At 52.8% G+C, this 143,221-nt stretch overlaps 4 protein-coding genes across 6 annotated transcripts; 2 read left to right on the top strand and 2 right to left on the bottom strand.

The window, feature by feature from the left end:
- Positions 1-30,291: 30,291 nt before the first annotated feature.
- Positions 30,292-35,643, bottom strand: LOC144734641 (prolactin-releasing peptide receptor-like). Its single transcript, XM_078616915.1, has 3 exons — positions 34,785-35,643; positions 30,869-30,999; positions 30,292-30,554 (listed from the first exon to the last, which is right to left on the bottom strand). Exons 1-3 carry the CDS (start codon positions 35,619-35,621, stop codon positions 30,440-30,442), a joined length of 1,083 nt encoding a protein of 360 aa, XP_078473041.1. The 5' UTR covers positions 35,622-35,643; the 3' UTR covers positions 30,292-30,439.
- A 16,422-nt stretch (positions 35,644-52,065) lies between these two features.
- ZC3H4 (zinc finger CCCH-type containing 4) lies at positions 52,066-84,766 on the top strand. 3 transcript variants are annotated; one of them, XM_078616931.1, is made up of 12 exons: positions 52,066-52,360; positions 62,746-63,094; positions 63,801-63,932; positions 65,135-65,402; positions 65,994-66,121; positions 66,268-66,375; positions 71,076-71,185; positions 72,025-72,133; positions 73,188-73,669; positions 74,766-75,736; positions 76,547-76,906; positions 77,776-84,766. In XM_078616931.1, the coding sequence occupies exons 1-12, from the start codon at positions 52,266-52,268 to the stop codon at positions 79,383-79,385; spliced, it is 4,722 nt and encodes a 1,573-aa protein (XP_078473057.1). In that variant the 5' UTR covers positions 52,066-52,265; the 3' UTR covers positions 79,386-84,766. The 3 variants fall into 3 exon arrangements, with proteins under 3 accessions (XP_078473057.1, XP_078473056.1, XP_078473055.1); XM_078616930.1 differs by having other exon boundaries at positions 73,149-73,669; positions 77,779-84,766; XM_078616929.1 differs by having other exon boundaries at positions 73,149-73,669.
- An 86-nt stretch (positions 84,767-84,852) lies between these two features.
- DRC7 (dynein regulatory complex subunit 7) lies at positions 84,853-101,135 on the top strand. The gene is made up of 17 exons (XM_078616932.1): positions 84,853-85,200; positions 87,950-88,301; positions 89,886-90,011; positions 91,098-91,292; positions 91,975-92,133; positions 92,904-93,122; positions 94,244-94,381; positions 94,859-94,937; positions 95,060-95,188; positions 96,394-96,522; positions 96,860-97,080; positions 97,218-97,430; positions 97,583-97,693; positions 97,801-97,911; positions 98,282-98,476; positions 98,897-99,024; positions 99,433-101,135. The coding sequence occupies exons 1-17, from the start codon at positions 85,145-85,147 to the stop codon at positions 99,521-99,523; spliced, it is 2,652 nt and encodes an 883-aa protein (XP_078473058.1). The 5' UTR covers positions 84,853-85,144; the 3' UTR covers positions 99,524-101,135.
- On the bottom strand, positions 100,444-125,816 carry KNL1 (kinetochore scaffold 1). Its single transcript, XM_078616928.1, has 29 exons — positions 125,728-125,816; positions 124,896-124,941; positions 124,708-124,750; positions 123,865-123,918; positions 123,646-123,722; positions 122,964-123,004; positions 121,806-121,854; positions 121,679-121,704; positions 120,816-120,868; positions 119,993-120,074; positions 115,802-119,425; positions 115,190-115,312; positions 114,482-114,654; positions 113,461-113,587; positions 112,818-112,876; positions 112,133-112,231; positions 111,590-111,711; positions 110,672-110,756; positions 109,418-109,534; positions 109,006-109,090; positions 108,459-108,533; positions 107,623-107,662; positions 106,340-106,444; positions 105,556-105,656; positions 104,762-104,830; positions 104,179-104,288; positions 103,545-103,666; positions 102,522-102,644; positions 100,444-102,023 (listed from the first exon to the last, which is right to left on the bottom strand). Exons 2-29 carry the CDS (start codon positions 124,925-124,927, stop codon positions 101,891-101,893), a joined length of 5,949 nt encoding a protein of 1,982 aa, XP_078473054.1. The 5' UTR covers positions 124,928-124,941; positions 125,728-125,816; the 3' UTR covers positions 100,444-101,890.
- Positions 125,817-143,221: the final 17,405 nt, after the last annotated feature.

The following is a 143,221-nucleotide window of genomic DNA, read 5'->3' as shown; positions in this document are numbered from 1 at the left end:
AACAATAACAACAGCAATAACAACAATAACAACAACAATAACAACAGCAATAACAACAATAACAACAGCAATAACAACAACAATAACAACAGCAATAACAACAATAACAAGAACAATAACAACAATAACAACAGCAATAACAACAATAACAACAACAATAACAACAACAACAGTCGTCACGGAGGGCTTTGCGCGCATCGCGACCGATGATTCCCACTGCCACGCGGTACAGGGTCGGGGGGGGGGGGCTGAAGGGGGGGGGGGAGAAGTGGGGGGGAGGATGGAGGAGCCCCCCCCCCTCCCCCCCCTCCCCCCCTCCCCCCCTCCCCCCCTCCCCCACTCCCCCCACCGCTCCCCTATTTACATTTTAGCTTTTCACCGCGTGCTCCCCTACGGATTTAGCGGCGGGGGGGGGGGGGGGGTTAATTGGCGGGTATTGTGCCGCGGTAATTACGGGCCCCGTGGTCGCATCTCAATTAGGCCCCGGCAGGAATCATCCCTCGTGTCCCCATTACAGCCACTCGCCTCTCGTTTGCATCCGGCAACAAAGTCCCGAGTTCACGACCGGCGCGTGGGCCCCCCCCCCGTCTCCCCCGCCCCCCCTCTCGCTCTCCCTGTCTCTCTCCTGCGCTCTCCCCCATCTCTCCCCCTCTGTCTCTCTCGCCTCTGTCTCTCTCCCAATGCCATCAGTGCTGCCCAATGCCATCAGTGCTGCCTATTCCCATTAGTGCTGCCAAGCCGCCTACCCAACCACGGGCACGGGCGGGGGGGGCAGCAGCAGCTGTTTGAGCATTGAATTATATATTTATATATCTTCCCGTGCCAATATTTGTCCAAAGGAGTCTCATCAAGGCGAGCGCCTTCCGCTTGTGAGAGTACCAGCAGCGGCGGCCGTTCTACGCACTCCTCTCTCGCTCGCTCGCTCGCTCGCTGCCATAGGAACGTGGAATTTCCACGGCGTGCCGTGAGCCACCGGCTCCCCGGCCCCATCCCCTCCGCCCCTCTCGCTCGTCGCAAGTGGCCGCGTAGCCCTTCAATGTGAATAATCATCAGCGTAATGCATGCGCGCGCCTCTCTGTGTGTGTGTGTGTTCGTGAATAATTCACACTTCACGGGATGAGGAGAGAGACTCGAGCGCGGGCGTCAGTCACGCCGATGATCACAGTGGCTAATGTAAAAGATTAGAGAATGTAATGACATTTAAGGACGACGGAGTCCATCCGCAGAGGATTTGGAGCCATTAAATCAGCCACCTCCTATGAGGGCGCCGAGGTAGCGAGATGTTAACTACCTCGCCTGGTATACAGGATGTCGTGGGTTCGATCCCGACCCTGGCGTCTGCTGCTGTGTATTTGGAGTTTGCGTGTCTCTCTCTCTCATCATCACGGTGGCTATGAGATGTTGACTACCTCGCCTGGTGTACAGGAGTTCCTGGGTTCGATCGCGACCCTAACGCCCGCTGCTGTATATTTGGAGTTTGCGTGTCTCTCTCTCTCTCATCATCACGGTGGCTATGAGTTGTTAACTCCCTCGCCTGGTGTACAGGAGTTCCTGGGTTCGATCGCGACCCTGACGCCTGCTGCTGTATATTTGGAGTTTGCGTGTCTCTCTTTCCCCCCGTGGTCGCGTGGATTTTTCTCAAGGTCCTCCGGTTTTCCCCTCCACATTTAGAATCTGCATCACGCGTATCTGGCTGCTATACATTCCCACGTGATGATGATGATGATGATAAGCCGCTACGTTGAGCTATTATTTGTGGCCAGGTCGCTTCTGACAAAAGAGCTACACAGTTCAATGGAGCTTACCTGGTAAAACAAACAGTTTAGTTTGAGTTTGTTATTTTAACGTCCCAGATTTGCATGCATTGGATTGCCATAGTTCATTCACGACCACCACCATCGGGGCCACCGACACCACCACCACCACCGACACCACCACCGACACCACCACCACCGACACCACCACCACCACCGACACCACCACCACCGACACCACCACCACCGAGACCGACACCACCACCACCGACACCACCACCGACACCACGACCACCACCACCGAGACCACCACCACCGCCGCCACCACCACCGACACCACCACCACCACCGACACCACCGACACCACCACCGAGACCACCACCACCGAGACCACCACCACCGCCGCCACCACCACCGACACCACCACCACCTAGACCACCAACACCGACACCACCACCTAGATCACCATCACCGAGACCACCATCACCGACACCACCACCACCACCAGCGGTGTTCCACGAGGCTGCCCCACGTGGTCCGCGGGTCCGCGATGCGAACGCAGCTTGATCGGGACAGTCGTGACGATCTTAATTTTCGCTGTACATTTTGTTAGGGACATTAATTAATATTTTACTCGTGACATTTAATTTAAAAAAATGAAATTAGGTAAATTACCCTGATTAAACTATCCCAACCCTAACATCTAAGCTTTTTTTATGTTTCAGTAATATTAATCATTTAGTATTCGTGGTGTTTAGAGAGAGAGAGAGGAGTGATTGCCTGTTGCCACCAGGGCTGCGAGGGCTGGGAGGGCTGGGTGGTGGTTTGCGGGCAGAGAATTAATGAAAGAACGGGGCGGGGGGGGGGACTTCCTGCCGAGGAGATGGAGCGAGGGAATTCATCTCGCGTCTGTGACGGCTGTGAACTCGACAAGGAGACGCTCACCCCTTTCGTGCCTCACTCCAGTGTCAAACTCACCAATCACCCCCTCCTCTCTGTACCGAACTCACCAATCACCCCTCCTCTCTGCACCAAACTCACCAATCACCCCTCCTCTCTGCACCAAACTCACCAATCACCCCTCCTCTCTGTACCCGCATCTGTTTGTGGATCGACCCTTTTGCATTCGAGTGACCACCCATCACGGTGGCGGCGTCTTGGTGATTCCTTCAAACACGTGGTCGCCTCCGTCGTCACTGGGAGCTGTGCACCCTTCAATCGCGTAGATTGAAGCACTTATTTGTTTAGAGCTGCTGTTTGTGTTTAGTCTGTTGTCTTTCCCTCCGGTACAACCGATGAGCACGGTTGGTTACATACGGCGCGAAAGAAATTCAACAAACACCACCGTGGCTTCTAGATTTGAAGCTTTCGTGACTGCAAAGATCAATTCTTTTCGGTTTTTTTCGGTAAAGTCACGTCCAAGTCGCGTCCAGGCACCGTACATGCATTGTACAGGCACCGTACATGCATTGTACAGGCACCGTACATGCATTGTACAGGCACCGTACATGCATTGTACAGGCACCGTACATGCATTGTACAGGCACCGTACATGCAGAGTACAAGCACCGTACATGCAGAGTACAAGCACCGTACATGCAGAGTACAGGCACCGTACATGCAGAGTACAAGCTCCGTACATGCAGAGTACAGGCACCGTACATGCAGAGTACAAGCACCGTACATGCAGAGTACAGGCACCGTACATGCAGAGTACAAGCTCCGTACATGCAGAGTACAGGCACCGTACATGCAGAGTACAAGCACCGTACATGCAGAGTACAGGCACCGTACATGCAGAGTACAAGCACCGTACATGCAGAGTACAAGCACCGTACATGCAGAGTACAGGCACCGTACATGCAGAGTACAAGCTCCGTACATGCAGAGTACAGGCACCGTACATGCAGAGTACAAGCACCGTACATGCAGAGTACAAGCACCGTACATGCAGTGTACAGGCACCATACATGCAGAGTACAAGCACCGTACATGCAGAGTACAGGCACCGTACATGCAGAGTACAAGCACCGTACATGCAGAGTACAGGCACCGTACATGCAGAGTACAGGCACCGTACATGCAGAGTACAGGCACCGTACATGCAGAGTACAAGCTCCGTACATGCAGAGTACAGGCACCGTACATGCAGAGTACAGGCACCGTACATGCAGAGTACAGGCACCGTACATGCAGAGTACAAGCACCGTACATGCAGAGTACAGGCACCGTACATGCAGAGTACAGGCACCGTACATGCAGAGTACAGGCACCGTACATGCAGAGTACAAGCACCGTACATGCAGAGTACAGGCACCGTACATGCAGAGTACAGGCACCGTACATGCAGAGTACAGGCACCGTACATGCAGAGTACAAGCACCTTACATGCAGAGTACAAGCACCGTACATGCAGAGTACAGGCACCGTACATGCAGAGTACAGGCACCGTACATGCAGAGTACAAGCACCTTACATGCAGAGTACAAGCACCGTACATGCAGAGTACAGGCACCGTACATGCAGAGTACAAGCACCTTACATGCAGAGTACAGGCACCGTACATGCAGAGTACAAGCACCTTACATGCAGAGTACAAGCACCTTACATGCAGAGTACAGGCACCGTACATGCAGAGTACAAGCACCTTACATGCAGAGTACAGGCACCGTACATGCAGAGTACAAGCACCTTACATGCAGAGTACAAGCACCGTACATGCAGAGTACAAGCACCTTACATGCAGAGTACAAGCACCGTACATGCAGAGTACAAGCACCGTACATGCAGAGTACAAGCACCTTACATGCAGAGTACAAGCACCGTACATGCAGAGTACAAGCACCGTACATGCAGAGTACAAGCACCGTACATGCAGAGTACAAGCACCTTACATGCAGAGTACAAGCACCGTACATGCAGAGTACAAGCACCGTACATGCAGAGTACAAGCACCGTACATGCAGAGTACAAGCACCGTACATGCAGAGTACAAGCACCGTACATGCAGAGTACAAGCACCGTACAAGCAGAGTACAAGCACCGTACATGCAGAGTACAAGCACCGTACATGCAGAGTACAAGCACCGTACATGCAGAGTACAAGCACCGTACATGCAGAGTACAAGCACCGTACATGCAGAGTACAAGCACCGTACATGCAGAGTACAAGCACCGTACATGCAGAGTACAAGCTCCGTACATGCAGAGTACAAGCACCGTACATGCAGAGTACAAGCACCGTACATGCAGAGTACAAGCACCGTACATGCAGAGTACAAGCACCGTACATGCAGAGTACAAGCACCGTACATGCAGAGTACAAGCACCGTACATGCAGAGTACAAGCACCGTACATGCAGAGTACAAGCACCGTACATGCAGAGTACAAGCACCGAGGTGGTTATCTCTCCCCCCCCAACTCATTGGCTCTTCCCTGCCCAGCACGCTATATAAAAAAAACACGTGTCTTGAATAGCTCTCGTCACACGCTACAGTAATTTTACTGGAGCATTTACACCTGATGACGGAGGCTTGTGTTGCTTCCGAAACGTCGTGATTTAATTGAGTTATTTTCATTCATTTTTTTTTACCTACGTGACTTTACCGAAAAAAACCTAAGAGTAACATCGTGGCTTCGTGTTGGATCACACACGAGCAGCTCCTGATGCTGCTGATGGTGATAGTGGTGCTGCTGATGACACTGTGTAACGGAAAATAAATGTGTCCCTGGGCATTAAGTGTTATTTCCGAATTGCTTAGGCCTCAAAATTATAGAAAGTGGCTATTATTATTCCCCACAAACTTTGCTTTTGTGACCAGGACACAAAAACAAAGTTAATAATCCACTCCATTAACAGTGTAACACATTTATTTTTGTTCCTGGGTAGTAAGTGGTCACAAAAGCAAAATTTGTAGGGAATAATATCCATTTTCTATAATTTTTAGGCATCGGAAATTTTAAAATAACACTTACTACCCAGGGACAAAAATTGTGTTATATAGAGTGGGCGTGCTGCTGATGATGATGCTGATGATGGTGATACTGATGATGATGGTGATACTGATGATGATGATACTGATGATGATGATGCTGCTGCTGATGGTGATGCTGCTGATGATGCTGCTGATGATGAAACGCGTTCATCTGCTACCGCAAGCCGACTATAGACAGCACCGAGCTGACGGACGGGGGGAGGTCAAACGGGGTCAATCATAGCCCCCCCCCCCCTAACACCCCCCCCCCCAACCCGCGGATCCCCCCCACCCCACAAACCCAATTAAGCACGTGACCTCTTCCGGGCCAACCTCGTGATTGCGAGAAGATTCCTTCAGCCTGAGAACGAATTAATTAGGCCTCTTGAATATCTGTATGTGTGTGTGTGTATGTGTGTGTGTATGTGTGTGTGTGCAATTTGTACTTACGCAATTTATCTACGTGTATTTATTTTGCGTGACTTGCTGCGCCTTCTCTCGATTTTTGCGATCCTATCCGGGGGAAGGGGGGGGCTTGGGTTTCTGTGCATCGCGTGTTGTTGTTGTTGTTGTTGTGGTTGTTGTTGTTATTGTTGTTGTTGTGACTTGTTGACCTGCCATTTGTGAGCAAGAGCTTCATAGCTCATCCGATTTCTTCTCCTGCAAGTCGACATCAAGATTCTGATTCTGGATCGACCCCGCACCCCCCCCCCCCCACATCTCCCCTCCCCTCTAACATGCAAATGACAAAATTTGTATCCCGCTGGACATGTCTATCATTGGGATGTTTACTGTTGTTATTGTGAACCTTGTTTACCCACGAAGGCCTCGCTGAGTGTCTCTTCATCGGGAGGCTCCTGGCAGGTGTGTCCCAGGATCGGGGCGATGCTACTGCTGCTGCTACTGCTGCTGCTACTGCTGCTGCTGCTACTGCTGCTGCTAATGGGTCATCGCTGTTCAGTTTTATATTTTTTCAATTCAGCTTTGGGATGTTTGAGCCAATTCCATCGTTTGCTTTTGTGTGGGACGAGATTGGAAGCGTGGAGGAAATCCTTGGAGAGAGAAACGGGACGGGAGAGGTGGGAGAGTGCGTGGAGGGGAGTAGAGTGAGATGAGAGGGGAGAGGTAGGAGAGTGCGTGGAGGGGAGTGGAGTGAGATGAGAGGGGAGAGGTAGGAGAGTGCGTGGAGGGGAGTGGAGTGAGATGAGAGGGGAGAGGTAGGAGAGTGCGTGGAGGGGAGTAGAGTGAGGGGAGAGGTAGGAGAGTGCGTGGAGGGGAGTGGAGTGAAGTGAGAGGGGAAAGGTAAGGGAGAGTGTGGAGGGGAGTAGAGTGAGATGAGAGGAGAGAGGCAGGAGAGTGAGATGAGAGGGGAGTAGAGTGAGATGAGAGGGGGGAGGTGGGAGAGCGAGTATGTTTATACCGCCATGTATTTTAGCTATGGGAGGTTTCCAAAACGTGTTTCTTCTCGGATCACGTTTTTTTTCTTTCCACAAATGAACGTGCCCCTCCTGTCCGTGACACGTGGTTCACAAACACCGCGGCCGTCGACGTCGTCAGAAAAGTACGGGAGCAGCAGTTGGGATGAGCTCAAGGAGTCATGGAGACGCGCAAACCCCTGGGGATCGCACCGAGAGCGACGGCACAAGGACGCGTGGATGAGATGGAGCGCGCAGGTTGACGACATCGTCGCAAACTGTTCAACATGGTAACGACTGGACCCGAAACGACTACGAGTAATGAGAGCATAGCACAAGAGAACACCACAGCAACTGTCACAAGTTCCGCTGCAACAGCAGGCCACAAACAGATGCAGGTATGTGTCTGTGGTTGGAGGAAAGTTACATCACACCATGGGTTGAGGATCCACCAGGGGAAGAAGGGGTGTTTGGGTAAAGAGAGACAGAGGCCTCGCATTGATTACTTTCTGCGAAAGCGATCAAATCAGTCGAATGAAGCACAGCAACTGGACGCGAACCATAGTTTGCAGTGCATCAGTACCACTGTCATGGAGGACGTAAACTCAAGCACCGAAGTAACAACTGAGGTGGAACCAACAACAGGAGTGGAACTCACCCAGCCTCCCAGACCTGCAGTCGAGAGGAGACTACCAGGGCACAGACCGTATGTGAAGTGGCCTGGCGCCAGTGACAAGAAGTTGTGGGAAACAGTGAATACTGACCTTACCTTGACCCTCGAGAAACTTCGAGGCACAGTGGAGAAGAAGTTGGAGAGGATGGGGGACATCATCTATGAGTACGGGGCAGAAAGCTTTGGAGTGCAAGAGGCAAAAGGCGGGAGAAAGGTTCCAACCCCACCAGTTTCCAGGAGGCAACAAGAAATCAAGCGCCTCGTTCAAGAAAGGAGACAGCTTAAGAAACAGTGGAAGAAAGCCTCGGAAGTGGAAAAGGAGGGCATAGAGGCACTTCAGGCTGACATCAAAACCCGGTTGGCATCCCTCCGTAGAGCAGAGAACCTACGGAAGCGCAGAAGGAAGAAAGAAGAAACTAGAACTCGATTCTATGAAGATCCCTTCAAGTTCCTTAAAAGTCTCTTCACGAAGGAAAAAAGTGGAGTTCTAAAAACAACAAAGAAAGACCTAGAAGAGCACCTGAGAACAACAAACTTTGACTCAAAGCGACATGAACATCTGGCCATCCCATCAGATATCCCACCCATTGAACCAGCCCTCCGACATGGAAAGAGGTGGAAAACACAGTTCGACGGGCAAGAGCAGCATCAGCCCCGGGGCCAAATGGAGTCCTGTACAAAGTGTATAAGAACGCACCAGACGTCCTGAGGTTCCTCTGGAGGCTCATGAGAACAGCTTGGCAAAAGAAGATAATACCCAAAGTGTGGCGTAGGGCAGGCGGGGTCCTGATACCTAAGGAGAAGGATGCAGTGAACATCAGCCAATTCAGCCCAATCTCCTTACTGAATGTCGAGGGTAAAATCTTCTTTAGGGTCATTGCCCAGAGGATGGCCGAGTACCTGCAAAGGAATGCGTACGTCGATACATCTGTACAGAAGGCAGGAATATCAGGGTTCTCTGGCTGCTTGGAACATTCCAGCATGATCTGGCACCAGATCCAAATGGCCAAGGTGGAGAAAAGGGACCTCCATGTAGTCTTCCTCGACTTCGCCAATGCATTTGGCTCTGTGCCCCATGAACTCCTGTGGTCTGCCTTCAGATTTTTCCACATACCGGACACCATCACAACCCTGGTGAAGTCGTACTTTCAGGATCTGCAGTTCTGCTTCACCACCTCAGAGTTCACTACCTCATGGCAATGCCTGAATGTAGGTATAATGGCGGGATGTACCATTTCTCCATTGGCATTCATAATGGCAATGGAGGTTATCATCAGATCCTCAAAATGGGTTGCTGGTGGACAGCGAGTCGACTCTGGTTTTCGCCTCCCTCCACTCAGAGCCTACATGGACGACATTACAACATTGACCACCACTGTCCCATGCACTAGGAGACTGCTCAGAAAACTCGAGGAGAACATCAGCTGGGCCCGTATGAAGATTAAACCATCCAAGTCACGCAGCATCTCGATTGTGAAGGGAGTACTCTGTGACCTGAAATTTTTCATCGGAGATGACCAAATCCCAACAGTGTCTGAGCAGCCGGTAAAAAGCCTTGGAAGGTGGTATGATGCAAGCCTGAAGGACAAAGACCAGGTGCAACAGCTGCGCAAAGACATCAGTAGTAGCCTACAGTCCATCGACAACACCCAGCTACCTGGAAAGTTAAAGGCCTGGTGTCTGCAGTTTGGTCTCCTACCCCGGGTGTTGTGGCCCCTAGCAGTGTATGAGGTTCCAATCTCAACAGTGGAGAAGATGGAAAGAGGAGTCACGAGCTACTTAAAGAAGTGGCTCGGAGTTCCACGATGCCTTACCACCATAGGCCTCTATGGAGATGGTGTCCTCAAGCTGCCCCTCACCAGTCTAACCGAGGAATTCAAGTGTGCAAAAACCAGGCTCCAGATGACACTGAATGAATCTCGAGACCCAGTGGTGAGCACCAACGCGCCGACCTTGGCAACTGGGCGCAAATGGAGGCCAGGAAAAGCAGTCCAGGAGGCAACAGCAGCCCTCAGACATGCTGACATTGTGGGTCATGTTCAGCAAGGGAGAGGAGGCCTTGGGCTAACTAGCCGTGCTGCTTGGAGTAAGGCCACTGCACCAGAGCGGCGGAAGATGGTAGTGCAGGAAGTACGCCATCAGGAGGAGGCTGCAAGGTGGGCCAAGGCAGTCTCTCTTGCCAAACAGGGACAGTGGACTCGATGGGACAGTGTGGAGAAGAGGAAGATCAGCTGGAAGGATCTGTGGGCCATGGAAGCGAGGCGGTTGAGCTTTTCCATCAGAGCAACATATGACGTCCTTCCAACACCAGTTAATCTTCACCAATGGTATGGTGAAGATCCGGACTGCGCCCTCTGTTCCATGCCAGCCAACCTCAGGCACATTCTCACAGGGTGTAAAACAAGCCTCACCCAAGGACGCTACACTTGGCATCACAACCAAGTCCTTAAAAACCTTGCGTCCGCCCTGGAGGACAAGCGAGCTGCCACCAACTCCCTACCACCCCCAGCAGCATCACACCCCTTACGGACGACCTTTGTCCGCGAAGGGGCTAAACCACCGAAGAGCGGCTCTACACCAATAGAGCGAGACCAGCTGCGCTTGGCCCGCGACTGGAAAATGCTAGCTGACATTGGCCGGCAACTTGTGTTTCCTCCGGAGATCGCAACCACCACCCTAAGACCTGACATGGTGCTCTGCTCCCGTTCGCTCAAGAAGGTCTTCATCATTGAGCTCACAGTACCCTGGGAGGACTCAGTAGATGAGGCTTATGAGCGAAAACATCTGCGCTATTCCGATCTAGCTGCCGAAGCACGGCATCATGGCTGGAACACAGAAGTCCGACCAGTGGAGGTGGGCTGCAGAGGTTTTGTGGCAACATCTACAACCAGACTGCTTAGAGACCTGGGAATTATGGGCCAGAGCCAGCGTTCGGCAATCAGAGCTGTATCGGAGGCGGCAGAAGGCAGCAGTCAGTGGCTCTGGATGAAGAGGAAAGACCCCAGCTGGGCCCCAAAGTGAGAGGGCCAGGAGGTATGCAGTCAACAATGCTTGACTCAGGGAGGAGGACACCCCTGCCATGCATAGTCCCATGGGATGTTGGCTATCAACAACAAGGCAACTCCTATGACTAATTGGGAATGGGATGCAAGCATAGAATTGATCACCCTGTCGCTGGCCGCCTTTGGGGAGGGTGTATAGTATGAAAGGCCGAAACACCCTAGGATCCAAAGGTTCACTACTGACGATGCGCTCCCCAAATTTCACCAGGCTCACTGTTCATGAACTCTTGGAAGTGCTTGCACAAAGGATAGTAACATCTCATCCTGTGTTCTTTGGAATCAGGGACGCGAGCGGGGGGCCTTGGTGCGGGGCGCGTCACGGCCGGAGGGGGCGATGGTTCGAGAGTAATAACGGAGCGGCAGTCGAGGAACGGAACGCGTCCCAGAGGACGCACGCCAGGGAGACGGAGCCGTGGAATGAGCTCGTGCACGCACAGGTGCTGGGTGGATTGTTACAGAGCGGTGGTGCAGCGGTCAGCGCTACGCTGCGCTACGAACCAGGCGACCCGGGTTCGATTCCTGCTCACGGCCAACACGGGTGACGATTTTCTGAACCGGTCCTGGGCCTCCCCTAGGTCGACTCCGCTTCAAATGAGTACCTGGTGAGGTGTGTAGTAAACATCCCCACTGGGGAGACAAAGGCGGTTGGGCGTGGTGCTGGCCACCCACCCCCTCGTGTGTCCGTTCCGACCTTCATAGGTGCTACTCGCTAACAGCACTTGTCCCTACAGTCGGTTAAGGCTATATGGGGGATCTTTGTTACAGCGCAGAACCTTCATCCAGCAGTGGAATGAGCGTGGCTGCTACTGCTGCTGCTGACGGTGAAGATGGTGACGATGGTGACGATGGTGAAGATGGTGAAGATGGTGACGATGGTGACGATGGTGTGCGTCTATGGGGTGGGGTTGGTGGATCACCGGAGCGGGAGGTTGAATCCATCCGACGACCTCTGGATCGTCAAGTCCAGTGCGATAACCATCACATCAAAGGCAGCGCCCCATAGATGCACAGAATTATATCAATCTCCTTATATCCCCCAAGCTATAACTACACAGCTATTTTATTCTTTTCTTTTTCAGAAGCGACCTGGCCACAAATGAGAGCTCAGCGCAGTGGCTTGTCGCGTGCCAATGTATCGCAGCCGAATACTCTGAACGCGCGATTCTAAACGTGGAGAGAAAATCGGAGGACCCGGAGTGAAATGCACGCGACCACGTGGAGAGAAACACACAAACTCCAAATAGACAGCAGCAGGCGGCCGGGTCGGGATCGAACCCACGACCTGCTGCCTATCAGGCGAGGTAGTCAACATCCCCGAGCCACCGTGGCGAGTTCTTTATATATTAACAATAATAACGAAAATCATCATCTCGATGGGACCCTGACCTGAATGAAATGGAGGTAGGCAGATGCTGCATTCACTGCGGGTGGAGCCCGCGGAGATTCAAATCGCATTCGTAAAGAAAGCCCCAGGGAGGGAAACGTAAAGAAGAGATTGATCTGACTTTAATTTCGCCAGGGTGAGAACCCAATTGAGAATTCAAAGTCTCCCCGTTCAAGGCTGACCGATCTGGGTGAACCAGACACAACCCAATTCACTGCAGCACCGGCACGGCAAAGACAAAGATCCCCCGTATAGCCCGCAAGAGGATGTTGGGGCAAGTGCTGTTTGCGAGTAGCACCTATGAAGGCCGGAATGGCACACGAAGGGGTGGGGCGCCAACGCCACGCCTTTGTCTCCCTAGCAGAGAGGTTTAGACACCGCACCAGGTCCTCATTTGAGGCTAAGTCGACCTAGGGGAGGCACAGGACCGGTTCAGATAATCGTAACCGGTGTTGGCCGCGAGCGTGAATCAAACTCTCGTTGCCGGGTTCGTAGCGCAGCGCGCTAACCGCTGCACCACCGCTCGCCGACAACAAACGTAGCCCACACGTGCGCACAGAGCTGCAGCAACAGAGAGGAGAGGCGAGCTCGTACAACCCGATCGTGTTCAGTCCATCACCCCGTTGGGCCTTCGAGACCAATGCAGTCTTATCCAGCAGGATTTGTTTAATCAAATCAACTCCAAACCGCTTGTAAAGCATTTTACTTTGCGGCGGGAGAGCGAGTGGGCAAGTGGGTGAACGGGTGTCAGGATTGAGTGAGTGAGCAGGCTGGCGAGATGAGTGAACGTGGTGGATGATTTAGTTGAGTGAGCGGGTGAGTGAGATATCGAGTGGGTTATGGAGTGGATGAGTAATTGAGTGAGTTAATGTTGAGTGTTTGGGTGAGTAAATGGGTGAATAGTGGTGAGTGTTCAGGTCAGCGAGTGATTGGCTGAGTGAAATCTCAGTAAAGTAGGTGGAGTGGGTGAATGGTTGAGTATTTGGGTGGGCGAGTTTGTGAATCGGCGAGTTTGTGAATATGTGAGTTTGTGAATATGTGGGTTTGTGAATAGGCGAGTTTGTGAATATGTGAGTTTGTGAATAGGTGAGTTTGTGAGTATTTTGGTGAGTGTGCGGATGGGCGAGTGTTGGAGTTTGTGAGTTGGGTCGTGTTCAGGTGAATGTTCTGGTTGGTGGGTGACTGTGTAGGTGAGTGCTTGCGTGGGTGACTGTGTAGGTGAGTGCTTGAGTGGGTGACTGTGTAGGTGAGTGCTTGGGTGGGTGACTGTGTAGGTGAGTGCTTGGGTGGGTGGGTGTTCAGGCGAGTTATTGGGTGGGCCAGTGTTTCGGTGATTGTCTGAACAACTAGGTGCTCGAGTTCGTGAGCGAGTGTTCGGGTGAGTGGGTGGGTGAGTGGGTGGGTGGGTGAGTGGGTGGGTGGGTGAGTGGGTGAGTGTTCGGGTGGGTGAGTGAGTGGGTGAGTGGGTGGGTGGGTGAGTGGGTGGGTGGGTGAGTGGGTGAGTGTTCGGGTGGTTGAGTGGGTGGGTGAGTGGGTGGGTGGGTTAGTGGGCTGATGGGTGGGTGAGTGGGTAAGTGGGTGAGTGGGCTGATGGGTGGGTGAGTGGGCTGGTGGGTGGGTGAGTAGGTGGGTGGGTGAGTGGGTGAGTGGGTGGGTGAGTGGGTGGGTGTTCAGTTGTGTGAGTGGGTGGGTGAGTGTTTCGGTGAGAGTTTTGAGTGGATGAGTTTGTGAGCGAGCGGGCGGGCGAGCGAGCGCTGAGCGATCACGGGAGGACACGCGCCTCCCTCATTGCCATTCCCCGCGTGGTCCCCAACGCGTTCCTCCGTTGCTAATAGCAACAGCGGCGGGTTGTCCCCCCCCCCACCACACGTGCTGCCAGCAGATATGGTTTCCTAGACGACCGGCAATGGCTCAGCTGTGTTTCTGATGATTTTTCTTCTGTTTGTCGTGATGGGAATCGAGTCAAAAACAAATGCTATTGTAACGCTTCAGCAGCCCCTACAAGGGATGACATCCCTCGCCAATTGGGATCTCGTGGGCTATGGGACCAGGTCACCATCCTATTAGTTTACGCGGTCCCATGGGTATTGGGGGCAAGGTTCCGCCGTAACTGGGATCGCATTCGCTTGGCCGCGATGGTGGCTAGGAGATGTTAACTACCTCGCCTGGTATGCAGGAGGTTGTGGGGTCGATCCCGACCCGAACGCCTGCTGCTGTATGTTTGGAGTTTGCGTGTCTCTCTCTCATCATCATCACGGTGTTTCTCTCTCTCCCCATGGTCGCGTGGATTTTTCTCCGGGTCCTCCGGTTTTCCCCTCCACATTTAGAAGCAACATCACGCGTTTAGAGGCCATCCATTTAGTCCCTACGCATGGAGGGGGGAGGGGGGGGGGGTTAACCCAAATGCGTTCGCTTGCGTATGGGGGTCTACTGACAATGTACGTACGCATAAGAAACTGGGGGGGGGGGGGTGAAGCCTCGACAATAATTAGTCGACATTGGCCTTCAAACGAGTTTGATAGTCCGGCGGTGGACTATCTGTTTGCTTAAACACGTTAATGTTATTAATTCTTGATCGTTTCTGCGTCGATTATATATCGGCCGTTCAACAGGATTCGGGGGGGGGGGGGGGGGGGTGTGCATCAGGCGAACGTACGCGGGGGGGGGGGGTAAAAAGTCGGCGTGCGTACAGGGAGGGGGGGGAGGGGTCAAGTTTTGACAGATGTTTGCGTACCGACTCAATGGATGGCCCCATAGAGCGTTGCGCTGCTATCGATGTCCACACTGCGATGATGATCAGCCACCACTTCGCTGAGCTGTCACTTGTGATGGCCAGGCGAGGCCCACTGACCTACGTAGCTCAGTGGGCCTTGCCTGGTTAAATAAAAAAAGCGTTTTTGTTCTCCAGGATCCGGTCATAAAACACGGCCCCATTGTCAATCCGCTGCTGGATGGAGGCCTTCTCCACGCTGCATCGGCCCCGAGGGCGTTATCTTATCTCGTGTTTATAAAGCTCCTTATATAGTTTATACAGCTCCTTTATATATATAGTTTATATAGCTACTTTATATATATAGTTTATAAAGCTACTTTATGTATAGTTTATAAAGCTCAATCTGGATTTGAAGCTTTCGTGACTGCAGAAATCCATACTCTTTGGTTCTTTCGGTAAAGTCACGTGGGTATAAAAATAAAAAATAAAATCTATTTTTATATAGCTACTTTATCCAAGGTGCTTGACTAGGGCTATGAGCGGTACAATGAGGGTGGCTAAAAGTGACATGGTGAATAGGGATCGGTGGTAGGAGAGTTTAACGACACATTTATATATTTATGCGATTTAACCCAATCCCCCCCCCCCCCTGTATTTGGTATGGGAGTATGGGCAGGGAGGTTTAGTAGGCACGGGAATTACGGAGGGGGGGGGGTGGATACCTAGGGATGGAGGGAAGGATGGGGCCAGGGAGAAGAGATGGGGGGCTCTTGTGGGAAGAGCAGAAACTGGACAGGGAGACGGGCGTCTTCTTGGTTCTTTCGGTAAAGTCACGTAGAAGGAAAATAATAAAATAATAAAAATAAAACATAATAAAATATGTTATTTAATATTATATTATATATTATTTAATTATATAATGTTTCATTTTTATAATTTTATTACTTTCCTTCTACGTGACTTTACCGAAATAACCAAGAAGATGAATCCCTGCAGTCACAAAAGCTTTAAATCGAAATGGGAGAGAGGCGCTTCAAGCTCCACGTGGAGGCGAAGTTTGCTGCAGTGCCCGGGGGCGAGTCGGCAGAAGGAGCGGGAAGGGGGGTGATTGCGCACAAACTCGAGGGGGGGGGGGGTGCGGTGAGCAGTCGGGGACATCGAGAGCGAAGCGGGCGGGAGGGGACACGGAACGATACGAGGGAGGCGAGCGTGCGCTGGGGCAACGCCGTGGAGAGATTTAAATTCCAGCGTGAGGAGCTTGAACAGACACCGGGAGTAGATGTGGAGCCCCGTCCATTTCTACAGGAAGGGAGCAGCGTGTGGTAGGCTGCACATGAAACGCGCAGACGCATTTTGATCTGTTGCAGTGGAATGAACGCATCGGCTGCTCAGTGCGGATTGACGATGATGGGTGGAGGGGTCCCAAGATCGGTTCAGATATCACTCGCCACCCATGTGTTAAGCCGTGGCCGGGAATCGAACTCGGGTTTTTTGCCGGCGTTAATTGCGCAGTGCGCAAACTACTGCCAACTACTGCCCCGCCGGGGCCAGATCCAATCCACATCGTCATCATCATGATGTCATGATGAATCACAGAGCACATGGTCATGAACCTCTGTGGGTCTGTACGCGAGTCACTGAGTCACTACCACACGGCAGTGAACCACTGTGAAGGCAGCAGCGAGGGTTGGTGGATCAGGAGGAGCCGTTCCCTGGCTCGCCGCACAGCGCTGCAGCCAAGTGTGTCCCCTCCGTACGGGGATCGAGCGTTGCCCCCCGCCCCCCTCGCACGCGTGGTTTTTCTCCAGGTGCTTCGGTTACCTCCCGCGTGTATAATAAGCACACCTCAAAGCCACCGTGGCGCCCTGTGTTACAGGGGTCAACCCATCCGGGCGAGCGCTGGGTCATCACCTTCTGGCGGGACGCGGATACCACCGTTGAGATCCGCCAGAGTGGATCATCACAGCACGGATTTATTCGTCACAGCTGATATCCCGGACGGTGCGATACGCATAGTGAGGTGGTGTGGAGGGGGCAGGGGGGGGGGGCCCAGCCAAAACGAAAATAGAAAATCGCTCTTCCCTAAGCTCAGCAAAGTCGCGCTCGCCGATCGGGGACAGGCGCGGTTCGGATGAATGCCCCAGGTCGGCTGGGCCCTCTTCCGCGCCATCGACGCAGGACTCCAAGAAGCCCGTGGCGCTGTACAAGGCTCAGGGCTGCCCGCCAATCCGCCAAGATTCGCTTCCCCTTCGCGAATCTCTCCCGCAGCAGCGGTGCAGCGCCTCCTGCATATCGAGCCTTCGAGAAATAAGCAACGGGCACCGGTTGAAACGGTGACGTCATTGTTGTTACCACGACGACTACTAACTACGACTAACTACGACTACAGCACTAGGCTGGGAGAGCCAGGAAAGCCTCACCGAGTCTCGGGGTAGGAGGGGTGGGGCTGGGTGGGGAGGGGCTGGTCACCCCGTGGTGCCCTTATTAAACTCAACGTTTAACCTACTCACGCCGGCTTGTGCCTGCCCTCACAGTCGGCCATATTTTCGGAATACACCACGCCGCCGTTGACCCTGGCCATTGACCGAGCAACCCAACGTTCCTACCAGCTCCCTCCGCAGGAATGTGTTTGTTGGTGACGTGTTGACGTGTGACTGAGATGGGTGCCAGGGACGGTGAGGCGAGTCACGGAAGCGTCCACACCCCCGGGGCGGCTCAGCTTGGCAAATCCCCTCGTGGTCCCACGACCACTACCCCCCCCCGCCACGTGGCCCCGTGACGTCACGTAACGTAGCCGTTACGTTGCGTAACCGCGTTGTTACGTTGCGTGGCTGTTACGTTACCGTTACGTTACGTTACCGTTACGTTAGGTTACCGTTAGGTTGCGTTGCCGTTACGTTACCGTTACGTTGCGTTTTTATATAGAATAAAAAATGAAAATAACTAAATTAAATCTCGACGTTTCGGAGGAAACACAAGCTTCCGTCATCAGGTGGAACAGCCTCCGAAACGTCGTGATTTGATTTAGTTATTTTATTTTTTTATTCTATATATATATTTTTTTTCATATACGTGACTTTACCGAAAGAACCAGAGAGGATGGATTCCTGCAGTCACGAAAGCCTGAAATCAAGATTCAACGAAGTTGCTTATGACAGTACGTGGACATTTATAGCAGCCAAAAATAACATGTTTAAGAAAGCGGCTGATGGGATGTAAAACAAAACAAGTGAATGTTTCAATGTGGACGGGATGGATATCCGAGCTAATGGTGTACTTATTGTACCACCTCTCTGGAGTTGGTCATCGCTTAACATTCAGACTGCAAGGCAGCCAAAGCGACGGAGTCTGCCATGGGGGGAAGCAGCCTTGGCCCGTCTCTTCTCGTCCACCCAGCCGACATCTGGACGCCCGGCCAGGATTGTATCATGGGCGGTAATCCCTCTTGGTCGTCACACAAGAGCAAATTGACCTCCTCCAAGTCACACATCCTACAGCTTACACCAAACGCCCCGGCTTGGCCCCCGGGGATAGATCCCGTGACAGAATGCCTGGGGCTGAGTCTCGAGGCATCACCGTCAACCACGAGCCAATCCATTACTGGGACGAAGGCCACCCCTGGACAATCCCGCCGTCTCTCGCGATCTCGCGACGTGATTATATTTTATCCACCCGGCGGCTGCTCTCACGCCGGGCCGATCCGAGGTCTTCGTCGCTCCATCTCCTCGGCAGACGTCTCTCCTCTGTGATGCGTTCCATTCCGAGGCCGCCGCCACGTAGGTGAATATTTTAACCGTCGGGCGCAAATCCAGCCGACGCCACACAGCGATGTCTTCGTCGTCAAGATCAGAATCGTCGGAATATTCATACTGGAAGAATCCGATGAGCTACGAAGCTTTTATTCCCGCAGATGTCCAGTAGGGACGGGTCCGGACGTTACAGCAACAAACAATACAACGATAGGAATGCAAAGTATGGTAAAGGTAAGCAAATCACACGAACAAATACAACTAAACTCTTTCTTATTGTACCAGGTAAGGCCCTCTGAGCTATTCGATTACTTCTCAGAAGCCATCTGGCCACAAATGATAGCTCAACGAAGTGGCTTAACAGGTGTACATTTATACTGGTAGGAACCTCCTGGTTACACCAGCCCACAGGGGATTACTTTGTCCGTCCGTCCATCGTGCAGGGAGGGTGGGGAGGGAGGGGCTGGGTCGGGAGGGGAGGGTGGGGAGGGGCTGGGTGGGGAGGGTGGGGCTGGGTGGGGGTTGGGAGGGGTGGGGCTGGGTGGGGAGGGGCTGGTCACCCCGTGGTGCCCATATAAAACTCAACGTTTAACCTACTCACGCCGGCTTGTGCCAGCCCTCACAGTCGGCCATATTTGCGGAATACACCACGCCGCCGTTGACCCTGGCCATTGACCGAGCAATCCAACGTTCCTACCAGCTCCCTCCGCAGGAATGTGTTATTAGCCAAATCATCTAATCTGAACGCATGTTTCTAAATGTGGAGGAGAAATCCGGAGGACGTGGAGGAAAAGAAATCCACGCGACCACGGCGAGAGAGACGCGCAAACTCCAAATCTACAGCAGCAGGCGTCAGGGTCGTGATCGAACTTGCGATGTCTCTAACGTGCGGACGTTCTTCAATCCGCGTGTTCCTCTTCCTCTCGCTGTCGGTATCATTGCAAGCTTGCATTCTCTCCACGATTATTTGTGCAATTGGCAGATTTTTTGTCCCCTTGTATTTTGTTGTCAGGGTTCGTGTTTCCAACTCTGCACGTCACGCTAGGTGATATGCACTGAATGAAATGTTTATGTATTTAAGCTAATTTAGTTTTTCCTCTAAATATACAGAGTACTGCATATTTATCGCAACATTTTGGTTCCGGTCTGCCTTAAATAATGACCAATAATTGTTTTCAACTCTTTCTTTCTCAGGGCTGACCTAAGACCACCTTGAGGCATGGGTTCGAGTCCTTGTTCTGGGTATCTCTCTCTCTCTCATGGGGTCCATAATGGCTGTGTCAGACACACTGGACAGCACTGATTAGACCCTGTGTTTCCACGTGTGTCTCTCGGACAGGAAAATAGCCGAAGCTGCGCTAAAATGAAGGTGACATTTGGAATCAAGGTGTGAGGTCAAGGGGTCACCGATTCCGTTCGATGCCCTGAGATTCACCGTCGCAATCCCCGTGTCAGATCCCGCGGGCGGAGTCGATGGTTCGACCTTCAGGTTCTCCGCTCAAGAGTTGCGTGGCGCCTTCCAAATGTTAATCTTCAAAAGTTTATTGAACTTTCCATTTGCGTCTGAAACATTCACAAAGGGAAAGGTGAAAGAGGAAAAACAGCTCCCGAGGAGGGGACATCGAAGCCTCGCGTGACTCTATCCCACGGCGTGGTCAGATCCTCTCCCCCGGGGCATCAATATACTGGGATGCGAGTGAATGAATTAATACATTACATTATTCAGAAGTACATTGTTTTCTTCACATTTCAATATCAACACGTGCGTGCATTGGGCCGTTCGCAAATGTCGTGACACTTGTGCAGCTAGCAAGGATCGGGGAGTGGTGGCGCAGTGGTCAGAGCACCAAGCTACGACAGAAAGGCTCCATGCATTCGTCAATAACACTGTGGCCATAAAAAAATGAATATTATAATAGGTGACGTTTCGGGCAATGACCCTTTTCCACAGCACACAAGTGACAAACGGAGCCGTACGTGGACAATTTCATTTAATCGTACGGGAGAAGCCCCTACTGAGTCCCAAGACTCATTTTCAGGAGGGTCCTACTGCATTGAGATGTTTGTTTTGGGCCAGTACCATTTCATTTTCGGAGTTTTTGTTATCCTCGGAGAAGAATCCGGAGGTGTCTGGAGAGCGCCCTACGAGAGTGAGAATGTTGGAAGGTTCGTTCTGGAGGGGTGCAGGAACCCACTTGCTGTGCTGCCCTCCTACGGCCACCTTGGAGAGCAGTGGGTTTGGCAGGTGCGCGTGATTAACTGTAAGCTTATTGCACCACCGCGAACAAACACCGTCGTCATGCACGCTCTACGCCAGCGATTTGCATGGACAGAGACAAACTCGCTTTTCCGTGCCGTTCAGTGGCCGATCCCCCCCCCCCACCGGTCGACCTCTCGCCCCCACCGTTGGTCGCGCATGCGCAGTGAGGCGGACAGACCGCCGTCAGCCCCCACCCCCGGCCCACCCACCCGTCCACCCACTCGGGCGCACGGCGGCGAGCTTTGGCATTGGTGTGCCGGGAAGACGGCGCGAGCGAGCGAGCGAGTGTCGTGGAGCGCACTAGGTTGAGTCGCATCACTGCTCTGTGCGGTCATTCAAGACACCGCGTAACGGGGCTCGTGGTCCTATTGCCACTCTCAGACACACACGTGACCAGCCCGCCCAAGTGAGATCGAGAGAGAGGACGGCCAGATGGAGAGAGAGGCAGAGAGAGAGGAAGCGAGCGAGAGAGAGAGCCGCTCCACGCGGAGTCACCTTGGATGAGGAAGGGTCCCGTGCCCGTGATGGATGCACGGGCGCTCCGTGTCCCCACGTGACGGACAACTGCCCGCCCGCCCGCTCGTCGGGTTCACTTGGGGGAAGCGACCGCTTGAAGCGGGGAGGTGGGGGGGTCGATCACGAGCTGATGGCTCGCGAATTCTGCTGCAGCTGCTGGGTGATGGTGGGGTGGGGTTCCGTCGGGTGGGGAGCATCTGACCCCGTAGGGGGCCTTAAGCAGAAATGATGTTTGCTGTCCTTGACCCACGCCACCACCCCCACCTCCCTTTCCAGATAGCGACTCCCGAGCGAGATGCCAGAAGAGATGTGGGCGAGCGTCTCGGGTGGTTTGAGATGAGAGAGATGCGGACACGATGAATTGTGACGGTCATGTTAATTCGCGCGTTATGTTCATTAGAATTTGAGAGTATACAGGGTGCTTCAAACACGTGTTTACACTTATACGGGACTGTCGCTTTTAATGGAAAAAGAACGCGTAATAACAGTAACAGAATAACAAATGTAATGTTAATAGCTTCATAAAGTCAAAGTCTCCACTTGTTCGCCATCGTTGTCAACACATTGCCTGGGATCTTCTCCAGGTGGTCTCCAGAGCCCGGAGGCGGCGGCACATTTCTCGTGGCGTTGTCGCAAATTCTCGGAAGTGTTCACATCGTTTTGAAACGCCCTGCATTTCGGTTCACCCATACGTTTTCATGAATCCAATTTCCCTTGAGCTGCTTGGGGACCTGAGCTTTGGCTTGGTTAAAGGTAGTAGTGGTGGTGGTGGTAGAGGGGGTGACAGTGAAAGTAGTGGCGCTGGTGTGGTGCTGGAGTGGTGCTGGCGTGACGCTGGTATGGTGTTGGTATGGTGCTGGTGTGGCGCTGATTTGGCGCTGGTGTGGTGTTGGTATGGTGCCGGTGTGGTGCTGGTGTGGTGCCGGTGTGGCGCTGGTGTGGCGCTGATTTGGCGCTGGTGTGGTGTTGGTATGGTGCCGGTGTGGTGCTGGTGTGGCGCTGGTGTGGCGCTGGTGTGGTGCTGATTTGGCGCTGGTGTGGTGCTGGTGTGGCGCTGGTGTGGTGTTGGTATGGTGCTGGTGTGGTGTTGGTGTGGTGCTGATTTGGCGCTGGTGTGGTGACGGTGAGAGTGGTGACAGTGGCGCTGCTGTAGCTGTTGGTGGGGGTGATGGTGGCGTGGGTCGGTTGTGCGATGGATGGACTGCCCATTACCACGAGGATTGCCAAGGACGGTCAATGGTTTTGAACTCTAGAGTCACACCGGGAGGTCAATTTACGGGTCTGGGGAGGAGGGGGGGGGGCAGGGGGAAATGGGGGCGACTGCCCCCCCCCCTCCACCCCCCCCCCCATACCCCCTTGAGACCCTGAAAATTGGTGTTTTATTGATATTTGCGAGAAAATGTTTTAGTGTTTTTCATTATTAATGCTGGGGGCACGATTTAAAATCTTGACATTTGAGGATCTCCCCCCCCTCACTCCCTGGGGGAAGATTGCAGCTCCGGTGCCGCGATAGGGCGGAATGCGGATGTCTGTTGACGTTCATATTTACGATGATGTGCTTGTTGACGATGATGATTCAGATGATGGTCTGAATTCAGATTATGATATGCATTCAGATGATCTGAATTCAGATCATCATCTGAATTCAGATAATGATGAATTCAAATGATGAATACAGATGATGATCTGAATCATCATCTGAATCATTATCACAGTGAATCACCACCACCATGATCTCCATCATCATCATCATCATCGCAATCGTCATTGCCACCACCACTGTCATCATCACCACCATCACCAACCATCACCACCACATCCCTAGGACTAACATCATCATCATCGTCTCCATGTATTATGATCATCATCATGACTACCACCACATGTCCACCATGATTGTGCTCATCATCGTCACTAGCAGCTACCAGCACAAAATCTCCAACGCTACTGCCACCATCACCACCTCTTCGTTCATCATCAACCATCATCATGCTCGTCGGTCTCATCGTCACCATATCACTACGCGTGATAATTGTGTTGTCATCAAAGTTATCACAGACAGCCATTAGGATCATCACCATCACTGCCATCACCATCTTCATATTCACGATCACCACTGTTATCATTATGAAGATACCGTCATTCTCATGGCCACTATCACCATCGTCGTCGTTGTCATCCCACACCTTGTCATTTTGGTGAGCAAGGACAGCAGGAACTGAGCGGTGAGTCCGCACGTCGCCTGCCCATTGTTTTAATATTTACCAGTTCCGCACATGTCTCAGTCACAGTTGCGGTAAGCCCACGAGCTCACCCCTAGTAGCCACAATGAGTAAAAAACAAACGTCGCTGGAGAGCTGCTTTGAAAAGGGGAAAGACCCAATGATGAACCCCCCCCCCCACGCCGGTCCGTGAAAAAATTGTCTTCCACAAAACCGGTCCCTGGTGCCAAAAAGGTTGGGGACCGCTGAGCGAGGAAATTCTTGTAAAGGAGATTAAATACTGAACTCTTGAGTTCGCCAACATCAACTTGAGACTTTGAACTCGCAATCTCATTAATTCTCACTCACTCATTCGCTCGCTCACTCATTCACTCACTGGCGAATGAGACTCTATTCTGATCTCTGTAGTTCTCGCCTGGCTCATCAAAATCCACTTGAGATTTTGAACTCATTCACACTCTCATTCATTTACTATGAAACTCTTATTTTAACAGGTAAAGCCCACTGAGCTATGTAGCTCTTTTTCTGAAGCTACCTGGCCACAAATGATAGCTCAACGAAGTGGCTTGTCGTTATTTCGAGCAGCCACATATTTCAAAGGCGTGTTGTTGCGACCACAGGGAGAACACGCAAACTCCACATATACAGCAGCAGGCGTCAGGGTCGCGGTCGAACTCACGACCTCCTGCATACCAGGCGAGGTAGTTAACATATCCTAGTCACCGTGATGATGATGATGATGAGAGAGAGAGACGCAAATTCCACATATACAGCAGCAGGCGTCAGGGTCGGGGTCGAACCCACGACCTCCTGTACACCGGGCGAGGTAGTTAACATCTCGCTCGTGCACGTTGAACTTCTTCCGCACCGTACGTAGCCAACCGCGCTAATCGGAGGTGCTCCTCGTTCACCACCTCGCCTCGCGTCCACGCTTCCTCCCCCCCCCCCTCCACCAACCTCCCACCACCAGCCTCCCCCTCCCCAGCCCCCCCCCCCAGACCAGCACCCATCAGCACGTGGAAACCGCTTCAATTCGCACCTCCACGTGGGTGCAACCCGCACCGAGCTTAGAGGGGGGGGGGGGGGGCGGAGTCGCGCCCTCGACAATTGGGTTCACAGCGTGCGCTTCACCTGGGGTCCACACAGGTGAGAAACACAATGACACCCCCCCCCCCCCCCCCCGCTGTCGTCATCATCCACTGGACCTTATCATGGTCACCACCACCACCACATCTCTCCCGCTACCACCACCATCATCAACTCACTGGCATCATAATAATCACCACCAACTCCTCTCTATCACTCCTGGCATCATCATCGTCATCCCACTATCATCATCATCACCGCCACCACATCACCACCACGACTGCCAGCATTATTGTCATCATCATCCCACTGTTATCATCATCATTATGGAATTTATCGCCAGTTCCACGTATCCCCACGTGTGTTTTGATTTAGTGCGCTGATCTTAAAGGTGCATTGAAAAATGTTGATGCTCCGACTGATGCTCCTGCTGTTGTGGAGTGACTCATGCAGCCAGCTGTGGCTGCAGAGTTTGGTAGTACATGTTGTTGATGTCGTTTATTGTGAAAATTCGGTCACAGTTCATATGACCACTGCTTCATTGCTTTTATGGCTTTATTTTGGTGATTTTCCAAAAGTTTTTGGTTTGGCCATGTTTGTTTGTTGTAGTACAGAGTTAGACTGATGGCCTTAATCTAAGTTGTCTTGTGGTTGTTGTTGTTTGACTTGCATCCCACTGGGATTTTTGCACACAGCGTTGGTGTACGGTGCTTTTTCTGCAATATTTTGCTGTCTTTTCTTGAATTTACTATTTTCACATAGTCACTTTAAGATGTTTTCTTGTTCATGTTTTTGTTTTTTTGTTTGTTGCGGTTGCACCCGATTCAAGAGCCGAATGGCTCACAGGGCTATACCTAATAAATGAACTTGAACTTGAAACTTAAACTCAAGCAGTCAACCACAGGAGGGTTCGCGCGGCACAACAACGTGCCCCCAACGTACCCGTGGTACAAAGTGATAGCAACGCGGTTCGCAGAGTCGCGTGCAACTTTTATTTCGTCCGAGCGCATCAATCCACGACAAACAAAGCATCACGGGGAAATCCATTGTTGTTAAGCGTCACCATCAATACTAATGGTTATGGTAATTAGAACGAGAAATTGAAAACAGTAAGATTATAGGCATCTCGGTACGCTGTCCAGGAACCAGCGTACCAACGTAACAGTGCATGGACCCGTAAGAGGCATATTTACACAACTTAAATAAATAAACAAGACATCAGCTGGGCAACCCGAGCAGCTGGTCAATGGTCAAATGCCGCCCGATCTTGAGAAGGAGCTAAGCAGGTTTGGACCTGGATAGCGCTTGGATGGGCCACCACCACCATGCACAAACAGGTTGCTATAGGCTGCTGCTGCTGCTGCTGGGGGGTTTAGGGGGGGGGGCTACGTGTTGGGCAGCAAAGGGCAGCGCAGCCAAATCCACTGCTGCACTGTCGGTCCGTGCCTTGCACGCAGTGCTGCCCGCAACGGCGGCGGTCGCGGTGGTGGCGGTGGTGACGTACGGGAGAACGACGGCCCATCCCGCAGTGGATGTGACCACCACGCCGCACAGAGCAAGCCCGTGAACACGACAACTGCGCCGATGAAATGCGTTGACGGGATGAGCACGGACACGCCCGCCTGTTGGACGGTCCCGTAAAGTGCGATAATCGATGGCACGCCACCCTCCCGATGTACGCGGCGCGGAGCTCGGGAGCAATGGACGTGACAGGTGGCGATTAGGATCGATACGTGAGGTCCACAGTGCTGAAGTCGCACAGCTGGGGGCCTGGGTTCAAATCCAGGTTTCAGCCACACGCGATTTCAACACCCAGTTGGCGTGGTGTAGCCAGTCGATGGTGTGTGTGTGTGGTGTGGTGTGTGTGTGTGGTGTGTGTGTGTGTGGTATGTGTGTATGGTGTGTGTGTGGTGTGTGTGTGTGGTATGTGTGTATGGTGTGTGTATGGTGTGTGTGTGGTGTGTGTGTGGTGTGTGGTGTGTGTGTGTGGTGTGTGGTGTGTGTGTGTGGTGTGTGGTGTGTGTGTGTGGTGTGTGGTGTGTGTGTGTGGTGTGTGGTGTGTGTGTGTGGTGTGTGGTGTGTGTGTGTGGTGTGTGGTGTGTGTGTGTGGTGTGTGTGGTGTGTGTGTGTGGTGTGTGTGTGTGGTGTGTGTGTGTGTGGTGTGTGTGTGTGGTGTGTGTGTGTGTGTGCGTTAATGTGTGGTGCCAATCCTTGCCACAGTCGGGGGTATAGGTGGTGTGTATCTACCGATCATCTCGGTCAGCCAACCCATGGCACCTGCTGGGTCTGTCCCGTGACCTCCTGTCGGCCAGCGAGCCTTCGACACTTCACGTGGCCTCAAGGTGCACCTCGCGAATGGCGGCCGCTGCTGTTGTTGTTGCCAATTCCTCGGTGTTTTGCCGGGTGAGTCAGAGGGCCAGATGACTGAGCCCGCCCTGCGGAGACCCTGGGTTCGCGTTCTCGTGTGTAGCGAGTTGATGGTCACCAATGACAGCTCAGTCAGCAATGACAAAAAAAATGCATCCACATTATCATTACTCATAATAAAAGTGTCGTTGGGGTTATAGCGCGTAAATATGTGTCGTTAAACCTGCCACCACCCGACACAGCCAATTAGTACGATTTGTCACGTAAGCAAAACGTTCCAAACGAGTGACTGTTTCAGCACACCGCTGTGTTGGAGAGTAAACCCACCACGACATTCACAATTCCAGTACCTCGATTGTGGATGATAATAATAATGGTCGCGAAGTCCTACGTGTTCAACTGATTCTCATTCCTGTTAACTGTGACCCTGCGACTAACACGCGTAGTGGACGCGTTCAGCTCGGCTCTGACTTTCCGTGCGGCCAAGCGCGTCACTCCCTCGGTGGCAGAGCCGGGCAGGGGGGCAGCAGCTGCTGCCGCTGCTGCTGCCCTCGGTCCACGCGCGCGCAGTTTGAGGAGGGGAGAGCAGCACAGAGGTGGGCAGAGGCCACGCGAAAGAAGGGATGTCGGAGGTAGCTCTGTGTTGTTCACTTCCGCGGGGAGGGGGGGGGGGCCCATTCGCTAGCACGAAGAGGTTTCGGTCGCGGGTTCTTCGCATCCAATGACGCGACGCAGATGAGAGCGAGATCGGGAGGACGCGTTTGTAAAAGGGCAGCACAAGACGGGCGTGGAAGGGGAAAGGGGGCTGGGGGCTATGAAGCAAGGGTGGTGAGTTCCAATCCTGGTAGGCTGATAAACTCAGCCCATCATCATAATCATCATCCTTCCGGGGGTGATAAATACATAAAACGAGCACATTTTTGTATGAAGAAAACAAGAATAAACCAGTAGGTGTTAAGATGTCCAAACACCAAAGAGAAACCTCTTGAAAAGAAATCGCATGTGCGTTAACCACACACTCGTGGTGAACATGACAATAAGACCTGGGGCTTTGTCTCTGAAACGGACTGGCCGACACCACAGTTGTCAGCCCTCTGTGTGGCCTCGTCTCACCAGCAGTGGTGGACCGGAGAACAACGGCACAAGGCGGACAGTACAAAGACAATGCACTCTCAGGGCACATCGTGATCCACCACTGTGTGTGACGTCACTGTCGCGTCACTGTCGCGTCACAGCGCGGAGGCGATGACGGTGGCGAGCGATCGAGCGTCGTACGACAAAGCTCACGCATAAAAGACAAAGATCCCCCGTGTAGCCTCCACAGACTGCCGGGGCAAGTGCCGTTAGCGAGCAGCAGCAGCACCCGTGCAGGCCGGTACGGCACATGACGGGGGTGGGGTGGTCAGCACCACGCCCGGCCGCCTTTGTCTCCCCAGCGGCGATGTTTGCACACCGCACCAGGTGCTCATTTGAGGCTGAGTCGACCTAGAGGGAAACCTAGGTCTCCCCGAAGTCTCCCCAGGAGTCAAGTTAATTCCTGGTGACCCCAGGAATTCACTTGGGTCGCCAGGTTCGTAGCGCAGCGCGCTAACCGCTGCGCCACCGCTCCCCCCATGAACACACACGTACACATATATACACGCGTACTCATATACAGAGTACAAAGACCCCCCCCCCCCCTCGGGAAAGTGCTGATGGCCAGTACTTATCGAGGCCGCTTAGCACGGCACGCGAAGGGATTGTGTGGACAACATCCTGCGCGGCCGCCTTTGTCTCCCCCAGTGATAATGTTTTACAAGCCACAGCAGATACTCATCTGATGCCGAGCCGACCTTGGGGAGACCCAAGACCCGTTTAGATATCTGCCGCAGACGGTCTCCATGGCCGGGAATCGAGCTCGGGTCGCCAGGTTTGTGGTTGGCTAACCAGTGCACCACCACTCGTACGAACAAAAAACAGCCGCCAATTACCACTAAGTGGCAGTGACGTCACTACGGCGCTTGTGCCAGGCTAGGTGCACTCAGAGGCCACGTGAAGTGTGAAAGGCTCGCTGCTGGCAGGAGGTCACTTAACAGACCCAACGGGTGCCATGGGTTGACTGACTGAGATGAGTGGCCGATGCACCACATGTGCCCCCTACTATGCCCACTTGCTGTGTTTTAGTCACCCGGCGCTCCGTTCGTTGTTGTGAGCGTCGCTCCTCTGCCCTCTGTTGTTGCTAGAGGGCGACTGCCTCCAACTGCCGAGTAGCAGCGTCCTTCACGAACCACCTCCATAGAGACCGATTTTGATACCTTTGGTAGCGATCATCGGCAAGTCCACTCAGCTCCACATTCTCCTGTACCGTATCTGCTCCATTTCTTCTCCAGCCCGTGCCGCGCCCGTTAAGCCCCCCTCTATCCGGCCAAACAGAAGCTGTTTGGGCATGCGGTGGCTGGGCATACGGGCTACATGACCCAGCCAACGCAGCATCGCCCGCCAGAGGAACTCGCTGATGGGAATATATCCAGATCTTTCAAGCATTTGTGAGCTCCTCACACAATCCTGCCGGGTTAAACCCAGGATGGATGCAAGAAAAACAAAAATATCCCCTACATAACCTGTAACAAACTGTTGGGGCAAGTGCTGCTACCAAGCATCTATGAAGGCCGGCATGGACCGGTTGAGATATAATCGTCACTGATGTTGGCCGTGAGCGGGAATCGAACTCGGGTAGCCGGGTTCGTAGCGCTGCACGCTAACCGGTGCACCACTGCTCCCCACAAAGCTCATAGACACACACACTCGCTCTGGTGACCCCTGCTGGGCTCCCCACTTTGATTGCCGCACCCCCCCTCCCTCCCAATGCTCTCCCCCGTGGCCCCCCTTTCTCTCCGTAGAGCAGCTCCATAGTTTAATCCCCCCCTCCCCAACTTAGGGTCTGATGGGACACCCCTTTTTTATTCTCCCTCCTGCAGGAGCTTGCTGGCACCCCCCCCCCCCCAAATCCACTTCCACGAATATCGCAATTATATTCATGTCGCAGCAGCACGGCGGCATGGCGTGTGCCCCACTCACACCCTGGCTGTACCCACCCCGTCGCCCCCAAGCTCCCACTCCCCAACTTCGTCATCGTGAACACATTTGTTATTTAACCAGATTAGGCCCCCAACCTGAGCTACGGAACTCTTTGTCAGAAGCGACCCGACTATCGCAAGTGACAGCTCAACGACGTGGCTCGTCACGTGGACATTTATAGCAGCCAAAAACGCGTGCTGTCGATTCTAAACGTGAAGGGGAAAACCGGAGGACCCGGAGAAAAATCCACGCGACCATGGGGAGAGAGAGAAACACCGTGATGATGATGACGGAGAGACACGCAAACTCCAAATATACAGCAGCAGGCGTCAGGGTCAGGATCGAACCCACGACCTCCTGCACACCAGGCGAGGCAGTTTCCCCTATAGCAGCGTCATGCCCCTCCACCTCCCACCCCCCATTCCTGCCCCCCCAATCCACCACCACCATCATCCTACCCCCCCCCACCTCACAGCAACTCGCTAGCCTGCTGCGCGCCGCCCCTTCCCGCGGACAGAATCTCCGAGGCTCCGCTGGCGAAGCTCACGTGAACGTGAGACGTGCGCGCCGAGGGGGGGCTCCGAGTGGCGGGGGTGCGACCCGCCGATCCCCGGCCGCCCCTCGTGAGCAGGCGGCGAGTCAGCTCCGCCTTGAACTTGTCGTGGAGCGACGCGTAGATGAAGGGGTTGTAGCACGTGGAGCTCATGGCCAGCCAGTGGCAGGACAGCTGCACCACGTTGAAGTAGCGCTTGTCGATGATCACTACCTGGGCGGGCGAAACAAACAGGGAAAGACACGCGCACGGCCGTCTGGAACGCTCTTCCTGTCGATATCATTAAAGTAATTTAAAGGTGTAACGCGCGTTGCATCATGGGATTCCAATGCGCAAGGCGTGGGCATTAGGAAACAAAAACAAAACGAGGGACCAACACGGCCAAACTAAAGAGGGAAGGCCACTTTAAAGAGATGGGGGGTTCAAAGCGGATATTGGGAACGCCGTTGGCAGCTTTGCACTTTTAATTTGTCTAAATTGAAAACGAATTTCTTTAGAACGTAATTTTGCGTTTGGTTCGCTGTCCTTCCCCCCGCACCTCCCATTAGCACGGTTGGCTACGTACGGTGCGAAAGAAATTCAACATACATACACTCAGCGGCCATCTGGAACGTTCTTCCTTTCGATATTGGGAAGCCATTGGGAGCGACACTTTTAAAATGTCTCCAATGAAAAATAATTTCTTTATAACTGCGTTTAGTCTTCTTGGTTCTTTCGGTAAAGTCACGTAGAAGGGAAATAATAAAATAATAAAAAATAAAACATAATAACATAATTCTCACGACGTTTCGGCCACAACGCAACCAGCCGTCCTCAGGTGAAGAACAGGTCTGTCGGGAAGACAGCGTCTGAAGAATTATTTTATTATGTTTAATTTTTATTATTTTATTACTTCCCTTCTGCGTGACTTTACCGAAAGAACCACGAAGATGAATCCCTGCAGTCACGAAAGAAGCTTTAAATCGAAATTGAGCTGCGTTTTGTGTTTAATTTGTTGTCCTGCCTCTGCACCTCCGATTAGCAGGTTTGGCTAAGTACGGTGCAAATCTATTTCAGCATACACACATACTTACTCTTTAGTTCTTTCGGTAAAGTCAAGTAGGTAGAAGAAATAATAGATCACGACGTTTCGATCGCCACACAAGCGATCGTCTTCTCTCTCCCACCTGCAGACGATTGCCCGTGTGGCGATCGAAACTTCGTGATCGATTATTTCTTCTACCTACGTGACTTTACTAAAAAAGAACCAAAGTGTATGGATTTTTGCAGCCACAGAAACTTCAAATCAAGATACATACATACTTGCCACAAAAGTATTTTAAGGCTATACGGGGGATATTGGTCTTTGTATGTTTATATTATGTGTGTGTGCTGTACGTCGTGAAAGTGTGTATGTGCGCTGTACGTATGTGTATCGTGAAAGTGTGTGTGTGCTGTATGTATGTGTATCGTGAAAGTGTGTGTGTGTGTGTGTGCTGTACGTATGTGTATCGTGAAAATGTGTGTGTGTGCTGTACGTATGTGTATCGTGAAAGTGTGTGTGTGCTGTATGTATGTGTATCGTGAAAGTGTGTGTGTGTGTGTGTGCTGTACGTATGTGTATCGAGAAAATGTGTGTGTGTTCTGTACGTTTGTGTATCGTGAAAATGTGTGTGTGTGCTGTACGTTTGTGTATTGTGAAAGTGTGTGTGTGTGTGTGCTGTATGTATGTGTATCGTGAAGTGTGTGTGTGTCTTGCTTGCTACGTTTCGCTCTCGGCAGGGCCGGATGAACCCATAGGCGCATAATTTGGGAGGCTCTTTTTTGTCATTTTGGAGGCTGTCCTCTTGAGGCCGTCCGTTCCACGTCGAGGTGGCACGGCTGGGCGAGGGGAACGCGCCCATCGGGACAAGGGAAACAAAACCTTGTTCGTGTCTTGAGTGACGATGGCATCATTCACGACTCTGCCACAGCTGCTAAAGCGAAGGCAACCGCGTCTTGTGTTGATGTGAAGACGTGAATGTAGTGCGTAATTTACATTCAATGAATCTACCTTCAGTCGCATACATTTGTTGATTTTACATATGTTAATAAAGACATGTTTCGTGCAAAATGTCAAACAATTTTCTTTGAGAACCGCTTTGTGTGCTTAGTGTTGTTGTCCTTCCCCCGCACCTCCAATTAGCACGGTTGGCTACGTACGGTGCGAAAGAAGGTCAACGTACACACATAGACTCACACAGAGACCCATAGACTCACACAGAGACCCATAGACTCACACAGAGACCCATAGACTCACACAGAGACCCGTAGACTCACACAGAGACACATAGACTCACACAGAGACCCATAGACTCACACAGAGACCCGTAGACTCACACAGAGACACATAGACTCACACAGAGACCCATAGAATCACACGGAGACCCACATACTTACACAGAGACCCGTAGACTCACAGGGAGACCAATAGACTCACACAGAGACCCGTGGACTCACACAGAGACCCGTAGACTCACACAGAGACACATAGACTCACACAGAGACCCATAGAATCACACGGAGACCCACATACTTACACAGAGACCTGTAGACTCACACAGAGACCCATAGACTCACACAGAGACCCATAGACTCACACAGAGACCCATAGACTTACACAGAGACCCATAGACTCACACAGAGACCCATAGACTCACACAGAGACCCATAGACTCACACAGAGACCCATAGACTCACACAGAGACCCATAGACTTACACAGAGACCCATAGACTCACACAGAGACCCATAGACTCACACAGAGACCCATAGACTCACACAGAGACCCACAGACTCACACAGAGACCCATAGACTCACACAGAGACCCACAGACTTACACAGAGACCCATAGACTTACACAGAAACCCATAGTTTGTTGTCCTTCCCCCCTCACCTCCGATTATCACGGTTGGCTACGTACGGCGCTAGGAGGAGGAGGAGCCACAGTCGAGCGGGAAGGCAGTAGCAGCCACGGAGTGAGCAGCCGGTGCCACCAACAATTGGCCAAGCTCTGCGGTCCCCTGCATATCAAGGCGTTATCGGCCAATTCACGAGTGCTTTACATGTGGGAGGAAACTAGAGCACCCAGAGAAACCCCCGCACGTGCGAGGAGGAAACGCTCGATCCCCGTGCGGGTGGAGCAGGCGTGGTGGGGTCCACATCTTTGCTGTGTAACCGCCATCTCCTGGCGAGCCACGGGTTGGGCTCCGACTCGACCGCTCACAGGAAGGGAGTTTTCACAACATCCCTGTGGCGATCAGCCAACCCTCGCTGGCTGCCTCCAGTGCTGGATCGCAGGCGGCCACGTGCAGCGCAAGACGCCGGCGACTATTTACTGACACACGATGTCCTTTAGTAGTAGGTTTTTACTCTTTCAACTGGTACAAAACTGACACCTTTATACAAGGGATCATGTTTGCAATAAGCACAACACAAGCAGTCAAAATTCAAACAAAAATAAACAACTATGATAATGATATGCACTGTCATTATCATCATCAGAGTTGTTTCTTTTTTGCATTTTGACTGCTTGTGTTGTGGTTATTGCAAACATGATCCCTTGTATAAAGGTGTCAGTTTTGTACCAGTTGAAATGGTAAAAACCTACTACTATATTTTGCTACTGGTAAAGGAGATGTCTCATAGTGACAATGGCCTTTGTTTGGCAGTGGCCCAACTACGTTATCAGCTCAGGGGGGGGGGTGCGGCAATCGGTCCGATGGGGCCCCGATATTTGATTCGTCTCCGCCCGGTCGCGCCTCGGAGGCCACTGGAATCGCAGCGTCGTCACGCTCAGGCTCACGGTCTCGAACGTCGAACAACAAGGGGGTACCAACCAGCGGGGGTGGGGGCAAGGCACCACCCGCCCTGCCCCCACGCGCGTTCTGGTGATGCACGCGCGCGCGCGGGGTGAGGGCTGGGGGGGGGGGGGCCCAAGGAGGTGGGGGGATGGGGAGGGGGGGTGCCCTGACCTGCGCGTCGAAGTCATGTATGAGGTTGAAGGTCTGCAGCGGGAGCCAGCAGATGGCGAATGTGAGCGCCGAGAGGACGAGCATGCGGAACGTCTTGCGCTTCTTGAGGCGCCACTTCTCCTGCGTCTGCCGCAGGATGGCCCCGGGCATCGCGCGGCGCTCGAGGCGCGCCGTGATGGCGCAGTACGACACCGAGATGGTGGACAGGGGCAGCATGTAGGAGATGAAGACGGTGGAGCACGAGTAGGCGAGCCGCTGGCCCTCCCGCTCGTACCACAGCTCCTCGCACACCACCAGCTGGTGGCCCTGGGGCCTGAAGTCGTTGTACAGCGTGTTGGCCGCCACGGGCGAGGCCAGAGCGGCCGACAGGAGCCAGATGGCGAGCACCGCGTAGCCGCAGGCGCGCACGGAGACGCGCCGGCGGATGGGGTGCGCCACCACCACGTAGCGGTCGACGGCAATCGCGGCGAGCGACAGCACGGACACGTACACCGTGGTGGGCTGCATGAAGGTCACGAAGTAGCAGAGCGCCGGCCCGAAGGGCCAGCCGCGCGGCTCGAAGGCGTGCGCCACGGACACGGGCACGCACGTGACGCACACGAGGAGGTCGGAGAGGGACAGGTTGCCGATGAGGAAGTTGGTGACGGTGTGGAGGCGGCGGGTGCGCGCGATCACGGCGATGAGCGCCGAGTTGCCCACGACCCCGACGAGGGTGAGCAGCGCGTAGAGCGGCACGAACAGCGGCTTGAGCTGCAGCAGCACGGCGAGGCCCTCGAAGTGGTCGGCTGAGCCGTTGCCGCTGGCCGCCACGGACGGCGCGCCGGGCAGCTGGCTGGCGTTCATGGCCCGCTCGGTCTGCTGCTGCTTGCTGCTGCTGCGAAAGGAAGGTGGAACGGATGGGTTAGGGCAGTGTTTGTCACTCAATTTCAGAGTGGGGGGCTATTTCGCCGGTGAGACATCATCAGTGTGAGTGAGGGCCCGCCACACATTTGAAACCATTGGGGCTTTGACAGCAGCACGATGATGATGATGACGACGACGACGGGAATGTGTCTTCACCAGTTGTGTTTTGTCGCGGGGCCGCACGTCAGGGGCCCGCACTGAAGGCCACCAGGAGGCCACCAGCGGCCCGCGAGCCTTGCGATGAAGAAGACTCGAAGGGGGGGGGGGGGGGTAGAGCACCTCCCTGGCGTGCGGGGAGGCGAGGGGCCGGGGTGGGGTTCGCGGTCGAGTTGGTCGGAGGTGCGATGTGTCGTTCGATATTTGCCAACGCATCATCATCACCATCACCCAGAAAATTGTCTTCAAATCAACTACTGCTGCTGCTGATGCTGCATGAAGCTGGCTTATTGGGAAATAATTTCGCAGCATTTACTGTTGCTGAGAGAGCCTACAAAACTTTTTTCTATCAAAATGAATGAAAAGTATTAGGTTCGTTTTTTTTTATTTGATCAGGTAAGTGCCCGCTGAGCTATGCAGCGCTTTTTCAGAAGCGACCTGGCCACAAATGATAGCTCAACGAAGTGGCTTTTCATCACGAGAAAATTGATAGCAGCCAAATACTTTTGATTCTGAATGTGAAGGAAAAAACCAGAGGACCCGGAGAAAAATCCACGCGACCACGGGGAGAGAGAGAGAGACACCGAAAACTTCAAATATACAGCAGACACCGTCAGGGTCGAGATCGAACCCACGCCCTCCTGCATACCTGGCGAGAGGATTAACATCTCATAGCCACCGTGGCGCCCCAATGCGTATTGTACACCGCGTGCATCGCACTGAGACCATGGGGCAAGTCTGCTCGAAGCAACCACGGAGCGAGAAGGGGGAGTTGTCACCTCCGTGACTTGGCATCGGCAATATAATCGGCTGGCAGCGGCAGGAATTGATTTGCACGGAGAGGATGCTACTACTGCTGCTGCTACACGTGTGCATGCATAATCTATCCCGACATCACAAGGCACGCTTTTGTAAGATAAATTAGCCGGACGGCCAAGTTACGTGCGCGATGAATGAACGAATGAAAGTTGCTTTCTAATAAACCAAAAACTTTTGGGGGCGGGGGAGCGCGTAAATTACATTTGTGTCGTAAATCCTTCCTCCGCCCGACGCAGCAAATGAGGAGAAGCGGCCACGTGAATGAACGTGGCAAGTTGACGACCGCTTCAGCAGCACCACCTGTGTGTCGGGCGCCACGGTGGTGAGATGTTAACTACCTCGCCTGCTATACATGAGGTCTGGGGTTCGATCTCGACCAATCTATCAATCATCATTTACTGTCGTCAATTTCGCTTTCACCGGATTCAGGCCTCACAGATGTTCCCATTGCTTCCTCTCACCTATTTCATTCACCTTGGCTCCCCCATTGTATGCACACGTTCTACCGTCATTAATTCCTTGCAAAACGCCTTGGTTAAGACTCTCTCTCTCGCCGTGTGGATTATTCTCCGGGTCCTCCGGTTTTAACCTCCACATTTAGAATCAAATTTCCACGCCATGACAATCCACCTCCTTGAGCTATCATTTGTGACATGCCAAGTTGCTTATGAATAAAGAGCTACTGTATACCTCAGTGGGCCTTTTCCGGCAAAATATTTCAAAAATACATGTGTCTGGTTTAAATAGTTTCTCATCCGTCATGACCGCCCACGCTACGGTTTTCAATTGGGCACGGACGTTTTGCGCTGATGGTCACGGCCAACATCGCCAGACAATCCTGGCGACTGCCTGACGGTGCTGGTCGCGACTTCCAGCGTGGCGAGAATCGCCCTCCAACAACGCGCAACAATAACCCGTGCCACGTGTGCCCATCGCCTGGCAGCGTTGTGAACTGTCTGCGTCGGGTGGAGGAGGTTCACGACACACACATTTCACTTACACCGTTGGACGCCCCGCCCCGCTCCCCCACTCTCTCGCCAACAAAAAAATCGATTACACATCGCAATATTGGTCACGAAAGACCCCGACGCGCGTTCCACGAATGGCAGGAGCACACCGCGACACAATGGCGGAGCCAGGATTTTCAGGTAAGGGGGGCAACCCTTCCAGAAATGAAAAATGATAGGAGTTGTTAGTGAGTAAGGACGTGTTAGTAAGTAAGGAGTTGTTAGTAAGTAAGGACTTGTCCCTTGCTTTTTAGTCGACGCGTGTGCGGCGATGGCGCAGCCATCGATTGAGGGTCGAATTCGAGCCTGTGTGTGATCGTCATCGCGCTCGCTGAAGGTGTTTGCCTTCAGGGAAGTCGTGGACTCTGTATACGCAACTGCGCACAATTATGTGAGTCACTTATAACCGCTTTGCCGTTACTTTTTGCCAATTATGGACTCAGACTATTGTCCTATCATCTCATAGAGTCCCTGGCACGTAATAGTATGCTACACAGTGGCAGTGGGGGTCGCAAAATGTCGATGTATTACTAATGAACTCCAATGATCCGATCGAAATTATGGATTTCGATCGGATCATTGGGGGGCACGTGCCACCCCCCCTCCCCCACTGGCTCCGCCAGTGCTGCGACAACGCAGCACGCACACACGGGGGGTGGGGTGGTGGCGGTGGTGGCGGTGGGGGGGGTGGTGTGGGTGGTGGCGGTGGTGGGGGAGGTGGGTGGTGTGGGTGGTGGCGGAGTGGGGGGTATGGGTGGTGTGGGTGGTGGCGGAGTGGGGGGGTGGTGTGGGTGGTGGCGGTGGGGGAGGTGGGTGGTGTGGGTGGTGGCGGAGTGGGGGGGTATGGGTGGTGTGGGTGGTGGCGGTGGGGGGGGGGTATGGGTGGTGTGGGTGGTGGCGGTGTTGTGGGTGGTGGTGGGTGTCGGTGACACTCACCGACTCTCCTACTTGCTGCACTGCGATCTCCCAGCCACCAGGCAGAAATTCAAGAAGCTCTCGAGATGCAATTTTTTGACAATTTTAATTCCAGCAACAAAACCGCTCGGCTGGGGGGGGGGCGGACGCGGGTGATGGGGGGTGGGAAGCTAATTCCAGCCACTCTCGGCCACTTAAGAGGCCCTCTCAGGCAGAGCGAGAGAGAGAGAAGCGACCCGCAGCAGCTTCAGCAGCGCGGCTCCCGTCTCGGCGTCGTTCCTCCTCCCCAGCGAGCGTGGGGAGCGCCCGTGGTTGCAAAGGGTGTGTCAAGGCGCTCTTCCCCCTCCAACCCAGCTTAAATATATAATTATTTTCATTCTTTTATTATTTCCCTTCTACGTGACTTTACCGAAAGAACCAAGAAGATGAAAGGGTGTGCTGTTGGAACCCGGCGGTCCATTCTGGTTAATATTGCGGTGTGTATTGACCGTGGTAGTAATGGTACATGCCACGTGTCGTCTCTTTCGCTCAGAGTGGACGTTAAATATCCCTCCCGTACGTCATTCGTAAGAGTGGGGGACTTCGTGTGCCAACAGCGTCAAGGGTCGAAATTTTCCAAATTTGAAAATTGCGCTGCAAATTACTCAATTGGGATGACGCAGCAGCAGCAATCGTCGCTCTCATTCTGGTAGACTAATGACCCCGGGTCGCTCTTGAAATTGAGACTCTTCGTACAGCCTCTTCGGTTCTCACCAGGTTGAACAAAATCAACTTGAACCCAACCACTCACTCGCCCGCTCGTTCACATACTCAGCCAATCACTAACTCACACGAAGACCCACTCACCCATTCTCCGACTCGGCCATTCGCTCACCCACCTACCCACCCATCCTGGCCCTTTGAGTTCTTACCTGGTTTTAAACAAAATACACTTGGACTCGGCCACGTACTCACCTTGCCACTCACTCCTTCACGCAATCAGACACTCACTAAATCACACAGAGACTCACTTACTCATTCGCCCACTCATCCACTCGCCCAGGTCACTCTGAGGTCTCACCTGGTTGAACACTGCCGAATCAATGCCTCCCTTAAACCATGTCGGTCATTGTGGGGTTGGTAAAGAGAGCGGTGGTGCAGCGGTTAGCGCTACGCTGCGCTACGAACCCGGCGACCCGAGTTCGATTCCTGCTCACGACCAACACCAAATACGGTAATCTGATCCGGTCCTGGGCCTCCCCTAGGTCGGCTCAGCCTCAAATGAGTACCTGGTGCGGTGCATAAACATCGCCACTGGGGAGACAAAGGCGGCCGAGCGTAGTGCTGGCCACCCACCTCCTCGTGTGCCGTGCCGGCCTTCATAGGTGCTGCTACTTGCTAACAGCACTTGCCCCAACAGTCTGTTCAGGCTACGCGGGGGATCTTTGTCTTTGATAAAGAGAAAGGCGGAGGGGGGAAGCGATGGGGCGTAGAGGGGGGGGGCAGGACCGGTTCAGATAATCACTGACCACCCATGTTGGCCATGGCCCGGAATCGAACTCTGGTGGCAAATGGTGATGGGGGGTTCGTTCATGGCGCAGTAGCCTGACCACTGCCCCACCGCTCCACCGCTCCACTCCCGCCCTCCTGCGCTCTGCGTACTGCGTTCTAAACGCGCAAGAGTGCTGCTGCATGATCAGCGTGAGCCGTGTTCTAGCCACTGCTTGATTACACCCCCCCCCCCCTCCTCCTCCTCCCAAACACCGCCACCACCTCTCGATCCCGCGATGTCATCACGCCACCCAGAGCCTGCTAGACGACACATCATCGAGCTGAGTGAGTTCACCATCGCTCCATCTCCACCACGGTGGGACCTCCCCGTTGTTCTAACTCTTCATCGTCGCGGTACTACTCCTGAGCCGTGACCGCGTGTGCCCCACCAACCCCACTGACCTTGTCTCACGTCACGACGAGTCAATCCCCGTGCGATCGCCGCGTGTTCCTCTCGACGTATTTAGAGGATCGCGCAGTTTGGGCAATCGTCGGTGGCGCCGTCTCGTCGCCACCGCGTGGCTGCTGCTACTCCGTGCAGCCCCCTCAATCTCCCCCCCCCCCCTCTCTGTCTCTCTCCTGAGTCTCCCCCCCCTCTCTCTGTCTCTCTCTCTCCTGAATCTCCCCCCCTCTGTCTCTCTCTCTCTCTCCTGAGTCTCCCCCCCCTCTCTCTGTCTCTCTCTCTCCTGAGCCCCCCCCCCCCTCTGTCTCTCTCGCTCCTGAGTCTCCCCCCCCTCTCTGTCTCTCTATTTCCTGAGTCTTCCCCCCCCCTCTCTCTCTGTCTCTCTCTCTCCTGAGTCCCCCCCCCCCCTCTGTCTCTCTCGCTCCTGAGTCTCCCCCCCCTCTCTGTCTCTCTATTTCCTGAGTCTTCCCCCCCCCTCTCTCTCTGTCTCTCTCTCTCTCTGTCTCTCTGTCTCTCTATTTCCTGAGTCTTCCCTCCCCCTCCTCTCTCTCTCTCTACGAGAACGATGCGCGGACGCTGTGAGACGCGTTAGCAAGTCTACGTGTGTCACGCTTATTATGTAATGCAGCAAATGGAGTATTAATATTGCCCTTAGCATGGGACTGTCCGTCATTCTGAGCGCTCTTTTCAGATGTTGTTCCACGCTGTTGTTGTTGTTGTTGTTTTTCTTGCTGTTGTTGTTGTTGTTGTTCATGCCCCGTGTTTCTGAACAATGCGTCTTGCCAGCTTGGACTAAGGGACATTGATCAACTAAAATGATATGCGAGTCTCTTGTCTTTCCGGAGCTCTCGCTGCCACAAGAGCAATTCACGCGCATTAATTACCCTTCCGCCAATTAACCAGCGTACGCGTGCTTGTCTGTGTATGAGAGTGTATGTGTGCGTGTGTGTACGTGTAAGAGTTAGAGAGTGTGTATGAACGTGTGTGTGTGCATGAGTGCGTGTATTAGAGCGGTAGTGTAGCGGTTAGCGTGCTCGCTATGAACCCGGCGACCCGGGTTCGATTCCCGCTCACGGCCAACACCGGTGACGATTATCTGAACCGGTCCTGGGCTTTCCCCCAGGTCAACTCAGCCTCAAATGAGTACCTGGTGCGGTGTGCAAACATCGCCACTGGGGAGACAAAGGCGGCCGGGCGTGGTTCTGGCCACCCACCCCCTCTTGTGCCGTGTCGGCCTTCATAGGTGCTACTCGCTAACAGCACTTGCCCCAACAGTCTGTCTTTGTCGTGCGTGTGTGCGTGTGCGTGTGTGCGCGCGTGTGTGCGTGTGTGCGTGAAGTGGAGCGGTCAGCGCGCTGCGCTACGGACCCGGCGACCCGAGTTCAGAATCCGAATTTTTATTTATCCTGGAGGAATCCGATGAGCTATAAAGCTCTTTTTCACAGATGTCCAGTAGGGGCACGGGGTCAGAACGTTACAACAACGACAGGAGTGCAAAGGTAAGCAAAAAACTAAAAACTATTTTTTTTATCTTACCAGGAAAAGCCCACTGAGCTATTACTGCAGTTATTTTCCATAAGCGACACACCTGATAGCTCAACGAAGTGGCTTCTCACGTGGAAATTCCTAGCAGCCAAATACTAATTATATAAACAGTCTAAACGCGTGACGTTGGTTCTAATGTGGAGGGGAAAAAACGGAGGACCTGGAACAAAAATCCACGCGACCACGGGGAGAGAGAGACAACACGCAAACTCCAAATATACAGCAGCAGGCGTCAGGGTCGGGATCGAACCCACGACCTCCTGTACACAAGGCGAGGTAGTTAACATCTCCAAGCCACCGTGATGATGATGATGATGAGAGGGAGACACGCAAACTCCAAATATACAGCAGCAGGCATTGTCAGGGTCGGGATCGAACCCACGATCTCCTGCGTACCAGGCGAGGCAGTTAACATCTCATAGCCACCGCGGCATTCGATTCCCGCTCACGGCCAACATCGGTGACAAATACATGGGCCTCCCCTAGGTCGACCCAGCCTCAAATGAGTAGCTAGTAAGGTGTGTAAGCATCATAGCTGGGGAGACGAAGGCGGCAGGGCGTGCTTCTGGCCGTCCCGGGTCTCACGGGTGCTCGTGAACAAAACTTCCCCCAATTAGCCGGTGAGTGGGTAGGTGAGTGGGTAGGTGAGTGTGTAGGTGAGTGTGTAGGTGAGTGTGTAGGTGAGTGGGTAGGTGAGTGGGTAGGTGAGTGGGTAGGTGAGTGGGTAGGTGAGTGGGTAGGTGAGTGTGTAGGTGAGTGGGTAGGTGAGTGGGTAGGTGAGTGTGTAGGTGAGTGGGTAGGTGAGTGGGTAGGTGAGTGTGTAGGTGAGTGTGTAGGTGAGTGGGTAGGTGAGTGTGTAGGTGAGTGGGTAGGTGAGTGGGTAGGTGAGTGTGTAGGTGAGTGTGTAGGTGAGTGTGTAGGTGAGTGGGTAGGTGAGTGGGTAGGTGAGTGTGTAGGTGAGTGGGTAGGTGAGTGGGTAGGTGAGTGGGTAGGTGAGTGTGTAGGTGAGTGTGTAGGTGAGTGTGTAGGTGAGTGGGTAGGTGAGTGGGTAGGTGAGTGTGTAGGTGAGTGGGTAGGTGAGTGTGTAGGTGAGTGGGTAGGTGAGTGTGTAGGTGAGTGGGTAGGTGAGTGGGTAGGTGAGTGTGTAGGTGAGTGGGTAGGTGAGTGGGTAGGTGAGTGTGTAGGTGAGTGGGTAGGTGAGTGGGTAGGTGAGTGTGTAGGTGAGTGTGTAGGTGAGTGGGTAGGTGAGTGTGTAGGTGAGTGGGTAGGTGAGTGGGTAGGTGAGTGTGTAGGTGAGTGTGTAGGTGAGTGTGTAGGTGAGTGTGTAGGTGAGTGGGTAGGTGAGTGGGTAGGTGAGTGTGTAGGTGAGTGGGTAGGTGAGTGTGTAGGTGAGTGGGTAGGTGAGTGTGTAGGTGAGTGGGTAGGTGAGTGTGTAGGTGAGTGGGTAGGTGAGTGGGTAGGTGAGTGTGTAGGTGAGTGGGTAGGTGAGTGGGTAGGTGAGTATGTAGGTGAGTGTGTAGGTGAGTGCGTAGGTGAGTGTGTAGGTGAGTGCGTAGGTGAGTGGGTAGGTGAGTGTGTAGGTGAGTGGGTAGGTGAGTGGGTAGGTGAGTGTGTAGGTGAGTGGGTAGGTGAGTGTGTAGGTTAGTGGGTAGGTGAGTGGGTAGGTGAGTGTGTAGGTCAGTGGGTAGGTCAGTGGGTAGGTGAGTGGGAGGTGAGTGGGTAGGTGAGTGTGTAGGTGAGTGGGTAGGTGAGTGGGTAGGTGAGTGTGTAGGTGAGTGGGTAGGTGAGTGGGTAAGTTAGTGGGTAGGTGAGTGGGTAGGTGAGTGTGTAGGTCAGTGGGTAGGTGAGTGGGTAGGTGAGTGTGTAGGTGAGTGGGTAGGTGAGTGTGTAGGTGAGTGGGTAGGTGAGTGGGTAGGTGAGTGTGTAGGTGAGTGGGTAGGTGAGTGTGTAGGTGAGTGGGTAGGTGAGTGGGTAGGTGAGTGTGTAGGTGAGTGGGTAGGTGAGTGTGTAGGTTAGTGGGTAGGTGAGTGGGTAGGTGAGTGTGTAGGTCAGTGGGTAGGTGAGTGGGTAGGTGAGTGGGTAGGTGAGTGTGTAGGTGAGTGGGTAGGTGAGTGGGTAGGTGAGTGTGTAGGTGAGTGGGTAGGTGAGTGGGTAGGTTAGTGGGTAGGTGAGTGGGTAGGTGAGTGTGTAGGTCAGTGGGTAGGTGAGTGGGTAGGTGAGTGTGTAGGTGAGTGGGTAGGTGAGTGTGTAGGTGAGTGGGTAGGTGAGTGGGTAGGTGAGTGTGTAGGTGAGTGGGTAGGTGAGTGTGTAGGTGAGTGGGTAGGTGAGTGGGTAGGTGAGTGTGTAGGTGAGTGGGTAGGTGAGTGTGTAGGTTAGTGGGTAGGTGAGTGGGTAGGTGAGTGTGTAGGTCAGTGGGTAGGTGAGTGGGTAGGTGAGTGTGTAGGTGAGTGGGTAGGTGAGTGTGTAGGTGAGTGGGTAGGTGAGTATGTAGGTGAGTGTGTAGGTGAGTGTGTAGGTGAGTGTGTAGGTGAGTGTGTAGGTGAGTGGGTAGGTGAGTGTGTAGGTGAGTGTGTAGGTGAGTGGGTAGGTGAGTGGGTAGGTGAGTGTGTAGGTGAGTGGGTAGGTGAGTGGGTAGGTGAGTGTGTAGGTGAGTGGGTAGGTGAGTGGGTAGGTGAGTGTGTAGGTGAGTGTGTAGGTGAGTGGGTAGGTGAGTGTGTAGGTGAGTGGGTAGGTGAGTGGGTAGGTGAGTGTGTAGGTGAGTGGGTAGGTGAGTGGGTAGGTGAGTGTGTAGGTGAGTGTGTAGGTGAGTGGGTAGGTGAGTGTGTGTATGGGTGCTGGCCACCCCACCCCCTTGTGTGAATGTGCCGGCCTTGATTGGTGCACTTGCCCCAAAAGTACGTAGAGGCTACACCGGGGATCTTTGTCTTTGGGTGAGTATACGATTAAGTGTATGGGTGATTGAGTGTAAATGTGAGTGAATGTATGGGTGACTAGGTAGGTGAGTGTATACGTGACTGAGTATATCAGTGAATGTATGTATATAGAAGTAAGTGCATGGGTTAGTGTATAGTTGAGTGAGTGTATAGAGTGAGTGTATAGGTGAGTGAGTGTAGGAGTGAGTGTATGGGTGAGTGAGTGTAGGAGTGAGTGTATGGGTGAGTGCGCAGGTGAGTGAGTGTATGAGTGAGTGTATAGGTGAGTGAGTGTATGAGTGAGTGTATAGGTGAAAGTAGGGGTGAGTGTATGAGTGAGTGTATAGGTGAGTGTAGGGGTGAGTTTACGGGTGAGTGTATGAGTGAGTGAGTGTATACGTGAATGAGTGTATGAGTGAGTGTATAAGTGAGTTAGTGTATGAGTGAGTGTATAGGTGAGTGAGTGTATGGGTGAGTGTATGAGTAAGTGAGCGAGTGTATGAGTGAGTGTATGAGTGAGTGTATAAGTGTGAGTGAGTGTATGAGTGAGTGTATAGGTGAGTGAGTGTATGAGTGAGTGAGTGCATGAGTGAGTGTATAGGTGAATGAGTGTAGGGGTGAGTGTAGGGGTGAGTGCGCAGGTGAGTGAGTGTTTAGGTGAGTGAGTGTATGAGTGAGTGTATGAGTGAGTGAGTGTATGAGTGAGTGTATAGGTGAGTGAGTGTATGGGTGAGTGTAGGGGTGAGTGAGTGTATGAGTGTATAGGTGAGTGAGTGTATGGGTGAGTGTAGGGGTGAGTGTAGGGGTGAGTGAGTGTATGAGTGAGTGTATAGGTGAATGAGTGTATGAGTGAGTGTATGGGTGAGTGTAGGGGTGAGTGTGGGGGTGAGTGTGGGGGTGAGTGTGGGGGTGAGTGTAGGGGTGAGTGTAGGGGTGAGTGTGGGGGTGAGTGTGGGGGTGAGTGAGCTCACCGGTTCTGCTGTGCTGCCCTCCCCACGCGTCTCTCGCTCCGCTCTGGGGCTCCGACTCGGCGCGTTTCAGGACAAGTCCTCGCCGTGGCAGCCAATCAGAGACAGCCCTTCTCAGACACACGCAACACGCAACACACACGCACGTACTACACAAGACAAAGATCCCCCGTGTAGCCTCAACGGGCACTTGGGGAAAGTACACCTCTGAAGGTCAACGCGACGCACCAAATGGGTGATCGCAGCAGCACCACGCCCGACCGCCTTTGTCTCCCTCATTTGAGTCCGACTCGACATAGGAGAGGCCCGATACCCGTTTCAGATAATTGTTCACCGAAGAGCGGTAATCGAACTCGGGTGGCCGGGCTCGTAGCGCGGTGCGCTAACGACTGCGCCACCACTCCCCACAACATCCCAAACGCTCAATCTGGGAGCTACAAAAGCGTAGCCCTGAAATTGCTTTCTTGCATCACAGCTGACGGAATGGCCTCCGCTAGAGGTAGCTCTGGAGAGCCCCCCTAATAAAGGGGTATTTGGCCTACTCTTCCAAGAGGTGCGAGTATCCACACTGCTGGGTGGACACAATCGGCGGCGAGTTTCGGAGACTTGGCCTTTATCTAAACTGCCGCGCCGGGAAATCGACAACACACACACACACTCACCATACACATACGTCCAGCACACACACACTCACCATACACATACGTCCAGCACACACACACTCACCATACACATACGTACAGCACACACAAACACTCACCATAACGTACATACAGCACACACACACTCACCATACACATACGTACAGCACACACACTCACTCACCAAACGCATACGTACAGCACACACACTCACTCACCAAACGCATACGTACAGCACACACACTCACTCACCAAACGCATACGTACAGCACACACACTCACTCACCATAACGTACATACAACACACACACTTACTCACCATACACATACATACAGCACACACACTCACTCACCAAACGCATAAGTACAGCACACACACTCACCATACACATACGTACAGAACACACACACTCACAATACACACACATAATATAAACATACAGATACCAATATCCCCTGTATAGCCTTAAAATACTTTTGTGGCAAGTATGTGTGTATGTTGAACTTCTTTTGCACCGCACGTAGCCAACCCTGCGGTGGAAGGACCACAAACTAACACACACACAAGCACAATAAGTGCTGTTAGCGAGCACCTATTAAGGTCAGTACGCCACACGAAGAGGGAGGGTGGCCAGCACCACGCCCAGCCGCCTTTGTCTCCCCAGTGGCGATGTCTACACACCGCACTAGGCACTCACTTGAGGCTGAGTCGACCTAGGGGAGCCCCAGGACCGGTTCAAAAGTATCGTTACTGGCGTCGACCGTGAGCGGGAATCGAACTCACCGCTCCCCCAAAGCCACAGACACGCAGCCACCCTTACAGCGTCTCGTTCACTGCAGATGGCAATCGCCACTAATGTATGAGCCGTGGCCCGGATTCACCGCTAATAAATAGTGAAACAGATCGACAATACGACGTCTTGAAATATATCGTCTCTCCATATAAAATGAATGTAAGTAATTATATTCATCCACCAGCCCCACGGCCTTTTGTGAGTGAATCCCAGTGTTTCGTATGGCGACGATTCAGCACGCGGAGTTGGTAAAGCGGTGCGCTAATCACTGCACAGGACCGCCTTTGTGTGTTGTCATAGGATTGAAGCTTTCGTGACTGCAGAAATTACTGTAGTCATTGTTTTTTTCGATAAAATCACGTATGTAGAAATAAAATAAAATGTAACTAAAATGTTTTTTATGAAAAAAATTTTAGTAACATTTTATTGTATTTCTACATACGTGACTTTCCCGAAAAAAAACAATGAGTATAGCTTCTTGTCCTTCCCCCGCACCTCCGATGAGCCACGGTTGGCTACGTACGGTGCGAAAGAGGCTCAACATACTTACTACTTACTATATGGACGGGAGTGAGTGGCACTGCCGCTATTATTCTATCGTCGCGTATGATGGTAGCCGCCAATGTCGAGGTCTGCTGCTGGCTACGACGAGAGGGCTTCAGCAGACAGAGAGTCCGTGTGGTGCTGCTGTCCCTCCTCCTCCTCGGTTGAATGAGCGCAGACCACAGAGGGTTTCGCCGTGCGGTCCGTAGTTGTGGTTTGCATGTCCACAATCGCACACCTGTGGATGTGGTGGTGTATTTAATGTTCAATCTCTGAAGGAGATATGCGTTTCGACCTGCTGATGATGTCCTGATGGTCACAGCGGCAGCGTCTTCGAGGATGAATGCCGAAGCCAGGAGGAGATGCCAGAGGTGGGACAAAGTCATTGTTATGCAAGTCCAAGTCGAGTCGCAAGTCATCAAATTCATGACTCGAGTCTGACTCGAGTCCAAGTCACATGACTCGAGTCCACATCTCATAGGTGGGACAAAGTCATTGTTATGCAAGTCCAAGTCGAGTCGCAAGTCATCAAATTCATGACTCGAGTCTGACTCGAGTCCAAGTCACATGACTCGAGTCCACACCTCTGGGAGATGCGATGATGCTTGTGTCTCGAACGGAGGAGGCGTTTGTTCCGTACGTCCGCGTTGTTCCACTCTGTTCACCAAAACGGCGTTCTCCCTGGTGATCTCGGGTGGTGAGATCCTAGGATGGTCCGTGGTGTGATGTTATCTACCTCGCCTGGTATACAGAAAGCCGGGGGTTCGATCCGAATCCTGACGCCTGCTGCTGTATATTTGGAGTTTGCGTGTTCTCCCGATGGTCGCGTAGATTTTTTTTCTCCGGGTCCTCCGGGTTTTTCCTCTCCACATTTAGAATCAACAACACGCGTTTAGAGTGTTTGGCTGCTCTACATTTCCACACGACGAGCCACTTTGTTGGGATATCATTTGTGGTCAGGTCGCTTTTACTGAACATCTGCGAAAAAGAGCTTTATAGCTTATCGGATTCCTCCAGTATAAATACATATTCTGATTCTGCTTCTGAAAAATAAGTTTATAACTCAGTGGGCTTTACCTAGTAATAATTTTTATTTATTTGTATATATATATTTTAAGTGATTTGTTTATCTTTGCTTACTTTGCACCACTATCGTGTTTTTTTCCATTGCTTGATGTTGTGATGTTCTGACCCGCCACTACTTGGACACTTGTGAAAAAATCGCTTCATAGCTCATCGGATTCCTCCTGCCGTTTAAACAAATATTCAGATCCTCGCTCCGATGGCTGGTTTGCCAAGAAGACGTGCAAACCCCACCCCCCCACCTTGCACTCGTCACGTCCCGTTGTCTACGCACGGTGCGAAAGTAGTTCAGCACGTACAGACACGCAGGTCACCAACACCCGTGTCTGCGGACAACCAGGGCCGGATGAAGCAAGTGTGGGACCTGTAGCAGATGTTATGAAGGGGCCCTACATAAAAAAAAAAATATTAAAACACATACATTTTAGAAAACTAAAATCTAAATGAAAAGCAAAAAAACCCCACGACGTTTCGATCGCAACACAAGCGGTCTAAATATACATTTTAACTTGCATAGTAAAGTAATTGTAGTTTTTCATTTGCTATACAGCCCAGATAATACGACAAATCGCTAACGTTAAACACCCGGTCGTTCGTAAAAGTCGAAGGCGGTATAGTACTATAGTAATGGAGCAAGTGCAGAATCACTAAACCGGAATTGATTGATAGCTTGAAAGCATTTAGCGCGGGGGCCCTTGAAAGTGCGTTGGCCCCCGTAGCTACAACACGTGTAGTAGCTACTAACACGTGTACTACACATGTGTAGTAGCTACACAAGTAGTAGCAGCTACACGTGTAGTAGCTACTACACATGTGCAGCTACTAACACGTGTAGTAGCTACTACTACATGTGTAGTAGTAGCTACTACTTGTGTGCTGCCACGGAGCGACGCGTGAGCCGGGAGCGCCACCCCGTGGAGTCGCGGGCTCATCCTCCGCCCGCTTCGCCGAGGGTGCCGGTGAGTCGCGTCCTTCCCACACGCGGGACACCGGCGGCCCCTGGTGGTCGCCTTTGAGTGCGATCCCTAGAAAATAGACACAACATTGGGTCAGACACCATTGGAACCTCATTTGCCAGTAAAAAATGTGATAATTGTTTTTTTACCCTTCTCTCTGGCAACAAAACTAACACCTTTTTTTACAAGGAGTCATGTTTGCATAGACCACAATACCTGCAGCCATAATGCAAACAAAAAACATAACTCTGATAATATATGGCGTCATCTGGTCCAACCCATGTGAGACTAGGCTCTAAGGAAAGCTGTCTCGGGTGTGGACCAAGCAACTTCAAGGACAGTGCATCCATTATCAGAGTTATGTTTTTTGTTTGCATTATGGCTGCAGGTATTGTGGTCTATGCAAACATGACTCCTTGTAAAAAAAGGTGTTAGTTTTGTTGCCAGATAGAAGGGTAAAAAAACAATTATCATTGGGTCAGACATTTGTGACGATGTGTGACGAGGGGGGAGGGGGTGAGAAATGTGACGTCACATCAAAATGCGCAACTTTAAATAAATATAGAAAACACGATCTACTTAATTAAATAGACTTTTTTAATATAAATGTTTTCTCCTACAACATCAGAGTGCAGCGCCACATTAAATACGCATGACAATGACAATAGTTTAAAGCGACCTGAAGCATGTTTTATTTTCAAAATGGAAATATGGTTTGGGCGGGGGCAGAGCTTTGTGACGTCATATTTGAGGGGGTGGGGGGGGGTCTGACTTTTTGTGACGCCGTGTGACGAGGGGGGGGGTCAAAAATCGCCCAAAATCGCGTGACGTCATTTATGGACGACCCCTAAGGGACACAGCTAATCGGATTCCTCCTGCAGTATATATAAAGATCATGATTCTGATAGTTTATGCTGAACCAGTTACTACGACGCATACTAATTATCTAATTATGGGGAGAAGTAGAGAAAGACCAAAGCAACGGGCATGAGGTAAAACATAGTGCGTAGAGTCTCGTGTTGTTTTATTGGTTCTTTCGGTAAAGTCACGTAGAATGGAAATAATTAAATTAAAAAAAGAACATTTCTTATGTTAAATTGTTATTATTTTATTATTTCCATTCTACGTGACTTTACCGAAAGAACCAAGAAGATGAATCCCTGCAGTCACGAAAGCTTTAAATCGAAATTTAAATCTCGTGTTGTTATTAATTTACAATCGCAGCGACCCGCGAAGCTGCTGGAGTTTCATGACGTCATCTCGCCGATTTGCGCCGTGTTTCGTGACGTAATCACGTGTCCCGTGACGCCATCGGCCACCAATTTGCTTCCTCCGTTTTACGTGACGTCATTCACAGGCTTCCTCGCCCCAGTCGTTAGTGACGTCATTACCTCGCTCGTAACCTCCCCAGCGTCTCTTGACGTCATCACTCCTTCTCCCTGCCTCACCCAAATCCCGCGTAACGTCATCAATCCCTTGTCCTCATCACTTTCGCGTCTCGTGACGTCACTACTCCCTTGCCTCCACCTCACCCGTGCAGCGTGACGTCATCACCCCCTCTCCTTACCCCAAAGTGGGGTGACGTCTTTCTCCTCTACCCGACACCTACATTTTGACTTAGAACTTTCCAACCATTAATTCATATTCATGGTTATTTCAGTAAAGTCACGGAGATTAAAAAATAAAAATAAAAAATGAATTGAAAGCAAAACACCACGACGTTTCGATCGCAAGCGGTCTTCATCAGGCGGAGAGGAAAGAGGGGGCAAGCCTCCAAATGCCACTGCTGATGATGAGGATTTTCAGAGTGAGCAAAGCTGTTCGCGTAAACAGCATGGGCTCGTGACGTCATCAACCCCCCTCAGCCCGAAATCTCGCGTGACGTCATGCCGGTGCGTTACATACACGCGCAAGCGTATTATTATGTAGATTACAAAACGTAAATTATTAACATAATATTGCATAAATTATTATCGAGAGATGAGTCGCGTGATGCCACTCAAGCATTTCGCCGGGGAAGCAACACGCCCCATCGCCCCGCCCACCTCATGAATATTCATGAGGCGCTCCCGCATAAATTATGCTAATGAGCCCTGCCTCGGCGTGCTTCGTGCGCAGACGCGGCCGCCATTTTACGAGGACAGAGCCCCGGCAGCGTCGCCCGGGCCCGCTCCGCATCTCGCGCCGATGTTTCCACGGACCAACAACAGCAACATCTACTACTCCTACTACTGCTAAACATCACCAACAACAACCACCACCAACAAAAGAACCCGAATCGTTAAAGTGCTCGGCTGCAACCAACGGAAGGGATGGCTCTTGAAAGCCTATTGTCTAGATCCCCGTCCCCAGCAGTTGCCACTACCCGTGCCTCCCGTAGCGCCCCAGGGTGTGCGGGGGACGAAAGGTCGAGTAAAATCGCACTCCCCTCTTCACCACCACCACCACTTCCACCACTTCTATTCTCATCAGCAACATCATCAGCAGCAACACCGGCGGCGGCAACAGCGTCTTTGTTATAAGTATCGGTGGCAACAGCGCCGCCATCGTTTCATCGTCTTCCGCCGCCATTACTGTATAACCATTTGCCTTACTGCGTTTACTCTCTCGTCATTACTCTTGATGCTAACTCGTTAAACATAACGCCATCGTCACGGTCCTCGTCGGCACCAACAGCAGCAGCAGCATTGTGATAAGTATCGGTAGCAGCGCCACTCGTCACTGCCACGGCAGCCGTATCGCACTGTACGCGTGTTGCTAACGACTGCTGCTATTGTAGCATTCGGTAATAATGTGCGACTATCATAATTACTACTAATACTATCGTCGGCATCGCCCGCCAGTGGTGCCGACATCGTTATAATACAACCACAACGGTAATATTACCATTACTAATTTTAAGTTATTTTTTTATAATTAAATTTTTATAACCATACTATAATCACTAGTATCACTACTGCTACAAAACCTATCCACAATATTACTGTAATACCTATCGCTACAACCACAACTAATATACCCATTACTGCTAAAATCACTACAGTACTATCACTCATACTATAGCCATAATCACTATCACCGTTACTAATAAGTCACGTCTTTAAACATCATTGCTACTATTACCACATCACTGCGACTAATGCTACCAATACGATAACCATAATTAATACTATAACCATTAACATTGCGACTATAACTTATAACCATCACTAAATGTATCGTCATCACGAATATAACTTCGGGACTATAATCCCTAAAGCCACCGTTGCTACCTCCATAACCGTCGATTCTATAATCTTCTATCACGAGCCTCGTCTTTGGTATAAACATCACTGGTACATCGACACTACTACGGCTATTTTCGTTAATAGCATCACAGACACTACAATAACTACGACCATATATCCATCACTCAGTCATTTCAATAATTCACTTGGCTACTTGAACTATCATTACCCATCACTACCAACGTAATTGACACTTATCACATTATCTGCTACGTTGCTGTACGATCACGATCGCTGTCATCTCGTAACCACCACCAACCAACTCACCTAATAATGTCGCTACTTATCGTCACTTATACCATCAGCCGCTAAATTCACTCCCGTTACCTCGGCTAATGTACTATCATGATTACGGTAACCACTAAATAGCAGAACTCACTTAATTACTGCTGCCGTATGCACCATCATAATTACCGCTACGTTTACTGGCATCAACTTATATCACTACTATCGCAAGAGACACCACTTAACATCATTTAGCTCCATCAGAATCACGAATGCTCATACACAAGTGCACTTTAACACGGTACACACCGCGGCGTTAGTCTTATTCTTTGTTTTACTTATCTTTTACATATTTCTCTTAAGATTAGTTTTGTATTGTCATTTGGTGGTAAGGATAGGTTAATCGTTCTATATAATCAATTTTATACTTTTGTTGATTTTGGCTTTGCTATGTTCTAGCGTGGCTGTTTTTATTTAATCAATGTCCTTAACCGACAATAGCGATCACATTCGTGCATGTGTGTTTTCAGTCTTACATGTCTTATTTTAGTGGCCTTTAATCTCGCTGGGTTTAACTATTTGCTTTTATAAAGAATACTTTATTTATATAGTAACATTATTTTCACTTCCTCCTAACCACATTTTCTCAGGCCCTCCGCCATTTCCAGGTCCACCTAGCGGCCATCTCCCACATCATTATGCTAATATTTGTTAATTTATGCTAATTTATGGTAATGTCTACGGGCCGCGCATGCGCAGACCGTGGCCCTACTTGCAGGAAGTGACACGTGTGTGTGTGGTGTGGATTGGGAGTGTTTTGTGGTTAAAGGCACCAAGCAACTTTAGGATGTAAACTAACCACCCACTCCACTCTCAATCTCCCTCGTACCGTTTTCTCCGTGTTTCGCTCTACACCCATTGTGGCCACCAGCAAGCCCACTCTGTGTGTGTGTGAACACGCGTGTAAACATGTATGCGTGTGAAAGCACTTGTGTAGTCACTGCTTAACATTTTTAACACTGCCTGAAAAGAAAAAAAGTATATACTTGGCGACGTTATGCGCAATGACCCTTCTCTATTTAAAATGTGGAATGAAAAAAATAACGTAAACAACCATAATGTGCTCTGAAGAAGGGTCATTGTCCGAAACGTCGCCTCTCATACGTTCAATTTTAAGGCCAGAGTGTCATTGAGGAATGTTTTGAGTTAAGCACTTTCAGTGCCGTAGCAACAGCTGTATTCTCGTTTCAGTAAGTGCCAATTCTGCACTTGAGCCGTTGTTGATTGCAGTCTGACCTATGTCTTGCTTAGAGCCCAACAGCCTTAGACTCTTTGTTTAAGTCCAGTTCTGCCTTGGGAAGCGTGGCGGTGTGCAGTTGCGCTGACAGTAACTTAGCTTGACAAGCTCTTGCCAGTATTCTTTCGAATGCAATTTTAGGCGTACTACCATACGCAGCAAGCAAGCTCAAATCTAACGCCGATTCGGGACTCCCCTGGTCACTTCTGAGCAATTGTGGAATCGCAAGTGACGGCATCAGATTGTGCACGGGCACAACACTTAAATTCACCGGGACAATGGCGGAGCCAGGATTATCAGGTAAGGGGGGCAACCCCTCCAGCAATGAAAAATGATAGAGGAGTTGTTAGTCAGTAAGGAGTTGTTAGTAAGTAAGGACTTGTCCCTTGCTTTTTTATTCAACGCGTGTGGCGATGGCACAGCCATCGATTGAGGGTCGAATTCGAACCGTGTGTGATCGGCATCGCGCTCGCTGAAGGTGTTTGCCTTCAGGGAAGTCGTGGACTGTATACGCAACTGCGCACAATTATTTGAGTCACTTATAACCGCTTTGCCGTTACTTTTTGCCAATTATGGACTCAGACTATTGTCCTATCATCTCATATAGTCCCTGGCACGTAATAATATGCTACACAGTGGCAGTGGGGGTCGCAAAATGCTGATTTATTATTAATAAACAGCAATGATCCGATTGAAATTGGGGATTTCGATCGGATCATTGGAGGGGATGTGCCACCCCACTGGCTCTGCCAGTGCACCTGGATAGTTTGACCCATCCACCAACTGCACCCTCATCAGGTCTCAGTTTATCTATTGTTGAACTTATTTCTTCTGAGGCTCTGGCACTTAGGAACATGCATGATTCAAAGCTAAAGTAGTATTTTTTAGAAGTTCGATTGGTTTACTTTGAGCATGGAGAACAGTAGACCTTGGGGTTGCTCTGTCTTGTAAATTTTAAGGTCCATGCAGCAAAATCCGAAAGTGTCCACGCAGCAAGCCTGGCGCTTTTTAGCTTCATAGAGGTGGGCTATATCCAGATGACCGATTATTGGATAATATAAAAAATAAAGTCCTGCCTGTGTTCCCACGTGTGCCGCTGGACGGTAGGTGATGGTTTAAAGCTTGGTGACATTGGCATCATCACGCTGGGCATGGCTTGTAGGGGGTTTCCCGCCTTTGGTGGGGGGGGGGAGGCAAGTTGTGGTGACCACGATTGTTTTAAAAGGGGCCCAAGGAATCGATAGCTCACACGCTGTGGTGCTGTGAGACACTTTGGGGCTGATGTGTCCAAAGTCACTTTGTTGGTGGCATCGCTGGCTGGCTGGGTCGTGGGGCACCTTTTATGTGGGTGCGAGAAGCCCACTGACGTGTAACTCGGCGCACATGTCCTCTTATGAAATGCCCTGACCATGCCAATTCGCCGTAGCTGGCCTGCACCCAGCCCTCGTAACTTTTGCTTGCCAGAAAGAAAGAAGAGCGTGGCTCCCAGCTCAAATGAGCTTTGCTCTGTGCTCATTTCCCATCAGTGGTCCTAAGCCAGTGGTGGTCAATTCCACATTCCTATGGCGTGGATTTGTTATTCCGCACAGTAAATTCTGTTGACATCCCACAAAATTGGTCAAGTTATTTTAGCCATCCGAGAAACATGTTGAGTTAAGCATATCCACTCTGGGATTTAAACTTCCAAACTTATAGTTGTGAATCGTCAAGTGGTGCTAACTACAGTTCCACTCCCTCATACTACTGTATTTTAATTTTGCTAACGGCCTGAGATGGAGCGCCCATCTGAAACTTTGGCAGAGCAGTGCTCCACTCAGTATCAGTGCCGACGTCTTACCCTTCAAGTCACCTGTTATCCAGACACTATGGGGGGCATACTTTGCCACGTTCCCTTTCGCAGAGACACATTCGTCGCATGGCAGTCAAAGCGACGTTTTCCCGACGAGAGCTGACGTTTTCCAAATGTGGCAACAAAAAAACGCATTCGAATGTCACGGGTTGTTCGTACAGTCATTCTGACTGGGCCGAGACCAACGACTAAGCCGCCCAACCACCTTAATGCCACGTCCTCTTAAACTTCGTAAAAGTGTCATCAAGCATTGGCTTGCTTAAATGAGCGTGGAGCAGTGGTCATCCCATTTTGGCAGCCACATGCCAATGGCAGTTGCACATTCTCTGGGTGCGACCAGTCTTCACAGCGCAACCACCGTTGATGGCCAACAAACCGTTTCCTAATTTTATTGGCCAAGCCCACAGATGATGGATTGAGTTGACCGTGTGCAGTGCCTCATTCTCACAAGTTAATATCGCAGAAGACATTTACGTTCAGCAGCCACTGCTGCGCTCGCTAGCAAGAGCACGTATTTGACTCCTAGCGCCCAGGCATGTTAAACCTCACGTGCAACCTATTGCTTTGGGCGCCCCCAGGTTTGAAAATAACTTTTGGGAAGATCACATTGTCCCGGGTGCAGTGGTCGCAAGGAACTCTAAAGTTTTGCCGTTGCACCTGTAGCCCTTCTCAGTGCTGGCTGCCCCCTGAGTAATGCCTCCAACCAACAACCCACGCTGGCGCACAAACCTCGGGTATCGTATACAGTGCAAGCTCGGTTTACAGATCTGGCCACATGGCGCAACGGTTAAAGCATTCAACTCCCAATCGTGAATTTAGCGAGTTCATGTCCTGGCAAGGGGGTACACTCAGCCCATCATGCCTATGCATGTAAATGAACAGCCCCGCGTCAGTCTATTGCTGGATGAGTTCCTCCCTGCGTCACGTGTGTCGGAGTTATTTATCACGCTGGTCAGTGCGATTCGGTGAAGACTGGGAGCATAGAAGTAGAGCACAGTGGAGTTTGCTGCACTGTCCACGTCGCCCCGTGACCCTGTTGACGTCCTGTTTGTGTCTGGTGGTAACACATCCAGACACTATCCATGTCCAACACTCATTGGCTTCTGATGTCTGATGCCTTTAGGCGCATCCTGGGGGATTTGATTATTGGCATTATACCTTTGGGGTCGCTAAAATAAATAGTACCACCATAGACGGTTATCGGTGTGCTGTTTAATAGACGTGTAACGACGAGTAGATTAACCGATTTAAATCATTTATTTTTCCCGTGACGTTTGCGCGTGCAAGAAATTTACAGTCACACAATTCAAATATGTGACGTGCGACTTTACACGTAGACGAGTGGAATGAACAAACCCGTAAGAACAGAACAAACAAAGAAATGCAATTGAGACAAAAATGGGACAAAGGTTTATTTACATTATTGAATCGAATCAAAACCTCACATTTTGACACTTGCAGGAGATGGGGGCAATGGCATGGGAGGTGGGGTTAAATTGTTTAGTTGTTTAAAGACTGGTCCCTCTCATACGAATATGGAGTTGACATTCAACTCCCAATCGTAAATTCACCGAATCCTGGAGTTGGCACCACAGGTTATGAGCCACCAGCAAGAGGTGAGCACCACCAAAGACTCTTAGGGCAGGGAAACGCTCGGGAGTTCCAATGTCAAATCTGTTTGAATGCTCGAGCATTGCGCAACCCTCGGAACCCACAAACAATTGCGCAGTCGTGTGTAAAGGGAATATTTACACAGCTAAATTTCCAGCCAGAGAGAACACAACGTTTATTAAACTGAGGACAGCTGACTGCGTAGACCGGTGGGGGGTGTGGGGGTGAGCTCCTTGCCGAGGCTTAGAACTTTCAAATAACGTTGACTGGCCACGCATTAACTGCACTGAGCCTCGACCACTTTCGTCACTGCAAGAAGCATCTGCAGTGACAGAAGTGATTGGTGTGGCGCTAAAATTGGAAACGCAGCGTTGTTGCCTGGTGGAAAAGATGCCCCTCCAGTGCCTGATCAGTGCTGCTAAAGTGCTTGCAATGACGGATAGAATATATTTTCCACAATAGAGTTTTTTTGGGTTAGATCGCGTAAATATATAGATTGTCGTTAAAACCCGCCATCACCTGACGCAGCCAACTAATAAGGGTGGTCTCGTAAACAGAACATGCCAATTCGTCACTAGTACATGTTAAACAATATATGTTGCGGGCCGTTCCAAAGTTGTCGGCCTCGCATCGCGAATGGCCGTGTACATTTTTTGCCGGACATGGCCCAGATAGGTTCCCCACTCCTGCCATCAACGTTCGTGATTGAACGATTCAACATTTGATAAATGTGGATTATTTAGCTCGCCGTACATGCATGTTTTCACGTGTGTCATCGATATATTTTTCGATTGGTGTGTGTTGTTTGTAAATGGATCCTTGGCACTTCTGCAACTACTGTCAAATGAAGAAGTGGATTTTTCAATCGTATCTTGACCCTGGATCGTGACAATTGATCGAATTTCCTTGAGAATCGTTTCACCTCTCGTACACGTCGCGGCACTTGCATAATAACGACCAACGGAGCCCGACTTCTGGATTGAAATTGGGCACTGCAGGCATCTGTCAGTGGCGTAGCTATTTAGTGTTCAGGCGTTGCAACTGCAACCTGAATTTGAAATAGTAAAAAGGGATTTTAAAGTCACGATCAATGGGTGTGCATATACAAGATTGCACATTAGCTTTTTGGGGGGTTGAGAGTTTGTAAGCGGGCAACGGTATCCAGTCCATCTGGGGTTGGCCATGCAACCAAGGGAGGTGGACGCAGGCAGACATGCGACGATTATTCGAGCCAAATCGATTCCCACCTTCCTCAAGCAAAAGTGGCGTCGTGCAGGTAGAGGTTAGATTATTTATGATCGTGTGTGGCGGCACGTGGCTGCAATCCACCGCGATGGAGACGGAAAGGTGAACGCATCGTGCAGATTTGCGCAACTCCCGAATTGGCCGGGCAGCGATGTGGCCGCAACTTGGCAGTACAGCAAGTGGGTTAATGTACCCGTTGTGTGTGCCTTTGAGCATTAGCCTCAAGGTACTGTACAGGACCAGTCTACATTTATTATTTAGAAGCAGTTAGCCTGGATGTGAACACAGGTAGAGAGTTGACAATGGTCATTTTTTTAAAGACATTTGGAGGGTTAATGTGGGTTGACATCAAAAACGAGTTTTGGAGCAACACTCATCTCATATTTTACATCCCTCAGCCAGTGGTGGAAAGTCTACATTGCTATGGCATAAGTGAGAACATACATGGATGACCACTGTAGACTTCTGTAAAAAAAAAAACTTTTACACAACATTCCATTGATAAATGTTGAAAAACCCACAAAACTCAAGAAAAATACTGAAAAGGACTCATTTGAAAAAGGTTATCACATTTTCAAGGTCTTGGGCAACATGTCACTGGTGGGATTTCTGTCGACATTGCCACATATCACTATCCCTTCATGCCTTCTGCTAAGTTTTGTAGTTTTATGTTATCTGACTTACAAGGTCCGCTCCTTACAGTATCCCACGTCTGGCTTCGTCCTCTTGCGTTAATTGAGGGCAATATACACAAGTTGCCATGAATGTTTTCGCCGGTGCCTCTTTCTCTCGGGCCAGGGTGAGTTTGTTCGCTGCCGCCCAACTGTAGCCTCTTAAGTTTTCACGGGAGCCACAAATAGGCGATTGCCAGCGATGTTGGGAGCCGAGATAATGATTGACGGTGGCAGCCAGCGTGTTCGTGACGTGCTGTGCCCGCTAAGCCCACAACTGCGTGTAGTATGTAGCCTTGACATTAGGTCTTGGAAAAAACGTTTGAGCAAGATTTTATTCCCGCGAGAGCCATTTGTAAGGCCGTGCTGTCACTGCCGAGGCATCATTGTTCTAGTTATCATCACTCCGGTTTTATTCCAGCTGTGCGTAATTTTTTTTAGATGAATCAATATTTCTTCATACCGGAGGAGGAGTTTCGATGAGCTATGAAGCTATTGTTCACACATGTACAGTAGGGGCACGGGCTCAGAACGTTACTACAATAAACGATATGAAAACAATGAGTGCAAATTATAGGAAAGGTAGGAAATTCACAAATATTATATACAAATAAAACGAAACCATTATTTGTACCAGTTAAAGCCCACTGAGCTATTAGTTTATGTTTTAGAAACGACCTGGCCACAAATGATAGCTCAATGAAGTGGCTTATCACGTTGACATTTATAGCAGGCAAATAAATCATCTAAACGCATATGCTGACACATGCTTGCACAGTAATACAATACTAATTTAATCACTTTCTCATACACACTGTCTCATGTGTACACTCAATCAAGCATGCCCTCACGATCATATAATAGACTCGTACAAACATGCCGTCACACTCGTACATAGTCCGTCTCGGACGTGTGCTTCTACAAACACCCTGACAGTCACCCTGTCCTGTATCCGTGTGATCTCTCCGTCGTCACCCTTTTGTTAGTCTCGACCACAGGCCACCATCCCCTCTCGTGACAAGTCCCGTCCAATCCCAGTTACGTTTCCCTATGGTCAATCTAATGTCTCTCACGTGCATGTGTATGTGTGTGTATTATCTGCACACACATACGCAGTAGTGTAGCAGTTAGAGCTCTGCAATACGAACCCGGCGACCCGAGTTCAATTCCCGCTCACGGTCAACACCAGTGACGATTATTTGAACCGATCATGGGCCTCCCCTTGGTCGACTCGGCCTCAATTGAGTATTGGGTGCCGTGTGTAATCATCACCACTGGGGAGTCAAAGGTGGCTGGGTGTGTTGTTGGCAACCCACCCCCCGTGTGCCGTTCCAGCCTTCATAGGTGCTGCTCGCTAACAGCACTTGCCCCAACAGTCTGTTTAGGCTTTACGGGGGATCTTTGTATTTTCTACTCCATGTGTTCCTCCTCCTGCCTCTAATTCTAAGCAGACGCCTCTTCCCTCTTCTTTGCACGATTTGTAGCATTAACATATTTTCTTGGTCAAGGTCTACTTTTCTGATCCATATGTAACAGCGCGTATTTATACCGGTCATCGGCAGTGGGAGGCTAGCCCGGGCATGCACGCAGCTGTGGTGGTGACGGCAGCAAGCAAGCCAGGCCATTGTGACCGGCATCATGCTCGTAAAACGTGCACTTGATTAAATGATTACTGCACTTTTTAACACGTCCACTGCTGGATGAAGGCCTCCCCTCACCGTGTCAGTCATGGGGGTTTGACCTACTTCTACTTGCTGGCTCAGTACGGGTCAGTGAAGTTTTATTCAAGAAGAGTAATTATTCCTGGCTTGATGCGTGCCGCCCTGCGCACCTGCTGAATCGCTGTACGTAAGAGCGTGCGTATTTGTGTACAAATGAGGAGCGGTGGGACAGTGGTTAGCGCACTGCACTCCATTCCTGGCCAGGGCTACCAATTGGTGGTGAGGGATATCTGTTCCAGGGCCTCCCTGAGACTGACTCTCCTTTAAATGAGAACCTGGTGCAGTGTATAAGCTTAGAACTGTGCAGGCTAAGGTGGCCAGACCCGGAGCGGACCTCACCTGCTTGCTTATTAACCGTTCCAGCCTAAATCGGTGCTGGCTAACAGCACTTGCACCAGCAGTCGGTGAAATGTTCACTCTGTTCACCCTCTTATTTGGGGGTCAAACTCCCTCTTTCTTTACCATCATCATATGAATGGGATCTATAAAACAGCTGAAACTGTCAGAAGTTGGCAGTGGTTCTCCTGTGTAGAGACCAGTGCACGCCATAGGCATATACATTGTCCACCTGACCGGTGTAGGATCTGGCTGTGCGTGTGTTTGTGAAGGGAGCAGTGGCGGAGTGGTTTGCGTACTGCACTAGGAAACCGGTATCCTGGGTTTGATTAGTGGCTCACGGATAACATCACAGCATCTGAAACCCATCCTGGCCCTCTACCATACATCTGGTGCGGCGTGGGGAGATGAAGTGGCTGAGCATGCATGGTGATGGCTATACCAGCTTCCCCCCTCCCTTGTGTGCCAAATCGTCCTTAATAGGTGATCACGAACAGCTCTTGCCATACATTTGAAAAGGCTAACCCACGGATATTTTCTCACCGTGCAGGGAGGAGGGCGAGCTGGAGGATGGAGAGATAGATGACGATGTCGCTGAGCAGCAGCAGCAGCAGCACTCACCCGATGGTGGCCGAGGGGGCCGTGGCAGCAGCAGCCGCGGCAGCGGGGTTGGCGGCGGCGGCGGTGGAAGCGGTGGCGGTGTCGGCGGTGGAGGAGGAGAATGGGGTGACTCGGACGGAGAGAGGGACCCCAGCAGCCGCGAGCGCGAGCGGGACCGTGAGCGCGAGCGCCACCGCAGCTCCCGCAAGAAGCGCAAGAAGGAGCGCGAGAAGGAGAAGGAGAAAGAGAAGGAGAAGCGCAGGTCCAAGCGGCGGCGGAGGGACAAACACGGACACAAGGTGCGGTCCCTCGCGCTCCCTGGGGGGCCGGGTTGGTGCAATAGTCACAGCTCTACGGCTAATGATGTCAACAGTTTATTCCATTCAACACAGACGTACATGTAGGATGTGGGGTGGCAAGCATTGGTAACCAATGGAGTTGGGTGTTCATGACCGTGTTGACAAGGATGTACATTGAGGGTGATAACTACATCGATAATGAAATTCGTGATTATGATATTGATGGTGGTTATGATGAGGGTGATAGTTATGATACTGACGGTGATGATGATGAATGGAAATGAAATTGGTGATGGTAATGAAGGTGGCGGTTTTGTTGGCTAACATAAGCATCAGCGTCATCTATAATCGTGGTGATGACGATTATTGTTCTTAAGATGGCTATGACAAGGATGTCTCTGGTGATGGCAAATGGTAATGTTGTTCACAGCGATGATGTTAATGTTGAGGGTTATGATGAGATGGTATACGGTTTCAATATTAATGACACTGACAGTGGAATAGCAACGATGCATTGGGCCTTGGTGCCATTCAATTAAATTGGCTCCTCTGTACAATTTCCCCTGCTTGGGCCTGTGGGTCCCGGTCCAGTAGCACCTCCTGCACACAACTTGATAACTGCACTACGGGACGGCGAGGATATTTATGGTCGTAAGGACAAGGATGGTGGTGGTGATGATGACGTCGCTTTTGCCGTCTTTTACAGAGGCACTCCCCTTCAAGCGACGAGTTTTCAGAAAACAGCGAGGAGTCGGACTATGGAGCTGCTGACAACCGGGGCTACAGGAAGAACTACAGGGACTACGAGCCTCACTACCCACCCAAGGGAGTACACCAAGTGGGTTCCTGTACCTATCTGTCCAGACTGGATTTGGATTTCCTCCCGCACAGTGAAAAGCGTGCCTTCTCTAAGAAGGCATTGGCTAAATGCCCCCATTGTAAGGATCCTCCTGATAAAGTATTGAAGCTCAGTTAGGCTTTACTGGATAAACAAAGATTATTATTATTAAGGCCAACATTCGTGTAGCCTCTCACCAAATCACCCCCAGAATGCGTGTGATCTCATCTGACCTTGGGAGCTAAGCAGCTTTGAGCGTAGACGGCTCTTTTCTGTTTTTTTTTGGTTGGCAACCATGCACCAATAGGTTGCCATAGAGTTATGTTGTAGTCAGCAGAGGGCAATGCAGCGAAATACATTATTCTTATGATACCGTGTCTATTCTCCCGCATCTACTCCCTTTAACATCACAGCCTGTCCAGCTTAGTGAAGTATAGTAAAATAACTCCCACTTTGGAAGGCCCTCATCTAAAAGTGGATTGCCAAAAGGGTTGGACATATATACGTTGTATGATATGGCAGTGATTCCCAACCTCTCTGAACCCATATGGCCACCGTCAAACCTCCCAAAGAATTTCACATACCATTTTGCAGTCAAAAAAATCAGGTGTTTTTATTTTGAATAATCGTATCGGCAGCTTCTCCTTGGATCACTTCCCACAGCCTTTGCGGACCACAGCTTGGGAACCACTGTGCAATAGGGAATACCCGATGGGTAAATCGGCAACACGGTGACGTGGCCGCCGAGTGGTAGCGTCGTCGTCGCTTGTTGCAGAGGTTCACGTTACGAGTTCATTGGCCGCGGTGTGTAACCTTAAAAGTACCGAGCGCCATCTGCTTCGCAGCGGCCATTAAAGATGCCCTGACGTCATTCGTCAGAGTAGGATATTGTGTACCGGCGTCGTGGTCGAAATGTTAAAAGTTAAAATATTATTCAATTTGGTCTTATGTACAGCAATTATTGCAACCTACTGGCAGATTAATACCAGTCTAAGGAACGGGTGCCACTGGGAGGTCCCATTTCAAATGTGTTTGAGATAAGTCGTGATGTAAAGCGCTCTGACACGCCCCGGCGTATACGGTAGTTCGCTCTTATCAAGAACAAATCGTTATCATCAAAACAATGAATAAAGGGGAACACACGATGAATAATAAATAATCAATCCTCATCCCTACTGACCTCTGACCTCTGTCCCACGCAGCCCAAGCCCTACATGGACGAGCCCCCAGAGCCGGAGTACCCCGAGTACCAAGAGTACGGCGGCGGTGGTGATGTAGAGGTGGACGATGGTGGCGGCGGCGGCGGCGGCATTGGCAACATTGGCGGCGGCATTGGCGGCGGCATTGGCGGCGGCATTGGGGGGAGGTTTGACGAGTACGAGGAGGAATACAAGGGCGAGGAGGACGATGACTTTGCCTGCCAGCTCAAGCAGTACCGCGAGTCCCAGGGCCATCTGCGTGGCCACCGTGGTGAGGGGGCCACAATGGCGTGTCTGACCGTCGCGTCAAATTCTCTCTCGCCCACCAATAACCAAGCTTCAAATGAGCGCGCTGATTCTCCCCGCCCTCCCCCGGAGATTTTCTATGAATTGTCACGCTTTCAGGCTGTGATTAAGTCTCACGAATCAGTCTTGATTTTACCGTTTCAATTTTTACTTTCTGTTTTTGTCCGTCTCATTTTTCAAGTTTGCTCAATACATGACCAAAAATTTTACAATGGCATATCACTTGCATATAATTAGCTTGAATTGTTAATAATTGACTGACTTACATGATTCGATACATGTACTGTGAGCGTAAGAAGTGATGTTATTCTATATATCACCCCGATGAGCTGAGCTCGATCCCCAGCCATGGCTAACTGTGTGGTGAAATATGGAAACTCTACGGCATGGGGAGGCCTTCATCAAGCAGTCGATTAACATAGGGGCTGTATATTATATTCATATAATAATGTGATGATGTGTCGTTATATGCCGACCAATTTCTGCTCGTTGCTAACCGTGCTGCTGTTCTCCACTCGCTCCCTCCCCCTCCTGCTGCTTTACCGACCCTCCCCAGGCGCCAGGATGCGTGGCCGTGGCCGGGGCAGAGGCCAGGGCAAAGGCGGGCGTGGTCGGGGCCGAATGTTGCACATGCGGGAAATGGAGCACATGGAAGACATGGACATGCACTACGATCACTACGAGGTGAGGCTACCGTCGCCCACCCCGACGTCTTAACGTCGCGAAAAGTTTGCGTCGTCCGGGAAAAACGAGCGTTACCGGCGGTGTGGGGGCGGGCGGGCGTGTGCGTGCGTCTGTCCTGATACTGACGGTTCACGTTTGTTCCGCAGGACATGGGTGAGATGGTGTGCCCGCCCCGCAAGAAAAAGAAGAAGAACCACACGGGCAGCACAGCGCACCTCATCTGCAAGTTCTATCTGGAGGGCCGCTGTGTCAAGGTGCTCCGCTAGATGGCCTTCCACCCATCCCTCCTCCCTCCGCCCCCCCCCCTCCCCACTTCACCACAATGACCTGATGCACAGTGACCTGAGTCCACCGACAGCCCCTCGTCATGCGATAAGAAATGCACGGTGATGAGGGGTAGTGGGGGGGGGGGGACGCCAAAAAAATGAAAAGTGAACAAAGAGCGGGGGGGGCGATTCACTCATTCCATTCCCAGCAGCGGCGTCACGTGGCTGGCACGGGGCCCTGGTGCAAGGAATGAAATGAGTCCGGCCCAAAATTCCCCTCTTCCTTCACAGCCCGATGCATGGGCCCCCCCCCCCCTGCCGAGCCCCTGTGGCTGCACACTCGATAGCTACGCCACTTAACTGAATTTTAAGATTTGACATTACGACTTAAATGCATTGATTATTATACATCCCTATTTGTATTGTATGTCTCGTTCTGTCTTGTTTTTTGTTCTACCTTGTTCCGGTAGCTTGAGGGTAACTATTCCGTTTCATTCACACAAACAAAAAATGGTTGATTCTTACGTGCATGATTCGATTCGTACAATCGTGGGCGTAAGAATCGATTTTAATTGATGAAGCGATAATTTACCACCTGCCTAAATTTTTGCACAGTCACCTTTGCCCAAACTGATGTCAGTCCTACCCCTAGCTGTAACTAACAGTGATGTGATTTGTCCAGAAAAACCTCACTTGAGTAGCACGATTCTTCAGAGGGCCTTGCCTTGGGATGTTTGGACAAGCCTATTTTAAGGCGTGTGGGTGGAAACGAGAGTACCCGGCATGTACCCACCTGTAACAGTGAAGCACACTCAAAAGATCCGCACAGATGAGTTCACAAACCCATATCCTGGCCACCTCAGCCTAAATCTACATGACCCACCAACTCTTGCCTTCAGAGCATTCCACCACAAGGCATGTGCCACCGGAACCAGCAATACCAGCCCCTAACACTGCCACTACCTCTGACCCCATTCTCTACCTCTGGAGCGTTCGCCCGACCCCATTCTCACTTTCCATTCCTTTTCACTTTTTGGCATTCGCAGGATCAAACAACAACAAAACAAGTTGTGTAAAACTCACCAGCCCGTCATTCAAACAGCATTCTTAATGACCTGATGCACAGCATAACTCTCCCAACCACTGCCGTGCACCGATACATTCACGGCACCGGTCCCAGCGAGACCCCCACCACCACCGCAGACTGGCGGGACGAGTCTGATGTCGTGTGCGCCGTGGGACCGGGAGACACGAGAGAGATCATAGGACGTATGACCTGATGCATGAAGCAGCCCCCCCCCCCCCCCCCGAGCCGATTCATGCAGAGAAAACTGCTCACCACCACCACCCTGCCTTTTACCCACCCCCCCACCCCCCCCCCCCCCCGGCAGAAGACGTTGAGACCTGAACCTGATGCAAAAATGAATATCTGACCCCCCCCCCCAAACAAAACCCCCTTGTCCACATGAGTGCACAATGCAAGCTGTGAGCATAATGAATGCACAAGAAGAATGATGATGCCTCCTGTCATAATGAACGCACAAAAAAGTGAACCAAAATGAACATCTGAGCTGATAAACACAGAGAAATAATGACTTGGGAGCACTCGTGACCATCAACTCGCTTGAACCATCGGTAATGAAGTCCTAGCGCGAGTCAACCAACCCCTGGCCTTATGAACCCACTTCAACCCAGACTTTATGAACCGTGATCGTGTGAATTTAAATTAATTCTCGCTCAGGGGGAGGGTGGGAACGAATGACTTTATTGACCCGTGACTTTGTACTCAACTCCTGACCTAATTAACTTGTGTGACCCAGTGCAAATCCTTGGATATATTCTAACACATGTCCTTTAAACCCACAACCCACTGGATTAATGAAATCATAACTGAATGCACTCCTGTGAACCCATAGCCTAATGAGCATATAAACCCATGGTCCACAGCACATGAACCTGCATGAAAGCACACGATCTGTGACCTATTTAAATCTTGGCCTGATGAATGCATATGAAACCACGCAGTCCTTGACTTATTGAACTCGCCAACCTTGTGAACCATGATGAACTTTTATAAATCTCGATTTCATAACTCTCACGCCCCCGCCACCCCCCACCCATCTAATGATCTCATGAACTTTCAATCCATGAACCTGATGCACAAGTTCATATCTGACACGCACTGTGCAACTCTCGGCCTCGGGAACTCGCATAAACAAGACTTAATGACCTAGTGAATTGACATGAATCGTTACCTAATGAACTCTTATGAACCATGACCTAATGAACTGCGATGCACCCACACATACGCTCGACCTAATGCATTCCTATTAACCCAGGCAAAACTGCTGGCCAAGTGAAATTGTGTAAATCGTCACCTAATGTGCTTACGTGAATCACATACCCCTGACGTCAGGAAGCTTGACCAAATGAACGCGCACAGTTCCCTGACCTAGTGACCTCTTGAGAATCCACTCACCTTTCTGCGCATATGAATGAATATTTATACGATCCTACAGTGGGGCACAACGGAGCATGGCCCAATGAAAGCACAAGGACGATGACGCTGGCCCCACGAACATGTCAACCCAAATAAACGTGCGAGCCGATAAACCAAGGATGACCCCATGATCTTACGACCTCGTATGAACTCCTACTTGGGCTTAAAGAACTCGTAACAAATCTTGCCCTTACCAACTCGCGACCTTATGTGTCGGGATCCGCCCGTACATCGATTCATCGATTAATGGCCATTCCTTATTTCTCGATACATGCATTGGACTGGTGCTTAAGAATCGACGGTTCTATGTTTGTATGCACTGTATGTAACGTTGGTTATGTGAGCCCTCCAGCCACTAAAAGCCGCTACATTAATACTTTTTAAAAGATCATGAATTACTATTATCGATCCACACGAACCCTTTGCCTTATAAATTCGTGCAAACCCTTGGCCTAATTAGACCCCTGACCTTATAACATTGACCTAATGAACTTACAAAAATTTGTAGAAAAATCAACAATGACCCTGAATGAACCCAAACGAATGACTGATACAATTACAAAATGTATGAACTCATGATCGAATGAACGTAACAGAACCCCTTTGCTTCATCGACTAAAAATAAACCCGCTGCCCGATGACCTTGAATCAACAGTGACCAAATGTACTCTTATGAACCCACAAACGTGATGCATGAATTTTATATCTAATAGGGGGAGAATTCGATTCTTGGCCCCCTGAATGATGCCTCTTGGCTTCATAATGAACAATAATGCCTTTTATTTTACACAAGAAGGCCTCACTGATGCTCAAGACACTTTATCACGAGTGTCCTGCATTGAGATGTTTGGCCAATTTTATTAGTGTGGGAATTTCCTCGAGTATACGGAGAAAGTCCTCCACACGGACACTCGATGCTCTGCTCGGTTAGGATTCAAGTATCCGTTGATCTACTACCATCTCCTGGCCACCTCGCAACCCATTAGCATGGTATCCCCATGTGTTGTAGGTAGCTTCTTGAGATTCGAGGAGGTCATGAAGCAGCCCAGAGCGGTTGGCCATAGGCACGTGTTGTTGAAAACGAATGTCTGACCTGATGGAGAACCTCATGTAATCATCCCATAGCTTAGGGAATCCATGTGAACCCCTGACCAATGAACTCATGACCTGATAACCCCACTTGAACATATTACCTAATGAACTCAAGACACAAATCCTTCACCTGATTAAGAAGGGACCTAATGCATTCACACGTGATGAGTAATTCACGTGATCCATGCCCTAATGAAATAAATAGAAGATGGCCTACATAACCCAACTGAAACCCTGAGCTAATGAAGCTACATTCACACACAACCTGAAACTCACGAGAACCTCTGACTTGATACACCCAATTGAACAATTGACCCACGTGGACCCAAATAAACCCAAACGTAACCCTGATCTATTACGCCCACGTGAATACTGGTCCGTTGAATGTGACCTGATCTGAACTAATTAACTCGCAGAAACTCATATCCCACTCAAAAAGAGACGCAATTCAAAACAAGTTAAGAATAAAACAAGCTCACGTGTGGATTTTCTAACACCAACACGTGTTTGTCTTCGGGAATTTAATTAGCAGTGCGGAATCCGATGGGTCGCTATGAGTGGAAAGCACGTATGCATATTTGCACTTGTTCCTTTTTGCTCTGAATTGTTTCTTTTGGGCCAAACCCTTTGATCAATTTAGCCAGTTTTTGACTCACATTTGTCCCGAATAGCAACACAATCTCACGCTGACCTTTCACTCGGATTGGATGATCTTTGCGAGAGCGAAAGTGCACTCAGACCCCCCCCCCGCCCCCTCCCACCATGACAAGAACAGCTCATCCGTAGGTGGTTTCAACCTCGGAAAGCGTTAAAAGCGCACAGCCCTTGTAGATGCGTACCTAGGCTGCGTTGACTTCCCACAAAGCTACTAATTTTAACCCCACCCTCGCTCCCGTGAAGGCACCAAATCATGGCTGAGAACTAGCGGCCTTCCGATTGTAAATCATGTTCCAACGACGACGCTGCCGTTTGTTTTCCATTTAGCGCTCGGCCGCTCTGCGTGCGCGCGCCCAAGGGCAAAGGTTACAAAGCCGAGATATTCACTCCCCCAAGGTCTCACCAGTGGCCTTGTCTTTGTCTCCCGTCCTCTGCACAGGGAGAGAACTGCCAGTACAGCCACGACATGCCCAACCGCAAGCGGGAGGTGTGCAAGTTCTACCAGAACGGACATTGCGTCAAGGGAGATTTCTGCCTCTTCATGCACAATATCCTTTTGCTTGGGTCTGTGCCCAGTCGCGTGCCGCACGGCATGCTGGGCCTTGTAAGTGTCATTGGTATAATCATGCTTTATTATTTCAGCTGGTTAAGGCCCATTGAGCTAGGCAGCTCTTTTACAAGGATGACCGCAGCCCAAGACCGTCGGCGGTGGTGGTAGTTGGAGGAAACTGCAGGGAGGGGATGTGCATATTCGCCAGCAAAAGCAGCAGAAAATTACACAACCCATGCCAAATCTGAAAAGAAGTTAAACAGTAAGTAATGCTTTAATACAAGGTAGGAAATGGACCTTGTCCATCTGCGCCACCACTCCACCCCAGTGAATGATAGTGAACACATTCATAGGGGACATAATGAGTAATCGGGAATATATAACCTGTGATTTAGAACACTATTTGGATCATGGAGAAGTCTGTACATCGCATTTTGTTTATCTGGACCTACGCGCGCCATGTAGGTCCATGAGGGCTATCTAACCAGAGTTTACCACGCCTGCCAGTCAGTGTGGGTTGGCGTGCAGGCGTAGAGAGCGTAGATTTGGGAGTGTAGAAGATCGGTACACGAGTGGATTTTTCAGCACTTCCCTGTGCTAACCGCCTCCTAACATAGCTCCACATCAGGCTGCAATGACAACCTATAACCGGTAGACTAGAGTAGGCATGTCCACTCATAGCCACTGTCATGGTGAGAGACATACCGCAATTGATGTGCCGGGTGCAGAATAATCTTCTGGGTTGCTGACCCATACAGACCCAGCTGAAAGTCAGCTCTGCTGGCCTGCCCCGTACTCACGACGTTGCCGATAGCTCCTTAACGGTGCCTGCTGCACAGGACTACCCGTGCCGCTACTTCCACATGGGCGTCACCTGCTTCCAGGGCGACAACTGCAAGTTTTCGCACGACCCCCTCACCGAGGAGACCAAGGAGATACTTGATAAGGTGAGGCCCCGTCACGAACACACAAGCCAGAGGTGGTCAGACCGCCGCTCGCAAGCCGCGTGCAACAGGCGGACCAGTTCAGTCTCAGTTCAAGCACAGCACCGTAGAGACACAGCAAGTGTTTTTATTTAAATTTTCATTAAGACTTTATTTGAAACAGAATGAGCCCATTGTGGGCACAGCTGGCCATCCTTTGCACATGATCATGGTGGCTAGATGATTCTGAGTTAACGGTCACAGGTGTAAAATGATTGGGATATGCATGTGTGTCAAGCGCCTTTTGTCAGTTCACTTCTGGATGAAGGCCTCCCCGTGCCGCGTCGGTTGTGGGAATTATTTGGCCTTACCCACTCACCCTGGTCGGTGCATGTTGGTGAAGAGCGCAGATGTCGGAGCATAGTACGGTACAATGATTCATTTTGCAGTGCTGTCTGCTGACAAAAGTCCCTCAGCAGCCGACAAGCACCGGTGTTGTGTATGGTAGTCACCCATCCAACCACCATCCAGGCTCACGCTAGCTTAGCCTCCAAGCTCTGTCAAGACACAAGGCGCATTTCAGGTGATCTAGCCATATCAACAGATTCAATTTTATTATATAATTGATGTCCGTGTTTTATCCAGGGAGTCAAATCGATTGCGTGTCCGGTTTGGTGTGTTCTGTGCGTGTTTCACACCTCGGTATTCACACGTGGAGTCAGGAATCCGCGGGGAGAAGAGCATTTTTATTGTTGAGATGCTCGCGACAGCGTGCAGCATGCAGTGACAGCTGCTGACAGCATCGATTTCGATGTAAAACTTCTCTGAACCGGTTCGAACCGGTAACTCGGTTCGACATTCATCTGCAAACTCCCAACCTGTAACAAATTTAAGGGTTATTTCCAGTCATCGGTTCTGGTTTCTGGGTCTGGCTCAACTCCCCGGCTTCTCTGCTGATCGCATCGCGAGCGGCCAAAGTGGTGTGCGTGGCTAATCGCACAGCACATGTACAGCGTTTTGTCCGTCCCACTTTGCCCAGCGTGTAATGCAGAGCAACGATGGCCGTTGCGCTTGGCAGGTGCTAAGCAACGAGGTGGAGGCCAGCGCTGCCGACGACGAGAAGGAGCTCGAGGAGCTAAAGAAGCTCGGCATCACCCCGCTGCCGAAGCCGCCGCCGGGAGTCGGCCTGCTGCCCACGCCCAACTTCAACGCGGGTGGCGCGGGCGGACAGCAGCAGGGCTCCTCCGGCCTGCCGGTGCAGCAGATGTCGCCGACGCACCAGCAGCAGCCGCTTTCGCCATCGCATCAGGACTGTTTGAGCCCGGGGCCTTCGTCGTCGTCGTCCGGCGGAAACCCGCGCTCGGGCATTCTGGGACCGCTTCCGCCGCCGACGGGCCAGCCGGGGCCGCCGGGGCCGCCCGGGCTGCCGGGGCCACCGGGACAAGCGGGGCAGCAGCAAGTGCAGCAGCAGCAGCAGCAACAAGGGAACAAGAAGATCCCCTCGCTGTTTGAGATTGTGGTGCAGCCGACGGCACAGCTGGCGCACAAGATGGGTGTCCGGTGAGCGTGGGTTTCTGTGTTTCTTCTCGTTCTCAGTGTCGGTCGGTTGCCTGCGTCATCGGTCTGCTTCGTGCATGCTCATGTACAGCCTATTTTGTCAGGCCTCTAGCGAGATGAGGGTCTTCGGGCTTATTTGACCATACCTTCGGGCTTATTTGACCACTCGAACTGGTTAGTGCGGGTTGGCGAATTTGGCAGGAATAGATGCGGGAGCGTAGAAGTACAGTACCAACAAAGGATGTTGCTGCGCTGGACGGGTAGGCCCGCACTAGCCATTAACACCATGATGGTCGCCCATCCAAGCACTATCCAGGCCCAACTCTGTTTAGCTTCTGAGTTCTGAATAGATCTTGCCCATTCCAGGCGATTTGAGCATAGGCTGATTTAAAAACATTTTTCCTCAGGCACTTTGGTATACTATTTTTGATGATCAGGTTCAGTTTTCCAAATGCATACGATGTAACTTTCTCTCGTTCAACTCTTTAATTCATTATTCTGATCCCAGTCGGCCTTCACTGGGCTGCCGGAGGTACACACAATCTGCTGCGGTTTCCACTTGTGTCCTCGAAACGGATATCTGCAGCTGTTTAGCAGGTCTTAAGCGAGTAGACTGCCAACCAACCGGTCTCTGGGCTGTTGGGTTGACTGAACGTCAACTGATGTAGTGCATGCTGGGATTTCTCTGGTTGCTCCGGTCTCCCCCCCACCGTCCCCACATCCATAACACTTGTTAAAAGGAATTGGATTGTGCGTCATGAACCACAATTCACATGTGCTGAACGTGCCCCACTGATCATGAAGGGCTCTTGGGCAACCTGTGACAGCATTTTGTTTAACAGGCCTCAAAGCCCTGCTCATGAGACTAGAAAAGTTTAAACGTCACAGAAGTTTGCTGCTTCAACAAGTGTATTTGTTATTTGGCAAAGTCTATATAAAATAAAATTAACTTAAAATGACTCCATACCAGATTTTCACATTTATCTTCCAAAAACCTAGACAACGATCAAACTGGATGTGGTTCATTATTCTGCCACATGCTGGGAGAGTTTGTTGATGTATTTCACAATCTCACTCTTTTGGTGTTCTCTGTCCGCAGGCCTAACTTCCCTGGACCAAACCAGCCACGGCCTCCGTTCCCAGGGCCAGGACCACCAATTAGGCCTGGATTTGGGCCTGGAATGGGGCCGGGCGGCCTTAGTCCAGACATGATGGCCATGTCAGGGCCGGGCACACCGGACATGATGCAGCCTCCTCCTCCTGTTGGGCCAGAAATGATGCAAGGCATGGGCCAGAATATGGGTCAGAATATGGGCCAGCCCATGGGCCAGAATATGGGTCAGAATATGGGACAAGCTGGAGGTCAGAACATGGGACAGGCAATGGGCCAGAATATGGCTCAGGGAATGGGTCAGAACATTAACCAGAATATGGGTCAGGGAATGCCCCAAAACATGGGGCAAGGCATGGGCCAGAACATGGGCCAGAACATGGGCCAGAACATGGGCCAGAACATGGGCCAGAACATGGGCCAGAACATGGGCCAGAACATGGGCCAGAACATGGGCCAGAACATGGGTCAGAACATGGGCCAGAACATGGGCCAGAACATGGGCCAGAACATGGGCCAGAACATGGGACCTGGTGTGGACATGCAGGGCTTGGTTCCGCCTGGAGGCACGGAGAACATGGGTACCCCGGGTGGCGGGGAGATGATGGCCATGCCTCCCGAGAGGATGGGAACGCCTGGCCTGAACCCTGCACAGAACTCCATGGGTCCCATGGGGCCTATGGGAGGCATGCTAAACCAGATGGGACCGATGAACCACCCAATGGGCATGGGGCCCATGGGACCGATGGGACCACTGAACCCACTCGGGCAAATGGGTGTCAACGCCATGGGCAGCCCGGACCACCAGCAGCAGTTGCAGCAACAGATGCAGCAACAGATGCAGCAGCAGCAGCAGATGCACATGCAGCAATCAAACCAGGCGGCGTGTGTGGCGAGCTTCCTGGAGTCATTCTTCGGGCAGCATAGGATGCAGAGCAAGCCGCCGGAGGAAAGCGCAGGTTCGTGTATATTCGGGCACGTTCGTCGCTCTGTCCACGCGCGTGCTTCGTGCTTGGACAATGTGCGTGTTCGCGAGTGCAACTGCGCATCCTCGTGTGTTGGGGTTGTCTGCCCGTGCGGGCCCGAGCGTCTGTTTGTTCTTGCGCGTTCGTGTGCACGCATGCCTGTGTTCGTGCCTGCGCACATATGCACGCAGCCGCAATTCACCTCAAGAATTTGACTCCATAACATTTCTAGTAATTCAGGGGATTCAAGTGAACCCATTACAAAAGAAAATCATTGATTCTCACACACACTCCGAATGGCTATGCTCCTGGGGGGATCCTATAGTCCAGGCATGTGAAGCCTGCAAGCCCCCGTGGCCACGTGGGAACCACCGCTTTAAAATTGACCAGAAGCGAGATTTATCCATCTTGGCAATCGTTTTCGGCACATTAATTGGGTACGAGGGGGAGATTATAATCAACCTGGCAACAACACTTGATATCCGTCACTGCAAGGGCCTCTTATGGTGACATAAGTGACTGAGGTGTGTGCTAATGTGTGGTCCGCCTAAGTTATTTGAAAGTCCTATTCGGCCCTCGGGAAGGAAAAGGTTTTTCGGTTCTTCAACAGTGGCATTTACCCAGCACAGCAGATTTTCAAGTTCCAAATTTATTTTGCATTAACCCGCTGAGAACTCAAGAGACCAAGGATATTCTCGTTTGCAAGAGTGACCTGCATCGCTCAACGTTGCCACCACGTGACCGTTTAGCAGGAATGATTGTCGCCACCCGCTCATGGCCATTGCCTCCGCGTCTGCCCCACAGAGACGATGCCAGAAGCCGGGGTGAGCGAAGGCGAGCTCGCCCAGATGTTCGGTAAGGGCGTCGGGGGTGGCCCGATGCCCCCGCTGGGACCCCCGGTACCTTCCGGCGTCCCCATGGGACCGATGGGGCCCGTGGGCCCCATGGCGGGCGCCGCGGGCGTCGGCGGCGTCGAGGCGGAGATGTGCTCCCTGGGCGAGATGGGCCCCGACGGGCCCATGCAGGGGGTCCCCAGCGCGGTTCCGGACTTCCTGCCGGCGGCGCAGCGAGCGCTCTTCATGAGGATCCAGCAGAAGCAGGAGGAGCGCGAGGAGATGGCGAGGAGGGCGGCCGAGGCCGAGGAGAAGCACAACAAGGAGGAGGGTGAGGGCAAACGATCGCACGCTCGCCCGTACGCACATGTACAGCCCTTTGTCAATCCACTGCTGGATGAAGGCCTCCCCGCGCAGTGTTGATATTGAGTCTCTTGGCCACGATTCACCGTGCTGGTCCGTGCTGGTCCATCGGAACAGGTCCTGAGGAGAGCCCAGGACCTGTTCCGATACCACTCACCGGTGTGGTAACCACAGCACCCCTGCTCCACCCTGAAGCGGTGCAGGAAGACATAGCACAACACAAATGTTGCATGGTCGTTACAGAAGAGTAAATGAGATTATAAACTTCTTAAAGTAAGCGGTAAAGTAGAAATTGTGTTTGAGCACTGAAAAGATTTTGACACAATCATCTTTTAGTGTTTCTGTCACATTTGCAATGCAAGATGTGAGCTATACTCACTGCTTAGGCTCGGGATAAGTGTCTCTGTGTCTCAGGGTGTTGTTGGGTAAGAGTTCGTATAAGTGGGTCGTTGTGTTGTGTGTGTGTGTCGTGAATATAAGAATGTGTGTAACCATGCCTGTATGTGTGTCTGTCTATGTGTGCTGAAACGTGCACATAGGCTGGCACAAGCGCCGTGGTGATGTCACCGCCACTTAGTGACGAATGGCAGTTGTTGTTGTGTTATGTTACCCATGTGTAAGGATGTTTGCATGTCACCATTCCAGTGTGTAAACTTGTCCGTAGACAAGCATGCCTGGGCACGTGCGTACGTACACGCCAGGGTATCTGCCCGTGTGCATGTCTCCAAGCCTGCCAGCGTGTAAGCTAGTCCCGATGTAAGCCTGCCCGTGTGTAATCCAATCGTGCTCGCGCGTACACCGGCTCGTGCTGACTGGTGGCGTCGTGTCGTGTGGCAGAAGGTGTCAGCTGGTACTCGAGCGACGAGGAGGAAGGGGGCGGTGGCGTGAGCTCCATCCTCAAGACTCTCAAGACCCACGCCAAGCAAAGGCCCGGCGGCCCGCCGGCTCCCTCCTCGGCTGCGGACCCACGGCTGCACAAGCAGTCCGGCTCCGCGCAAGCCCAGGACCCACGTCTCAAGCCGGCCGACCCTCGCCTCAAGCAAGCGGGTGACGGCCAGGCGGCGTCCAGCCGCGACCCCCGGCTGGCGCACGGGGCGGCCGACCCGCGGCAGGCCGGCCGCACGCCCAAGGACGCGTACAATGGCGGCGCGCGCAAGGCGCCCGCGGCGGCGGCGGCGGCGTTGGCGGTGGCCGTCGACGACGAGGACGGCGAGCGGGAGCTGCGGGAGAAGGCGGCGGCCATCCCGCTGGATCCGGCGCCCGGCGCCCAGCAGCGCGACCCCCGCTCGCAGCTCAAGCAGTTCAGCCACATCCGCACCGAGCTGTCGCTCTCCAAGCCCAACTTCGCGCGCCTCGTCCTGTGGGAGCCGGAGGACCTCATCCCCCTGCCCGTGCCCAAGTCGGAGCCGGCGCTGCCACCGCTTCCGCTGCCCCCGCTCGACGCCCGTTTGCCGACGCCGGCGAAAGCGGCCGCGCCGGCGCCGGCGGCCGGCGCGGACCCCCGCGTGCGTGCGCAGGCGGCGCCGTCTCCGCCGCAGGACCCCCGTCTCGTCGTGCGGCAGGCGAAGCCCGCCGACCCGCGGCTGGGCCGAGCGGGCGGCGCGGCGGAGCGGCCCGCGGACCCTCGTGTCGTCAAGGGCTCGGTCGGGCCCTCGGCGGCCTCGGCCGGCGCCGTCGCCGCTTCCGCGGCCGACCCCCGGCTGCTAAAGCTGGCCGTGGTGGAGACGCTGGCGAAGGAGCTGCGGGCATCCGGCTCGCCGGACCGGGCGGCGGCGGCGCAGGCGGAGTCGCCCACGACGCCGCTGGCGCCGTACGACCCGCGGCTCACGTCGGCCGTAGGGCAGAGCAGCATCGTGAGCTCCATCAACCTGTACGACCCCCGCACGCCGCAACCCGCGGTGACCACTGCGGTTTGCGGCGGCGCGGCCGAGACCGAGTCGGAGAAGGGCCAGGCGGAGGCGGGTTCGGCGGCGGTGGCGCCGGACGGGGAATCGAAGCCGCGGCGCTTTGTGATACCCAAGACCAAGCAGCCGCCGGGCGAGGCGCAGGGCGACGCGGCGTTCGTCCGCCGCTCGGTGCTGGAGACCATCGGCTCGGAGGGGTCGAGCGACGCGCAGGATCGCTACAACAGCTACAGCCAGACGCGCTTGCGGCCCTCGGTGGTGCCCACGCAGCAGCTGGCGCAGCCGGGGGCCATGCACAACCTGCCAATGCTGCCCATGATCAGGCCGCAGTACGGCATTGACCCCAGGCAGCCGAGCAAGCAGGCCCTGGGGGCGCCCGTTCCGGCGCCAGACGGGGCCGACAGCCACGCCAAAGACAACGCCGGTGAAGGCGACGGTAATGGCGAGAAGGATAATGACAAGGGAACAACGGACGAACAAGACCAGACGTCACTCAAGGATATGTTCAAGGCGTTTGACCCCACCGCGTCGCCCTTCTGCTAGGGTCAAGATGCAACGGCGCTCAGCCCCCTCTGGCAGTGGGGCATGGGGCAGTTTGTCCTGCGGCTGCCTTTGGATGAAATGTCTGGGACATAGATGCTACTGCGGAATGCCGTGGGAGGAGATCCCTGCAGGGTGTTGCTCCAATCCCCTAAACTGTCCTTATCCCTGACGTTGGGGTGTGGGGTAGTCACTACAACCCGCCCCCGAGCTTTACAGGGGGGGTTACCTTGCAGAGTTGTCACCACTCCTACGCCTCCCAACAAGCTGCGCTGACTGCACCGGTGTTGGAACTAAACCGTGGCGGTACACGGTGAATACACCGCCGTTCTGAATGAAAAACGAAACGTAGATTGGAAACGGTTCCGAGACCTGCGGGCGGCAGACAGTACGAGTTGTGACCTAACTCCCCCAGCCGGCCAGCCAGCTGTAAACCTAAGGTTAGGGGAGGCTGTCACTGTCCACATCCTCTTTCCAGAGTGCTGCTGGTGGTGTGTAGCACCTACTTCCACTGATCTACCACTCTTGGTTAGTAGAGTTAGGATAACCAGTTGGCCACAGCTAGTAACTGCAATGCCACAGCAGGAGACTAGTTGATGTTAAACATCCCACCTACAGTGTATTTATAATTAGGCATTTAATGATTCTCCACCATTCACACAGACCCTTCCCATCCAAACCCACAACTTGATAAATTGTCACGATTTCCAGGATCACGATTCGATATTCAAGAATCATTTGTCTCGTTCCATCCCATCTGCACAGTCTTGTCGGGTGGAACCATTTGTTCGCCTAAAGTCAACGTTTGTATACATTGTAAATGATCAAATTCTGGCACACATTGCGGGATGCATGTATCACGAGTTTAAGAATCGACTTTAATCCAACTTGTTCATCTTGACATGCCTTTTTATAACGGCTCATGCGCTGTGCTGAGCGCCGGATTGTGTCTCTGCGTTGAAGCTACAAACTCCACCTCTGGTTTTTCAGTCTAACGCGATGCATGTACACGTACAGCTCATTGTGTCAACCGCCAAAAGGGGATTATTTGACCATACTTCACCACGCTGGTCAGTGCAGGTTGGTGAAGGCGGGGAACATAGATGTGGCAGCGTAAAGGTACGGTACAACGATGGCTTTTGCCGCTGCCCATAGCGTCCCACCAGGCTATGACACCAGTTATGCAAGCTGGTCACCTTTCCATGTATGCTCCAGGTTTAACTCTGCTTAACATCTAAGGGGATCGAGTGCATTCTGGGTTGTTTGATCAGAAGCCAGGTGACTTGTTACAGGTGGATTAATTATCTGTCACGTGATGGCTGTGGCATCACCGGCCGATGTGGCTTACCAGTAGAATGGGTCTGGTTAAGCCCAGCGTTGGTGCATCACCACCACCACTACAGGACACTGCCTTTGTGTTCCAATTATTGTTTAATTTGGATGCAACCCGGGCTTAAGTTCTGTCGGGTCTGGCCAGGGTGGTGCCCTGGGAAATATTTCTGTACCCAGCACACCACATCATGTAGGCCCCTTGCAATGGCAGTGACTATTCATGGTATGTCCAACTCCAGTATACGAACAAGCAGGAACATCTTCAGTGTGTAACGAACCCCGAGATGCGACGGTTCACCTTCTCTCCGAGCCACATTGGCTGCAAGGTTTCCACGAACTATTCCGAAAAAATGTAATAGTTCGTGGAACTAAACTATTTTTTTTCCCAGATAAGGCCGACTGAGCTATATACCTATCTTTCAGAAGCGACCTGGCTATCACAAATGATAGCTCAACTAAGTGGCTTATCGTGTGTTCTAAACGCGTGTTTCTAAATGTGGAGGGGAAAATAACGGAGAACCCGGATAAAAATCCACACGACTACTGGGAGAACATACAAACTCCAAATATACAGCAGCAGGCGTCAGGGTCAGGATTGAACCCACGACCACCTGTATACCAGGTGAGGTAGTTAAATTCTCGCCACGAGCTCCCTGGCGAACAAGAAGGCCCAGTGCTCGTCGGTGTGGGCCAGACCATGGACGTTGCACACCACAGTGAACAAAAATACCGCTCTGAAAATTGATGCAACAGTCAATCAAAATTTACTTTGTGGGAGATGATGCCCATGATTCATAGCATAAAATAGACATCTTTGGGGAAGAAAAGGGATGGGTGAGGATAGGGATTGGGAATAGGTCTAATGCTATCAGTGTTTTGTACAATTTGTGACGTGTGCGTGCCAGACAGCTAAGACAAAACCAACCCATGGTACTACCACTACCATGGCATTGGCAACACAGAGGGCAAAGAGGAGACTCCTCGCCCCCCCCAAAAACGTTAAGACAGGAGTGAGCAAATCATATGCAGTGCCCCCTCCATATAACAAAAAACCCTTCATGGGCCCCCCTTGGCTACTCTACATGGCTCTCCCCCACGGCTACTTGTCCCCGCCCCACCCCAAATAAAAACAACTCCACAATCGTACCCAGACCGGCTTGGGGGTTCCTCTTGGTGAAGGGCCCAGAGAAAAAATATGGTTAATTTTGGCGTGGAAAGAATGGGAAATATCGCTGCTGTCGTGTTGTTGTTGTACAAAGTGGTGAAAAACCTCAGGCCTAAGTTGACTTTAAAGTTCGTGTCTTGCACATTTGTCCCCCCCTCCCCCGCGACGCTCGAAGGCGATTTAAAGGGAAGACGCAACCCGAATGATGCAGCCGTTCATTTCTCTAAACCCGTGTCCTCGCGGAACTGACCACACGGGTGTACAAATCTCCGCTAACGAGACAAACTAGAAACTATTCAAAAAATACAATGTTAATCGTATTTTTTTTGTCAGTTTTTTGTTGCTGTTACTGTATTTGGAATCGATTTTCCAATACGAAAGTCACAGAATCGATGACGGAATCCAGTAAAATAATTTTAGTTACGGTGCGAAACCCGATTCACGCAAACGCTCCGACGGTACGGCGCGCGGTTCAGCGTGATTGATTCAGCGTGATCGATTCAGCTTGATCGATTCAGCGTGATTGATTCAGCTTGATCAGTCAACGGCAGCCACCGCAAGGCACTGGCGGCTGACTCATCGGTTACGTGCGGCAAAACATATGATCGATTTATTTTTTTACTGGTCGTTGCAAGTGATTTAAATCGATACCACAAAAGGAAATAAATCCCCTCTGATTGTGAAAGTCACGGGAATTGGGAGAGTCGGTGCAATGGCACTGAGCATCACAGCCACGATGGAGCCCCCCTTAAGCTTTGTGAACTAAAAACAAAAACATTTTTAGGAATACACCCACGGACTCGTGTGTTTTGGAGCATTTTATCACGAGCCATAATCTCTCTCCCCTGGTGGATGACGGCCTCCCCCACGCCGTGGCCGGTACCTCGTCGTCCAGTGCTGCTAGTCCTCTCCACCTCAGTCTGTGGCACATGACCCTGATCTCATCGCTCCATCTCTGCGGTGGTCATTCTCTTCGACGCGGTCTCTCCTTTGGGTCACCTTTCTGTCACTGGTCTCGACTATCGTCGCTTTCCCTAGTCAATGCTTTGCCTTTATTCGGTTTGCTGGGAGGATCACTGCTTGGCAGAGAACAGCTGGCGTGAGGAATGGAGGGGAAAATAAGCACCAAACTGTTTCCTTATCCGGGGATCTTAGTCTGTAAAACCTGGCTCCATCCTGCCACACCGCCAGTGGTGCCTTGTTGAACAGGTTCCAGACAGGGAAAGGTCTCTGTGCAGCCAACCTCCACCGTTGGGGTCTTCACGACAACCCGACACTGCAGCTGTGGCGCTGGCGAGATGTTATCTGCCTCGCCTGGTCTACAGGAGGTCGTGGGTTTGATCCCGACTCTGACGCCTGCTGCTGTATATTTGGAGTTTGCATGTTTCTCTCCCCGTGGTCGCGTGGATTTTTCTCCAGGTCCTCTGGTTTTCCCCTCCACATTTAGAAACATGTGTCTCGAATATTTGGCTGCTGTAAATTTTCCACGCGATAATAAACCACTTCGTTGAGCTATCATTTGTGATAGCCAGGGGCCTTACCTGGTTAAAATGAAAAATATTTTAGTTTAAAAAGAAAACAATATATCGCGTATTGTTGATGACCGTCCACCAAGTTCGGTGGAGGGCGACAAAAATGTCACACGGCCACCGCGTGGCTCTGCGATCACGCACTCTGGATGCAAGAATCCACACGCTGCACTTGCTTATCGGTGTCAGCGTGCACCTCGCCGTGATGTTTTTTATCTGCCCATAGTTTCATCGTTTCTGAGCCATTTCAGAGCGGGAAATGTTCATTTAAAAGTCGCACAATATCTTTCCTACGAAAGAACTGCTCGCTACAATGAGATTTCGCGATCGACGCGAAAACCATTCAAGGCTTTACGGTGTCAGTGGATAAAATGGTCCCGGTTCGCGTCGCCACATTCAAGTAAATTATTTTAGTCCCATCAGTTTGTGGGCTTTCTGGACCAATGCCCAGCAGCACTTTTACGTACGAGATTGAACTGGGTCTCATTTTGCAGTATACTCTGAAAAGGATGTTGCTGGTTTGCAGGGTTTACTGTATATCGTCGTGTTTGGGTCGCGTCTCCCTTCATAAATTAGCCGTGTGGTGGCTGGCCACAGCCTCTGTGCGGGTTTCACGATTACATACATCTTTGTTGTTTATTTTGTACTATTACTGATATTATATTTTTTCATTTGCCATTGCAATCCTCGGTAAGGGTGAAAGTGGTCGTAGTTTTAGCCGTGTAAAAAAAGTGATGACCCCCAGACGTAACTGCCATCCCGAGTACTGTACAGAGACCTCTTTAAGTGTGCGTAGCTTGCGTGTTGTTCCCACGGGTGTATTTTAAAGGGGACAAAGTGTACATAGAAACACGCCGATCCGGGCTACATTGGTGTGGTGTGGGGGGGGTTGTAATGTCGCGTGTCTGTATTAGCCGTGGATCGGGACAGCAAGAGTATTGAAGTACGGCGGAGTCTTGGGGAGGCAGGGGGGGGGTAAGTGCAGTGTTTGTTTGACTGAGAGGGATTTTTTTTAGAATGGGGGTCACGGGATATTTTGTTGTACGTACTTACAAGTCGCGGCGGGCAATTCTTGTTTTCTATAACGTTATTTAGATGTTTAAAAAAAACAAATCCCGTGTCTTGTGTGTTTTATGAGGTTATGCAGCTTTTTACATGAACGTCACAACCATGTATTTAATGTCAAGATGATGATGATGCGACCACGCGCAGGCACGGCGGGGCTTGTCGGTGGCTGCGCTGCTGTATGAGTTGCAGTGCTGCTGACTGTGCCGCCCCCCTCCCCTCCGCCGCCGTTCCCGTGTTGTGCTCTTGTTGTTTTCTTTGTAACAAAATAAACAGAAAATATTTAAAACCCACGCGGCGCTCCGAATCGTCCGTCACCCGAATGAGGTCGGCCACGTGCTGCTCGTGTTGTTGTCACGTGGTTCCGTGCGCGCGGGGAGGGGGGGGACTTCCGCGTCATGTGACGCAGGGGCGCACTTGGTTGCTTAGCAACGCGAGGCGTCAACACGTGTCTTGGATTCATACTCTTGCCTTGGAAACGTAGAGAGAGATCGGGGAAAAGAGGGAGACACGGAGAGACAGAGAGAGACACGGAGAGAGACACGGAGAGGGAGAGAGACACGGAGAGGGAGAGAGACAGAGAGAGAGACAGGGAGACGAGGGGGGAGAGAGGAGGAGGAATTGTGAGGAGGGGCGATAGACGAGGAGGGTGGAGAGGTGGAGAGGAAACAATGGAAGGCGGCGTAGGGCCCGGAGAGGAGGCGAGGTCACCCAGACCTCGACTCCTGTGAGACCACCACCACAACAACCACTACAACAACCACAACTACAGCCACCACCACTACAACCACCACCACTACTACAACCACCACAACTATTCTCACAACTACCACAACCACTGCCACCGCAACAGCCACCACAACTACAAACACTGTAATCACCAACACTACAACTCCCACAACCACCACAACTACATCCACCATTACAACTACCACAGCAACCAACTACTACAACCACCACAACTACCGCTACAACTACCACAACTACATCCACCATTACAACTACTACCACAACTACATCCACCATTACAACTACCACAGCAACCAACCACTACAACCACCACAACTACCGCTACAACTACCACAACTACATCCACCATTACAACTACCACAGCAACCAACCACTACGACTGCAGAAACATTGCAACGATCGACAACCACGACTACAACTGCAATAGAATCAAACACCACAACAACCACCACCACAACAACTACAACAATCACCACAACAACCATCACCACAAGTGAATTTTTGTTTGTGAAATGTAAACGTTTGTCAGTTACTATATTATGCAGTATATAGTGTACAGTCCTCAGTTCGCCTTCGTATAATAGAGGTCGCCCTTGCAAGAGAGGGACTCTTTAACTCCTCTGAACGGGGTTCATCCCCTGGTTAAACTCACACCATCACACACTACAAGCTCACACCATCACACTCTTCAAGCTCACACCATCACACACTTCAAGCTCACACCATCACACACTTCAAGCTCACACCATCACACACTTCAAACTCACACCATCACACACTTCAAGCTCACACCATCACACACTCCAAGCTCACACCATCACACACTTCAAGCTCACACCATCACACACTTCAAGCTCACACCATCACACACTTCAAGCTCACACCATCACACACTCCAAGCTCACACCATCACACACTCCAAGCTCACACCATCACACACTTCAATCTCACACCATCACACACTTCAAGCTCACACCATCACACGCCTCAAGCTCACACCATCACACACTCCAAGCTCACACCATCACACACTTCAAGCTCACACCATCACACACTTCAAGCTCACACCATCACACACTTCAAGCTCACACCATCACACACTCCAAGCTCACACCATCACACACTTCAAGCTCACACCATCACACACTTCAAACTCACACCATCACACACTTCAAGCTCACACCATCACACACTCCAAGCTCACACCATCACACACTTCAAGCTCACACCATCACACACTTCAAGCTCACACCATCACACACTTCAAGCTCACACCATCACACACTCCAAGCTCACACCATCACACACTTCAAGCTCACACCATCACACACTTCAAACTCACACCATCACACGCTTCAAGCTCACACCATCACACACTCCAAGCTCACACCATCACACACTTCAAGCTCACACCATCACACACTTCAAGCTCACACCATCACACACTTCAAGCTCACACCATCACACACTCCAAGCTCACACCATCACACACTCCAAGCTCACACCATCACACACTTCAATCTCACACCATCACACACTTCAAGCTCACACCATCACACGCCTCAAGCTCACACCATCACACACTCCAAGCTCACACCATCACACACTTCAAGCTCACACCATCACACACTTCAAGCTCACACCATCACACACTCCAAGCTCACACCATCACACACTTCAAGCTCACACCATCACACACTTCAAACTCACACCATCACACACTTCAAGCTCACACCATCACACACTCCAAGCTCACACCATCACACACTTCAAGCTCACACCATCACACACTTCAAGCTCACACCATCACACACTTCAAGCTCACACCATCACACACTCCAAGCTCACACCATCACACACTTCAAGCTCACACCATCACACACTTCAAACTCACACCATCACACGCTTCAAGCTCACACCATCACACACTCCAAGCTCACACCATCACACGCTTCAAGCTCACACCATCACACACTTCAAGCTCACACCATCACACACTCCAAGCTCACACCATCACACGCTTCAAGCTCACACCATCACACGCTTCAAGCTCACACCATCACACGCTTCAAGCTCACACCATCACACGCTTCAAACTCACACCATCACACACTTCAAGCTCACACCATCACACACTCCAAGCTCACACCATCACACGCTTCAAGCTCACACCATCACACACTTCAAGCTCACACCATCACACGCTTCAAGCTCACACCATCACACGCTTCAAGCTCACACCATCACACGCTTCAAACTCACACCATCACACACTTCAAGCTCACACCATCACACACTCCAAGCTCACACCATCACACACTTCAAACTCACACCATCACACACTCCAAGCTCACACCATCACACGCTTCAAGCTCACACCATCACACGCTTCAAGCTCACACCATCACACGCTTCAAGCTCACACCATCACACACTTCAAGCTCACACCATCACACACTCCAAGCTCACACCATCACACGCTTCAAACTCACACCATCACACGCTTCAAGCTCACACCATCACACGCTTCAAACTCACACCATCACACACTTCAAACTCACACCATCACACACTCCAAGCTCACACCATCACACGCTTCAAGCTCACACCATCACACGCTTCAAGCTCACACCAGCTCACAACACACTTTAACCCCCACCTCATCAGCTGACACTTGTACCGCTGACCGGCATCACACGCCCCTGACGCCTCTGGGACTGTCGCAGGGCAGCCGAGGAGGAGGGAGACAAGAAGGCCGAGGAGGAGGCCGAGGAGGAGGAGACATCGAGAGCCGCCGGGCCCGAGGGAGAGGCCCCGGCAGGTGACGACGACCGCGAGCCGCGGCCCGCAGCAGCAGCTCGCGAGGCCGGGCGCGAGGCAGCACCCCCGGCGCCTCCTGCGGGCGCCTGCGACCCCCCGGCAGGCGGCTGGGACGAGCCGCCGCCCTCGTTCCGGGAGAACTCCCCGCGCGAGGAGGAGCTGCTGGTGCTCGCGGACTCGTTCCAGCGGCAGTACTCGCTCCTGTACCCCGACCGCAGGCCGCTGCTGCTCTGCCCCGCCAACGAGTGCGGGGTGCAGGTGAGTGTGCGGGGGGGGGCCCAGGTGTGTGGGTGGGGGGCATGGGAGGGCTCCAGGTGTGTGGGTGGAGGTGGGTGGATGTGGAGGTGGGTGGAGGTGGATGTGGAGGTATGTGGAGGTGGGTGGATGTGGAGGTGGGTGGATGTGGAGGTGGGTGGAGGTGGAGGTGGAGGTGGGTGGAGGTGGATGTGGGTGGAGGTGGGTGGATGTGGGTGGATGTGGAGGTGGGTGGATGTGGGTGGAGGTGGGTGGATGTGGGTGGAGGTGGAGGTGGGTGGATGTGGAGGTGGGTGGAGGTGGGTGGATGTGGAGGTGGGTGGAGGTGGATGTGGGTGGAGGTGGAGGTGGGTGGATGTGGAGGTGGGTGGATGTGGAGGTGGGTGGAGGTGGATGTGGAGGTGGAGGTGGGTGGATGTGGAAGTGGGTGGAGGTGGATGTGGGTGGAGGTGTGTGGAGGTGGGTGGTGGGTGCAGTGTGTGTGGGGGAGCGGTAGTGCTACGGACCCGGCGGCCCGAGTTCGATTCCCGCTCACAGCGATTACTGTATATCTGAACCGGTCATGGGCCTCTCCTAGGTCGACTCGGCCTCAAATGAGTACCTGGTGCGGTGTGTAAACATCACCACTGGGGAGACAAAGGCGGCCGGGCGTGGTGCTGGCCGTCCACCCCCTCGTGTGCCGTTGCGGCCTTCATAGGTGCTCGCTAACAGCACTTGCCCCGACAGTCTGGTAAAGGCTACACGGGGGATCTTTGTCTTTGGGGTGCGGGAGTGTGTTGGTTGCAGCACTGCGAAACCAGACGGGCCGAGTTCGATTCCCGCTCACGGCCAACATCGGTGGTGAATACTGTATCTTAACCGGTACCTGAGCCTCCCCTAGTTCCACTCAGCCTTTAACGGGCACCTGGTGCCACGTGTGAAGAGTGGCAATGCAGGGACAGCCTGCTGGTACTAGCTACTTTTGGTTTTACGAGGTAAGGCCCATTGAGCTAGATAGCTCAACGCAGCACCGCAGCTCGTCGCGTGGAAATTTCTAGCAGCCAAAAACTCAAAACGCGTGGTGACGATTCAAAATGTGGAGGAGAAAACCGGAGGAGCCGGATAAAAATCCACGCGACCACAGGGAGAGAGAAGTATACAGCAGCAGGCGTCAGGGTCGGGATCGAATCCACGAACTCCTGTACACCTGGCGAGGTAGTTAACATCTCCTAGCCACCAGGCATGTGTGCTGATCTACATTGTCTTATGGTTGTTATTGTTTGACTTGCATCCCACTGGGATGTTTGCACACAGCGTTGAAATGCGGTGGTTTTTTCTGGAAGACTTTGCTGTTTTTTCCAGGATTTTTCTGTTGCGTGCAGTCACTTTCAGATGTTTCTTGTTCACGTTTTTGTTGCGGTTGCACCCGAGTCAAGAGCCGCATGGCTCGCAGGGTTATACCTCATACATGAAACTGAACTCTCCACACCGCCCCGCCGTGTGCCCAGCACCGGTGCTGCTCGCTATAGCAGCACTTGCCCCAAGAGCCTCGCAAAGGCTATACTGCACAGCGTGGAATCTTTGTCTTTGTGCGAGCCGCGCGTGCAGAAGTTCGTGTGCACCACCCTGAGGCCCACGCTGGTGCCCTACCTCGAGCTGCACCACTGGCAGGGCAGCGCCAGCTTCGTCTCCGACTGCGTGGTGTCCGCTCCGCTTGAGCCGCCCACGGCGCTGGTGAGGGGCACCATACGAGGGATTCGGGTGTCGTCCTCCCGCCGCGCCTCCGATTACCCGCGGTTGGCTACGTACGGCGCGAAAGAAGTTCAACATACTTACAATAACACCCGTGGACTTTATATATATGTAGAATAGGCGACGTTTCAGGCAATAACCCTTCTTGATAGTACATCAAACTATGATTGCCTTTCTTTTCCTCTTTAAAGGGCATGGTGTTCTGGATGAATGTGCGAGACACCGCCCAACGTAGAATCCAGAAATGATTTGCCAAATTAACAAAACAGTGTTACCAGGTCGAAATTATTCCCCTTTGGTACCCGATGTTGGTACCCCCCCGCCCTCCCCGGCTCCCCCCTACCCCCCCCGTCGCTGTCACTCGTTCCGCAATCCTTGTAGCACGCCCCGCCGTCTAGGTCATTCCAATCTGCGTGTCGCCGTTCTGCAGGTGTGCGTACGTGCGTTGAACTTCTTTCGCACCGCACGGAGCCAACCGCGCTAACCGGAGGCGCTGCGTCTCGCGTCTCGCGCCGAAGGTGTCCTATAAACGTGACGTTCGATTGGACTAACACCGCCTTGTGTGTGTGTGTGTATCAACCGTAATAGCGGGGAGCGGTAGTGTAGAGGTTAGCGCTACGCTGCGCTATGAACTCGGAGACCCGAGTACGATTCCTGCTCATGGCCAACACCGGTGACGATTATCTGAACCGGTCCTGGGCCTCCCTGAGGTCGACTCAGCCTCAAATTAGTACCTGGTGCGGTGTGTAGTAAACATCGCCACTGGGGAGACAAAGGCGGCCGGGCGTGGTGCTGGCCACCCACCCCCTCGTGTGCCGTTCTGGCCTTCATAGGTGCTCGCTAACAGCACTTGCCTCAACAGTGTTACAGGCTACACGGGGGATCTTTTCCTTTGTATCAACCGTAAGACGCTGCTACGCGCCGCCTGCTTCGCATTGGACGTTAACAATCACGTGACCTTGTTGCGCGCTGGGCATCGACGAGGTCACGTTTGCGAAAAGCCACGCGGCAAACGACTCGGTTGGAGTTACACGAACCGGCATCGCCCCCCCCCCCTCCCCGCCGCAGCCGTCGCGTCTGGCGTCGCCGGTGACGGTGCTGCGCCGGCAGCGCGCCAACTCCCTGGAGGCGAGCTCCCTGCTGTGCTCGCTGCTGCTGGGCGCCGGCTATGACGCCTACTGCGTGTGCGGCTATGCCGACCGGCCCACGTGCTTCGCCGACGAGTCGCGCGCCGACTGCCCGCTCCTCCGCGAGCCCGAGCCGGTGAGGGAACGTGCACGTTTTTGACGCCACCACCACCGCCACCACCGCCGCCACCACCGCCAACGCCACCAACGCCATTAACACCAACACCGCCACCACCACCAACTCCACCACCACCAACGCCACCACCACCAACGCCACCACCAACACCACCACCAACACTGCCACCATCCCCAGCGCCATCAACGCCACCACAACCAACGCCACCACCACCAACGCATAGACCAACAAAACGCCGATGATGGATTTTGCTGCATGAACCCATGTAGCCTCTCGCGGTCCGCACGGCCTTCATCACCCGCACGGCCTTCTGGGAGTGCTTGATGTCAGCAGCACTGATTCAAGACAAGATAAGCTCCGGACCAGTTTCAATATTCGGTGTCGGGTCCCACTGACGCCTGCGTGTGTGCGTGTGCCGTGTGCGGTGGCACAGAGTTTTAGCGCGCCGGGTTCGATTCCCGCTCACGGCCAACATCGTTGACGAACATCCGAACCGGTCCCGTCTCCATTCCCCAGGTGGACACGGCCTTAAACGAGTACCCGGCCCCACGCGTAAAACGTCGGCACCTTCGTGGGTGCCCCTCACTCACGGCTCCCGCCCCAACAGTCTGTGTGCGCGCTACATGGGTGCGTGTGCGGTGCCGGGGGGTGGGGATCTTTGCGGTTGTGTGCGGGAGCGCAGCCCGAGCAAGCCGAGCCCCAGCGCCCGCCCAACAAGTACACGGTGCGGCGAGCGCGGGACCTGCGCAGCCACCACGAGGAGCGGCTGGAGGAGCGCCGGCAGGCCGAGGAGCGGGCCGCGCAGGAGCGGCGCCGCCGGGAGGAGGAGGCCAGCGCCGCGGTGAGAAGCGGAGGCGGCGCTCAGCCGGGGGGGTCGACCGCTTAGGCGTGTCGGCGCCGACGGCGGCGCGAGATGGCGATGGTGACGATGCGTGGGGTGCCGCGTGCGGGCAGCACGGCCGCTGCGTCCGCCAGTCGTCTCAGTCGGTCAGCCCATGCCACCTGGGTCTGTCCCGTGACCTTCGGCCAGCAGCGAGCCTTCGACACTTCACGTGGCCTCAAGGTGCACCTGGCCTGGCACAAGCGCCGAGGTGACGTCACCGCCACTTAGTGGCGAATGGCGGTTGTTGTTGCAGCGGTGGTGTAGCGGTTAGCGCTACGCTGCGCTACGAACCTGGTGACCCCAGTTCGATTCCCGCTCGAGGCCAACACCAGTGACGATTATCTGAACTGGTCCTGGGCCTTCCCCAGGTCAACTCAGCCTCAAATGAGTACCTGGTGTTTTGTATAAGCATCGCCACTGGGGAGACAAAGGCGGTCGGGCGTTATGTTGGCCACCCACCCCCTCGTGTGCCGTGCCGGCCTTCATAGGTGCTACTCGCTAACAGCACTTGCTCCTACGGTCTGTTACGGGCTAAACGGGGGATCTTTTTCTGTCTTATTTGTATGTGTATATGTGTGCAGCGGTAGCGTAGAGGATAGCGTGCTGCGCTACGTACCCAGGCGACCCGAGTTCAATTCCGGCTCACAGGTGCTCGCTAACGGCACTCGCCCCAACGGCCTGTTGAAGCCACACGGCGGGGGGGATCTTTGTCTTCGTCTTGCGTGCAGGAGCGCGAGCGCCCGTCTCTGGACCCGCTGCACGGGCTGCGCGTCCACTGCTGGGTGCTGGTGCGGCCGGGCCGGCGCGGCGTGGCCGAGGCGTTCTTCGTGGAGCCGCTGAGCGGTCGCGCCTTCTCCACGGCCGACGGGCGCTTCCTAGGCGTGGAGAGCGTGTGGAACCACCGCAACTACTGGGTCAACGTGCAGGACTGCCGCCACGGCTGCCAGGTGGCCGAGCTTGTGGGCACGTGCCGTGGCGCGACGATAGCTAGCGGCGGCTCGCGGCGGCTCGCGACGGCTAGCCATGGCTAGCGCCGCAGTATGACGATTTCTAGCATCGGCTAGTGCTCGCTAGTGCTGGCTTGCGATGGCTAGTGACGGCTAGTGATGACTTGCGGTGGCTAGCGGCGGCTCGCGATGGCGAGGCATGGCTAGTGCCGTGGCACATCGGCAAGCGACGGCTAGCGATGGCTACCGCCGCGGTACGATGATGGCTATTGCTGGCTAGCGGTGGCTAGTGCTGGCTAGTGCTGGCTAGCGGTGGTGGCTAGCGGTGGCCGCTTCCGAGATTCCCGCGGTTTTGTCCACCGTATGACGACAGGGACTCGAATAACCCGGACATATTATTATTATTGTTGTCGTCATCATCATGGTCAGATGTTAACTAACTCGCCTGGTTTACAGGAGGTCGTGGGTTCGATCCCGACCCTGACGCCTGCTGCTGTATATTTGGAGTTTGCATGTTTGCATGTGGTCGCGCAATTTTTTCTCCGGGCCCTCCGGTTTTTCCCTCAACATTTAGAATCAACGTCACGCGTTTGGAGTATTTTGGCCGCCATAAATGTCCACGTGACAAGCCCGCTTTGTCGAGCGAACATTCGCGATAGCCGGGGCCGCTTGTGAGAACGAACTCCACAGTAGCTCAGTGGGGCCTTGCCTGCTTACAATAACAAAAAATTGCTTTGTAGTTTTAATCTCGCGGCATCGGCCTGGGTGTGTGCGCCCGCGTGTGTGTGTGTGCCGCCTGTGTGTGTGCCGCCTGTGTGTGTGTGTGCGTGCCGCCCGCGTGTGTGTGTGCGTGTGTGTGTGTCACCCGCGTGTGTGTGTGCGCCCGCGTGTGTGTGTATGTGTGTGTGTGCGTGTGTGTCTGTGTGTGTGCGTGTGTGCCGCCCGTGTGTGTGTGTCACCCGCGTGTGTGCCACCCGCGTGTGTGTGTGTGTGTGCCGCGTGTGTGTGTGTGCCGCGTGTGTGTGTGTGTGCCGCGTGTGTGTGTGCCACCCGCGTGTGTGTGCCACCCGCGTGTGTGTGTGTGCCGCCTGCGTGTGTGTGTGCGTGCGTGTGTGCCGCAGGGAGTGTCGTTCCATGTCCACAACGCGCTCGGCTGGGAGGCCGTGTTCCCCGGCGTTCATTCGCGCACGGCCGGATCGGCGGCTCACGGCGACGGCAGTAACGAGGAGGAGGACGAGGAGGAGGAGGACGATCCGGAGGTGAAGATGTCGGGTGACGTAGGAGGTGCAGCCAGGGGTCTGGGGGAGGTTTGATGGATCGGGTTAGGATTGGGTTTTGGTGAGATGAGAGTTTTGGATGAGGTTAGAGTTGGGTTAGGGATAGGAGTTACGGCTACGTTAGGATTGAGTGTTGGGTTAGAGTCATGAGTTTAAGTAAGATTAGGGCTTGGGCTTGGTTTGTGATAGGGTTAGTGGTAGAGTTAGCGATAGGTTAGCGATGGCGCTAGTGTTGGGTTAGGGCAGGGGTCGGCAACCAAAATAACAAGAAGAGCCATTTCTTTCCAATTCGGTACAAAATTCAGTATTTCAAGAGCCGCAATGCATCTATGTACATACGTACATATCGTCAAGAAGCAGCCCATAAAGAGCCGCATGCGGCTCCGGAGCCGTAGGTTGCCGACCCCTGGGTTAGGGTCAGCAGTAACAGTCGCGTGTCGTCTGCGTGTCTGCCTGCAGCGTGGGCAGGAGGAGGAGGAGCGGCCGGGGTCCACGCTGCCTCCATCGTGGGTGGGCAGGATCCAGCTGTCGCCACACGGTAGGATCCGGCTGTGCCCATTGCAGGGCAACAATGCCAGCAGCACGATCGGGGACAGCACTCGTTGAGAAAGGCAATAAAGAAACCACGTTTAATTAAGATGAAGTAACTCTCGCGTGCAGACTTGGAGCTGCGCTGCCCTGGTGGCAGGAGGACGGTGCAGTTCCGCCGAGCGCGGCTCGAGAAGCTGGCCCCGTTCCTGCAGCGCGACGGACTCACGTCGCGCCTCTCCGTCTTCCGCGACGACGAGTGTGAGTCCGCCGGCGGTCACTCGCACGCTCGGTCACTTGATCACTCAATCGGTCGCTCGCTCAGTCGCTCGCTCTCTTATTCGGTCGCTCGGTCACTCGCTCAGTCGTTCACTCACTTGGTCACTCGCTCGGTCGGTCACTCGCTCGGTTACTTGATCACTCAATCGGTCGCTCGCTCAGTCGCTCGCTCTCTTATTCGGTCGCTCGGTCGCTCGCTCAGTCGTTCACTCACTTGGTCACTCGCTCGGTCGGTCACTCGCTCGGTCACTTGATCACTCAATCGGTCGGTCACTTGCTCAGTCACTCGCTTGGTCACTTGCTCGCTCGGTCACTTGCTCGCTCGGTCGCTCGCTAAGTCGGTCACTTGCTCGCTCGGTCACTCGGTCACTTGCTCGGTGCGCAGGCGCCACAACTGCCTCCCCCCCCGATGCACCGGGTTGTTTGTGCTCGTCGTGAATCAGAATTGTTTTGGATTTCGAGTGGCAAAGAGGATACTGCTGCGGCAACCGTTGCCGGTGACGATTGCCGGCAACTGCTGCCCTGGTTGTGATTGGCCGGCGAAATGTCACGGTACTCAAATTGTAAACGTTGTGGGTTTACTCTCCAACATGCAACTGGTGTGCTGAAGTCGTAAAGAATTGGGACGTTTTATTGACGGGATGAACCTTACTGATTGGCTGTGCCGGGTGTTGGCGGTATTTACGTGATCTAACCAAAAAAAAACTTTATTATGAATAATATTGGTCACGAAGGCCTCTACTACGACTACGACGCGTTAAACTGCCCTGACGGTGGCCGAGTGGATCGCGGCTTTTGAGTCTTCGACGACCACCGGCAATCTCAATCGCTCGTTGCCGCCTGATGCCGGGGCCGCTCGTTAACGCCGGCGGCCGCTCCGTGACGCCACCGGCTGTCGCCTACATGCGTGCATGATGCGTGCGTGCATGATGCGTGCATGATGCGTGCGTGCATGATGCGTGCGTGCATGATGCGTGCGTGCATGATGCGTGCGTGCGTGCATGATGCGTGCGTGCATGATGCGTGCGTGCATGATGCGTGCGTGCATGATGCGTGCGTGCATGATGCGTGCGTGCATGATGCGTGCGTGCATGATGCGTGCGTGCATGATGCGTGCGTGCATGATGCGTGCGTGCATGATGCGTGCGTGCATGATGCGTGCGTGGTGGTGGTGTTGGCTGGCACAGGCACCCAGCTGGTGGAGGTGAGGGAGACCTACAGCCACCGCAAGGACCGGCTGGAGCGCAAGCTGCTCAACAAGGAGTCGGGCCTGGTCACCGAACACTTCGCGCCCGGACGCGCCGACTGCCTTAAAGGTACAGGGGGAGGGGGACGTGGGGGTGGGGTGGAGGCCGCTGGGCCTTGCCGGCGTTGATCCGACACTCCGCCGCCAAACTCTACTCCCCTCCACTCTCCTACCTCTCCCCGCTCATCTCACTCCCCATCCACACACTCTCCTACCTCTCATCTCACTCTACTCCCCTCCACTCTCCTACCTCTCCCCGCTCATCTCACTCCCCATCCACACACTCTCCTACCTCTCATCTCACTCTACTCCCCTCCAAACACTCTCGTACCTCTTCCTTCTCATCTCACTCTACTCCCCTCCACGCCTCTCCCCTCCCCGTCGCTCTCCACTGGCGTGCCCGCCAGAGCACACGTTTGCATCGCCGGTGCCCGAGACGGAGCGGCGGGCCGAGTTCTACAACGCGGCGCGCGTCGACGGCCTGCGGAGCCGCCGCGAGACGGCACTGGAGCTGTGGGAGGAGTTCGAGGGGCGTGGCGACCGCCTGCGTGCTCGCCACGCTCAGCTGGGGCCTCGCGTCAAGCGCGCCGGGCCCGCGGGGGCCGACTCGCACTGCCGCCCCGTCCTGGTGAGACTCGTGTCCCGGGTGAGACTCGTGGTCCTGGTGAGGTTCATGGTCCTGGTGACGCTCGTGGACCTGGTGACACTCGTGGGCCCCGAGCGATCGACGTGCCAGCGCGCATCTCCCCACCCCCACCCCCGCAGAAGGTGACTGAAGACTTTGACCGTGACCCGTCGCGTCCGGCGGACGAGGACCCGTCGCGCCGCACGTTCCTGCTGGCGGAGGAGCGCGTGAGCGTGCTCTACCACCAGGACCCGGCGCGCATCACCCGCTCCTGCCGCCACTTCCTCAAGCCGCCGTGCGGCACCGACGGAACCATCGAACCGCCCGGGCCCGACTCCTACTCCGCTTACCAGGTGAGCGCCGGGTGTGCCAAGAGCGTCGCAGCCGAGCCCTGGCGGTCAGAACATCTCGACTCCTCGGAGTCGACGTACCACCCGGGGTGCGTTGAGCGAGGGGGTGGTTTGTGACCCCGGTCGCCCTCCCCCCCCCCTCCCCTGTGCCGCAGGCCGACCCCGCCGCTCCGCAGTTGAAGAAGCGAGAGATTTATGAGATGCTCGTGGAGCTCATGGCCGCCGAGGAGAAGACGCTGCAGCTCGTGCGGAAATCCGAGGAGGAGGTGCGATGCGGGACCCCGCGTCTCCACACCTCGTGTCTGCGTTGCTGGGTCCCCGTGTGGGTGTATCTATGGTGTCCGTGTCTCTGTGTCTCCGTGTCCCCGTGTAGGTGCGGGAGATGCTTCTTGTGCGAGCGCAGGAGGAAGCGACGAGCCAGCTCGTGGTGAGCGTGTACGACACGCTGCGCAACCACCGCACCAAGCAGCGGCGCCAGGAGCTGGTACTACACCACTTTACCACCACCACCACCGCCGTATCATCGCCAACACTGCCAAACCCTGCACGTGCTACTGCCGCCAACATCACCACCACCACCATCCCCAACCCCATAGCTGCTGGATGTGCTGAAGACACCATAAAGATTCTCATGAACCGTGTGAATATGTACGTTTGGTATCCACGCCAATCATAACAGCACAGTGGCCATCACGAAGGTGCCAAACGTAAGCGGTGTAAGCTGGGTTGTCTTGAGACCAAGGCACCTTTATACCAGAGGCTCACAGAGCCACACGGAGACACCTTGTGTGCTGGAGGCTAACGGAGCCAGGCTAATGCACGCCGCACCGTCGCTCCATGCCACGCCGTACTAGGAGCGCTTGCGGCAGGAGGAGCAGCGGCGCCGGGAGGAGCCCCAGCTGGACTACCTGGCGCCGTTCCTGGCGCGCCTGGGCGACCCCGAGGAGCTGACGCGCCGGCACGCGGAGCGGCTGCGGAGCGAGTGCCTGGACGACGTCAAGCGCCAGCTCACGGCGCAGGCCAACGCCATGCAGGAGCGCCTCGAGAAGGTGGCGCAGCGCAGGGTCACGTCTCCCGTGCCGAGTGCTTGCGGGGGTCAAGGGGTCGCGTGCAGAGCGCGCATGGCTTAACCGCCCCGTCTCAACGTTGCAATGACCTTTTCCTTACCGGGTCAGGGGCCCCCTGCCGAGCTGTGAAGCTCGTTTTCAGAAGCGACCTGGCCACAAACGATAGCTCAACGAAGGCTTATTTATCATCGCGTGGAAATTTATAGCAGCCAAAATACTCTTAAACGTGTGAAGTTGATTCTAAATGCGGGGGGGGGGGAAATTGGAGGACCCGGGGGAAAACCCACGCGACCACTTGGAGAGAGACACACACACACATCATCGGTGCTCGCTTGCGGCACTTGCCCCAGCAACCTGTTAAAGGCTACACGGGGGGCCTTTGTCTTTTGGTGGCGGCCGTAGGAGGTGGAGGAGCTGCAGCAGCAGGAGGGGGCACGGGGCCCCGGGGGCCGCGCGGGGGAGGAGGAGCGCAACGCCGCGTGCGAGGAGGCGGCCTTCCGCGTCCTCGTCACCGAGCAGCGCCTACACAGGTGTGGCCTCACCGCTCACCCTCACTCACCGCTCAACGCTCACCCTCACTCACCGCTCACCCACCCCCGCTCACCCCCCACGCTCACCCCTCACCCACCCCCCACGCTCACCCCTCACCCACCCCCCACGCTCACCCCTCACCCACCCCCCACGCTCACCCCTCACCCACCCCCCACGCTCACCCCTCACCCACCCCCCACGCTCACCCCTCACCCACCCCCCACGCTCACCCCTCACCCACCCCCCACGCTCACCCCTCACCCACCCCCCACGCTCACCCCTCACCCACCCCCCACGCTCACCCCTCACCCACCCCCCACGCTCCACCCTCACCCACCCCCGCTCACCCCTCACCCACCCCCGCTCACACTGCACGGTGGAGGCTCACAGTGGGGGTCTCTCTGCAGGCACAAGGCCACCGCGCCGCACGTCTACGCGGAGATGGAGCGCAGGCTGCAGAGCGACCCCCGGCTGTCGGCTCTGCTCCAGGACCCGTGAGGTTCCACCCCGGACTCCAACCTACGCACTCGTCGCTCCAATGGTGGCGGTTGCGTGCTCAATACAGGCTGTGATCCATTTACAGACACCGCACCGATTTCGAATAATCTTAACGTTATTGACCTCTCTTAAAACAACCAATTGAATATCGCAACGGCGACGGCTGCATATCGGACAAGAGAATACTTGTTGCGATTGGCGGGAGATGCGTAGGGCGTTTGAATTTGAATGTTGTTTCTCTACAATGCATGCCCATTATTAATTTAAATGTTTCTCTACAATGCATGCCCATTATTCATCATCAGTTACCGCCCGTATGTTGATGTATTTCCAGCGAGCACACTACCCGCAAATCTCCTCTGTGAAATCGAGCCGCTTTTATTCAAAAGTCTTGTCCGCGACCTAAACCTGTTCATATAAAACTAACCTGTCATTTTACGAATGCAACATTAACCGCCGCTATTCGCCACGCTACTAAGGGCCGGCGACACCAACCATGGTGCCTGTGCCAGGCTGGGTGCGCTCTGAGGCCGTGTGAAGTGTCAGAGGCTGACTGGCAGTATGTTGCAGGACAGGCCCAGGTGTTATGGGTTCACGGATTGAGATGACAGGCAGAATCACCTTACCCGTGCTCCCCGTTACACCGCCAGTTTGTGCAAACAAACACGCAAACTCACGCAGTTGGAGAAACATGCCAAGATAGGAACACAGAGCTTGGGCAATTGTTGTCGCCGGTTCTCGCTGCATCTCCTGTTGGTTTCCCACGCCCTCCATGTGAAAACTGCACACGCAACTCACATTTTAAAAACGTTATTATGATAAGCACAACACAGCAACAGTTGTATGTAGAACTTCTTACACACTGTTCATAACCAACCGTGCTAATTGGAGGTGCAGGGGAAGGACAACAAATTCGCATATTTTTTGTTGAATATTTGGTTTTTATTCACTACTCTTCAGAGACTAAACACAAGCGAATGTTTAAGCACAAAGGAGGGAAAAATGGCACAAGTAGTAGAAACGAATTGAAGCGAGAAAACAAATAAGCTCAGAAGTGAGAGGCACGGGAAGTGTATTTACACCCGATCCGAATCAAAAGTTTAATTTCTAAACACCTTTAAGACGGCAAAGTGTTACCAGCTCCGCGCCTGCAGTTCTGGGGTGTGAGTCTCCTATCATAGGAGACTCCAGTTGCAAACGACTTCTCCACTTGGTCACTCACTCATTAGCCCACCTACCCACTTTGTGACCTGCTCACCCATACACCCCACCCACACTCACTCACTAGCTCACCTACCCACTCATTCACTCACCCAACAAACCATTCACCCATGCAATAACTAATTCACCCTTCCCACTCATTCGCCCACCAGGTTGTGTTGCGTAGCTTTGCAAGGTTGGCTGGGGGGTTTAAGTCACCCCTGGTGCACCCCGTGTCGGCCGCCTTTATGCACTCGACAGCAGGAAGGAACATGTAAAACTTTCATCAGGTCAAACAGTGCATTGAACCAGAGCAGAGACTCCCATTGTTGGTACCAACCAGGGTAGAGAAAGCATTAAGAGCTACCAATGTCTTGATGTGGCCAAACTAAATAAACATAATTTGACTGTCTGCCTGTCTCGGCGCCAACCTGAGTAACTTTAGCTGCACAAAGTCAAACAAGGTCATCATTCGGACCTACAAGTAATTTCAATTGAGCAATTCGTAAACGTGCGTGCGAAACTCCCAAATTCACCAAGAAAGCAAGTGGCTCAGAAGTGGCAGAGCAGCCAGTGGGTTCGTGAACACCCCCTCCCATCTCATTACCTCTGTGTGCGATCCTCTGAGTACGTGTGAACTTTCTCTGCGTACCGCGGTTTGCGGCTCACCTCAGAACATTTATCAACAGGGGTGGAACAAACATCCCAAAGCAGGATCCTCCTCTTGGCAGCCATGAGGGCTTCCCAGAGGGTCTCGAAGCGTTACCATCGCCAAGTAAAGAAATTTGCCGCAACAAAACGTTCCCATCTTGGGTAGCACAAAACTCCGAGGCTAACACAAACTACCGCCCCCCAAGCGTCGAGGTTTAGTCAAAATAACATTTCAAGACAACTGTATAAAAAGCTACGTAAATATTAATGCAACACTCAATAATCGCTGCTGCCGGCACGACGCACCGTGGTGACATTTAAACGCCAGCAAGCGAGGAGCGCTCACAAACACCTCGACCGGAGGACGCAGCGGGGAGCGCCGGCCACTGTGCTGGCCAGGTTCCACGATTCGGCACCAGCGGGTCCGCGTGGCACAGCCGCAGTTGCGCCCGTGCCAGCCGTCACCCACAGGACCGTCGGTGCCGTTCGCCGGCTCTGCCGCCGCCGCTGGTCCCGTTAGTCGCTGGGCGCCCCTCCGGGTTTTCCGGTGCCGGCCAGCACGGACGCGTGAATGTTGTGGACGACGCGGGTCAGGTAGCGCCACCCGATCGGCACGGCCCTCACCGCGTGGCTCACCTGCTGCTCCACGCTGGCCCCCCGCCGATACACACAGACGGCGGTTAGCGTCGGCGATAGGCGCGAGCGATTACTCACCGCCCACTCATCTACACGACCATTCGCTCGTTCACACGCTCACTCTTCCGTCCATTCGTTTACTCAACCCACTCGACGACTCGTTCGTGAACAAAAGCATCCACTCGCTCATCTACACATTCATCTACCCATCACCCGCTTGCTCATTTAAACACTCAACCACCCATTCATTGACCCACTCACCCAACCTCTCACCCACTCATGCATCCACTCGAAGACACACCGACAATTTGCTCACTTAATAAAATCGTTACAATTGCCTTTTGCGAGCAGATCCATTATTCAAGGGCGCCCTATAAATGATTGTGCGAGTGTAATAATCAGTTTCAATACATAAACCGTCACATCCTGATCCATAAGCCTGCTTCGTGAAGGGGGGGTGGGCAGGGGTTGAGATGAGGGACAATGCAGGGAGGGTGGGGGCCGCGAGTACCTGGGCTTGCCGATGAGGGGCCGCACTTCAAACTGCAGCGGCGTGAAGGGGTAGTCGGGCTGCAGCTCAAAGTCGACACGGAACTTGCAGAAGGCCGGCAGGCTGGAGAAGACGCAGCCGAGCCTGTGGGCACAACGACCGGTCACGCACGGGGGGAGCACGGAGTGGTGGCAGCAGCTTCGTGAGATGACGCCAAGCGAGGCGGCAGGGTGCTTCAGGGGTCAGAGACACAGAGCCGGCGCAGGCACCAGCGCAAGGCACCGCCAGGAGCCTGGGTTCGAATCCGGTTTGACCACCCGCCTCTTCGCCTCGTTTCCGTGCCGACCACGTGACATCACGTCTGGTCCGAGGGGCGTCGGCAGTGCCCGGGCTGAGCCCACGGACTTGCTACGTGTCGCTTTATTCGTGGATTTGAACTGGCTCCAAACTACCCACCCTCCCCAACAATGTCAGATTTTAATGCACCACATTTAGATCCTTTTGCTGATTTGCAAATCATTTGATCGAAAGGGTTGCATTAAATCGATTTATACGAGATATTGCCTTCAGGGTCATATTCCTTTCATGAATCACATTCCAAGATCTCGGATAGCGAGCGGTGCGCACTTCCCATCACACCGGCTGCTAGAGCTGTGATGATTCACCTCCCATCACACCAGGCGACGAGACGCACGTCCAGCTGAAGCGATAGGCAGTGTAAGAAGCGACTGGAGTGAGCGATGCTCTGGCAAGTGACTACCAAAGGGGCCTCCGATCCAGACAATGCAAGGGGGAAAAAAAATGCAAGTGGGGTGGTGGACACCCTCTATGGCCTGTCAGGGTCACGAATCCTTGACCGAAACGCATCGATAACTACCCACGCAATTTCCCGCACGCGTCGCGAGCTTAACAACCGATATCAAACAGAAGCGGAATTGATCGGCGTATTATCTAAACCCCACACCCCCCCCCCCCCCACCGTATCCACGCCTCGTCGGACGCAACACGCTGCCGTGCCAACGACCCGACCCCGTCGAGCCGCACCTGAGCCCGTCGACAGACGCGCGCACAAGGTCGTAGCGCAGCCCCGTGCCCCCCAGCAGGAAGGCCACGTCCTCGCTCAGCCCCCGCGCCCGCTCCGCCACCAGCGTCAGCTCGTGCAGCACCTGTAGGGGACCCCCGACGGGACGCGGAGAAGACTTGGTGCGACACGAGGCACAGGCCACAACAACGCAAGTCCATGGGCCCGGACCACCTGAAGTGGTGCCGACAAGTACACCAGTCCCCCTTCTGGACTTCTGTGGAAAAGAGCTTCATAGCTCATTGGATTCCTCCAATCTAAATAAATATTCTGATTCTGAAGTGGCTCCACTTTCTTTCTGGGGTTCTTAACGGTGAATTCGGTGATAGCCCCTTGAAATGGGTGGGTTGTCAAATGACTCAAGGCTTATTAGGTCATAGAAACCTGTATTGCTTAAGGTTTCGCCACCCTGGATGATACCAACTTCAGCTGTGGCCCATTAGCACGGTTGGCTACATATGGTGCGAAAGAAGTTCAACATACGTACACGGACAAGCGGCTCGCTCGCTCACACGCCCACAGATGGCGCTCCGTGGGGTTGATGTGCAGCGGGCACGGCGAGACCGTCGCCATTGGCGACAGTGTCGGTGAACGCACCTGCGGGAGGTGCAGGCTGCTGCGGTGCTGTGCTGCCCACGTGCGATGGTTGCCAAGCCCCGCCAACAGCAGGCGCTGGAGGAGGCTGGTAGCCTCGGGGAACGGGGAATCTGTGCCGTGTCCCGGTGGGCGAAAGGGGGGGGGCAGTTGAGAACGCGTCGGTGGGACGCTATCGGCACGACCGGCGACTTTGTGGTGGCCAGGAAGAGAGCGCCGCAATTTGATCGTCTTCGTCAGAAGCGAATACGACGAGACAAGGCTGTGTCCATTACCCGCGCCGCGTGGTCGTGTCACGTGACGTGCAAGCCATGATGGCAGGGCCAATCATATGGTCACAATCACACCTTTAGCAGCCTACAAATCGTCTTTTGTGTGCATTAATACTCCGCCTTAGGTGTGTACGCACAAGAGCCACTTGTTATATGGGTCGCATCTATCATCTCGGACGCGACGAGGCTAGCCGGCGTACACACAGGCGCTAGACGGCTGCTAATACGTAGGACCGCGAGAGGCTGCAAAGGCTTGGGAGAGGCCTTCGTCCAGCAGTGGATCGAACACGGCTGCCGACGCTCGAAGCTCTTACCGTCGAGCTGCCACGTGAGCTGGATGTCGGAGACCTCTCGCACGGGCTGCCCGGCGAACGTGAGGCCGTCTGCGCGAGAGGAGAGGGAGGGGGGACGCAGGCCCAGGAACGGTAACGTCGGCGGCTTTCGCCGGCACAGAAACAAACAATGCCTTCGTCTGCCTCTGTGAGCCTCGGTCACCATCGATGACTAATATAGGACTTTGCAAAAGGTTATTTTTAGCTCGGTGACTCTCAGGATCAACTTTAACCCCTAGAATCCTAACGGTTCCTTAGGCTGCTGGCTCTTTTTGAGCCTTGGGAAATAACATTGAGCCCTAAGAATCTCTAAAGTGCCTTCACCTGGCGCTCAGTAGAAGTCCCAAGATCAACTTGCGTACAGGTTGTGTATGCAGAACATGTGCAATCACTGCTCATTTCCAAGCAAGTATTCAGGTGCGGAAGATTTATACGAAAACAACATAAATTAAGGTTAAGATCTGCTGCTCATGCACTTTCTGATAACAGATGCAATGTACAGATAGAGATTCCATTGATTTCTGTCCCTTTCCCAATTTCTCCATCTTTGTCCCTTTGATGTCGCCTTCCCTTCCTACCAACCCAAACCTTCACCACACCAGCCAGGCAAGTACCCGAGAAACAACCCGTGCATCTTAACTCGCCAACCAACCAACGTCAAAGTCTCAGCCCTCTCGCTGCCCTGAATCCTGCCCCGATCCCCCGCGACCTCCTGTTCACGTTTCGTTCTCTGTCTCCACGTCGGGCGATGCCGTGCCCGATGGCGGCGGGTTTACCGATTCGCTTTCCGAACTTGACTTTCGCCTCCAGCGATCCGTGCAGGAAGAGGAACACGGCCTCGTTCTCCTGCCACCACTGCAGCTCCCACCCCGTCAGCCTGCGAGGAATTTATATTCTTTTTATCATCACTCTGGTTAAACCCAGGAAAGCCTTGCCAAATCTGAAAACACTTCATCAAGTTGGTCCTGCCAAGTTTTCGCAGTAGGGGCCTAAAAAAACTGATGCGATTGCTGCCTCCCCCCCTTTGCCCCATGCGCGAGGTAAAAAAAACTAACTTTGGGCAATTTTCACATTTGGTAAAGCGGCTGAAACATGTCGCTTGGCCCAACCAATTGTCGGAGAGTCCGGCACGACAGGTTTGGCCGCAGCGCATGAATCAGCGCAGGGGCAGAGGCCACCACCACTGCCAGCAGCACCAAAGATCCCCCCCACATGGCCTTAACAGACTGTTGGGGGGGGCAAGTACCTCGAGCGAGTAGCACCTATGAAGGCCGGTACGACGCACAAAGGGGGTGGGTGGCCAGCACCACACCCGGCCGCCTTTATCTCCCCAGTGGCAATATTTACACACCGCACAAGGTACTCATTTCAGGCCGAGTCGACCTAGGGGAGGCCCGGGACCAGTTCAGATAATCGTCACTGGTGTTGGCAATGAGCGGGAATCGAACTCGGGCCGCCGGGTTCGTACCGCTACACCGCTGCCACCAGCATTACCACCACCAACACCGCCGCCACTACCACCGACATCACCCTCAGGTGCGAATGTGCCGAGGCCTTCACCTGTGGTACTCGGAGACGCTGTGGACGGGGACGAGGAGCTGCTGCTGCTGCTCACGCAGCGTCTTGGCCACCAGGTTCAGCTCCTTGTGGCGCTCGCGCTGCAGCCTGCAGCCCGGAGCCGATGACTCCGGTCAAACGCGAACGGAACCCGCCACGCGCGCGGACAACTCAAGTGGGGAGCAGCGGCGCAGTGGTCTGCGCACTGCGCTACCAACCTGGTGACCCCGAGTTCGATTCCCATTCACGGCCAATAGTGATGACATCCCCTAGATCGACTCGGCCTGAAATGCGTACCTGGTGCGGTATATAAACATGAGCACCAAGGAGACAAAGGCGTCTGGGCGTGGTGCTGGCCACCCACCCAGTTGTGTGCCGCGCTGGCCTGAATATGTGCTCGTTAACAGGGTTTATGGGGGATCTTTGTCTTGTCAACTGATGATGATATTGATTATGCTTTGGCATGTAGGACCTCATTGAGACCAGAAGACTTCCTTTGAGAATCATGGTATCATCATATCATCACCGCTCATGACAAAATCATCTGGAGCATGCCCCATGACCACGAAGAGAGGCTTTACGTTTCACAGAGACTGCCCGTAGGAAACGATGTTGCTGGAATAATCCCAATTCAGTTGTTTGTGATGTAATGTTTAAAATGCGTACCGTTATGCCGGCGCACAATGGCCTAACTCTTGCGAATGACGTCACAGGGGTCTTTAACGTCCACTGAGTGAACCAGACGGCGCGTAGTAGTATTATGATGGTTAATAACAACGATGATGACATTTCTAACGCGCCAGATTTTTGCAGACAAGTCAACAACTCAAGAGGCACGGGGCCAAGCTCAGGGCTGCTCGACGAAAGGCCGGAGACCCAACACAGAGAGAGGCCTTTAGGTGTTTCCTGAAAGTAGTCGGAGTGCATTTAATGCTGCGAATGCGCAAAGGGATTAGAGAGTTCCACACCAAGGGGGCGACAGCAGAGAACTGATGTGAGGCTGTAACAGTAGAGTGTATAGTAGAGTAGTGTATAGTAGTGTAGTGTATTTTATAGTAGTCTATAGTGTAGAGTAGTGTCATGAATAGTGACGTGAGGCTGTAACAGTTCGAGACCTCAGTGTCCGAAGCAGATTTTAACACGGCCGCAGTAATAACCGGGGGTCGGCCTTCCAGATGCGAACCTTCCCAAACAAGGGGCCAGCGCGCTATCGCTGGGCCATGAGGTCACCGCCAATGCCAACTAAAGGAGCAGAGGGGAGCCACCCTCTCCTCCGGCCCCTTTACCTTTTCACTTCCTTCTTCTCATTTGCCAGCTCCGTCAGTTCTGAAGAAAAAGAGCAAAAAGCCATTGCAATTCTCACATCGCGACGCTCCAATCCTGACGCCTTCTCCAATGCAGCTCTAATCCAAGTCGCTGTACCATCTTATTTATTTTATCGCCGACGAAGACTCGTGCGGGAACACGCAGCCTAGGTGTCCGTCTACTGGATGAGAGCCGTTTGATTTTTGAGCTTAAGTTACGTGCAACAGAGGGCAGTGCGGCCAAATCCAGTGAGATGCAGTACTTCTATGCTCCCACATTTATAATTTCCTGACTTCAGCAACCCGTACTTGCCAGCATGGCAGGTATGGTCAGATAACCCCCCTACCACCCACACGGCACGGGCAAGCCCTCATCCAGCAGTGGATTGTACAGGCTCCACTGGTACATCAACATGTCAGGCACACCAACGCAGTGCTCTATTGATGCTGCCTGCAGAGGAGAGGGGCCCAGCCCACAGAGCCCCACAGCTCATGGAGAGGAGTGGGGGGGAGGGGGACAAGTGGCAAGGGGGGTGCCTGATGTTCCTGGGGCCCCCAAATACAGAAAATTGTCGTAAAAGCCCTACAGGATGCATTGTTTGTTTGTCCAAACTCCCTTACGGTATCGGAGTGATGACCAGTCTTGGCTTACAGACATTTTAATAATTGCGCTAGTTGTTGTTCTGTACTCATCGTTCTATACTCAATGGGGGGGGGCTGGGGCTGTCGCTGAAGCCGGTAAAGGTGACTTCCCAGTGGCCACGGGGAACGGGCGAGGGGGGCAGCGCTGCCGTGGGCCGGGGGGGGGGGCCCTGTACCGTTCTTCTTGTCGAGCAGCAGGGCGCGGCTCGGCACTGGCTTGACGACGCGATCCTGGTCGTTCATGGACTCGTCTGCACGGGCAAGCCAGCAGAGCGTCACACACGGCACGAATCGTTCACCGCGTCATCGTCGTCGTCATCCATTCAAGTTGATTCGCAGGCTCGCGGTGTGTACGCTGAACCGCGCGCGCAAAAATTCCTAAGCTACGACGAACGGAAAAAATGTTACGTGGATTAACGGCAAATTATATAATCGAGCCACGCAGAATACGAATCATGTGGATTTATACAGAGTCTAAATGCGACCATATCTCAAGACGCTACAGGAGAGATAACAGGGGAGAAGTTGGAGAGTGTGTGGAGGGGAGTAGAGTGAGATGAGAGGGGAGAGGTAGAACAGGGGGCGTATGCATTGAGGATCGTGGTGAAATTCACCAAGGGGTTTGGATTAGATGTCAATAGTGCAATGAGGAGTCTGGCAACAACATTTTGGATTAACGCCGACGATGCCCAACGGCCTTGGTGGGTATCATTCTTGTCTCACCGTCCATTTGCGCCATGTGGAAGTTGATGTCCTCCAGGGTCTTCTTGGTCTGCTGCACTCGATTCTCCAGAACCTCTAGATGGCCCTGCATGGGGGAGTAGAAGGGACGCCCAGTGTGACGACAAGAAGATTACATTCATATGCTCGCTCCTGGGGGACGGCCAGGTGGCTCAAAAGGTCGGAGTGCTGAGCCAGCACCGCTAAGATCCCAAGTTCAAAACCAGGCAGGCGCGACTGGCTGTGATTAAACTGGGTTCTCTAGAGGTATCCGAGGGGCTCGGAAGTTAGAGTGCTAAACCGGCAACGGCCGAGCTCCTCGGTTCCGAACCAAGCAGGGCAAAGCTGGCTGTGATTAAACCGATTAATTCGAGTCAAAAGGGACCCCTTGCTCTGTTCCGCGCTGGGGACCCACCTGCATTTGTGCGAGCAGCTCCGTCAGCTGCTCCGTGCTGCCGCGCGCGTACACGTGCTTCGCCTCATCCCGCAGGCAGTCCCTCTCGGCCCTGAGCTCCGTCAGGAACTCGTCGTGCTGCCGGGGCAAAGACGGCGCGCGCTCGTCAAACACCGCCCCACCGCCAAGCGCCGCCTGCCTCTGTCGCCGCAAGGGGCCCTCGCGGAAGCGACTTGGGAGTGCGCGGAAATTTCAACGGAAAGAATTCAACACACGTTCCGCAAGATCAGACCGTGTCTGTCCACAGCTCGCTGAGCTGCATTGGCTTCCGATTGCCAAACGAGTACGTTATAAGGTCGCACTCATTACACACAAAGTGCTTGCAACAAATGAACCACAATTCCACCTTGCTGCTCTCGTCAAGGAACAAACCATCACGCAAACTCCGGTCATCCTGGCAGCGGCTTTTGGCTAGTCATCAAACAAAGATGGTCACTGCATTGCGCGCTTTCAGATGTCCTTCTGCGGCCGTCTGAAACGCTCTTCCTTCCCGTATTAGGAAGCCACTGGAGCTACACACTTTTAAATTTAGATTGAAAACTAATTTCTTTAAAACTGCCTTTTGTGTTCAGTTTGTTGTCCTTCCCCCGCACCTCCGATTAGCGCAGTTGGCTATTTACGGTGCAAAAGACTTTCAATATACATACTATAACACCGTAGCCTTATATATATGTAGAATAGGCGACGTTTCAGGCAATGGCCCTTCTTTTTCTCTTTAAAGGGCATGGTGTTCGGATGAATGTGTTGAGTTTTCTTGTGACTTGTGCGACACCACCCAACGTAGCATCCAGAAATGATTTGTAAAATCAAAAATACACTGTTACCAGGTCGAAATTATTCCACTTTGGTATCCGATTAGCGCAGATTAAGATGCTGGCAGTGATAGGTAAATATCATTTGGAGGCCTTTTCAAATCGGAGGTGCCGTATGAAATGGAGACAGGCTGCATACAGCCCGTACACCACAAGTCCCCCACCCCTGGGAAGGGTCTCGCAGCAAAAAGGGCCTTGGTTTGATTCCCGACTGGCTTTCTCCGTGGAGTTTGTACTCCACGGAGAAAGCCTCCGGGTCCTCCGGTTTCCTCCCATGGCAACAAAAAAACCCAAAAACATTGTTACAGGTATTGGCCAAACATCCCAATACTGCGAAAAAAACTTGGCAGGACCCTCCCGAACAAGTCTTTGAGACTGGGTAAACGAGTGTCAATGTCCCCACCTCCGTCTGCTTGCAACTCATCATCCTCCTGCAGAGCTGCGGGTCCAGCGACTTCAGCAACCGATCTCCACCCTCGCCGGTGAGCCTGGTTCGCAAAGAGGGAGGCAGCGTCGGTCGGCACGAGACGCCGCTTAAGCAGTGGGCCCAGACTTTATCACTTTCAACGCAATGACAGTGCATAACACACCTTGCACAATGTTAAACTAAAACTAAACTATCTGTTTTATTTTACCAGGTAAGGCCCACTGAGCTGGAGAGATGTCAACTATATTCTTAGGTTTTTTCGGTAAAGTCATGTAGGTGACTTTAACTATGTGACTTTACCGAAAAAACCTAAGAATATGAATCCTTGCAGTCACGAAAGCTTCAAATCTAGTTGGCAACTACCTCGCCTGGTATACAGGAGGTCGTGGGTTTGATCCCGACCTTGACGCCTGCTCTATATTTTAAGTTTGCATGTTCTCCCTGTGGTCGTGTGGATTTTTCCTTTACATTTAGAATCAACATAATGCATTTAGAGTATTTGGCTAGTGCTATGAATCCCACATATGCCGCTTCGTTGACCTATCATTTGTGATAGCCAAGTCGCTTCTGAAAAAAAGCTACATAGCTCAGTGGGCCTTACCTGGTAAAATATAAAAAGTTTAGTTTGAATACGTTTAGGAGCCACTGCTCTCGACACTAGAACAGGGGTGAGGAACATCCGGCCCGCGGGCCGTATAAGGTTCGCGAAATCATTTGGTAGTTCCAGCCATCACATCAGGGGCGAGTTAATTAAATGTTTGACCAAATATAACAGGCTAATCTTTAAGTTGATACCTTTGTATGGCCCGCAAATTATGTTATTGGCCCTTGACAGAAAACAGGTTCCCCACCCGTGACAAGAACCGCGTTCCCTTCGATAGCGCCCCGTCTCACTGTGCCGTCTGCTCCTGGAGCCGTCCAAGTTGCTCTTCTTTGGCTCTCATCTTGGGGATGACCACATGCCTCTCCCGCACCGTCCTGCGCAGGCGCTGCCCTCGCTCCTCCTCCTCCTGGGGCTGCCCGAGAGAAACGCAGACGACTCTTGTTATCCGTGGCCAAACGGCGGTCATGCCCGTTGACCTCCAAATGCTCGTGGTAAATATTCCACATTACCATGGCAGAGCCCAGTCTCTATATAAAAACGATTGCTGGCGACTTCCAACAATGTTGTACTCGTTTAATAGGCCCCAGAGGGATGTTTGACTGAGTCAACCTCCAACCGATATTATGAACCTGCGACATTTTAACGCGAGTGGATCAAAAGCTCAAATGAGTTGTGAGATTCAGGGGGGTGGGGTGGGTTCCCTGGAGAAATGACGTCATTATTATTACTATTGTAACTCAAGCAAGTCCAAAGTGATCTTCTACCGGAAGCAATCGTACACCACCGCTACAACGGGTAACATCAACGCGTGGTTACAGCGTGCATGTGGTTACCATGACCATGATCTCGCTATGTCTGGATAGGGCCACGGTGGCTTCGAGCAGCATGTTCTTCATGAAGGCCCGGATGGTGACGTTGCCGTCCACCCAGCCCTGCAGCGCGAAGGGGCAGAAGGGGCAGGTGAGAAACGAAGCCACGCGACACCCCAAACTCCACGACACATCCGGGCCCATTTAAGGGGCAACACTTTTAGCCGGGCCGCGATGCCTACGCACCCCTGTAATGAAGCATCGTGGAAGCAACGAGGGTTTTGTGGACCACACAAACATTGCGAAACTCCCTTCCCGTGGACATCGAGGTGCTATGCCGTGGCGTGAGAGGGAGCAAGAATAACATGTATCCATGTTTGAGCAGCAACGATTTTTTTTCGATAAAGAAACGGGCGACAGCAAATATTGCCGGCGACGATGAGTGCCGGCGACAATTTACACGAATACTAAACCGGCGTGTCGCGGCCCATGGCTAGCGCTGCATGGCAGGTGCACGAGTGGCATTCAGAGAAGAGTGAATGCATTCGTTTTGTTACCAGGGGTGAAGGGCCGTGTGGTCCACGGGCCAAACAAGTTTGAGAAACACCGGAGCAGAGAATGTAATGAACCAACGGGGGTGAGGGACGGGGGAGGGAATGGGCAACCTTCACCGCGGCTACGGTAATGGCACACGCGACGCGAGGCTCACCTCGTGGCTTGAGGTGAGGCTGATGTTTTGGCAGGCCTGAGCAATGGCTGGCATGAACCCTGCGCAGAAGAATTGCTGTTTAGCTCTCCAATGTGTTCAAGGCCTGCACTGCGTCTAGTCTCGGCATGACGTACGACGTTTCGCTCCACGTGCTGGCAGCTTCTTCAGCACGTGGACGTCATGCCGAAGAGTGCACAGCATTACCCAAAAACACATCGGAGCACTACACGGAAGGAAAGCCCATGCAGTGGGAACGGTTGTTGTTGCTCCTGGTGTCATTCCAGCCAAGAGGCCAAAAACAATGTTCACGACTCATAAAATCTATTCGGTTCGTATCCGCCCCTTTCTTATAGCGCAAGGCTCTCTCGGGAGGTGCTACATTTCACAGACACGGTCTGCGGTAGTTTTTTTCTGCAGGTGGCAAAGTTTAACTTCAGCAGTATTGACCCAACACAAGCAAAACTGCTTGAATGCATGCTGGTGAACTGCCAGATGTAATGGGCAAATAGATGGGTCCTAGTTCCACGCAGTTATATCACACACAATACACAAAGTAAAAGAATAATAATGTGGCGGTGCCAACACCACCGCTACAACCGCTACAACCGCTACAACCGCTACAACCGCCACAACCACGGCTCACCATCAGTAACGATCCTCGAGTTGCCTCCGCTCGGCGAGGCCTGGAGTTCACCGTGTCCGGCAGAGAGGGACAGCTGGAGTGCCGGGAGGAACGTCGGACCCTCCTGCTCCTTCTCCTCGGGCTCGTCCTGCCACAGGCCCACAATTGCATCAGACTGACAGAGCCCCCCCCCCCCCCCTGCCCACCTCCACCACCACAGCCGGCAATAGGCCCCTGGCAAAAACGCTTTTGACTCCTACCTTGCAACACTACACCATTACAGCAGGCATGTGAGGATGTATTAAGTCGTTAAAATCTATTTTTATACTGAATGCCTAAGAAATTATAATGGTGCCACAGTTTTGAGTGTAATAAATTATCATTACTCCGAAGGATCCATTGGGTGCCTTAGTCTGGTTCTGAGCAGACAGAGTAGGAGTCTCGGGGGATACAGGGCAGCAGCTGTCATGGAGAAAGGGTAGAGATCACCACGGTAACCAGGTAATGGTTACCGAGAAGAAAGGGCAACATTTGCAATGGAGACCAGGCAGAAGGGTTACCTCAGACACAGGGCAACAATTAGCATAGAGACAGGGCAGGAGTTACCATGGATACAGGGCAGGGGTTACAGTGAAGACGGAGATACAGTTGATGTTTGAGGTGGCCATGTTCTACTTCTATTTTTTTCCCAGGTAATGTCCACCGAGCGATGTAGCTCTTTTTCAGAAGCAACCTGGCCACAAATGAGAACTCAACCAAGTGGCTTATCATCGTGGAAATGTATAGCAACCAATAACTCTAAACGCATGTTTCTAAAAATGGGGACACGGTTACCGTGGAGATGGGGACACGGTTACCGTGGAGACGGGGGCACGGTTACCGTGGAGACGGGGGCACGGTTACCGTGGAGACGGGGGCACGGTTACCGTGGAGACAGGGGCGCGGTTACCGTGGAGACGGGGGCGCGGTTACCGTGGAGACGGGGACGCGGTTACCGTGGAGACGGGGACGCGGTTACTGTGGAGGCGGGGGAAACGGTTACCGTGCAGGCGAGTGTATCCCCGTCCCCGTCGCTGCGTCGCCGCTTGCCGCCGCCGCCGCCGTGCTCCTCCGTGGCGCGCTTCCCCAGCGCCTCCGCTTGGCACGCCGTACCCCCACCTCCCGTGTGCTCCTCCAGCTGCCCCGTCCACAGCTCCTGCTGCCCAACAGTTGAAGCTGCGCGGCAGCGGAACGTAGCGGTCGGGGGGGGGGGGGGGCGGGGCATGCGAGTTAAATCAATTGAACGGGGATTCTTAGCAACGACGAGTTGTGCGCGTGACGATTTGCCAAACAAAACAATAATTAAAAAACCCACCCGCAAATGAAATTTGCCAACTTTAAAAAATTACACCGTAAATTACTCGGCTGGGATTACACATTGCAACATCGCACCCGACTGCGAATGTACTCCAGAAGGTGCCCATAAAACACCAGCGGCGCCTTCCCATCGTGATCATAGCCTTGCCCTGTAACAGGGGTCGCCAACCAAAATAACAAGAGCAGACATTTTTTTTCGAATTCTGTATAAAAAAAAAAGCTACTCCAAGAGCCACAACGCACGTTGTGAATACAAGACGGTGTACCCTTAACACGTAACATCACGAAGCACTCCTGAAAGAGACGCACGCGGCTCTGGAGCCACGGGTTGCCGACCCCTTGCGCTATAAGAACGGCATGAATACCAAACACCCTCTCCTCTCACCGCACTCACCCGGCAAAGTCTCGTCTTGCATATTGTACGAGGTGTGGAAATCACCGTGGGTGACTGCCTGCTGGGATCCGGCCTTCTCTATCTCGGACACCACCTTCAGCGCCTCCTCACACAGGTGCCCACCTGCCAACGCCAACACCCGCGCCCATTGTGGATTGACAAGACATAGACCTGGCAAGTGCCCATTGAGACAACAAGGCTAGACATATGCAAGGGTCATGTAATGGGTGGTGTAAGGGCACGTAGGACTCCCTTTCACGCATACACATTTATACACACACAAAGACAGATCCGTCCGTGTAGTCTTACAAACTGTTGGGGACATTGCTGTTAGAGAGCACCTATTATCATCGGTAAAGGGGGTATTTGTACGTGCCCCTGAGTTTGTTCTGTCTCTTCGAGAGTGAATGAATGCTGCGAGCATTACACAATTGAAATTATAAGTATTATCGGTGCAAACAAGACAAAAAAAGAATCAAATCTTGAATCGAGTCACAGCCCTGAACCGTAACAAATATTCGAATAGCTGGGTGGCGCGGGGGGCGAATCGCGACACGTCCAGTAGCAGTTCCCCTTGCAACTTTCCCAGACTCGGCGCGCCCTCAAACCCACCCTGCAGCGCCATCTCCATCTCCAGGTCTGCGAGCTGGACCTGCTTGGTAAGCAGCGGCATCAGCTGGCCGAGCCGGTCCGAGGTGGTTAGCCTCCTGTTGCACGCCGTGGCGTCGTCGTCGTCGCCGCCGCCCGCCCCCCTCGCCCGCGCCACTTGCAGCATCGACAGCCGGCGTCGCACGGCGCGCGTGCACTCGGGCGTCAGCGCCACGGCGGACGAGTAGCGCCTGCCGAGCAGGATGTCCGTGTGGGGCCGAGTGTCCCCGTCGGCGGAGGCGAACGGCAGCAGCATGGTGGCGCGCCGGTGGGTACCGTGCTCGCCCGCACCCGGCTGCTTGCGCTGCTGCTCGTGGAGGGTCATGAGCGACAGCCTCTTGTCCAGCTGCTTTCTCAGCAGGAAAGTCGTGGGGTTGTCCGTTGGTCTTGCCGCCACCGCCACCTCCGTCACGGCGGCATCGCGTTTCATCTCCAGACGAGCGCCACTTGGCTCCACCGATAATGGCGCCGGCTCCTTTACTGGCGAACCCAGCAGTTCCTTAGGGACCTTGTCCGTTGTGCTTTCGAATACGCCTGCACCAGCCAACTTTACTTTGTTTTCTTCTGCGCCCAAATGGCCAGACTTGCCGAGTGAGCTCACCTCCTCGATGGCTTTCGGCTGCGCCCTCGCCGGCAGGTCGGCCGCCTCCAGCAACTTCCCCGGCTCCACCGACTCGGCGTCTCGCGCGACCGTGCCGAGCCGCGGAATCGCCACGTTGTTCGCCGCGGAGGCCCGGACGATCGGCTCGGTGTCGGCCGCCGTAGTGCATCCCTCACCGTCCGCCCTTGCCCGCTGATGCCCATCCCCTCTGGCCTCTCCACTGTCTCTCCCTGCCCCGGCCTGCCCACCAAACTCTGCGGTCGCCACCGGTTGTTCCATCGCGATGGGGCGATCGGACCGTGTGCTGCCCGCATGCACACCATGGCCACCATCAGCTGCGACCGCACCACTTCCACGAGGCCGGATTTCGACCTCCTCCGGTGGCGAAGCTCGCCGGTCTCCGGCGCTCACGTGCTTAGGTTCTACTCGAGCCGGCTGCGGGTTGCCGAGCAGTTGTGTCGTCTCGCATTCGATGATCGCGCTGCTGCTGTCGCTGATGCTCTTCGGCGCCACGACATTGCTCTTGGCGCCACCGGTCGTCTTGGTGTTCAAAGCTCTCGGTGGCTCATTAGTCGCGACACCCCGCAGCCCCTCTCCAGTGATCGCCACTGTTTGGCACCTCGCGACCTCCAACTTGTCCTCGTCGTGAAATATTACAGTTCTGTTTCCACGCGGCGCAACGCTGGATGGCCGAGCTCGCAGCTCCTGTGTGGCAGCATTGTAATTTTCTGCGAGAGGTCTAGTAGTTACATCGTTACGAATTACCGCGGTGTGGCTTCTTGTCATCTCCATGTCAGCTTCTCCGTACTTCTCTCCGAGAGATCTTGTTGGGTCGTTACGAATCACTGCTGTGTGGCTTCTTGTCATCTCCATGTCAGTTTCTTCGTACTTCTCTCCTAGAGTTCTTGTTGGCTCATTACGAATCACTACGGTGTGACTTTTGGTCATCTCCATGTCAGCTTCTTCGTACTTCTCCCCGAGAGATCTTGTTGGGTCGCTACGAATCATCGCTGTGTGGCTTCTTGTCATCTCCATGTTAGTTTCTTCGTACTTCCCTCCTAGAGTTCTTTTTGGCTCATTACGAATCACTACGGTGTGACTTTTGGTCATCTCCATGTCAGCTTCTCCGTACTTCTCTCCTAGAGATCTTGTTGGGTCGCTACGAATCACCGCTGTGTGGTTTCTTGTCATCTCCATGTCAGCTTCTTCGTACTTCTCCCTGAGAGATCTTGTTGGGTCGCTACAAATCATCGCGGTGTGGCTTCTTGTCATCTCCATGTCAGTTTCTTCGTACTTCTCTCCTAGAGTTCTTGTTGGCTCGTTACGAATCACTACGGTGTGACTTTTGGTCATCTCCATGTCAGCTTCTTCGTACTTCTCCCCGAGAGATCTTGTTGGGTCGTTACGAATCACCGCTGTGTGGCTTCTTGTCATCTCCATGTCAGTTTCTTCGTACTTCTCCCTGAGAGATCTTGTTGGGTCGTTACGAATCACCGCTGTGTGGCTTCTTGTCATCTCCATTTCAGCTTCTTCGTACTTCTCCCCGAGAGTTCTTGTTGGGTCGTGACGGATCATCGCTGTGTGGCTTCTTGTCATCTCCATGTCAGCTTCTTCATACTTCTCTCCTAGAAATCTTGTTGGGTCGCTACGAATCACCGCTGTGTGGCTTCTTGTCATCTCCATGTCAGCTTCTTCATACTTCTCCCTGAGAGATCTTGTTGGGTCGTGACGGATCACTGCTGTGTGGCTTCTTGTCATCTCCATGTCAGCTTCTTCATACTTCTTTCCGAGAGATCTTGTTGGGTCGTGACGGATCATCGCTGTGTGGCTTCTTGTCATCTCCATGTCAGCTTCTTCGTACTTCTCCCCGAGAGTTCTTGTTGGGTCGTGACGGATCATCGCAGTGTGGCTTCTTGTCATCTCCATGTCAGCTTCTTCATACTTCTCTCCAAGAGATCTTGTTGGCTCGTGACGGATCACTGCTGTGTGGCTTCTTGTCATCTCCATGTCAGCTTCTTCATACTTCTCTCCTAGAGATCTTGTTGGGTCGTGACGGATCACTGCTGTGTGGCTTCTTGTCATCTCCATGTCAGCTTCTTCATACTTCTCTCCTAGAGATCTTGTTGGGTCGCTACGGATCACTGCTGTGTGGCTTCTTGTCATCTCCATGTCAGCTTCTTCGTACTTCTCTCCTAGAGATATTGTTGGGTCGTGACGGATCATCGCTGTGTGGCTTCTTGTCATCTCCATGTCAGCCTCATCGTAATTCTCCCTGAGAGATATTGTCAGGTCGCTACGAATCACTACGGTGTGACTTTTGGTCATCTCCATGTCAACCTCATTGCCTTCAAACCCGATCGTGACATCGTGACGCGGCGGCTGCTCTTCTCTCGGCGCTGACCTTCGCGGCGGGATCGCGTGCTCGGCCTCCCTGAGCCCAAACGGCGTGCGACTCCCGGCCAAGTCCACCGCTTTGGGAACGTACGTAGACTTATGCCCGTAGGGCACGGAAGCCCTCACCCCACCAGGCTGCGTCTCTACCTCCTCTTGCGTCCGGATCACGACCGTGTGACTGCGAGTCATCTCCATCTCCTCCTCTGCTTCTCCCCCCCTTTTCCCGTTCGCCGGCGCCAGGAAGGGAACAGAGGGCGGGCAGTAGGAGTCGTCGCGCCGTGTCTGCGGCTGGACCGCCGTGCGTTTGTTGCGCAAGGGCTCAACAAAGTCGCCCTCAATGAGGGCGGTGACGCCGACCGTCATGTCCATCGCGTCGTCCTCGAAGATGGCAGTGCGGTCGAGCATGGAGTGGGGGACCCCTGCGGGAAAAGCGGGCACGTCGCCCTGCGTCGGCTTCGGCGGCGCCGGTCGGTTCGCCTGGGCGACGGTGCTCGGCCCGACGTCAGCCAGCCCCTCGCCTGCGCAGAACGGATCCGAGAAGAAGCGGTGTCCGCCAGGCTCCGGCTTGCCCCTGTTGAGCCTCTTCAACGTTTCTTGGGGGACACAACGTGGCGACGGGGAAGCTAACGTTAGTTTAACGATTCATAAACCCGGGGTTCCGTAATGCTCTGCATGGTTACTCGGAAGCATTTCATTTCCGGCAATAAGGGGAGCGCTCGGGCAAGGTGTGCGAGCTGCAGTAAGACAATGAGGGTCAGACAGCTGGGCAAGGTGAAGGCAAGCCTTCGGTCAATTTTGCCACTTTTCAACAGGGTAAGTCCCTTATAGTAACATAACTTTATACTAAGGTTTTGTTCAAGTTGGATAATGTTCACGAGCGTTACCGTAGCCCCCCGCCCCTGCCGCCCATTCCAAACGGACGGAGAGTCGGCCAGGCATATGGAGACAGCTCGTACATTAATGGCTGTATGAGTAAAAAATAACGGCCATGATGCATCAAAATAGTTCATCAAGCTGAATTTTACAGTATTTGCATATAAAAGGAGAATTAAATGGTTTCCCCACTCACAAGGCACGATGGGTTAGGGTTAGGATTTATGAACGTGGATAATCACACGTGGCAACGTTGCTCGTTTTAAACACAGGGCTGCTTCCTGCACCTTTGAAGTCGATCTTTTCAAACTTGGCTGCCCCAGGTGGGGCCTTTGCTGCTGCCGGAATAATCGGAAGATCCTCTCCATCCTGGGGAAACAATAAAAAAAAACAACCTCCAGCTTTGTGTCCTCAACCTCCCACATCGAATCAACTCGGCTGATCGTGTCCTCATTTGTGGGGTGAAGTTTCGCTGCCACCCATAAATAATTTGCGGACAATCGTCACCGAGCAGGACATACCTTCTCTCTACATCACTATGTAAACCCACAAAGTAGTGAACCACTGAAAACTCTATGCAAGCCCGCGAGTCTCGATGTGAGTCACGATGCGATACCACATGGCAGTGAACCACTGTGAACTTTGAAAACTCAACGGAGGCATCGAAGCAATTCACTGCATGTCAACTCTGGATACTTGGTGTATATTTGGAGTTTACGTGTCTCTCTCCCCGTGGTCATGTGAATTTTTCTTCAGCTTCTCCTAGTTTTCCCTACACATTTAGAAGCATGCATTTGGAGTATTTGGCTGCGATAAATTTCCACATGATAAGCCACTTCATTAGGCTATCATATGTGGCCAGGTCGCTTCTGAAAAAGAGTTATATAGCTCAGTGGCCCTTTTCTGGTCAATTAAAAAATAAAGTTAGTTATAAATTCATCTGGACATGGACTTGTAAGCTGCTATTCATCCTTTTGCACGCAGGAGAACAGATGGGATCGAGAAAGGTGTGAATTGTTATATCCCTAAAAATAATTTCCCCCCCTGCCGTAGCTATAACAGCAAGGTTGGGTCCTGCTTGGCTCGGAGCAGAGAGGAGAAACTGCTGACCTCGGTGAGTTGGGCTGGGTTCTGGATGGGCCCGTGCAGCAGAGTGTCCAATCCTAAGCCACACACAAGTACACACGGTCACACGCTTGTAACTGCAGAGACATTTCGTTCGCAGATTATGAGCCTCCTGAACATAGAGCGACCAACAGAGTTTGACTGGATGGCTATGAGGTCTCACATTGGCCGTGTCAGAGACGTTGAGTCAGTGCCGCTGAGTTCTTGATTTCAAATTTGGGTTTCAAACACTCATGATTAAATTGGGTTTCCGAGTGTCGTTGACAGCTTCGGCATGGTCAATGACGGCATAAAACAACTTAGCATCTTGTTAAATATCGGTTTTCACTTCATTTAGCTTATTTCAGCTCTGAGGATTAAACTGTACTATTTTCATTCTACCAGGAAAGGCCCACTGAGCTATAGAGCTTTTTCAGAAGCGACCTAGCCGCAAATGATAGCGCAACGAAGCGGCTTATCTTGTGGAAATGTATAGCAGGCAAATACTTTAAATAAACGTTTATAAATGTGGAGGGAAAAACCGGAGGACCCGAAGAAAAATCCCCGCGACCACGGGAAGAAACACACAAACTCCAAATATACAGGCATCAGGGTCGAGATCGAACCCACAACCTCCTGTATACCAGGCAAGGTGGCTAACATCTCCCCACCGTGGCACCCATAAAACATTTATACATAAGTTTGTCATGTGACAAACATTCGTCTACCGCAGGGCGTATGGAAAAGTGCATCGCCTCTAATGTGTGGATAAGACGGGTCTCTTGTAGGTATCTCAGAAGCAGTTGTGACATCTGCTTGTGTGGACCGTGCATTAACATCGTGGGGGGGGGGGCAGGTCGTAGTCTTACCTGCTATCTTCTGCCCCACAGGAAGGCTGCACACACGCGCACAGAGAAAGAACGGAGGTTCATTAGCTCAGCCCACAGCTAGCGTAGCTTCCATTCAAGCAGTATTCGTTTACGATAGCCACCTCACCTTGCGTCCTCACAGAGACCAGCTTCAACCTTCCCTGGAGGTTCACCATCTGTTTAAAGACAAAACGGAAATTAATTTTCCACAAAAGCCTTTCACGGCCTCAGGACGCTTACACTCCAGGACAGTCCCGCAACAGGATGGTTGGGCTAACTTCTTCATAAAAGAGCGTTTGGCTTCTTGTGGGAGGAAACCAATGTAACCGGAGAATACACACCACACATACTGGAGGATAACTCTCGACGACCCACACAGATGGCTCCACCACAAGCCAACTTGCTGTATTGTCATCTCCGTGTAAACTAGGGGGTCGGCAACCTGCGGTTTCGGAGCTGCATGTGGCTTTTTACGGACTGCCTCGTGACGTAATCTGTGTGTATTCACATTGCATTGCGGCTCTTGAAATATTGAGTTTTGTACCAAATTATAAAAAAATGCCCACGTTATGTTGGTTGCCGACCCCTGGTGCAGATTGTAATGTGGAACGATGTTGCAAAATAGAAGCAAAATAAGTTGCAGTGTCTAACATAGGACATTTCTGAACACTTGCAGAACACAACAAAAGCAACAAGAAAGTTCGACAAAGTGACTTCGGCATTACACTCATGATACATGTGTCGAATTGTGCGCTTTAAGAATCGATTGTGTAGAATTGATCCTAATCAGTCAACAAGTGATCATCCTCGCAGGCTAGATCTATCGTTAGCCGCTTCTCAGTCATGGATGGTTAGTACCCACGCAGGGGCAAACACACCAGCAAGTAAATGTATTACTTTAATAAGGGAAAAAATATATACAGGCGACGCATTCCAGGTCATAACCCCCATTCTACAAAGATAAACAATGAGTATGGCTATATAGCCAAACTCATGTTTTTGATTATCTGTGTGCTTCTTTCATGTGGATCATTCCTCTGTTTAATTCCTCTGGATTATCTCAAATTGACCTACATTAGATTGTCCATTCTGCGTATGGAAAAGTACATTTTTAAATTTCTCGGTACACACCCAGACAAGGAAAAAAATGTAATCCCTCTTGATTATTAAAAGGAATCGTGACGCCAAATTATGACAATCCATCAAATCGCATGGGTGGCGAATCGTTCCACACTTGGCAACAAGCATGGCTTTGTTAGCGAAATGATTGTTTGCGTAAACTTACCAACGCTGACGCCGAGAAAGGTCGTCTCTGTGTTGAATTCTCTGCAAGAGTGATTCATAACAGAGTTAGCTATGCAACTTCACACAAACAAACATAGCAGTTCATTTACAGATTGTCATACATTCTAGCTTTTCTCCTAATTAGCTCGCTCTTGGCTATCGACGGGTGGTTTATCTGGGATGCAGACAACCACGCTTACAAAAACTGAAAAACACTCCTGGCGATTTAATTATTAGTTGCTTCTCACTTACCAAGGGTCAGTCACTCAATTGCCCATGTGACCACGAAAACAAATTCAAGTAAAGCAATAACTCTACGGCACAATTAAATAAAATGCACATTCTACGGCTTCACCCCCATTGTATGTGGGTACACAATTACAATATTACATGTCGTTAGCCTAAGTTACAAGTTTTGTGTTATCCGAGTTTTATCCAGACTCCCTGTGTTATCCGAGTTTTATCCAGACTCCCATTTTCACCTCACCCTGGATAATCAAGAGTTGATGAATTCTAGCAGTGAGTATTGCACCATATTGCATCAGATGTCAACTTTTCAACCACTAGGTGTGGTGTCATTAATGGACAGAAGGCATGGTGTCCATCAATGACATTGGCCATGTGACCCCTTGACCTTGATTTTTAAAGCAGGCTGCGTAACCAAGCGGGAAGCACTCCCTTACTTCACGTGGTCTGTTGTGGCGAAGCTGACCCTCCGTGAAAGCTTCAAAGACTTCCTGCGCACCATCGTGTCTGCCTGCTGGGGGGGAAGGGAAAACGTCGCACGAAAGTTACGTGGTGTGAAATCATCAGCGGGGGGGCATCACGAGCATAACAGATCCACCTCGCATCGCACCGGTGCGGACTTGAAGGGACGGCAGATCCGCCGCCTGCTACGTTACCATTTTATTGTCATCTCGCTCTTCCAAAACCGGTTTCTCCGGGACTTTCAGGATCTGTGGGAAAGGAGACGGGGCGTCCATTAGGGACACGGCACAGCACACCGAGGGTGCCATTGTGGGGTTGGAACACATCCAGCGAGCACCAGACAATATTTCCAATCAGTCGGTCCTAACGTCGGGGTCAACCTACTCAGGCACCAGTGAAATCTCAGCAGCGTTGAAACCCAACTTCGAAAGTGGCCTCGCAATAAGGCAAGATGACAATCATGTGAAATCTTTTACGATGTAAGGTCAACGATAACTGTATCGTTCAGTTTGCAAAATATCGTTGCTATACAACACCACATTTTTTTGTGAAATAACACAAGCGTTAAAGTTGTAAATAAACAGCTATATTACCCATTAAACGTGCTTATTTTCATCAATTACAACTTAAAGCATAGCCTATTGTTGTAGTTAATTTAATTTACCTGCTTGTGTTTCTGACAGCATATCTTCTAAGTATTACAGATTGTGACGTTGCAAGGATTAAAAGACTGATGGCACTCTTATGGAGAGTGCACTGCAAGTTTAACTTTTTGGACTCCTCACATTGATATTTGAGGTACAGCAAAGCAACACGTGACATATAACCGCAGTTATTCGATTACGGTGATAAATACTCGAATTGTGAACGTCGACACCGTAACAAATTGTTATCGTGAAAAAACACAACTATCCTGGCACAATCCCCATCAGCAGGCGAATTTCTCACTGGCCTCGTTCAACCCTGGCAGGGCAGGGGGGGGGCATCTCAGCCTGCCACTTGGTCAAAAAGCACACCACAGCAGCAGAGGCGCTTACCGAAGAAAGCCTCTTCCTGTGGTTCGCCTGCGAGGCTTGCGCGCTGCAAAACACACAACACACACACGACCGAGTTGGACAAGGGGTGGTCACACAAAGACAGCCGTGGCGGGAAAGGGCTGACAAGAGATGTGGGTACTGCGTGTGAATAGGGAATGGGGGAGAGGCAGTTCGAGGGTACACGAAACCTGTTCTCGCTCTCGTCGTCGTCGGCAAACATCTCCGCTGATTTTCCTGTCAACAGAGGAAACGGACTGTGATCGCCATCGTTTACGATCATTGGCATCGCAATCGCGATCACCATCATTGCTCACGTCAGAACACTCCTCCACCCCCCCATATGCGAGTCTGAATAAAAGTTAAGGGGCGGAATATTCATCATTGGTAAGATCTTGCAATCCATAGCTCAGCAAGCATCCACTACTCCTGACCGTGTACAGCTACCTCCACCCCGATTGTATACTTGACAGCTTGAGTCCCTGTATCCCCTGAGTCCCTGTATCCCCATGAGTCCCAATTTCCCCATCTCCCTGAGTCCCAGTATCCCCATCTCCATGAGTCCCAGTATCCCCATCTCCATGAGTCCCAATGTCCCCATCATCTCCATGCGTCCCAATGTCCTCATCTCTTCCAAGCCTCAATCTCCTTGAGTTCCCGTGGCATGGCCTCCGGAACGACAAGACGAGACCCGTACCGCTGGGAAGGCCTAGCATGACCAAGACTTGACCCGACCCTGACAGAGACTCTGCAGCGCGACTCAAACTAAACCCCAACACGGAACTGGATTTACAAACTAATCAGACCCCAAAAAGATCCAAACCCTACAAAAAAAACCCACCCAAACCCCGACCTAAACACTTGAACACAGACCACAACCCAGACCCCGATGAGACAGCAACCAAGACCCCAAGAATCCCAAATCCCAACTTTGATCCCACCCAGATCTAAGCCAGACCACGACCTTGACAAAGACTCAGTCCCCTTCGAGTCCCCTCAACGGACCCCTCCGAGTCCCCTTACCGACCCCGCTGAGTCCCCTCACAGAACCGCCCAACGGCTTCTCGTTTGAATTGTGCCGCGCACCGCTGTGCGCATGCGCGAACCCCGACGTTTACAATTCGTAACGCGGACAGGCGCGAGGCGCAGCTCAATTCCCCCATTGGTCCACTTCTCTCACGTGATCAGTCGGGTCCTCCCCCCCCCCCACGTGCACGCGCCGTCGGAAATCCAAATCCGCCGCCCCTCCCCCAAATGTTTTCTCATGACGTCACGTCCGGTTTAGGAGGGGCGTTGCTCATTGAGGGGCGGGGCCCTGCGTTACCATGGCGTCCGCGCTCCAACTCCACCCCCCTCGCCCTCCCTCCCTCCCCGCGTTGCCATCGGAGACGACCGATTTCCGTTGCCATGGCCACGGGATGCGGCCGCGTCGCCTGATCTGGGGTTTAACACTCGGCCCAGGGACGGGGAGGGCGTGAAGGGAGAGAGAGGTGGGGGGAGAGAGGTGGGGGGAGAGAGGTGGGGGGAGAGAGGTGGGGGGAGAGAGGTGGGGGGAGAGAGGTGGGGGGAGAGAGGTGGGGGGAGAGAGGTGGGGGGAGAGAGGTGGGGGGAGAGTTGGGGAAAGAGAGGGAGAGAGAGGGGGAGAGAGGTGGGGCGAGAGAGGTGGGGGGAGAGAGGTGGGGGGAGAGAGGTGGGGGGAGAGTTGGGGAAAGAGAGGGAGAGAGAGGGGGAGAGAGGTGGGGCGAGAGAGGTGGGGGGAGAGAGGTGGGGGGAGAGAGGTGGGGGGAGAGAGGTGGGGGAGAGTTGGGGAAAGAGAGGGAGAGAGAGGTGGGGGGAGAGAGGTGGGGGGAGATAGGTGGGGAGAGATAGGGCGAGAGAGGTGGGGGGAGAGAGGTGGGGGGAGAGAGCGAGAGAGGTGGGGGGAGAGAGCGAGAGAGGTGGGGGGAGAGAGGTGGGGGGAGAGGTGGGGGGAGATAGAGAGGGAGAGAGACGGAAGCCGCTGCAGGCGTTAGTGGCACGGGACCTGAGCAGTGGAGGGACTGAGTACAAGATACCAACCACCCGCCCAGGGTCTTGGAACCCCCTAAAGGCGAAGAAGTTACTCAAGGGAACCCAGGAGTCGAGGAGACCAGGAAGAACGAGCGAGGACTACTTGGGCGGATGCCGTGACAAAGAGGGTGCGAGTTGGGGGTGGTGGTAGGGTGTGCTACCCAGCTAGGGCCCGGTCAGCGTCCCAAGGTCTCGCTGGGGGGGGCACGTGGACGACTTCGTTGCTGCTTCGCGCTGGCGAGGAGGAGTTGGGTGGCGTGGGTGTCCCTGGGCATGAGGGTGGCAGCATGAGCGACTGGGTGGTTGACAGCGTGGTGGGGTTCTTGCAAAGCCCGCTGTGGGCAGACCCCGTGATGGGATTCATCGAGCACAGGTGCACGGGTGAGTTGCGGGCACGAAACGTCTGACTAACACGAGTTGTGTGTTTCATCCCCCTTGTGGCTGGCGTGCGGACGATGGTGAACTTCATGGTCAGTCGTGGAGAAGAAGCGCATAACTCAGTGGATTTCACACTTAGTAGGAGGCTTTCGCGACCGATATCATTTATAATACAGGGTTTTTTTGGGGGTTAGATCGCGTAAATTTATAAATGTGTCGTTAAACCCGCCACCACCCGACACAGCCAATTAGTAAGCTCAGTGGGCTTTACCCGGTAAAATACACGTTGATTTGTTTTTAGTGATTCGCTTATTTTTGTTAAACCGTACTCTTGGCTCGTGTCGTTATTCTCGTATTGTTTGTTACAACTTTCTGACCACGTGAACATGATCTTTATGGCTCATCGGATTCCTCCTGCAGTGTAAATACAGATGCTGATGCCGAGAGACAAAGGTTCCCGGTATAGCCTTCACAGACTGTTGGGGTAAGTGCTATTAGCGAGCACCTATGAAGGCCGGGTCGGAACTCGAGTAGGGTGGCCGACACCACGATGTTAACAAATGGCACCAGGGACTTATTTGATGCTGAATCGACCTAGGGGAGGCCCAGGACCGGTTCAAATACTCGTCACTGGTGTTGGCCGTGAGTGGGAGACGAGCCAGGATGTCCAGGGTTCGTAGTGCAGGGCCCGACTGCTGGACGATGGGGCCTTCCCCCTAACGGTGTGTACAAGATACAAACCCCAGTTTTTAATAATGTCAGTCCCACAGCTTCATGAGTGTCTCCCCCACGCCGCGTTCTGTTCTACTGAACCGCATGGCAGCAGCAAGTTCGGGAGCGAGATGCCATTGTCGAGGTCTCCTGGCCACGAGGAGAGGGCTTCAGGAGAGAGTTCGAGTTGGTTGGCCACCCATTGAGGGAGCGGAGACTGCAGTGGGTTTACTACCTGGTCCCGTAGTTGGGGTGGCATGGCCACAATCACAACTGTGGCTTGTCTTTAATGTATCTCGATGGGTCCCTGTGTGTGTCTATGCATCTCCATAGGGCCCTTTGTGTCTCTATGCGTCCCTACGTGTTTCTGTCTATCTGTATGGGACCATATGTGTCTCTGTGTATCTCTATGGGTCCCTATGTATCTCTATGTATCTCTATGGGTCCCTATGTATCTCTATGTATGTCTGTGTGTCTCTATGGGTTTACTATATGGTACATAGTTCGAGTTGCATGGCCACAAATGGCACTTGTCTCTCCCCACGCCTTAAAGGTCGTGGTGGTTATTTGACCATGCTACCATCACGTTGGTCACCGCGGGTTGGTGCAATTGGGGAGCATAGAAGCACAGTACAACGATGGATTTTGTTTTATTTTTCCGCTGCTGCCCACAACATAGCATAGTCCCGCAGCCGCCAATAAAAACCAGACGTGCATAGTGGTCGCACATCCAAGCCCAGTGCAGGCTCAAATCTGTTTAGCTTCCGAGACGTGATGAAGCTGGGCTGTATTCCAGGTTAATTGGTCTTAGGCTTGGATTTATAGAGCATCCATGTACAGCTCCAACTCAACACACTGGGTGACATGTACGTAAGGCATATTGTGTAAGTATACACAGTATGTTCAAGGTGTGATTGAAGATATAATTGATAGGAGACTGTCATTGGCACCTCCGATTAGCACGGTTGGCTACGTACGGTGCGAAAGAAGTTCATTAGGCATACGCACAATTAATGAGCCTGGACTTGACCATTGCCTGCCAGTTCGGACCAATGCCAAGGCGTCGGCATAGGTACGAATGGCTCGGGGGAGATAATTCCATAGGGGCAGCAGCACAGACGGAACGATGGAGGTTCTGTGCTGTGTAAACCCCTGACTAGTGACGCAGCATGTTGCCATGGGCCCTGTTGAAAGGAATTAAACGGGGCCCCCTGTCCAATGTCATATTTTCACGCGGAAGGGGGCCTGGGCACCCTCTTTTGGCCAAGCCGCCCGCAAACTCGATAGGCTTTGCCACTGCCCCTTTGACCGGGAATTCAACCGGTGCCACGCAAGGATAATGCCCTGCTGGAGCCGGGCGACGTTGGCGGTGGTGTCGTTTTCAATTAACGTCGATGTCAGCTTGCGCGAGCTCGACGTTCAAAGTGAGGCCCAACCTCGGCCAGCCACTCAACCAACGGCTGCGCGCGTCCCTTCTCAGCACTCCGGGGCGGTGGTTGGTGGCCGCTTCGGTTGTCGGCGTCGCAGGCGGCGAGCGGCTGAGATTTGACCTCATCCTGGTTAAACAAAATACAGTCACAGGTTCGAGCTAAAGTGTCCCCGACCCTGGCTGAAGGTACTTGTAAAAACACAACACAACAACAGTTTAACACGTAGGCTTTCGCGACAAAAAGTAAGTATAATAAAGGGTGTTTTGGGGTTAGTTCGCGTGAATATAAATGTGTTATTAAACCCGCCACCACGACGTTGTGGGTTTATCCTCCAACATACCAGTTTGCTGAAGTAGTAACGAATTGGCACGTTTTGTTGAGCTGCCAAATCTTACTAATTGGCTGTGTCGGGTGGTGGCGGGTTTAACGACACATTCATATTTACGCGATCTAACCCAACAACAACCTTTATTATAGACAACAGCCACCATTCGTTATTAAGTAGTGGTGATATCACCACAGCGCTTGTGCCAGGCTGGGTGCACTTTGTGGCCACGTGAAGTGTCGAATGCTCGCTGACAAGAGGTCACGGGACAGACCCAGGTTCGCCATTGGCTCGCTCCCCGAGATGACTGACGTATGGTAAAATAAAAAGACAAAGATCCCCCGTATAACCTGTAACAGACTGTAGGGGCAAGTGCTGTTAGCGAGCACCTATGAAGGCCGGCACGGCACACGAGGGGGTGAGTGGCCAACACCACGCCCTGCCACCTTTGTCTCCCCAGTGGGGATGTTTACAACGCCGCGCCAGGTACTCATTTGAGGCCGAGTCGACCTAGGGGAGGCCCAGGACCGGTTCAGATAATCGTCACCGGTGTTGGCCGTGAGCAGGAATCGAACCCGGGTCGCCAGGTTCGTAGCGCAGCGTAGCGCTACCCGCTGCGCCACCGCTCCCCACACATCCGGCGTCACACTCCGTCATCCTTCAACGGCGCTTCCATGTCCAAGCCCCGGACGCCGTTAGGGGCCGTCCATAAATGACGTCACGCACCTGGGGGGGGGGGGCAGACATTTGTGACAATTTGTGACGAGGGGGGGGGGGAGAAATGTGACATCACATCAAAATGCGCAACTTTAAATAAATATAAACACGTTCTACTTAATTAAATGTATTTTTTAATAAATGTTTTCTCCTACAACATCAGAGTGCAGCGCCACATCAAATACGCACTACAATGACAATAGTTTAAAGCGATTTGAAGCATGTTTTATTGCGGGGGGGGGCAGAGCTTTGTGACGTCATATTTGAGGGGGGGGGGGTCTGACTTTTTGTGACGCCGTGTGACTAGGGGGGGGGTCAAAAATCGTCCAAAATCGCGTGACGTCATTTATGGACGGCCCCTTAGCGACGCCGTAGCGGTCACTCGTGTTGACCTTCCCCTGTGACTCACGTGTTGATTGTGGGGAGTGGGCACAGAGTCCCGTGCCACCCCCCACGCCTGGGTGGTCAGGAACGGGGTGGGGGTGAAGCCTCGTTAATATTATTAATCTTTGATCGTTTCTGAGTGGATTTAATATCAGGGGTGGGGTCAAGTTTTGACAGATTTTTTGCGTACGTACTCAATGGATGGCCCCTAACGACGCAGTACACTGGAGTTTGTTGAATGATACTGGTAGGAACCTCCTGGTTACACCAGCTCACAGGGGATTATTGTGTTCGTCCGTCGTGCAGCCCAGGCTGGGTGGGGAGGGTGGGGCTGGGTGGGGAGGGGGAGGGTGGGGAGGGGCTGGGTGGGGAGGGCGGGGCTGGGTGGGAGGTGGGAGGGGTGGGGCTGGGTGGGGAGGGGCTGGTCACCCCGTGGTGCCCTTATAAAACTGAACGTTTAACCTACTCACGCCGGCTTGTGCCCGCCCTCACAGTCGGGCATATTTGCGGAATACACCACGCCGCCGTTGACCCTGGCCATTGACCGAGCAACCCAACGTTCCTACCAGCTCCCTCCGCTGGAATGTGTTCAATCATCCTGATTAGCATCGCTCTATGAACAGTGGCATGGCTGAGCGGTAGCACGTTCTCCGCTTGCCGCCGAGGGTCGCGGCTTGAATCCAGCAGCTGCCTTTGGGGCTCGGACGACTCACTCGGAGGGAAGGAATGGGAAGGAAGGGGTAGGAGAGTGGGGGGAAGGATTACTGAATATCTCGCATCAGGGGCCCATGCCAAGCACACGACGCCGCTGCCCCCATCTCTGAACAAATCACCCCGAATGCACTTGATCTCGCTGGATCTCGGGTGCTAAGCAGAGTTGAGCCTGGCTATTACTCGGATGGGTGACCACCAGAGCCTGCCGTGTGTGGTAGGCATGGGTGCTACGGGTTGGCAAGAACACGGCAGTGGTGCGTGCCATCTCCTCCGCAAGCGTGCTGGTGGGTTTTCTCCGCCACGAACCCAAACAAGGGGCCGACATTTGTGACGAGGGGGGGGGGGAGAAATGTGACGTCACATCAAAATGCGCAACTTTAAACAAATATAGACAACACGTTCTGCTTAATTAAATAGACTTGTTAATACATTTCGATTTAAAGCTTTCGTGACTGCAGGGATTCATCTTCTTGGTTCTTTCGGTAAAGTCACGTAGAAGGGAAGTAATAAAATAATAAAAATAAAACATAATAAAATAATTCTCACGACGTTTCGGCCACAACACAAGTAGCCGTCCTCAGGTGAAGACAGGACATCAGAGTGCAGCGCCACATTAAATACGCACTACAATGACAATAGTTTAAAGCGATTTGAAGTATGTTTTATTTTTTTTGGGGGGGGCAGAGCTTTGTGACGTCATATTTGAGGGGGTGGTCTGACTTTTTGTGACGCCGTGTGACGAAGGGGGGGGGGGGTAAAACTCATCCAAAATCGCGTGACGTCATTTATGGCCGGCCCCCAACTCATTCACGGGATTGGGCAAACATCACAATGCAGGACCGACCCCTCCAGTGCTGAGAGTCTGTCTGACATTCCTGTCTGAATAATTTGGCATCATTCATACTTCTTTGTAAATCCACTGCTGGATGAAGGACTCTCAATGCCATGTTGGTCAAAGGGGTTGTTTGACTCTACTTCATCATGCTGATCGGTTGCGATTGTTTGTTGACAATTCACAGATTCCATTCACAGTTTGGCTCGAGAGCGTTTCCTGTAGCTGCTGGAAGGTTTAGTAACCACCTGGTTGGTGTCTTCTCCTTGGCCATCTCCACCCACTCTGCCATCCCCGCATTCCCTTAAACAGACACCGCGGAGATCACAGAGTATCAAGCGTGATTGTACATAACTGTGAACATGTTAACGTTTGAAGATAATATTGTTATGGTGAACCTTTTTTTTTAAGCGTGCGCGTATTAACTGGTAATTTGCTGCTGCTGTTGCCTGCTGGCATTCATCTGTGTACGTGTTTACATTTGAAGATACTGTAATGTTACTAGATTTTATTTTCCTTAAGCGAGCTTATTAAACTGGTCATTAGTTGTAACGCTTTGCTGCGGTAGTTGTCTGGCGGCCGGAGTCACCCCTTGAACAGGGAGGGGGCCGTGCGGCTCAATGGGCTTCATCTCAATGGGAAATAAACTCTCTGATTCTGAAACTTCTGACACTCAGTGTTCGATCCAGGAGAGGAGAATAAACTTTCGTACACGGACATCCACAGGGAGTACAAGGAGCTGGTGAGTGCACTCAGACAACACGTGCCCTGCAGACCCTTGCATGTGCGTGTGTGTATGTATGTATGTTGGGTTTCTTTCGCACCTCACGTAGTGTGTGGGGAGCGGTAGTGTAGCGTGTAGCGCGCCATGCTACGAGCTCGGCGACCCGAGTTCGATCCCCGCTCACGGTCAACACCAGTGACAATTATCTGAACCGGTCCTAGGCCTCCCCTAGGTCGACTCAGCCTCAAATTAGTAGCTGGTGTGGTGTGTAAACATCGTCACTCGGGAGACAAAGGCGGTCAGGCGTGGTGCTGGTCACCCACTCCCTCGTGTGCCATCCCGGCCTTCATAGGTCCTCGCTAACAGCACTTGCCCCAGCAGCCCGTTAAGACTTTTTTTTTTATCTTTGAATGGGGAGAGGTAGTGTAGTGGTTAGCGCACTGTGCTGCGAACGCGGCTTGATTCCCACTCGTGACCAACAACAGCGGCAAATAATTTGAACCGGTCATGGGAACGCCCCTAGGTCAACTCAGCCTTCAATAAGTACCTGCAGTGGTGTGTATAAAACGTAGGCAATGGGGAGGCAAAGGCGGTCGGGCGTGGTGTTGGCCACCCACCCTCCCATGTGCCATGAAAATGAAATTCTTGATCACTGCTTTTTGTGTGTTAGTTTGTTATCCTTCCTCCGTACTTCCGATAAGCACGGCTGGTTACGTACGGTGAGAAAGAAGTTCAACGTACATCCATGCATAGTGGCCTGCACTTGCCCCAGCAGCCTGCGCAAGCTACACAGGGGGATCTTCGTTTTGTCTTTGTGTTTAATTATTACTGAGCTTTGCATGGCGCTTGTAAGTAGCTTTGCCTGTACCGCAGATTTCTCTGCCCTCCTGGGCCTCCACCGTGCAGGCACTGGGCTGGCCGCTCATCATAAATCCCCCGGTCACAAATTGTAGCGGTAGGAAATGATGGCTGTGCAGCACTCGACTGATGAGTCCTAATGAGGATGCAACTGGTACAACAACGACAATCGGTTGTCAATTCACATGCCCTAGTGTCTAAATGCCATCGCATCTCATGGCATTTGATGCAAGTGAAAACGGCCTTGAGGGTAGAATGGAGTGGGTGGGGGTGGGTCCATGGCCTTACTCATGATGGCCGTGTCAGAGCCGTGCGCTGGCAACTCTGGAATCGTAGGTTCAAATCCAGGTTCCAGTTTCATTGGATGCAGTGGAACTCTGTGTCACTGCACGCCACGTCTCTACACACCGTGTCACTGCAGACTGCATTGTCCACAGCACTGCTTTGCTGGTTGCTCAGCGACATTCTGCTGCAGATAGACCTCTACTGTATATCTCAATCAGCTCGAGCCTCCTGCAAATCACGCCACTTCTGTGTGGCCGACCTCCCCTTACAATGTATGCGTGTATGTTGAACTTCTTTCACACCGTACGTCGCCAACCCTGCAAATCACAGATGCGAAATTGCTCCCCTCTCCCCGCCCGCTGTGACAACAGCGTCGAATCCCCTTAGGTCGCCTCTTCCTCCCTATCCTCACGTTCCCTGACACCTCGGCTCTCATTTCTCCATTCCTTTTCCATCCTTTTCCTCTGATTTCCCATGCTTGCTCTTCTCTCTTCCCGTTCCCCTTAACTCTTTTATCTTCCCATATATTACATCCTTGACTCTACACCCCTTCCCGTGGGGTGCCGTGGGTAGAAAGTCGCTCGTTGCGATAAATATCTACGATTTGTTTTGGTTTTGTATAGGGGCCAGTGCACAGCGGCGGCTAAACGATTATACCGTGGGGCAGCCGTCCAGCATAAAGTGTGGGGCTCCCCCTCGCCTGCCATGCCATGCCTGCCTGCGCATGTAGGTGGAGGGTCTGCTGGAGAGCTACCTGCAGGACATGGGCATCTCGGAGCAGCAGCTGCTGGACGCGTGCAGCGCCCAGAGTGTGCAGTCGGAGCACCTGCACGTAGGTGGTCACAGTGCGGCGGTGGGGAGACAAAGGCGGTCGGGCGCGGGGTGTCTGCGGCGCCCGTACCTCTCTGAACATCTCGCCGCGAGCCTCAGCAGCGTGAATGTGGCCACGCTAACTAACTGCAAACGAAACTATTTTGTATTTGACCAGGCAAGGCGCACTGAGCTGCGTAGCTCTTTTTCAGAAGCGACCTGGCCACAAACGATAGCCCAACGAAGTGGCTTGTCACGTGGAAATGTCTAGCAGCCAAATACTCTGAACGCGTGATGTTGATTCTAAACGTGGAGGGAAAATTAACCGCAGTGACCCGGAGAAAAATCCACGCAATCATGGAGAGAGCACGCCAACTCCATATATACAGCAGCAGGCGTCAGGGTCGTGATCGAACCCAGGGCCTCCTGCATCCCAGGCGAGGTAGTTAACATCTCATAGTCACCGTGGCACCCCAAACTATGGACCGTACAGTAGACCACTGTGGCCTGCGCTCCTTCAATAGAAGAGGAGGCACAGTGGCACTCCACGGCAATACTGGGGCACCCCACCCCGGAATTTCGAGGACTCGCCATGTACCCAAGGATGGTGCTGTCATCTTGACGTGCAAAGCGTGCCACTGCACTAATTATTTTTGCGTTTTAAAAACGCCAACAACACGCTGGTGGTAGCAGCAGTAGCAGCAGTAGCAGCAGCAGCAGTAGCAGTAGCAGCGGTAGCAGCATCACTAGTAACAGCAGTAGTAGCAGCAGTAGTAGTAGTAGCAGCAGTAGTAGCAGCAGTAGCAGCAGTAGCAGCAGCAGTAGTAGCAGCAGTAGTAGGAGCAGTAGCAGCAGTAGCAGCAGCAGTAGCAGCAGCCACGTCGGGCGAAAAAGGCGGTTGGAGAACAAACGATTTTCCATAAATAATGTAACGATAAAAGTTTGGTGAGATACCATGTACTACTGCTACTACATGCACGGAGTGAGATGGCGGGACAAGTAACTGAGGGTAAACCACCGTGTTACCGTATCAATCCGCGTACCGTATCACCGTACCGCTCAGCTAAGAAAAGTAGTTCATTGTCGACCGCTCAGAAAGTGCGTGAGAACGGTGTGTGTTCTGCGTTATAACGGTGCGCCTTCCGCGTTGTGCGAAACGTGTTCCCTAATGGGAGAACCGCGTTATCGCGAGAACTCGCGTGAGCACCGCGCGTCAAGCGAGGACCTACCATTTTTGCGATGGGATCGGGTGCATTCGGGGTGATTTGTGTTCAACGAGAGCCCTCCTCTGCTTTCCTCACTGCTGTAGCTCCTCGTGGCCATCCACAATGCTGACAACTCCTCACCCTCACAAATCCCAGGCTTAACATCTTGATGCATGTCGACTTAGCCGGGCTGTGGAGTGGCGCAAGCCTTGTAATCCAGCGCTGCGGAGGCAGCAGCGAGGGTTGGTGGATCGCCGCGCAGATGTCGTGAAACTCGCTTCCTGTGGGCGTCGGGGAGGAGGAGGAGGACCCTGGCTCTCCAGGCTCCACCTGTGCCTTCTGTACAGGTGGAGAGTTGCCCCCTCGCATGTGTGGGCTATCTGGAGGTGCTCCGCTTTCCTCGCCACGTGTTGACACTCCCATCGTTTGGCTGATAACGCCTTCACGTGAAAAGGACCCCAGAGGTTGGGCAGTTGTTGTGGCTGCTTTCCTGCTTGGACAAAGGTGGCCAGGTGTGTTGTTGTTTGTTGAACCTCTTTCGCACCGTACGTAGACAACCGTGCAAATTTGAGGTGCGGGGGAAGGACTACAAACAAAATACACGGCTCCAGTGGCTTCCTAATATGATACGGGCCACCTCGTGTGCCGTGCCAGCCTTCATAGGTGCTACTCGCTAACAGCACTTGCCCCAACAGTCTGTTAAGGCTACACGGGGGATCTTCGTCTTTCTCTTTGTGTTGCCGCGTGCGACGCCAGCAGGTCTTCGAGCCCGTGCTGGCAGCAGACGACTTTGAGCTCTTCAAGGGGCTCATGGTGCGCAAGAACATTGAGCTGGAACTGCAGGCGCTCATGCACCTGCAGGAGCAGAAGGGTGAGCGGCAGAAGGGTGGCGGTGGCCAGGTGGCTCAGATGTCGTGTGTGTGTGTGTGTGTTAGTAAGAGGTACAGGTGGTGCATCGGCCAGTCATCTCAAGTCAGTCAACCCATGGCACCTGGGTCTGTCCCGTGGCCTCCTGCCAGCAGGCGTTCGACACCTCACGTGGCCTTAAAGTGCACCTAGCCTGGCACAAGCACCGTGGTGATGTCACCGCCACTTAGTGGCGAATGGCGGTTGTTGTTGTAAAAAATTGTGGGAAGCGGTGGTGTAGCAGTTCACGCTGATGCGCTACGTATCCGGCGACCCGAGTTTGATTCCCGTTCACGGTGAACAGCAGTGACGATTATTTGAACCGGTCCTGGACGTCCCTTCGGTCGACTCAGCCTCAAATGAGTACCTGGTGCGGTGTGTAAACATCGCCACTAGGGAGACAAAGACGGTCGTGCGTGATGCTGGCCACCCACCCCCTCGTGTGCCCTGCCGGCCTTCATAGGTGCTCGCTCACAGCACTTGCCCCAACAGTCTGTTACGGCTATACGGGGGATCTTTGTCTTTTTGTTAGAAACTGCGGTGGGTGACATGGCAGAGCAGTGGCACGTTCGTCGCTTGTTGCAGAGCTTCGCCGTTCGAACCCGGAGGCCGCCCTCGTTATTACCGTGGGTGCATTTACCGTAAAAAAAAACCACGCGCCACCTGCTTCCCGGGGGACGTTAGAGATCCCGTGATGTCAGCCGAAAAAGAGCAAGCCCATTGCGTGCGTACTGTATGTGTATGTATGTTGAACTTCTTTCGCACCGCAACGTAGCCAACCGTGCCGGCGTCGTGGTCCAAGTTTTAAATGTAACCGACAGATGACTCAACTGGAATCACGCAAACATTGGCATCCCCCCCCCATCCCCAGAGTGAAATGACCGCACACTGCGTCTTTAAAAATCACGCCACCTTCCTTCGCCGTGATAGCCTCGCACTGTAAGAGTGGCGCAAATACCAAATGTAATCAATCTAAAGTTGAGTTGTCAGATGCACAGGATACAGCGAAGTGTAACGCGGTGCAGTGACGTGCTTTACTTGTAAGCTCTCTCTCCTCTCAAGCAGTGCAGCAGCTATAACAGCAACACATTCAATAGAGGCAATAGGTGGGCAAAAGAGCACGGTGTAATACTACGTCAATAAACACGAGTAAGAAAACCACAAAAAGAGAACACCATATAAAAAAAGTGGTGAGAAATGTAACACGGTATTCTCACGCACAAACGAAATATAATCTAGATTTTAAGTTTTCGTGACTGCAGGGATCCATTCTCTTTGGTTATTTCGGTAAAGTCACGTAGATGAAAAATTTAATTAAATCACGACGTTTCGGGTGCAACACAAGCGACAACCACAGCAAGAAACAATTGCTGAAGTGTCTCTTGCTGTGGTTGTCCCACCTGATGACGGAGGCTTGTGTTGCGCCCGAAACGTCGTGATTTAATCTTATTTTATACCTACGTGACTTTACCCAAAGAACCAAAAAGGAAACGAAATGTAATTGAAAAAAACACCCAAGACGTTCATCAACGAGCATTTCCAACATCCTCCGACGCGTCCGACTTCGTACGCCGCTGCCCACGGGTGAGACGGCTGCCTATGGCGGTGGGTGGTGGTGGTGGTGGTTAATCTGTGGCCGTGTTGCCGCTGTGCTGCAGGCGTGATACCCGAGTGCATGAGCGTGGACGGATTGGACAAGGCGGGAGAGCTGGACCGGGAAGAGATGCAACTTCTGCAGGAGGCGATCAGGTGCCTTAGTCACATCTCTCTCTCTCTCTGCTCCGTCTCCCAACTCCGGCCACCCCTGTCCCCCTGTGTTAATTGGCCAACCGACCAGGCCGTGTCACGGCTGGATAGGCGGGGAAGCAAGTTGGGGGTTCGCAATGTAACGTGGGTTGCAAATGCAATGGGGAGGGGGAGGGAGGAGGAGTGGAAGGAGTGATGAGTGGGACACGGTGTGCAGGGTGGAGGAGGATAGAGTAAGCAGTTTGGTCGCATTCATGACACGCAGAGTGCTTGCCACAAATGAACCACAATACCACCTTGCTGATTTCGTCAAGTTGCGTCAACCATCACGCAGACTCCGGTCATCCTGGCGGCGGATTTTGGCTAGCCATTCTAACAAGGGCGGCCACCGCACCGCGCGCGTTCAGATGTCGAATTAGGCGTTTTTTTTATATTATGGACGTTCAGTTGTTAAGAAGAGTGGCTGCAGGTCGGGCAAGTGGAAGATAGGCCACCCATGCTGGACTGGCACGTGACCATATACAGTGTGGTGGCCCTAATCCACAATTAGGAAGCGCCACGACCAACGAATCTCTAATCGAGTCCAAAGCATCCTTACCCCACCCAAACGGCACCTCTTGCGTAAGATGCCTTATCCCCCTGCCCTAATGCTTTGTGCACGGCCACAGCAAGGTGAAACAGGGTCTTCACGTGGCCACCCAGGTGCTGGGCACAGCGTGAGCGGTGGATGGCACGGGAGTCAGTGAGTGGGAAGGAGCTGAGGCTGGAGGAGCGTCGCTGCGCTATTGAGGAGTGTCACAGCACGATAGATGTCAAGGTACCTGACAGAACAGACTGTGTGCATTTATATGAAACAAGACCCCTGAAGTGGCCGCGTGGCTCAGAGGTCAGAGCAGCGAGCTGACACAGCTCGGACCCCCGGGTTCAAGTCGAGGCTGCGGCCCTCTGGTTAAATCGGCTTCTCAGATGTCGCGAGTTGGCGGTCGCCAGGTTGCACCTCCCCGCGAGGGCTCCGAATGGGCTCTGCGTCTCTATCGGTGTGACACCGATATAGCTCGGTCGGCACACACCCGGGACACAAAACGGACTGCCAAAGAGCTTGAAACAGGGCCTCCTTTGTCGGCGGCGTGGGACTGCGGAAGGATTTCGCGAACGTGGCAGCCGTGTGGGGCGCGTAGTAAGCTCCCAGGGATATCATGATGCGGCACGTGTCGATCACACAGAGGGGTACGCTGGGCGTGAGTGCCTGATTTAATGTTAAAACTAAACTAAAACCAGACGATTTTTTTTTTATTTAGCCAAGTAATGCCCACTGAGTTAGCTCTTTTTCGGAAGCAACCTGGCCACAGGTGATATCCCAATGAAGTGGCTTAGTACGTGGACATTTATAGCAGCCGAATACTCTAAATGCATGATGTTGATTCTTAATGTGGAGGGAAAAACCGGAGGATCCGGAGAAAAATCCACGTGACCACAGGGAGAACACGCAAACTCCAAATATACAGCAGCAGGCGCCAGGGTCGGGATTGAAACCACGACCTCCTGTATACCAGGCGAGGTAGTTAACATCTGGCCACTGTGGCACCCCTGTATTAATAACCGAACAATTTATTTGGTGATGCTGCTGCTGCATTGACAGTGGTGCACAAGCACAAATAACAAACAAACTCAACTTGTTCGTCAATAACACCGCGAGTGGCGTTTAAACGACAATATAAATATGGTGACGTTTCAGGCAATGTCCCTTCTTCATAGCACTTAAACAGAGAGACCACAGAGAGGTCAATTGGGTTCCGTGGTGGCAAGATGTTGTCTGCCTCGCCTGATTTACAAGAGGTGATGGGTTTGATCCTGACCCTGACGTCTGCTGCGGACTGTTACAAGATATTTTTTGGAATATTCAAAGCCAAATTTTGACTTAAAACTTTCGTGACTGCAGGAATTCATGTTCTTGGTTCTTTCGGTGAAGTCAGGTGTATAGGAAACAAAAAATAAATAAAAAATTATTCCAATTTTATTATTTTTAGTTTTCTATCTACGTGACTTTCCCGAAAGAACCAAGAATAAAAATTCGAAGCCACTTTAAAACGAGGTGTCTGCAACACCTCCACGGAGCAATCCCACGACGCCTTGATGGGCCAAGCGAGTCACTGTGCGTCTGCCCTTAGGCCGCGGTGGCCGTGAGGGGGGGGGGGGGCAAATGAATCGATGGGGGAGGAGGGGGTTGCGCGGTGCGCTGCCAAAATCAAAAATCGCCCGCCCAAAATTTCCCGGCGGGAATGTGCGCGGAGCGAGCGGGAGAGGATTTTTTAAAAACGAGCTTTGAAGACAATCTCCAGATAAGCCTCTTAGCGGGGGAATTCAGGACGATCGTCCCGGGCCGAGGATGCCCAGGAGAGTTATCACTGACAAATTAGGCGGTGGTAATGCGTAGGCCCGCAAATCCTTTTAGTCGGCCCCACTGCCCACTGGAAAATGGCTTTAGTGTGTTTCACAAATAGTCTCCGTTGTGTTTTTGTGCGGATTTCGTGGCCGATAATGGTCGTGACATTTTGGTCTGTTTCCCAGAGACCAGCGCAGACGCTTGGCGGGTGACAACGAACCGATGAGGCGATTGAAAATAATTTCGTATACATTCAATACGTGCGTCAACTCGTGTGTGCGTGTGTGTGTGAGGAACAAGTATGGGGAGCGGTAGTGTAGCGGTTAGCGCTACGCTGCACTACAAACCCGGGGGCCCCGAGATCGATTCCCGCTCAAGGCCAACACCAGTGACCATTATCTGAACCGGTCTTAGTCCTCCCCTAGGTCGACTCAGCCTCGAATAAGTACCCTGTGCGGTGTGTAAACATCGCCACCGGGGTGACAAAGGCGGCCGGGCGTGGTGCTGGCCTCCCGCCCCCTCGTGTGCCGTGCCGGCCCAACATAGGTGCTCGCTAACGGGACTTGCCCCAACAGCCTGTTAAGGCTATACCGGGGGATCTTTGTCACGGCTGCATTTGTGGGGTATGCAGGGCGTCCAAGCAGCAGTACGAGATGGAGCAGCGGTGGAGGAGGTCGTGCATCCTGGAGCCCGGCACCACGGAGGAGCAGGAGGATGAAGAGCCATGCAGAGAAGGGCGACCTCTGCTGCAGGGCTCCATCCATCATCAGGTTTCACATCTTCATAGCTCAGCTCACCCAGCCTGGGCAAGCTAGAAGGGGGGGGGGGCGATGGTTATGTGTGTGTGGTAACTGGACCCCTGTTGGCCTCGGTTGACCCCGGGGTGTTCCCAACTTGTGGGGTCGCGGACCACTGGTTGGTCCGTCAGGGCGTGGGAATTGCTCCGCGGAGCTGTCGCGGACACCACGACTTAGAGTGGCTTTCTTTTTCAAAAACATATCTCGCTACAGTCCAGGACCCTGGGCAATGGCCGGGCCAACCCACGACACGCATGCAGAGTGGAGGAGCGCAGGTTACCGGGGTGGGATCCGACGGTGGTGGTGGTGGTGACGATGATGAGACTGTAGGAACGGTCCTTGAAGGACGCGTTGACTCTTGTGACAGGTCGAAGAGCCAGATGATGTTGGTGATGACCACTGAGGATGATGGAGGCTGCAAGAGTGGCCCTTGAAGGAAGTGCCAATGGGTGTGACGCGGCGGAGCCCTGCACCGCTGGCGTCCCGCCTGATCGCGCACGTTGGTCTCGGCCTAGGTCAGCGAGTGCTGCGCGGACGTGCCGGGCCCGAGCGGTCGACGCTGTTCCGACGTTGCGGACGAGCCGCCTGGCGCGACGGGCCCATCCCAGCGCCAGGCTGCCGGTGCGTCATCTGCACCAGCAGCGCGGCAGGACGTCCCGTCTGTGCCTGGTCAGTTACACGCTGTTGTGCTTTTCCCAAGTTTTATTACGAATTTCCACTTGTGCTCTTGCGGTCGTGTCAAGAGCCGCAGGCTCCGTCTGGAACTCTCAAAGAGCAACGCAGACCCACGTGTCCAGAATGGCTATCGAAGAAACCTTTAGTGGGATTTCTCATCAAGTAGACTTCACGTGGCCCCGTTAATCTTCACGCAGCTCGGGGTACACTTTCCCACACACCCTGCTATGAGAATTGTCATGTGGAATTCAAGCGTACGTAGTTTTAATTCTCAAGAGTTGGAATTTCGCCAAGTAAAGTGTCAAAGGCAACTTTAACGTAATCGTTTTTGCGCAGACATTTCGTGACCGGGAATGAGACTGTCAACCTAATGCGCTTGAGAACCCGTGTTGTTCACGAGTGGCTGACACCCAGATTCCAACCCAGGATCTCAGTGGCGCCAGCTCAGCGCTCGGACCTCTGAGCCACCCGGCCAACCATCCACACCCCATGAGAGAGTTCCTTCGACACGTCTCTCTGCGATTCGCTACCTTCCATTGCCAGATCACGGGAATACCCATCAGATCTCGGAGGCTCAGCAGGTTTGAG

Source organism: Lampetra planeri, chromosome 52 (assembly GCF_965212315.1).
Source record: "Lampetra planeri chromosome 52, kcLamPlan1.2.h2, whole genome shotgun sequence".
NCBI classification, from domain to species: domain Eukaryota; kingdom Metazoa; phylum Chordata; class Hyperoartia; order Petromyzontiformes; family Petromyzontidae; genus Lampetra; species Lampetra planeri.
The sequence above is the reverse complement of the archived record's forward strand: the minus strand, read 5'-3'. Positions and strand labels throughout refer to the sequence as shown.

Coding starts and splice junctions, on each gene's coding strand:
- LOC144734641 (XM_078616915.1), bottom strand. CDS start 35,621: ATGAACGCCAGCCAGCTGCCCGGCGCGCCGTCCGTGGCGGCCAGCGGC. Junction 31,000..34,784: donor ACCTCATACATGACTTCGAC/GCGCAGGTCAGG, acceptor TCGCCCGCCCAG/GTAGTGATCATCGACAAGCG. Junction 30,555..30,868: donor TTCAAGGCGGAGCTGACTCG/CCGCCTGCTCAC, acceptor CTGACGCCTGCT/GCTGTATATTTGGAGTTTGC.
- ZC3H4 (XM_078616929.1), top strand. CDS start 52,266: ATGGCTCTTGAAAGCCTATTGTCTAGATCCCCGTCCCCAGCAGTTGCC. Junction 63,933..65,134: donor CACCCAAGGGAGTACACCAA/GTGGGTTCCTGT, acceptor TGTCCCACGCAG/CCCAAGCCCTACATGGACGA. Junction 65,403..65,993: donor CCATCTGCGTGGCCACCGTG/GTGAGGGGGCCA, acceptor GACCCTCCCCAG/GCGCCAGGATGCGTGGCCGT.
- DRC7 (XM_078616932.1), top strand. CDS start 85,145: ATGGAAGGCGGCGTAGGGCCCGGAGAGGAGGCGAGGTCACCCAGACCT. Junction 95,189..96,393: donor CGTCTTCCGCGACGACGAGT/GTGAGTCCGCCG, acceptor TGGCTGGCACAG/GCACCCAGCTGGTGGAGGTG. Junction 98,477..98,896: donor TGCAGGAGCGCCTCGAGAAG/GTGGCGCAGCGC, acceptor TGGCGGCCGTAG/GAGGTGGAGGAGCTGCAGCA.
- KNL1 (XM_078616928.1), bottom strand. CDS start 124,927: ATGTTTGCCGACGACGACGAGAGCGAGAACAG. Junction 123,723..123,864: donor AGCGAGATGACAATAAAATG/GTAACGTAGCAG, acceptor CTTCCCCCCCAG/CAGGCAGACACGATGGTGCG. Junction 102,645..103,544: donor GCGTCTGTCGACGGGCTCAG/GTGCGGCTCGAC, acceptor TTGTGCCCACAG/GCTCGGCTGCGTCTTCTCCA.